The sequence below is a fragment of the Phyllobates terribilis genome, unplaced genomic scaffold (assembly GCF_046119375.1).
Source record: "Phyllobates terribilis strain yellow unplaced genomic scaffold, ASM4611937v1 Scaffold_30__1_contigs__length_15301838, whole genome shotgun sequence".
Lineage (NCBI taxonomy): Eukaryota > Metazoa > Chordata > Amphibia > Anura > Dendrobatidae > Phyllobates > Phyllobates terribilis.
This window is the reverse complement of record NW_027362790.1, coordinates 7,367,553-7,511,731: the sequence shown is the minus strand read 5'-3', so window position 1 is coordinate 7,511,731 and position 144,179 is coordinate 7,367,553.

The window sequence follows — 144,179 nt, the reverse complement described above, 5'->3', positions numbered from 1 at the left end:
AGTCCATCTATACTGACCTCCATCAGGTTGCAAACTGAATATATTTTTTTCTGCATCTACCTCTGAAAAAATATTGGGCTTCTAGCTGTGTGTGGGACTTGTTGTATTAGTCCATCTATACTGACCTCCATCAGGTTGCAAACTGAATATATTTTTTTCTGCATCTACCTCTGAAAAAATATTGGGCTTCTAGCTGTGTGTGGGTCTTGTTCTATTAATCCATCTATACAGACCTCCATCAGGTTGCAAACTGAATATAATTTTTTTCTGCATCTAGCTCTGAAAAAATATTTGGCCTTCTAGCAGTGTGTCGGACTTTCTCTATTAGTCCATCTATACTGACCTCCATCAGGTTGCAAACTGAATATATTTTTTTCTGCATCTACCTCTGAAAAAATATTGGGCTTCTAGCTGTGTGTGGGACTTGTTGTATTAGTCCATCTATACTGACCTCCATCAGGTTGCAAACTGAATATATTTTTTTCTGCATCTACCTCTGAAAAAATATTGGGCTTCTAGCTGTGTGTGGGACTTGTTGTATTAGTCCATCTATACTGACCTCCATCAGGTTGCAAATTGAATATAATTTTTTTCTGCATCTAACCCAGCCAATAGTTTTGGCCTAATACCACAGTTTGGCCACTCAGCTCTGCTCGGTTACCATCCATTGTTTTTTTGTGCAAACAACTCCAGAGTTGTGAATTAGTTAACCACCAAAATGAGTGGAAAAAGGCCTGCTGCTGGTGGAAAGGGGAATAGGCGTGTTGGGAAGGGGAAAAAAGGTTGTGTCCGTGGGGTAGGTGTTAAAGCAACAGTAACATCTGCAGAAGAAAGACCATCTTCCAGCCAAACTAAAATGTCTACTTCTTTTAGCGGACAATGTGATAAGATCCCTTTCTTACAGCCACGCCAATCGCTACAAATTCCAGATGAGGCACAAAAACAGCAGGTGCTTCAACGGATATCAAGTGCTCCTTTAAGTGGGCTCTCTTCCACATCAACTTCAACATCACAAATACTCTAGTCCTCAAAGATGTCACCCCAATCGCACTTGCTTCCTCACAGCTCCCAAATCTCCAGCTGCCCGTCTGAGTATGAGGTAGAACAGATGGTTGAGTCTGCAGAGCTGTTTACTCATACTATAGCCTGGGAATCAGAGGTCGACTCCAGCGCTTCTGTGAATCCAGACGAGGAAATGATCTGCACTGATGCCCAGAATCTTTATGAGTCGGATCCAGGACCAGACGCAGAAGGTTCTGACCATAATGTAGACCCTCATTCCCAAACTGTAACTCCTGTTGGTGGAGACAATGAGGAAGACGATGATAAGACTCAAATACCTGATTGGAGCGACAACTTTAGTTTTTTGTCAGGGCAGGAACAGGTTGGCTCTGAGGACGACGGGTGTGATAACGCACAGGGTGATGATGATGAGGTTGGAGATCCCACTTACTGTCAACCCACAGTCAGCCAAGAGATGAGGTCAGCAGAGGAGGTGGAGGAAGATGCTAGTGACGACGAGGTCAGGTTGCGCCTTCCTGGACAGAGACGTAGTACTGGAAGCACGTCAACAACTGCATCCTCAAACACAACTCTGCCTCTCACCACAAGTCGTGGTGGCTCTTCAGGTCGCATGGGTGCTAAGCCTTGCATAGCCTGGGCATTTTTTCAGATCGATAAAGATGACCCAACTCGTGTTATCTGTAACATTTGTCAGCAAAAGCTAAGTAGAGGCCAAAAAATACATAGTTTGAGTACTTCATGCATGAACCGGCACATGGACATGAAGCATAAGTTGCAGTGGGAAGCTCAGTGTGCTACAATGCGGCCTAGCCGGCCGGGCCAACCACCGTCTACCATATCTTGTGCATCCGCGGCCTCTTCATCCTCTGTGACTGGGGGGACAGCAGTCACACCTGTTTTGGGGCGCAGACCTGCCACCTCTTTACCCGCAACAGCCAGCGTGATTGGCAGGTCATCATTTTCTTTGGAGGTGGGAACACCAGCTGGTGTTGAGCCCTGTCCGACATCGATAGCACCACCTTTGGATCAAGGCAACCTAACATGTCCGCCTGCATCTTCCTCACAGACTGGCAGTTTGCGGGGACACCCTTATCAACCCCGTCTAAGCACAATAGCCAGCCCTCGGTCCCTCAGATGTGGACAAGTAAAAGACCATTTCCTCCTAGCCATGAGAAAGCTAAGAGGTTGAATTTCACCATCTGCAAGCTCTTGGCTACAGAAATGCTGCCTTTCCGCCTGGTGGACACAGAGGATTTTCGAGACCTTATGTCCGTCGCAGTGCCCCAGTACCAGATGCCCAGTCGGCACTACTTCTCAAAGAAAGGTGTGCCTGCGCTCCACCAGCATGTCGCACACAACATCACCGTTTCTTTGAGAAACTCTGTGTGTGACAGGGTGCATTTCACCACAGACACTTGGACGAGTAGGCATGGACAGGGGCGTTACATGTCGATGACTGGGCACTGGGTAACTATGGTGACAGCAGGACAAGGGGCTGCTGTCCAAGTCTTGCCGTCCCCACGAGTTGTGCGTCAATCCTCTTTATGTCAAAGTTCCTCCACTGCTTCTGCCTCCTCAACCTCCTCTCGGTCTTCCACCTGAACCCAAAGCCTGTCTGGTCATGCCACAAGCTTTCTAACTGCGCAGAAGGGATCCTGCACACCTCCTTACTATGCTGGCAGTAGGGCTCAACGTCATCAGGCGGTTTTTACATTGAAATGTCTGGGAAATGTGAGTCACACAGCTGAGGAGTTGTGGTCAGCTCTGGAGAACCAATTTCATGAATGGTTGTCTCCACTGGACCTGAAACCAGGGAAGGCCGTGTGCGACAATGCTGCAAACCTGGGTGCGGCCCTTCGCCGGGGCAATGTCACACACGTGCCTTGTATGGCTCACGTGTTGAACCTGGTTGTCCAGCAATTTTTAGCCCACTATCCCAGACTAGATGGCCTTCTGCAGAGGGCACGGTCGCTGTGTGCTCACTTCCGCCGTTCGCATCCCGCAGCTCAGCGACTTACATCTCTACAGAAGTCGTTGGGCCTGCCACTTCACCGGCTAAAATGCGATGTGCCTACCCGGTGGAATTCAACTCTGCACATGTTGCAACGACTGTGGCAGCACCGACAAGCCCTGGTGCAATACGTTCTGACGTATAGCCTGGGCCAACGAGATTCAGAGGTGGGGCAAATCACGCTGGAGGAGTGGTCTCAGATCAGGGACCTATGCACCCTTCTGCACAGTTTTGAAATGGCGACGAAGATGTTTAGTGCTGACGATGCCATTATCAGCATGACTATTCCGGTGATTTACATGCTGGAGCACATGTTAAACAGAATTCGGAGTCAGGTGGTGGCACAAGAGGAGGTGGAGGAAGTAGAGGAGGAGGAGTTGTATGCGGAAGGGCTAACATCTGCAAGGTCCAGACGGTCGGCAGCACCAAGGCGGCAGGCATGTGAGGGTGGGGGAGATGGTTTTACCAGGGCGCATGGTAGCAGCCAAACTAGTGAGGAAGGTGCAGGAGCCCAGGAAGAAGTGGAGGACGAACTGATGGAAGACTCATCAGATGAGGGAGACCTTGATCACATTTCTGTTGTGCGAGGTTGGGGGGAGAGGACAGAGGAAGGAAGCATGATTGTTACCTCGCCACCAACACAACAGGGACTTGGTGCTCCTGGATGCGCAACACACATGAGTGCCTTCTTGCTGCACTACCTGCAACATGACCCTCGAATTGTGAGAATTAGAAATAATCCTGACTACTGGGTTGCCACACTGTTAGATCCCCGGTACAAAAGTAAATTTGCAGAAATTATTCCTGCCATAGAAAGGGATGCACGCATGCAGGAGTATCAGCAGAGACTGTTGCAGAATCTTACATGTGCTTTTCCACAAAACACCAGTGGTTCACGTAGTGAATCTTACAGTTCTAACTTGCCAACCGTGGTCTGTATGGAGTTGTTCAATAAAGGGCCCAAAATTAAGATAACATAGATGGGAGAGGTCTCTATGAATAGGAATTCCTAAGTATTTGATACCCTGTGAGGGCCAGGCAAAGGGAAAGTTGGACTGGATGGAATCCTATATGGATTTGGGGAGGGAGACATCGAGGGCCTCAGACTTCGCTGCATTGATTTTAAAATTTGACCATGTAACAAAGTGATCTATTTCAGCCATAACAGCATGGATGGATATATGTGATTGAGTGATATATACTAGGACATCATCAGCAAATAGAGAGCACTTGTACTCGGTGCCTCCCACCTCAATCCACCTAATATTGGGGTTATGGCGAATTGATGAGAGCAGGTGCTCCGTCACTAGGATGTATAAGAGAGGGGACAGAGGACATCCCTGCCTTGTCCCATTGGTGATTGTGAAAGGTGATGAAAATGTTCTGACGCACCCCCTGGGCCTTGGGACACCCGGAGCCGGACCCTTTTTGGTGGATGCTGGTGGTTGTAGTCTTCGTGGCGGCGACCCGGTTCCGTGGCTCAGGGCGGTCAAACCAGTGGCGGAACTATTTATGTGGTTTTGATGTTTATATGTACGACTACGCCACCCGTGGATTGCGGTCAGAGTGAACCGCCGCTACAGGGCAGACCGCTGAGGCTGGTGTTGTGGGTGCAGCAGAGCGTAGCATAACTCCCCACGGGAGGAGTATAGCCTCAGGGCAGTGTATGCGGAGGATGGGGGTGATGGTGCAGGGCAGCAGCAGTAACGACACGGAGTCCGTGATGCAGTTCAGGGCCTTTACTCACAGTTCTTATTATCCAGACCACGTCTGCAGGTAACGGCTGCCCACGTCGTACTGTGCTCACCAGGTGAGGGGCTCAGACAACTCCCAGATAACTTTGGAGCACTTCACAGGACCCCCTTTGTGTGTCCTTTGTCTGGCCTTTCTTACCAACACTTCTGTCCGGCTGCCTCGGGCCTCCTCTTGGTAAACTTGGCGCCAGTTTCCCTGACCCTATGTGGTGCCTTCCTAGCGGGTGTAGCGAGGGGCTGCGCCACATAAAATATCACAGCCTCCGGTTTCTAGCTGAGGGTCGTTTCCTGCCTCCACTAGTTCGGGGACCAGTCTCCCCCTTTGGCCTGAACCCTCCACGCAGGTAGATTCGGGCGTGCGGTGGCGACTCGCCCGTCCGCACCCCTGGGATCCCTTCATTCCTCGTTCCTGGAGCCTTCTCCGCTCCTCTTCCTTCCTTCTCCCTCTTTCAGGCCTGGGCCTCTGTTAGTAGGCCTGCCTCCGGAGCAGAGCTCATGCAGAGCCCCTGCTCCCTGCCACTTCTGCTCAGACTTCTCTGCACTGAACTAAGATGGTGCCCACCTTTTATACTCCCTTCTCAATGCACCCAGGAACTGCTTCCTCCCTGCTCCTGCACTACAGGGTTCCCCTTCCTCAGTGTTCCCTCCCCCACTCCAGCCAGGGACAGGGACTGTCGTGCCCATCTCAGAGGCATATTGGTCGCCCTGCCCCACGGCAATGTGGTGTAATGCATGCAGGTGTCGGGTCCTGATCCACACTCCATCCTTACCTGAGAGTGAGATATCACACCTCTGGGTGAGGTGCAATACCTCTGTAGCAACCGAGCCCTCAGGGTGCTACAGTTCCATTTATCTTCAGCCTAGGTGACGTATTGTGATACAGGGCCGTGATTTTGGCTATAAAAGGGTCCCCTAGACCCCTACCCCAAGCTTTTTAAGAGAATCATATATGGCGTGCCAGGAGACTCTATGGAATGCTTTCTCAGCATCCAACGAGAGTATCTAATTACAAATTTTTAACTGCATCTAGCCCAGGAAATACTTTGTGCCTAGTAGCAGTGTCTGCTAGTCAGCGGATTATCCCGGCTGTTAAGCAAGCTACACCACCTGTAGTTTAGACACTTAATTTTTTCAAAGGAAATGCTTCGGGACCATGGGATACTTAGTGAAGAGCATCAGGAGGCACCCCAAGGCATAGGAGCTGGGACTGGCAGTAGGATGCCTTGCGGTGGACAGCCGAGCTCGATCCTTATAAAAGCTTTTTAACTGCAGCAGCTTTAGTGGACGCTACTGGAGCTGGAATTACGCGGCTGCTGGCATGAGACTTGCCCTCCAATAGATCCTTGTAAATGGATTTAAAGTGTATTCATTCAAATTAGAGAGACAATTTAAATTAAAAAGCTTAGAGCTGCCTCCACCACAGGGGGGCTCGCTCGACCCACCAGCGGACAGGCACCAGTATTGGGAGAGGGGGGCTGGCCATCAGGGTTCACCGCGGCTCTGGCACAAACCCGGCGACACGGAGGTGGCACGGGCAGGGGCGGACTGGCCGTGTCGGCTTCTCGCTTTTTGGATTTTAGAAGGGCATGACATGCCTATATCTGTGTCTCCCCCTCCTTTTACTCCTCCACCTCTTTTATTTTCGCATGACTATATGTACTTGTCACTTTTCCATGTGTTAGTTATGTCTTCTGAGCAGTTTGTCAGCTTTTGGACACCTTTGAAGGTGTTTTCTATGTGTTTCTATGTGTTTTTGTTTGCCTGCCATTGGTTTTAACGGTGTTCGAAGGTGTTCGACGAACAGTTCGACGAACAGTTCGGCGAACACACGGGTGTTCGACGAACCGAACCGAACTCGAACACTACGGGGGTGGCTCAACACTAATAATAATCATCCCTTTATTTTTGTTGACCTCCCTGGGCCACGGACCGGGCCAGCCACCGTGATATCCCCCGACCGTTATCCAGAGGCCTGGCTGCCGAGTACCCCACGGCCCTGGGGGCGCGGCACTTGCAACAGCTGAAGATGATTTTAAAAGGGCACTATAAAGAAGAGAGTACTTCAGAATTGTTCCACTGACTCATTAACCTCTCACAGAAAAATAATGAATCACCCCAAAGTTTCTTGTTCAGAGCAATTGAACTGAAGGATAGACTGTTTGCATCCAGAGACGTAGAAGCGGAGAAGAAGTTTGATGCTGGACTAGTCCAGAAGAAGTTCTTCAGATCATTGGGAAAGGGGCTAATCAGCAAAGACATCAAGATCCTGGCATTCTGGACGAAGTCCTAATTGAAAAAATGAATGAGGCAGCTAGTTTGGAGTCAGAGAGCGAAAAGAAATTAAAGAAAGACTCTGCTCTTAAATCACCAAAATGAGTCTGCTGAAGTTGGAGACCCCCAGTGGCCAGTCCGAAGATCATCATAGAGACCCTCCAGTGCCACCTCCGAGTGGGAACCTTAAATCACCAACAAAAGAGAGGACTGCCAGCGCTGACTGTGAGGAAGTAATAGGAAAACGAGAGCCGAGTTGATTGAGGTGAAAAAGTTGATTCGTTTCAGGCCAGAACCAGTATCCCCCAGACCCAGAAGTGGGTTCCAAAACAGAAGATGCCCGGCTTGTGAAGCGTGCCGTTCATAAAATCAGAGTACGGTGTGTGTCCACTGTCTAACATTTGGTGAGGAAGGACATTATGCCAAGGAATGCCAATGGTTGTTTGGGTTAAAAGACATGAGTTGCCAGTGCGGAGTGACTGCTAACCACGACACGAAGGAGGCCCCAGAAGCAAATCCAAATCTCACCAAACCACAAAACGGCGCATGAGGCAAAACGGCTGCATGAGGTAAAACGGCATGATGAGACACTTGGTGAACCAAGACAAGTGCCAAGGACTGTTGACTGGAAACAGGTATCTCTGCCTGCAGACCAGGTAAGCTCACTTGCGTGGTATTCACCACCGAGAGGCACTATGGAAGATGTTGCCTGGTTGAAAGACTTGTTTTCATGTTTTGATTTTCCTTAAAAGACTTTGTAGAAACAAAAAACTGTTAAAGCCTAGTGAGAGAGAGCTGGTTGAAGATGTACAAAAAGCTCCAGCTGAAAAGATGCTGATTGTTTTAATTGTGTTAATTGTTTATTTCTTACAGGCATCCTACAAGAAAAAGGTCGTAAGATTAGGTTGTTATCAATTTATATGAAGTTATCCAACTTTCATCACTGTATCAGAATTGATGAGATTGACCAATTAAGACGAATGTCAAGAACGACATTCAAAAAGGAGGGAAGAGTGTGACATGCAGAAGCAGTGCTGTTGCGGAGTATGACATGCAGAAGCAGTGCTGTTGCTTTAAAAGCATTCAGCAACTATTAGAAGTAACACAAGCACAGGAAGTGTTGTTCTCCAGAAGCATCCAGTAGCTAGAGGGGTTAACACAGTCACAGGAGAAGTGGAGTGTTTTAGCAGAGCCCCAGGTAGATTGTAGGGAAGTTGTTTACTGTCTGGCTGGAGCCAAAGACAAAGGTTTTGTGTGTGTTCTGTATCTCACAGAAGTGCCCCTGCAAGTGAAAATGATTCAAGTCAGGAGTGAAGCTAAGCACAGGTCAGGTGGAGTTCCTGAACTAGCAGTGCAGAGTATTGTCAGGCAGAAAGATTAGGACTGGAAGAAATTGTGTCACAGGGATCATTTGCCTCACCCACTCCTCCATCTCACTGTGCTGTAAAGAATGCTGTGTTCATTAATGTGCCATTGCATTAGAACTGTGCTGACCTGTACTAATGGGAAGACTGTGAACTGCTGTGCTGCTAAGGAAACTGTACTTTTTGTCACTGGAGCCTGTTGCTCATAAGTCTTAACTTGCATTATCTGTGCGGCTTCTTATTAAATGCTAATGCTACCGTTTATGAGGACTCTTGTCAAGTGTGTCTGGTCAGCAAGTGAAACGACATATGTGTCTGTGCCTGAGGGTCAATACCCCTGTTTGACTGAAAGAAGCTGCAGCACATGGTCTATGGTCGCCCTGAGTAATGGTTCCCCCAGGATTCCAAAGAATTCATGTAACCTATCTCGCCCCTATCTGAACCTAGAAGCGTTCATGTAACATGTACTGATCCTAAGTTATATTCTGTATTAAAGGGGTTGTCCACTACTTTCCTGGCCGCCATGTATCCCCCCTGGGCCCTAAGACTTCTTGTAAATACCTTCTGTTGCTGATAATGCCTGTGAGCGTCGCTATCACTGGCTGCTTACAGGCATCACGTGACCCCCGGCTGCAGCCGGCTCTGACATTCGCTGATGTCACGACAAGTGCTGACAGCAGCTGGGGGTCATGATCTTCCTGGTTCCACGATGGATGCCAGGCTGTGGGCGGGGTTACCCCCGCGTCACACCCGGCATCCACCGTGCACTCTGCCTCTCTGCATTCATTGGGAAAGCAAGCGGGGATGCTGGGTGGGAAGCGGGGGTAACCTCGCCCACACCCAGCTGCCACCATGGGGAACCCAGCGCTGAGTCACGCCTCACTTGTCGTGATGTCAGCGCGGGGTCACGAGATGCATGTGAGTGGCCACCGATAGCGCCCCTCACAGGCATTATCAGCAACAGAAGGTATTTACAAGAAGTCTTATGGGCCCCGGGGGAACACATTGGGGGGGGCGATACATTGGGGGGGAATAAAGTAGTGGACAACTTTTTTAATAAAAACTGCAAGGATGCGCTGCAATGATACTCATATTTATATAAAAATGTTAAACAAGTGATCCTACCTGGGATCCCTGATGAAGGAGGCCGTAGCCTCAGAAACGCGTTAGATTAGCGTTGAGTGAACCTCCTTTCAGAGCAATCCCATAGCCTTTGTGACGTCACACTGATACAGAGCGCACACATCCTTGTTTTTTTTGTTTTTTTGCCACACAGGTGTGACGGGCCGGCACACCTCACTGGCTTTAGGTGGATACCTTCATCCCCTGGTGCAGATTCCTGGTCAGACACTGGACAGCACCCCCTGTCTTCATCTGCCTTGAACATCTGTGAGGAGTGCAGGGTGGTAGTAGTGGCGAGGTACTGTTGTTGTGTTTTTACACCCTGGCTCCACGACAAAGACAAATGTCCCAATTCTTCTGTGCTGTGCGTGTGGTGTAGAACACTCATGTTTTGGTCGTAGATCTCTGCTGTCTTCAGTTTTTTCACTTCAGGAACCACCGCACACACAATAGGGGACTTCCACTCCATTTTATAAAATAGAACTTTACTTAACAGTCCAACTTCAACCTGAGGGAACATGCAGTATTGGGTACATCCTTTTCCAGGTTCACACTTCATTGCACAGCATATTTTAATATTCACCGTCTGTTTCTCCTGAGCTGTCCCTTCCATAGTCGACCTCTTTGGCCTCTGAGACGCTCGCAGTTTTAAGAGTCTCGTATTGTCTTCTCTGTACTGTTCCCAGTTAGACAAGCCGCTCTGCTCGCTCCTGTAGACCGTGGGTCCCGAACATTAATGGAAAAGTCTGTTTCAGAGTCCCTGACTAAAATTACTCTGCTGCTGGACTGAACATGCTTCTGTGCCCCCTGGACCACCAACCACTGCTCTGTCACATCTCTCCCTCAGACTCTAACTAACTAACTGACAGGAAAAAACGTTGCTCTGCCCTGGCCCAAACTCCTCCCCCTTTTGACTGGGCCAATCCCCAATCCTCCTTAGGTTACTGGGCAGACTTCCCCATTACTACCCCAGCTCCTCTTACACTGGAGCTATTGCTAAACACATTAACTGTTTCTAGCCTAAACTATTCTGCCCACCACTGCACTGCACCCAGTTCCTGATCTAATGCTCTGAAAAAAGGAGAATGGACAGCACCTCCAAAAACATACGTTGATCTAATGCTTCTCGGCAAAAATACATAAACCTGAACATGAGGTTCTTAGTTTAACATTCTGATCAGACTGTATGAAGCCCACTGCCACGTCACGGCAAACCTCGTAGTGGGTCCTAACATTTCCTGCCTGAACGGGAAACAAGCCGCGCGCCAACCACCGCCGCAGCGACAATGCACCAGCAGGGCGACTGAAAATGTCTCTGGAGACGAAGTCCTGGCCTACCCCGACTATGGCCAACCCTTTATACTCCATACGGATGCCAGTGACGTGGGACTGGGAGCGGTGCTGTCGCAGGTACAGCAGGGCAGAGAGAGAGTGATTGCCTACGCCAGCAGGAAGCTCCGTCCTACAGAAAGGAACCCCGACAACTACAGTTCCTTTAAGTTGGAGTTATTAGCCATACTCTGGGCTGTAAAGGAGCGCTTCAAACACTACCTCACCCCCTCCAGATTTACAGTCTTCACAGACAACAACCCGCTGATGCACATGGAGACTGCGAAGCTTGGTGCCCTAGAGCAACGATGGATGACCCGACTGTCTAACTATGAGTTTACCATCAAGTATCGGGTGGGGCAAAAAAACACCAATGCTGATGAGCTGTCCAGGATGCCCAAATTGCCAGATTAGTAAGAAAACCAGGAAGATCTGGAGGAGATAGAGCTACCCACTTTCCATCGCCACGGGGTGACCCAGTGCTCCCACTGTGTGAGGGACAAGCACTCTGCCAACAGAGAGGCCGCGTTCAACCCATTGCCCCACCATGGATGGGCAGAGAGTCCATAAATTGGTTGACCAGTGGGAGGTTGAGCCATACACCATCCTACCCTCGAATTACAATAACACCAAAATGTGCCTCATCAGTAAAGATGGAGGGGAAACTTCAGCGGCAGTCTCAAGAGACCACCTGAAGATATGCCCTGAACAGTTGAAACACAAAGAAGAAGACCAAGACAGCCCTCAGCCCATAGAAAAAGTGGAGGAAACGGTCCAGACAGTCCTTAGAGCATTTCCCTGGCTTTGGACGCAGGTGAACAGAGCAATTGTGGTACCGGTCCTGACCTTTCTCCAAGCGGACTCACCGGAAGCTGCAGAGGCTCCAGAACAGCAAACAGACCAATCAGCCCCACAGACAGATACTTCATCAGCAGCAGATCAGGAGAATCTACCCTCTGCTAGCAGTGAACCTGTCGTACCCAGGGTGAGCCAAAGAATTCGTAGGAGATTACCCAGCCTGCACGACAGCTCACCCCAGAGAGGAGCGTAGAAGAACTGGACACCGGAGTCTGAGGTTGTAGGGCACTGAAGGCTCAGCAGCAGAAATTGGAGGGCAGGAGACTGCAGGTCTCCTGACCTCATCAGATGCCCGGTGGCTCAGCAGCACAGAGGGCCCAGCACCGCCATGTGGGAGCGACTCTCCAGGAAGGCCCGAGCTGCCTGCTATACGGGTGAGCACAGAGACGTTTTACTAAGGGACGAGGGCCACAGCACAGCTATCTACAGCAGGGCCAAAGAGATTAGCGCAAAGAGAAGGCCTCCAACTTTACCTGGCAAGGTGGATTCCCAACTTGCTTCCAAGCTGCCTGGACCTCTACTACAAGCTAGTACCCGTGCCCCGGTCTGCCTAACCACCACAAGTAAAGATAAGAGGAAACCACTATTAAGTTGTGGACTGGTTATTATCTGAGCCATCCCCTGCATTACACTGCACAGCACCATCTATAACATCACCATTTCCTGCCTTAGAGCTAAGCTTTGCCTGTGGAGAGCTGTCCCAACTCTGCTGCATCACCATCAGCTCCAGAGGAACTGCACCGCAGCGGCGGCTCCACATAGCCGCATACCATAGGTGGCGTCACAAACATTAAACTATAAAAACTATAATCCCCTTTTTATTGACCGCCCTGGGTCACAGACTGGGTCACCGCCACTGTGACATCCCCCAGCACCGATCGGCCCGGCACCGAGTACCCCACAGCCCAGGGGGCGCGTCAGATAGATGGGTAAGATGGATGTGAGATCCAGACTTCAGCCTCCATTGTCTTTATGGGATAATAATACTCTGTACATTTAATAAACTTAGAGATGTTTCTGTAGGTCTTTTCGTGCGCTTCATATTTGCTTTGCAATTACGTAAATTACTTGGCGGCCGTCTATGTCACATGGATGACTGTCTGCAGACATGTGCGGTTTACTTCTGGATTCTCTGCCAGTACATTAATGAGGTTGAGGATATTGATCTCAGCTCAAAAAGTTAAGAGCAAATATTGTCACGTTGTCGCCAAGATTGCAGCTCACGCAATGATTTGTAAAGTACGAGAGACGCCACATTGACCATCTCTGCCCCCTGATGACATTGGAATACCAGACCGAGAAATGTACTGACAGGCGATCCACTTATCTTCAGTAATTGGTATAGACCCCAATACTGAAAAGCCAGAGTGACACCAATAGGGGGCATACTCCAAGAACATGACACTCCTTCCCCATGAATGAGACTTCTCTGATACCGTTCATCGTATATAATCCTGGTAATAGAAATATGGGAATGAATTTGATGCAAATTGATTTTGTGTTAAGTTTTAGGAATCCACCTAACTTGGCAAAATCAAACAATATGTGATTGTCTTTGTGTAAGTCTCCAAAGATGATTTTCTACATTGCAGAAGACAGCGTCCACCAGAGAAGGATCACATGGCCTCGCATGGTGCCGCTGGGTTTCCCTTGCAGCATTTTTTCTTTTTTACATTTATGCAGAAACAAGCCGCAAATATTGCTGAAAGAAAATAAAATAAAAAGAGCATTTACCTCTATGACGCCTCACAAAGTGTTCATGTCACAAACAGGAGGAGTTTTTGAACACCTGTTTTATTAATCTAATTTGCCAAATATTCACAGCACAATGATAATGCGGACTGCTGCTGCTGTTATATAATTGTGTGCCTTGTATTCCTTGGTCGCTCCTTTATGGGAAGTGGATAATGGTGTTAAATAAATGCCATAGATAAGTGAATATCAATTTGTGATGGATTCGTCATGGTTAGCACTGCAGCCTTGCAGCGCTGGGGTCCTGGGTTCAAATCCCACCAGGGACAACATCTGCAAGGTGTATGTATGTTCTCCCCATGTTTGTGTGGGTTTCCTCCGGGTTCTCCGGTTTCCTCCCACACTCCAAAGACTGATAGGGAATGTAGATTGTGAACCCCAATGTGGACAGTGCCGATATTGTCTGTGAAGTGCTGTGGAATTAATGGCGCTATATAAGTGAGTAAAATAATTAGTGCGCCTGTCACATAGCAATATCAGCTTTTCACACCTATTATATTAGTCTCATTCGATGTGTGTACATGACACACTAATAAGACAGACTTTTCCTGCTGTTATTTTTTTGGACATTTATCTACAATTTCTTAGTTCCTTTTTTTGGAAAGTGGAAATTGTCGCTGTAAAAACAAATATTAATTATAATGCAATAAAAAGTACGGTGAAAGAAAAAGAGGCAATGGACATGGATGGGGAAATGTGAAAAAGAAGGAGAGGAAAAACAAGAAACTATGAGCCGTATACCCTTGTTTGGATGGGAAGTGGTGCATGGGAATTGGCTTTATGTTACGCTGCTGTCATCCGGTGGTGTTGAGAAGTCTGGCCCAATCCAGCCCTTTTTCAGTTGGATAAGAGTCAGCCTGTCAGCATTTTCAGTTGACCTGCCTTTGTTGGACCTGGTGTGTGTCTCCTAGTGTTGAGCCACCCCCGTAGTGTTTGGGTTCGGTTCGGTTCGGCGAACACCTTAGAACACCGTCGAACACCGCTAAAACCAATGGCAGGCAAACAAAAACACATAGAAACACATAGAAAACACCTTCAAAGGTGTCCAGAAGCTGACAAACTGCTCAGAAGACGCTCTCTTTAAAAAAGCCGGCCGGCAATTCAGCAGCGGCATACACCGGTACCCGACAATTTAGACAAGAAGGAATAGAGCATCACACATAGATTAGATAGATAGAAACATGTCAGTCACATATATAAGAAGTACAGTGACAGTGTTAGTTACTGTACTTGTCATTTAGTGTAAAGGATTTATTAAAAAAAATATTAGTGTTTTCATGCACCGTCTCTTTAAAAAAGCCAGCGGCAAATCAGCAGCGGTACCTGACAATTTAGAACAGAAAGAATAGAGCTTCACACATAGATTAGATAGAAAGAAACATGTCAGTCACATATATAAGAAGTAAACCAAGCAATGTGAACTGAGGTCTAAGATGATAGACATGCAAGAAATAGGAGCATGTTCACACTAGCAAAAAGAAGCAAAACCTACAGAAGACAAAAAATATATCTCATACCCTACCATCATTATATATAAATGTAAAGCAAAGTTGCATAATAAATATAGGGTACTTAGTGAACTATTTTTGATCAAAAAAAGTATACAAGCCGTCCCACCAGCGGCAAGGTGACCCTAAATTGGGACGGTACCTACACTGTCTATATTAAAAACCTTACTGTATATCAAAGTTGAAGTAATGCATATAAAAGGGTAGACAAATAGGACCGGGTCCCAACTTCAGACCACCTAGGCCCGTGGTAAGCTACATATATACTAATCAGCTCAACAAAGGGGATGCCACACCCTTAAATTGCACAGAATGCAAACAAGACAGAAAACCAAGCAATGTGAACTGAGGTCTAAGATGATAGACATGCAAGAAATAGGAGCATGTTCACACTAGCAAAAAGAAGCAAAACCTACAGAAGACAAAAAATATATCTCATACCCTACCATCATTATATATAAATGTAAAGCAAAGTTGCATAATAAATATAGGGTACTTAGTGAACTATTTTTGATCAAAAAAAGTATACAAGCCGTCCCACCAGCGGCAAGGTGACCCTAAATTGGGACGGTACCTATACTGTCTATATTAAAAACCTTACTGTATATCAAAGTTGAAGTAATGCATATAAAAGGGTAGACAAATAGGACCGGGTCCCAACTCCAGATCACCTAGGCCCGTGGTAAGCTACATATATACTAATCAGCTCAACAAAGGGGATGCCACACCCTTAAATTGCACAGAATGCAAACAAGACAGAAAATCAAGCAATGTGAACTGAGGTCTAAGATGGTAGACATGCAAGAAATAGGAGCATGTTCACACTAGCAAAAAGAAGCAAAACCTACAGAAGACAAAAAATATATCTCATACCCTACCATCATTATATATAAATGTAAAGCAAAGTTGCATAATAAATATAGGGTACTTAGTGAACTATATAAGAAGTACAGTGACAGTGTTGGTTACTGTACTTGTCATTTAGTGTTAAAATAAAGGATTTATTAAAAAAAAAATTGGCGTGGGGTTCCCCGTAATTTTAGTCTCTAGCGGAGGTTAAGCAGACGGCTGGGGCAGATGTTTGAAGCCTGGGAAGGGGGTAATACCCACGGAGCTTCCCTGGCTACTAATATCAGCCCCCAGCTGAATACCTAGCCTTTACTAACTATTAAAATGGGGACCCCCCCCAAAAAAATGACGTGGGGTCCCCCCTATTTTAATAGCTAGCAAAGGCTAGGCAGACAGCTGGGGGCTGATGTTAATAGCCCAGGAAGGGTGCCATGAATATTGGCCCCCTCCCAGGCTAGAAACACCAGCCATCAGCCGCCCCAGAAATGGCGCATCCATAGGATGTGCCAATTATGGCACTTAGCCTCGCTCTTCCCACTGCCCTGTAGCAGTGGCAGTGGGGTAAGTGGGTTGGGGTTGATGTCAGCTTATAATGCCAGCTGACATCAAGCCCAGGTTAGTAATGGAGAGGCGTCTATAAGACACCCCCATTACTAACCCCATAGTCAAAGTTAAAAAAAACACAAACTCCCAGAATAAAGTCCTTTAATTGAAATAAACACACAATTCTTTATTGTTCTAAATTAAACCATACTTACCATCACGCCCATTCCAGTTGAAGCCAACGATCTCCTGCAATAAAAGTAAAATAATCCTTACCTTTCCATGGTTCCCACGACAGCTTCAGCTCTGCTACATTCACATACCAGGCTGGATCGCAGCGTCATTTTTTTGGGGGGGTCCCCCATTTTAATTGCTAGTAAAGGCTAGGTATTCAACTGGGGGCTGATATTAGTAGTCTGGGAAGCTCCGTGGGTATTACCCCCTTCCCAGGCTTCAAACATCTGCCCCAGCCGTCTGCTTAACCTCCGCTAGAGACTAAAATTACGGGGAACCCCGCTCCAATTTTTTTTTAAATAAATCCTTTATTTTAACACTAAATGACAAGTACAGTAATCAACACTGTCACTGTACTTCATATATATGTGACTGACATGTTTCTATCTATCTAATCTATGTGTGATTCTCTATTCTTTCTGTTCTAAATTAAATGCCACTGCTGAATTGCCGGCTTTTCATGTTTCACTGTGAGCACTGTTCCCATCGATTTGGGCAATCACTGTAATGCCACAACCACCATAGCTGTGGCATTACAGTGAGTGGCAGACAATCCCTGCATGATTGGTGCTCTAAATAGCGCCAGACATGCAGGACACGCTTTTGGTGCACGAACAGTTATCGAACATAACCTCGAACAGCCGAATTTTTTGCAAATCGTTCGGGTTCGTCCAACAACTCGAACACCGCCCAAAACAGCTCAAATTTGAGATTGGCGAACAGTTCTAGTCGAACACCGCTCATCTCTAGTGTCTCCCTCATCTCTCCTCTTCGGTTGCCCAAGGAACTATGTCCTCTGCCGCCAGTGTTGTCAGATGGTAATTTTTTTACTAATTGTTTGACTAGAGAATTCTGGTATTGCACCATTTTACTAGTCCTGTTTGCCGCAGGAAGGAGAGATGGAAAGTTCTCCTTGTAGACTGGGTTGAGAAGGGTGAACAACCAGTAATCAGTGTTGGACAAAATGCATATAACGCGAGGTTCACGGAAAAGGCAGCGAGACATAAAGTCAGCCATGTGTGCCAGACTCCCAACAGGCAAGACTTCACTGTCCTCACCGGGAGGACGACTCTCCATCTACTCCTCCTCCTTCTCTTTCTCCCCCTCTGCAGCTCATCCACGCTGAAAAGACTAAATGAAGATGGTTTGGCTGGTATCCTCTGTAGTGCAGACAACCATCTGCTGTTCCTCCTTCTCCTCCTCAGCCTCCTCCTCTTTATTACCCATTCTGTGCTGAGATGAGGCTGGGCTGGGTAGCATCATGACGCCCCCCCTGGGCCGTGGGGTACTCGGTAGCCGGGTTGGTCGATGCTGGGGGAGATGTCAGGGTGGTGGTGACCCGGTCCTTGACCCAGGGCGGTCAATAAAAGGGGTTTTAAAGAAAAGGATTATAGTTTTTATGTTTAATGTTCGTGACATCACCTGTGGTATGCCGCTATATGGAGCCGCCGCTGTGGAGCAGATCCTATGGAGCTGATGGTAATGCATCAGAGTTGGTTCAGCTCTCCACAGGTAGAGCTAAGCTCCAGGGTATTGCTGTGGTGATTATAGATGAGTTAGATGATGCTGGGCGGTGTAGTGCAGGGCTGGTGATGGCGCAGCAATAATTCACAGAGGCAGTGGGGTGAAGTCTTCAGGGTTTACTCACGATTATCACGATTATCCTCAGATCTTGGCGGGCAACTTGGAGTTCCCTGGATCCTGTGCGGCTACCTTCTTGGCGATTATTTGCGGCTGTGACAACTACACCCTGGAAATGTAGAAGCCTCCGGTTTCTAGCTGAATATTGCAATTCTCACTAGTTAGGGGCCGGTCTCCTCTGCAGCTTGATCCCTCCATGTCCTGGTAGATTTTGGCGTATGGGTGACCTCCAGCACTTCCCATACCCCTAGGATCCCCTCTTTCCTTCTGGAGCCTTCCTTCCTGCTCCTCTCCTCTCTTCAGACAGTCTCACCTCCTGGGCCTCTCTCACTCAGGCCCCCTCCTCCTGAGCAGAGCTCCTGTGAAGCTCCTGCTCCTTTCACTGTCCACACTCTCTGTTCTGAACTGAAATGAACTCCCAAAATGACTTCTCTTTTTATACTACTCCTGAAGTGGTCCCCTAAACTACTTCCTCCACCCACACTCACTACATGGTTCCCCCTCTCTTGGTTCCCCCCATTCCAGCCAGGGACAGGGCTCAGCAGAGTGCAAGGTGCGACTTGCCCTGCCTGTTGGTATGGAGTGATGTAGTGTTGGATGCAGGTGCTTGGGTCCCGGGCAGTACTTCATCCTTACCTGAGAGTGGGATACCACACCTCTGGGTGAGATGCAGTACCTCTGTGGCGACTGAACCCACAGGGGCGCCACAATCACCCTGGGTATCATCCTGTGTACTTTCTTCTAAGGACACCAGGGACAAAATTGTATACCTGCACAAGGCTGGAATGGGTTATAGGACAGTAGGCAAGCAGCTTGGTCAGAAGGCAACAACTGTTGGCACAATTATTAGAAAATGGAAGAAACACAAGATGACTGTCAATCTACCTCGGTCTGGGGCTTCATGCAAGATCTCGCCTCTTAGGGTAATGAGAATCAGCCCAGAACTACACGGGAGGACCTAGTCAATGACCTGAAAAGAGCTGGGACCACAGTTTCACACTTTACCGTTAGTAACACACTACGCTGTCATGGATTAGAATCCTGCAAGGCATGCAAGGTTCCCCTGCTCACGCAAGCACATGTCCAGGCCCGATTGAAGTTTACCAATGACCATCTGGATGATCCAGAGGAGGCATAGGAGAAGATGTGACCAAAATATAACTTTTTGGTATCAACTCCACTCGCCGTGTTTGAAGGAAGAAGAAGGATGAGTACAACCCCAAGAACACCGTCCCAACCGTGAAGCATGGATGGGGGAAACATCATAATTTCAGAGCGCTTTTCTGCATAGGGGACAGGATGACTGCACCGTATTGAAGGGAGGATGGAAGGAGTCATGTGTCACAAGATTTTTACCATCCACCTCCTTTCCTCAGTAAAAGCATTGAAGTTTCTGGGTCTTCCAGCATGACAATGACCCAAAACACACAGCCAGGGCATCTAAGGAGTGGCTCCGTAAGAATCATTTCATGGTCCTGGAGTGGCCTAGCCAGTCTCCAGACCTGAACCCAATAGAAAATCTTTGGAGGGAGCTGAAACTCAATGTTGCCCAATGACAGCCCCGAAACCAGAAAGATCTGGAGAAGATCTGTATGGAGGAGGGGGCCAAAATCCCTGCTGCAGTGTGTGCAAACCTGGTATATAAAAACGACAGGAAACGTCTGACCTCTGTAACTGTAATAAGTTTATCAGATACATATTTTCCCCACTGTACATAGATAGAAGTGTCTGGTAAGTAATACTGTCTTCTCATTATCTATGCTGTTGCATCCGCGTACCTGTTTACACTTGCATCATAGACAAGTTGTGCCGGTTGGATGGGTGGGTGGAGGGCTGCTGGTGGGGAAGGGTCTCTTGTAAGCGCCAGTGACATCTGTAGTTCTGTATGAACTATAATCCTAACTTTGTTTGGGAACATTATGATCTCTGTTCTTTATTTGCTGGCAGAGACCAACATTCTCAATTGCATAAAACGTTTTGGCGCAAAACCCGAATGTAAACAGCACCTGGCCGTCCTGTGTCATCAGACCATCATCCATGTGACAGAGGTGGTGCCAAGTCAGTTCATTAATCGCAAATCAAATATGAAGAGCAACAAGTTCACATATTATACTGTCTATAGCAATATTATATTATATAAGACAATGGTGGTTAAAACATATTTATCTATCTATTATCTATTTATCTATAATCTACCTATTATCTATCTATCTATCTAGCTATCTATCTATCTATCTCTCTATCTAAAGTAGCACCAACACAGTTTTCGGCTATGTGCGCACGGCCAGGATTTGAAGCAGAATTTTCCTGACTGTTTCTGTATCTCCTTGGCAGGAAAATTGGTGTGGAAAAACCGTGCGGTTTTGACGTGTTTTTGATGCATTTTTCATGCGGTTTTTGAAGCGTTTTTTGTACATCAATGATGCTTTTTGGAGCTAAAATTAAGTTATTTGATGGGACCTTCTTTTTTGGATTACAGAACTGGGGCGAGTATACTGATTAATTTAAATGATTAAAGAATGTGTCTGTTATATTTCAAATAAAGTGTTTACTCTGTGTCTGTGTGTTTATTTAACCCTTTACTTTACTTTGGTGATGATTCACATCTTGTCATCACCAAACAAAAGAGTTAGGTGTCAAACATGTTCCCAAATAATAACAGCTCACAGCTGTTTCATTAGCTGCTACGTTCCCACGAATAGCTAGAAGCAGCGTGTTTTTGTTGCATCCAAAATGCAGGGTTATAATGCTGCACTTTTGTTGTCAGTAAATGTGAATCCACTGCATATAATGACTAGAGATGAGCGTTGTTCTACTCGAACTGTTCGCCAATCTCAAATTCGAGCTGTTTTGGGCGGTGTTCGAGCCGGTCGGCGAACACGAACAATTTGAGAAAAATTCGGCTGTTCGAGGTTATGTTCGATAACTGTTCGTGCACCAAAATCATAACTGGATTTTTTCTCAGTAATGATGAAAATTAATGTTAATACGCAGTTTGAGTGTACAGCGGGGCGGGGGGAGGGGCAGGGGATGGATCTCTGCAGGAACAATGAAGATCTCCATTTTTTTTTCTCTTTCCCGCATTTGCAGTGGGGAGGTGCAATCTGTCAGCCTATCAGCAGCGCACACACGGAGCGAAGTGCTTTTTTTCACACAAGTAAGGGCATGTGTGATTGGCAGTGTATGTCACATGTCCTTGCCCTATAAGACCAAGCCATTTTCCCCGTCGCCACCATTTTCTCACTGCTGCAGCTGCGTGTTAGACGGCACCGCTGTTGCTGTGTGCGCTATACCTTGTTAATTTCAAGCCAATTTTCGCACAAATATACAGATAGCTTGGGAGTAGGGAATAGTTGTGATTGCAGTCCTTTTAAGGACTAGGTTACAGCATTTCCTACGACTTTTATCAGGGAGGTCTGTGCTCTTAAATAGATAGATTGTGGGAGTAAAGACTAATTGTAATTGGAGTCCTTTTCAGGACTAGGTTACATCAGTTCCTATCAGTTTTTGCCAGGCAGGTCTGTGCCAGTGCTGTGCAAGTTTTTTTCACAGCATTTGGCTGAATCTAGCAAAGCTAATCCTTTTTGGCCTATTGCAGAGTGTGTTAGTCAGTGGAGTAGCCTATCTGTGTTGCAAGATATACCACCTGTGTATAGAATACCAATTTTTTTACTGCACCTAGTGAAGTAAAATCTTTTGGGCATAGCATCATTCTATTAGTCCATCTATACTGACCTCCATCAGGTTGCAAACTGAATATAATTTTTTTCTGCATCTAGCTCTGAAAAAATATTTGGGCTTCTAGCAGTGTATGGGACTTGGTCTATTAGTCCATCTATACTGACCTCCATCAGGTTGCAAATTAAAAATAATTTTTTTCTTCATTTAGCTCTGAAAAAATATTTGGGCTTCTAGCAGTGTGTGGGACTTGTTCTATTAGTCCTTCTATACTGACCTCCAGCAGGTTGCAAATTGAATATAATTTTTTTCTGCATCTAGCTCTGAAAAAATATTTGGGCTTCTAGCGGTGTGTGGGACTTGGTCTATTAGTCCATCTATACTGACCTCCATCAGGTTGCAAATTAAAAATAATTTTTTTCTGCATCTAGCTCTGAAAAAATATTTGGGCTTCTAGCAGTGTGTGGGACTTGGTCTATTAGTCCATCTATACTGACCTCCATCAGGTTGCAAATTAAAAATAATTTTTTTCTTCATTCATCTCTGAAAAAATATTTGGGCTTCTAGCAGCGTGTGGGACTTGTTCTATTAGTCCATCTATACTGACCTCCATCAGGTTGCAAATTAAAAATAATTTTTTTCTGCATCTAGCTCTGAAAAAATATTTGGGCTTCTAGCAGTGTGTGGGACTTGGTCTATTAGTCCATCTATACTGACCTCCATCAGGTTGCAAATTAAAAATAATTTTTTTCTGCATCTAGCTCTGAAAAAATATTTGGGCTTCTAGCAGTGTGTGGGACTTGGTCTATTAGTCCATCTATACTGACCTCCATCAGGTTGCAAATTGAATAAAAAAATTTTCTGCATCTAGCTCTGAAAAAATATTTGGGCTTCTAGCGGTGTGTGGGACTTGGTCTATTAGTCCATCTATACTGACCTCCATCAGGTTGCAAATTGAATAAAAAAATTTTCTGCATCTAGCTCTGAAAAAATATTTGAGCTTCTAGCGGTGTGTGGGACTTGGTCTATTAGTCCATCTATACTGACCTCCATCAGGTTGCAAATTGAATAAAAAAATTTTCTGCATCTAGCTCTGAAAAAATATTTGGGCTTCTAGCGGTGTGTGGAACTTGGTCTATTAGTCCATCTATACTGACCTCCATCAGGTTGCAAATTAAAAATAATTTTTTTCTGCATCTAGCTCTGAAAAAATATTTGGGCTTCTAGCAGTGTGTGGGACTTGGTCTATTAGTCCATCTATACTGACCTCCATCAGGTTGCAAATTAAAAATAATTTTTTTCTGCATCTAGCTCTGAAAAAATATTTGGGCTTCTAGCAGTGTGTGGGACTTGGTCTTAGTCCATCTATACTGACCTCCATCAGGTTGCAAATTAAAAATAATTTTTTTCTTCATTTATCTCTGAAAAAATATTTGGGCTTCTAGCAGCGTGTGGGACTTGTTCTATTAGTCCATCTATACTGACCTCCATCAGGTTGCAAATTAAAAATAATTTTTTTCTGCATCTAGCTCTGAAAAAATATTTGGGCTTCTAGCAGTGTGTGGGACTTGGTCTATTAGTCCATCTATACTGACCTCCATCAGGTTGCAAATTAAAAATAATTTTTTTCTGCATCTAGCTCTGAAAAAATATTTGGGCTTCTAGCAGTGTGTGGGACTTGGTCTATTAGTCCATCTATACTGACCTCCATCAGGTTGCAAATTGAATAAAAAAATTTTCTGCATCTAGCTCTGAAAAAATATTTGGGCTTCTAGCGGTGTGTGGGACTTGGTCTATTAGTCCATCTATACTGACCTCCATCAGGTTGCAAATTGAATAAAAAAATTTTCTGCATCTAGCTCTGAAAAAATATTTGGGCTTCTAGCGGTGTGTGGGACTTGGTCTATTAGTCCATCTATACTGACCTCCATCAGGTTGCAAATTGAATAAAAAAAATTTCTGCATCTAGCTGTGAAAAAATATTTGGGCTTCTAGCGGTGTGTGGAACTTGTTCTATTAGTCCATCTATACTGACCTCCATCAGGTTGCAAATTAAAAATAATTTTTTTCTGCATCTAGCTCTGAAAAAATATTTGGGCTTCTAGCAGTGTGTGGGACTTGGTCTATTAGTCCATCTATACTGACCTCCATCAGGTTGCAAATTAAAAATAATTTTTTTCTGCATCTAGCTCTGAAAAAATATTTGGGCTTCTAGCAGTGTGTGGGACTTGGTCTATTAGTCCATCTATACTGACCTCCATCAGGTTGCAAATTGAATAAAAAAATTTTCTGCATCTAGCTCTGAAAAAATATTTGGGCTTCTAGCGGTGTGTGGGACTTGGTCTATTAGTCCATCTATACTGACCTCCATCAGGTTGCAAATTGAATAAAAAAATTTTCTGCATCTAGCTCTGAAAAAATATTTGGGCTTCTAGCGGTGTGTGGGACTTGGTCTATTAGTCCATCTATACTGACCTCCATCAGGTTGCAAATTGAATAAAAAAAATTTCTGCATCTAGCTGTGAAAAAATATTTGGGCTTCTAGCGGTGTGTGGGACTTGGTCTATTAGTCCATCTATACTGACCTCCATCAGGTTGCAAATTAAAAATAATTTTTTTCTGCATCTAGCTCTGAAAAAATATTTGGGCTTCTAGCAGTGTGTGGGACTTGGTCTATTAGTCCATCTATACTGACCTCCATCAGGTTGCAAATTAAAAATAATTTTTTTCTGCATCTAGCTCTGAAAAAATATTTGGGCTTCTAGCAGTGTGTGGGACTTGGTCTATTAGTCCATCTATACTGACCTTCATCAGGTTGCAAATTAAAAATAATTTTTTTCTGCATCTAACCCAGCCAATAGTTTTGGCCTAATACCACAGTTTGGCCACTCAGCTCTGCTCGGTTACCATCCATTGTTTTTTTGTGCAAACAACTCCAGAGTTGTGAATTTGTTAACCACCAAAATGAGTGGAAAAAGGCCTGCTGCTGGTGGAAAGGGGAATAGGCGTGTTGGGAAGGGGAAAAAAGGTTGTGTCCGTTGGGTAGGTGCAGAAGAAAGACCATCTTCCAGCCAAACTAAAATGTCTACTTCTTTTAGCGGACAATGTGATAAGATCCCTTTCTTACGGCCACGCCAATCGCTGCAAATTCCAGATGAGGCACAAAAACAGCAGGTGCTTCAACGGATATCAAGTGCTCCTTTAAGTGGGCTCTCCTCCACATCAACTTCAACATCACAAATACTCCAGTCCTCAAAGGTGTCACCCAAATCGCACTTGCTTCCTCACAGCTCCCAAATCTCCAGCTGCCCGTCTGAGTATGAGGTAGAACAGATGGTTGAGTCTGCAGAGCTGTTTACTCATACTATAGCCTGGGAATCAGAGGTCGACTCCAGCGCTTCTGTGAATCCAGACGAGGAAATGATCTGCACTGATGCCCAGAATCTTTATGAGTCGGATCCAGGACCAGACGCAGAAGGTTCTGACCATAATGTAGACCCTCATTCCCAAACTGTAACTCCTGTTGGTGGAGACAATGAGGAAGACGATGATAAGACTCAAATACCTGATTGGAGCGACAACTTTAGTTTTTTGTCAGGGCAGGAACAGGTTGGCTCTGAGGACGACGGGTGTGATAACGCACAGGGTGATGATGATGAGGTCGGAGATCCCACTTACTGTCAACCCACAGTCAGCCAAGAGATGAGGTCAGCAGAGGAGGTGGAGGAAGATGCTAGTGACGACGAGGTCAGGTTGCGCCTTCCTGGACAGAGACGTAGTACTGGAAGCACGTCAACAACTGCATCCTCAAACACAACTCTGCCTCTCACCACAAGTCGTGGTGGCTCTTCAGGTCGCATGGGTGCTAAGCCTTGCATAGCCTGGGCATTTTTTCAGATCGATAAAGATGACCCAACTCGTGTTATCTGTAACATTTGTCAGCAAAAGCTAAGTAGAGGCCAAAAAATACATAGTTTGAGTACTTCATGCATGAACCGGCACATGGACATGAAGCATAAGTTGCAGTGGGAAGCTCAGTGTGCTACAATGCGGCCTAGCCGGCCGGGCCAACCACCGTCTGCCATATCTTGTGCATCCGCGGCCTCTTCATCCTCTGTGACTGGGGGAACAGCAGTCACACCTGTTTTGGGGCGCAGACCTGCCACCTCTTTACCCGCAACAGCCAGCGTGATTGGCAGGTCATCATTTTCTTTGGAGGTGGTAACACCAGCTGGTCTTGAGCGCTGTCCGACATCGATAGCACCACCTTTGGATCAAGGCAACCTAACATGTCCGCCTGCATCTTCCTCACAGACCGGCAGTTTGCCGGGGACACCCTTATCAACCCCGTCTAAGCACAATAGCCAGCCCTCGGTCCCTCAGATGTGGACAAGTAAAAGACCATTTCCTCCTAGCCATGAGAAAGCTAAGAGGTTGAATTTCACCATCTGCAAGCTCTTGGCTACAGAAATGCTGCCTTTCCGCCTGGTGGACACAGAGGATTTTCGAGACCTTATGTCCGTCGCAGTGCCCCAGTACCAGATGCCCAGTCGGCACTACTTCTCAAAGAAAGGTGTGCCTGCGCTCCACCAGCATGTCGCACACAACATCACCGCTTCTTTGAGAAACTCTGTGTGTGACAGGGTGCATTTCACCACAGACACTTGGACGAGTAGGCATGGACAGGGGCGTTACATGTCGCTGACTGGGCACTGGGTAACTATGGTGACAGCAGGACAAGGGGCTGCTGTCCAAGTCTTGCCGTCCCCACGAGTTGTGCGTCAATCCTCTTTATGTCAAAGTTCCTCCACTGCTTCTGCCTCCTCAACCTCCTCTCGGTCTTCCACCTGCACCCAAAGCCTGTCTGGTCATGCCACAAGCTTTCTAACTGCGCAGAAGGGATCCTGCACACCTCCTTACTATGCTGGCAGTAGGGCTCAACGTCATCAGGCGGTTTTTACATTGAAATGTCTGGGAAATGTGAGTCACACAGCTGAGGAGTTGTGGTCAGCTCTGGAGAACCAATTTCATGAATGGTTGTCTCCACTGGACCTGAAACCAGGGAAGGCCGTGTGCGACAATGCTGCAAACCTGGGTGCGGCCCTTCGCCGGGGCAATGTCACACACGTGCCTTGTATGGCTCACGTGTTGAACCTGGTTGTCCAGCAATTTTTAGCCCACTATCCCAGACTAGATGGCCTTCTGCAGAGGGCACGGTCGCTGTGTGCTCACTTCCGCCGTTCGCATCCCGCAGCTCAGCGACTTACATCTCTACAGAAGTCGTTGGGCCTGCCACTTCACCGGCTAAAATGCGATGTGCCTACCCGGTGGAATTCAACTCTGCACATGTTGCAGCGACTGTGGCAGCACCGACAAGCCCTGGTGCAATACGTTCTGACGTATAGCCTGGGCCAACGAGATTCAGAGGTGGGGCAAATCACGCTGGAGGAGTGGTCTCAGATCAGGGACCTATGCACCCTTCTGCACAGTTTTGAAATGGCGACGAAGATGTTTAGTGCTGACGATGCCATTATCAGCATGACTATTCCGGTGATTTACATGCTGGAGCACATGTTAAACAGAATTCGGAGTCAGGTGGTGGCACAAGAGGAGGTGGAGGAAGTAGAGGAGGAGGAGTTGTATGCGGAAGGGCTAACATCTGCAAGGTCCATACGGTCGGCAGCACCAAGGCGGCAGGCATGTGAGGGTGGGGGAGATGGTTTTACCAGGGCTCATGGTAGCAGCCAAACTAGTGAGGAAGGTGCAGGAGCCCAGGAAGAAGTGGAGGACGAACTGATGGAAGACTCATCAGATGAGGGAGACCTTGATCACATTTCTGTTGTGCGAGGTTGGGGGGAGAGGACAGAGGAAGGAAGCATGATTGTTACCTCGCCACCAACACAACAGGGACTTGGTGCTCCTGGATGCGCAACACACATGAGTGCCTTCTTGCTGCACTACCTGCAACATGACCCTCGAATTGTGAGAATTAGAAATAATCCTGACTACTGGGTTGCCACACTGTTAGATCCCCGGTACAAAAGTAAATTTGCAGAAATTATTCCTGCCATAGAAAGGGATGCACGCATGCAGGAGTATCAGCAGAGACTGTTGCAGAATCTTACATGTGCTTTTCCACAAAATACCAGTGGTGCACGTAGTGAATCTCACAGTTCCAACTTGCCAACCGTGGGACCGTCAAGTGTTCAGCACTCAAACCGTAACAGAACCACAGTATCTGCTGGTAACATCAATTTTGCGGAATCATTTCACCACTTTTTTAGCCCATCCTTTGCAAGGCCACAGGAGACAAGAAGTCTGACACATAGTCAACGCCTAGAGACGATGGTACAGGAGTATCTCCAAGTAAACATTGAAGCCACGACTGTGTCACTGGACCCTTGCTCTTTTTGGGCTTCCAATCTGGATAAATGGCCGGAGCTAGCCACTTACGCCTTGGAGATCTTGTCATGCCCCGCAGCCAGCGTTCTGTCTGAACGTGTGTTCAGCGCTGCTGGTGGTGTGCTGACAGATAAGCACACGCGGCTCTCCACTGATAATGTAGACAGACTCACGTTCATAAAGATGAACAAATCATGGATCCGAAACGACTTTTCTACCCCTGTGTCATCCTGGGGAGAGTAAAAGCTTGATGATTGGTTAAAATCACCCTACCAACCGTTTTAAGCTTTCAAATTACTAATCATGTTTATCTGTATCTTGACTGGAAAATAATTTGGGCTTTGTAGCAGTGTGCAGCACTGATCCTATTAGGCCATCTATAATAAGCTTCACCAGATTTAAAATTAAAAATAATTTTTAGCTGCATCTAGCCCGGAAAATAATTTTGGGGCTCCGAGATGCGCAAGACACATAAGTGCCTTCTTGCTGCACTACCTGCAGCATGACCCTCATATTGTCAGAATTCGAAGTAATCATGACTACTGGGTTGCCACACTCTTAGATCCCCCAAACTTTTCGATCAACCTTTTCATTTTAATAAAGACCAAAAAAATGGTCATTTTTGAAATTATAAGCATTAGCAGGTTGTTAGAAACTGAAATCAAACAGTTTTCAACTCAAAACTTTATTCTAGGTGATGTTACATTTTCACATAGGACCCCTTGTTCGAAAGGAGCTTCTGAACTCTCTCGTCCATTGAATTTGTCAGGTTTTGGATGGTTTCTGCTTCAATTGTTTTGCATGAGGACAGAATACCCTCCCAGAGCTGTTGCTTAGATGTGAACTGCCTCCCGCCATCATAGACACTCCTTTTAATGATGCTCCAAAGGTTCTGAATGGGGTAGAGGTCAGGGGAGCATGGGGGTCACACCATAAGTTTGTCCCCTTTTATGCCCATATCAGCCAGAGATGCAGATGTTTTATGTGCAGCATGAGATGGTGCATTATCATGCAGAAAAATGATCTTGCTGTGAAATACACGGTTCTTCTTCTTGAACCATGGCAGGAAGTGCTGTTTGAGAAAATCCACATACATTATGGAGTTCATCTTTAGCGCCTTCAGGGATCCTAAAGGGGCCGACAATCTCTCTCCCCATGATTCCAGCCCAAAACATTACTCCACCTCCTCCTTGTTGGCGCTGTAGCCGTGTTTGCGTGGGGTGTCCATCAACCAGCCATCCTCCACTCCATTCATCTGGACCATCGAGCGCTGCACGGCACTCATCCGTGAACAAAACAGTTTTGAAATCAGTCTTCATGTAATGTTTGGCCCACTGGAGCCGTTTCTGCTTGTGTGAAGTGGATAGAGGAGGTCGACAGGATGGCGTATGCACAGCTGCAAACCTCTGAAGGACCCTGCATCTTGTTGTTCGGGGGACGTTGGAGGCACAAGCAGCTTCAAAAACTTGTCTGCTGCTATGACAAGGCTTTTTTGCCGCTGCTCTTTCAACCTGACGTAATTGCCTGTAGGAAAGAGTCCTCAATTTGCCCTTATCAGCACGCACACGTGTGTACTGTGAATCAGCTACATACTTCTTGATTGCCAAGACACTTCATCCTGATCATCGCACAATGTTGATTGTAGTCATGCCTTGACCTATACACTCCACAATTTGTTGCTTCTCAGCAGCCGACACATCCTTTTTCTTTCCCATTTTGGCAGAAAATGTAGGCTGCTTAATAATGTGAGAGAGCCTTCTTAAGTAGTCTTGCCTTTCATTGGACACACCTGCCAAACTAATTAGCACAGGTGTCTGCAATTGCTTACAGTGATATAAAGAGCCCTGACACACATCACCATCAATGAGTTTAACTGACAAACAAACAAATTCTTCCCTTATCACTCCTAAACACTTTTTGCATAATAATTTGGAACGTGGTGTACATGTGCTTTTCCACAAAACACCAGTGGTTCACGTAGTGAATCTTACAGTTCTAACTTGCCAACCGTGGTCTGTATGGAATTGTTCAATAAAGGGCCCAAAATTAAGATAACATAGATGGGAGAGGTCTCTATAAATAGGAATTCCTAAGTATTTGATACCCTGTGAGGGCCAGGCAAAGGGAAAGTTGGACTGGATGGAATCCTATATGGATTTAGGGAGGGAGACATCGAGGGCCTCAGACTTCGCTGCATTGATTTTAAAATTTTACCATGTAACAAAGTGATCTATTTCAGCCATAACAGCAGGGATGGATATATGTGATTGAGTGATATATACTAGGACATCATCAGCAAATAGAGAGCACTTGTACTCGGTGCCTCCCACCTCAATCCACCTAATATTGGGGTTATGGCGAATTGATGAGAGCAGGTGCTCCGTCACTAGGATGTATAAGAGAGGGGACAGAGGACATCCCTGCCTTGTCCCATTGGTGATTGTGAAAGGTGATGAAAATGTTCTGACGCACCCCCTGGGCCTTGGGACACCCGGAGCCGGACCCTTTTTGGTGGATGCTGGTGGTTGTAGTCTTCGTGGCGGCGATCCGGTTCCGTGGCTCAGGGCGGTCAAACCAGTGGCGGAACTATTTATGTGGTTTTGATGTTTAAATGTCCGACTACGCCACCCGTGGATTGCGGTCAGAGTGAACCGCCGCTACAGGGCAGACCGCTAAAGCTGGTGTTGTGGGTGCAGCAGAGCGTAGCATAACTCCCCACGGGAGGAGTATAGCCTCAGGGCAGTGTATGCGGAGGATGGGGGTGATGGTGCAGGGCAGCAGCAGTAACGACACGGAGTCAGTGATGCAGTTCAGGGCCTTTACTCACAGTTCTTATTATCCAGACCACGTCTGCAGGTAACGGCTGCCCACGTCGTACTGTGCTCACCAGGTGAGGGGCTCAGACAACTCCCAGATAACTTTGGAGCGCTTCACAGGACCCCCTTTGTGTGTCCTTTGTCTGGCCTTTCTTACCAACACTTCTGTCCGGCTGCCTCGGGCCTCCTCTTGGTAAACTTGGCGCCAGTTTCCCTGACCCTATGTGGTGCCTTCCTAGCGGGTGGAGCAAGGGGCTGCGCCACATAAAATGTCAGAGCCTCCGGTTTCTAGCTGAGGGTCGTTTCCTGCCTCCACTAGTTCGGGGACCGGTCTCCCCCTTTGGCCTGACCCCTCCACGCAGGTGGATTCGGGCGTGCGGTGGCGACTCGCCCGTCCGCACCCCTGGGATCCCTTCATTCCTCGTTCCTGGAGCCTTCTCCGCTCCTCTTCCTTCCTTCTCCCTCTTGCAGGCCTGGGCCTCTGTTACTAGGCCCGCCTCCGGAGCAGAGCTCATGCAGAGCCCCTGCTCCCTGCCACTTCTGCTCAGACTTCTCTGCACTGAACTAAGATGGTGCCCACCTTTTATACTCCCTTCTCAATGCACCCAGGAACTGCTTCCTCCCTGCTCCTGCACTGCAGGGTTCCCCTTCCTCAGTGTTCCCTCCCCCCACTCCAGCCAGGGACAGGGACTGTCGTGCCCATCTCAGGGGCATATTGGTCGCCCTGCCCCACGGCAATGTGGTGTAATGCATGCAGGTGTCGGGTCCTGATCCACACTCCATCCTTATCTGAGAGTGAGATATCACACCTCTGGGTGAGGTGCAATACGTCTGTAGCAACCGAGCCCTCGGTGCTACAGTTCCATTTATCTTCAGCCTAGGTGACGTATTGTGATACAGGGCCGTGATTTTGGCTATAAAAGGGTCCCCTAGACCCCTACCCCAAGCTTTTTAAGAGAATCATATATGGCGTGCCAGGAGACTCTATGGAATGCTTTCTCAGCATCCAACGAGAGTATCTACTTACAAATTTTTAACTGCATCTAGCCCAGGAAATACTTTGTGCCTAGTAGCAGTGTCTGCTAGTCAGCGGATTATCCCGGCTGTTAAGCAAGCTACACCACCTGTAGTTTGGACACTTAATTTTTTCAAAGGAAATGCTTCGGGACCACGGGATACTTAGTGAAGAGCATCAGGAGGCACCCCAAGGCATAGGGGCTGGGACTGGCACTAGGATGCCTTGCGGTGGACAGCCGAGTTCGATCCTTATAAAAGCTTTTTAACTGCAGCAGCTTTAGTGGATGCTACTGGAGCTGGAATTACGCGGCTGCTGGCATGAGACTTGCCCTCCAATAGATCCTTGTAAATGGATTTAAAGTGTATTCATTCAAATTAGAGGGACAATTTAAATTAAAAAGCTTAGAGCTGCCTCCACCACAGGGGGGCTCTCTCGACCCACCAGCGGACAGGCACCAGTATTGGGAGAGGGGGGCTGGCCGTCAGGGTTCACCGCGGCTCTGGCACAAACCCGGCGACACGGAGGTGGCACGGGCAGGAGCGGACTGGCCGTGTCGGCTTCTCACTTTTTGGATTTTAGAAGGGCATGACATGCCTATATCTGTGTCTCCCCCTCCTTTTACTCCTCCACCTCTTTTCTTTTCGCATGACTATATGTACTTGTCACTTTTCCATGTGTTAGTTGTGTCTTCTGAGCAGTTTGTCAGCTTTTGGACACCTTTGAAGGTGTTTTCTATGTGTTTCTATGTGTTTTTGTTTGCCTGCCATTGGTTTTAACGGTGTTCGAAGGTGTTCGACGAACAGTTCGACGAACCGAACCGAACTCGAACACTACGGGGGTGGCTCAACACTAATAATGACATTTCAAAATTCGGTCAAAATCTGCAGCGGAGACTAGCGTGTCCGCTACAGAAATTGACATGCGGGTGAATTTGGGTCCGTGGTCATGATCAGGAGCAGCTGAAGGTTTTACTCTGCATACTTATGCAGCGTCAAACCCGCAGCATTCAGATGTTATAGCATAGTGAATGTGATCTCTAGAAATCCCATGTTCGCTATACGTGCATCAGAGGCTGCGAATCACCCTTGGACACGGACATGCAGTGTGTCTTTCAGGACTGCAGCATGTAAAATTCTCTTGCAGAGTCGCTAGTCTTCGCAACTGAAATTTGACCATGAGAAAGTATAGAATGTGATAAATCCACATGGTTCAGTGAACATATGTGGACTTTCCTGTGTTCAATAGAATGCAGCATTTGGACGCAGCAAAAAATATGCATCCAAAATGCGTCATTTTTATAACCAGCAGAGGGAAAGCCAAGCGCTGGGGACTAATATTAGTAGCTGGGGAAGAGGCCATTAGCCAAAAATGTTCCCTGGCTATTAGTATCAGCCCACAGCTGTTTGTTTAGCCTTTACTGACTGGATTATAGGGGTACCCCAGAAAAAAATTGACGTAGGGTCCCCCTATAAAATCTAATCAGAAAAGGCTAAACAGACAGCAACGGGATGATACTAATAGCCAGGGAAGGGGCCATGGATACTAGCCCCCTCCACGGCTAATAATATCACCCTTCAGCAGTTCCAGAAATGGCGCATCCATAAGATGCATCTGGCGCTTAGCCTCCGCTCTTCCCACTGCCCTGTAGCAGTGGCGAGTGGGGTAATGGGTTTGTGGTTCACATCAGCCTTGTATTGGCGGGTGACGTGAACCCCAGGTTTGTAATGGAGGATAGACGCCCTCATTACTAACTGCATAGTAAAGTGGTCACCACTTTTTCAATAACTACACGGCCAGAATAAAGTATTTTAATGAAACAAAAAACACACGTTTCTAACATTTTTTGTATTACCCTCTACAATGACACTATATACAGAGCTCCTGTGTATAATGTCACTGGTAAGCCCTGTATTACCTGTACACTTATACTATATACTGTGTACTATATACAGAGCTCCTGTGTTAAACGTGGACGAGGGATGGTCACAGCACAGGATTTATAGTTAGGTCCTAGTTGTATAAACCAACCAGTTTATAAAACAAAGGAAATTATGTTAGGTAAACAGCGTATAAGTAACAAATCAGATGACAGCAGTTATTCTAAATAATACCAACTAGGAGTATACGCAGGTACACTTAACAGAATTAACAGTTATATATAAGCAAAATACACGCGATTAACCCTTTCCATGCATAAAGCCATAAAACGACAGTGTTGTGCCAGTACTTTAGTAATCGCCTACTCAGAGCAGTTTTTGAAGTGTCTCTTACAGAAGAGGCCTTTTCTTCTAACTAAACTTCTGTAAAGTTATTTATATATGCGCATATTTATTTAGATGTATGATAGAACCTGTTCTTCCTCAGACTGAAGTAGAAGGGTCCTTGCAGGGTCGAGTACCAAATAATCAGAAATGCTGACTTGAATCTCTTAGAGAGTGCCGATCTTTCTAACACAGGACTTCTCTAACTCGTTTGAGATAGAGCCTCACGAGGCCGAGCTCAAGATGCTGTGTCCTTGGTTGTCCTCCCCAAATTGGTTCATATCAAGCCAAACAACACGTCCCAGAGTCACCAAAAACAGATCCAGGGTCGCACCGCTGTATCCAGACCTTTTCTCCAATGATGTGCAGCTTCACTCAGTCTTTCAACTCCCTAGCAACTGTCAACAACTGCCGAACCTCCACGCTGCAACTCTGGCGTCTCCACTGCACTCTACTGGCCAGATCATATATTACATCACAAATCTCCAGCAGTACAGTAAACTCTAATTATCCATTACATGTGTATGATGGCACTTATTGTATTATTAGTGTTATTTGTATTGGGGTTTTTATTAATGGTCAGTATTGTAGTATTCATTGACATTGTGGTGGTAATATGTGGTCTGGTCATGATGTGGCAGTATTTCGCACATATTTTGCCTGTGACCGATGGGGACAGAGATTAGGTGTAGCAGAGAGTTGAGGTGACACATGGACAGGATGTCCTCCTGGAGACAGACTTATAGGGTGTTACAGGTCCGGGTGGTGGAACCTCTGTGCTTCGGTGCAAGGAGGGACCAGAGGGGTGTAACTAAGTGCCTACTTGCACCGACCCAGATCACATGGTGGCTTAGTCGACTCCGTGAACCAGGGAGGAACCGGGCAGGTGAACCAGGTGCCACTCTGGGACCGACCTTGTGTGAGAGCAGGTGACTCCCATGGGTCAGATGACAGGAGCAGACTGGTACAGTGGATGAGCATAGCAGGAAGGCTGGTGGGTGATCCGGGTAGGTAAGCAGGCAGTTACGGCTGATAGCCAGACATGTAAGCAGGCGGGTACGGCAGGTAACTTGCAAGTGCTCCGGGTAGGCAGGCTGGTGGGCACGGCAGATAACTGGCAGGTGCTCCAGGTAGGCAGGCTGGCGGGCACGGCAGGTAACTGGCAGGTGCTCTGGGTAGGCAGGCTGGCGGGCACGGCAGGTAACTGGCAGGTGCCCCGGGTAGGTAGGCTGGCGGGCATGGCTGATAGATAGACTGGCGGGCAGGACTGTTAGACTGGCAGGCAGGACTGTTAGACAGACTGGCAGGCCGGACTGTTAGACAGACTGGTGGATGAGACTGACAGGCAGCAGGGCCTGAGGGCTGAGGAAAGTGTTAACACACAAAACAACAACCTTACACAGACACCTCCATTTTGGAGGAGGTGCCTTATATAGGGGAAGTCCTCCGGCCATTGGCCGGGGACTCTTTAGGATGGCACGCGTGGCCCCTTTAAGAGGGAGGGAGTGCGTGCACACCCTAAGCACAGTGCCCGGGAAGCTGCATCCGGTGTGCACCACAGCAGCAGCAGGAGGGGAGCAGGAAGATACCGGACGGGGACCGCGGCGGTGAGGGGAAGAGCGTCTCTGCCCGGCAGGAGGCAGAGACGCCGATGCTACATAGGGGTTTTCCTACAAAAAAAGCTATGCTATGTACTGTGTAATGGATGTGTGTCACTGTAGACATGGTCTGATCATACCAGAGAGCCCAGTGGTCGGCACTCATACCAAGAAAGCAAATCTGCTACATACAGGCAATCTGATCATCGCCTGTGTGTAGCAGAGGACATCTGACAAGTGCTGCTTCTAGTCTCCTATGGAGACTATTGATGCAAGTAAAAAGTGTAAAAAAATGTATTTAAAAACATTAAGAAAATAAAAAAAATATAAAAGTTTAAATCACTCCCCTTTCGCCCCATTCAAAATAAAATAATAAAAAACACACATACACATATTTTCAATTGCCCCGTTCAGAATCACCTGATCCATCAATATAAAAAAAGAATTTATTCGATCGCTAAAAGCTGTGACAAGAAAAAAATTCTAAATGCCAAAATTAATTTTTTTGGTCGCCTCAATATTGCAATAAAAAGCAATAACGGGCGATCAACACATAGGATCTACCCCAATAAAAATGACAGCTCTGCGCACAAAAAATAAGCCCCCACCCGACCCCAGATCAAGAAAAATGGAGACGCTGCGGGTCTCATAAAATGGCACCATTTTTAATTTTTTTTTGCAAACTTTGGATTTTTGTTTCACCATTTAAATAAAAAAGAACCTATACATGTTTGGTGTCTACGAACTCGTAATGACCTGTAAAATAATAATGGCAGGTCAGTTTTAGCATTCAGTGAACGTGGTAAAAAAAATAAAAAAAACAACTGTGAAATTGCACTTTTTTTGCAATTTCACCGCACTTTTTTCCAGTACACGATATGGTAAAACCAGTGATGTCATTAAAAAATACAACTCACCCTGCAAAACATAAGCCCTCACATGCCCATATTGACCAAAAAATAAAAATGTTATGGCTCCGGGAACAAGGGGAGCAAAAAACGAAAAGGCAAAAACGTAAAATGCTCCAGTCGTGAAGGAGTTAATGCTTTAGGACTCCATGTCCGGATGGTACTGGACAGACAGTCCTCTCATTTCCCAGTGGAATGGACAGAATTTTGGTTTACTTGTAAGGAACAATTTGTCCCTTCCCAGTCTCGGAGGACTAGTGTCCATGAAGGGTATGACAGCTGATGGATGACGCTCCACCATGAGACATCTGCATGGATTATGGAGCAGCCTGTGTGCTCATGTCTCAGTCCATGGGAGTCTTCAGTGTCTGATATTCATCATCTGCAAAGTGTAAAGAGGCGCTGGGCAGTATTTTGTGATTCGGGGAAATTGAATTGCACATTTTTAGAATTCTCTGGCATTTGCAAATTTCATGAACTTCAACACGAACGTGATTCCAATTGAATAAATTCTCTCATCTAAGATACAGTGGTGGCCAAAAGTATTGGCACCCCTGCAATTCTGTCAGATAATACTCAGTTTCTTCCTGAAAATGATTGCAATCACAAATTCTTTGGTATTATTATCTTCATTTAATTTGCTTGCAAGGAAAAAACACAAAAGAGAATGAAGCAAAAATCAAATCATGGATCATTTCACACAAAACTCCAAAATTGGGCCAGACAAAAGTATTGGCACCCTCAGCCTAATACTTGGTTGCACAACCTTTAGCCAAAATAACTGCGAACAACCGCTTCTTGTAACCATCAATGAGTTTCTTACAATGCTCTGCTGGAATTGTAGACCATTCTTCTTTGGCAAACTGCTCCAGGTCCCTGATACTGTATTTGAAGGGTGCCTTCTCCAAACTGCCATTTTGAGATCTCTCCACAGGTGTTCTATGGGATTCAGGTCTGGACTCATTGCTGGCCACCTTAGAAGTCTCCAGTGCTTTCTCTCAAACCATTTTATAGTCCTTTTGGAAGTGTGTTTTGGGTCATTGTCCTGCTGGAAGACCCATGACCTCTGAGAGAGACCCAGCTTTCTCACACTGGGCCCTACATTATGCTGCAACATTTGTTGGTAGTCTTCAGACTTCATAATGCCATGCACACGGTCAAGCAGTCCAGTGCCAGAGGCAGAAAAGCAACCCCAAAACATCAGGGAACCTCTGCCATGTTTGACTGTAGGGACCGTGTTCTTTTCTTTGAATGCCTCTTTATTTTTCCTGTACACTCTATGTTAATGCTTTTTCCCAAAAAGCTCTACTTTTGTTTCATCTGACCAGAGAACATTCTTCCAAAACGTTTTAGGCTTTCTCAGGTAAGTTTTGGCAAACTCCAGCCTGGCTTTTTTATGTCTCGGGGTAAGAAGTGGGGTCTTCCCGGGTATCCTACCATACAGTCCCTTTTCATTCAGACACCGACGGATAGTACGGGTTGACACTGTTGTACCCTTGGACTGCAGGGCAGCTTGAACTTGTTTGGATGTTAGTCGAGGTTCTTTATCCACCATCCGCACAATCTTGCGTTGAAATCTCTCGTCAATTTTTCATTTCCGTCCACATCTAGGGAGGTTAGCCACAGTGCCATAGGCTTTAAACTTCTTGATGACACTGCGCACGGAAGACACAGGAACATTCAGGTCTTTGGAGATGGACTTGTAGCCTTGAGTTCCTCATGCTTCCTCACAATTTGGTTTCTCAAGTCCTCAGACAGTTCTTTGGTCTTCTTTCTTTTCTCCATGCTCAATGTGGTACACACAAGGACACAGGACAGAGGTTGAGTCAACTTTAATCCATGTTAACTGGCTGCAAGTGTGATTTAGTTATTGCCAACACCTGTTAGGTGCCACAGGTAAGTTACAGGTGCTGTTAATTACACGAATTAGAGAAGCATCACATGATTTTTCAAACAGTGCCAATACTTTTGCCCACCCCCTTTTTTAGGTTTGGTGTGGAATTATATCCAATTTGGCTTTAGGACAATTCTTTTTGTGTTTTTTCATTGAAGACAAATTAAATGAAGATAATAATGCCAAAGAATTTGTGATTGCAATCATTTTCAGGAAGAAACTGAGTATTATCTGACAGAATTGCAGGGGTGCCAATACTTTTGGCCACCACTGTATATATGTGGCACCCCAGGGGTCCGGTTGCCACAGTGGCATTGCCTCCCTCACAAAAGATGATGCCATGCCTGGAAGCAAGCAGGGGTCCCCTAGTCCGATATACTAGCATGCAACACTTTCCTGGCTCCAGACCAGCAAGGGGAACTCCTCCCCTTAGCAACTGGGATCTGGAGGCAGGGTTAGTTAGAGTTAGTGAGAGGAGTTGAAGATAGGACCGCGAAGAGGAAAGACCTGGGGAGTGGAGCTGCACGGCAGAGGAGCGTAGAAGAACTGGACACCGGAGTCTGAGGTTGTGGGGCACTGAAGGCCCAGCAGCAGAAACCGGAGGGCAGAAGACTGCAGGTCTCCTGGCCCCATCAGATGCCCGGAGGCTTCGCAGCACAGAGTGCCCAGCACCGCCACATAGGATAGACACTCCAGGAAGGCCTGAGCTGCCTGCCATACGAGTGAGCACAGAGACGTTTTAATCAGGGACGAGGGCCACAGCACAGCTATAAGCAGCAGGGCCAAAGAGATTAGCGCAAAGAGAAGGCCTCCAACTTCACCTGGCGAGTTGGATTCCCAACTTGCTTTCAGGCCGCCCGGACCTCTACTACCAGCTAGTACTCGGGCCCCGGTCTGCCTAACCACCGCAAGTAAAGACAAGAGGAAACCACTATTAAGTTGTGGACTGGTTATTATCTGTGCCATCCCCTGCATTACACTGCACAGCAACATCTATAACATCACCATTTCCTGCCCTGGAGCTAAGCTCTGCCTGTGGAGAGCTGTCCCAACTCTGCTGCATCACCATCAGCTCCAGAGGAACTGTACCGCAGCGGCGGCTCCATATAGCCGCATACCACAGGTGGCGTCACAAACATTAAACTATAAAAACTATAATCCCCTTTTTATTGACCGCCCTGGGTCACGGACCGGGTTACCGCCACTGTGACATCCCCCAGCACCGACCGGCCCGGCTACCTCATACCCCACAGCCCAGGGGGAGCGTCAACTAGGCGTCACAAACAGGATTCACGAAGCCAGGTATAACCGGGGACTGTGTGCCATAGACCTTACTGAACTATATCATCACGTCATTTGCCATCAGCCGAGGGGAAGCAGGAGGCCCCGATCCAGAAACTACAGGTAAGCGATCCCTTCTGCCTGCAGAGCAGCATACTGGTACGTCAGCAGACGCCCAGGACCTGGATGAGTTTCACTAGGGGGGAGGAAGATGCCCAACCTGGGAGAGGATTCAGCTGCGGGCTCGGCCGCCGCCACTGTAATGCCGTTATCAATGCCGTACATACCGGGGGCGGCGTGGTTGCCTCAGTACTCAGGGGAGTCGCACACCCTGAGCGACTTTGAGGAGAGACTGTGCAGTTTGTTTAAAGTGTACCCCCTGTCTGAGGAGCAAAAAGTCAGCATCCTCATCGGCCACCTAATCGGTGCAGCCCAGAGAGAGGTGAAGTCCTGGCCGGGCAGGGACAAAGGCACTGTTATGGAAATACTGGCCCGGTTGAAGGATACCTTGACATACTTCCTGTTTGACGATGCACAATAACCCTGTTTGTATATCTGGTTACTAACCAACCGTATCATGTGACCATGACATACTTTCTGTTTGACGATGCACAATAGCGTCTCCTTGGTAACCGCGTCACATGCTTATGACACATTTCCGGTTTGATGAACACCGCTGAGAACACTGAGCAGTAATTATAAACATATATAAACCCTTTTAGAAGCATGTGGTTTATCCCCTTATGAAGCTGCAGCCCTAGGCAGCGGAACGCGTGAGGTGGGCCACGGGGACCTCATATCCCTATTTTGGGGCTGGTAATATTGTGGCAGGCTATTGCATCAAAACCCATGCTTTCTTTTATGGTCACTTAGATTATGCCACATCCATGGATTTTATCCAGACCTATAGAACTGCATGAGGTATTTGCTTGCATATATATTCTTTTTATAAGCTATTACAGAGGGTAGTATATGGTATTTATAGACACCATAGGATGTAACTTCCCATTTAGGATTTTATACTGTCCTTTTGGAGATTATATGGATATATTCCAACCATATGCGTATGAACATCACTATATATAATGCCTATATCTGCGCACTTTTGACGAATTAACTTATTCTTGATCATCCTATTGCCATAATTGTGTTTCCCATGATCTTGGTATCTTGTATCTGACTACTTGAGGTTCCCTTGTGTGTGTTTTTTAAATGATTTTATCTTGTTTTTGTCCACATGCTTGTAAAGAAATAAATCTGTACTTTTTTGCATACATAATTTGGTGTGCTCCCTCTCCATTATATGCCATCCTTTTTTCTTCTGGTTCCTTGGTTGTTTGTTGGCATGGTGAGCACCCATTTACATTTGACTTAATTAGTGGTGCTCCTCTATCTCTTAGTGCAGGTTGAAGGACACCTTTGACACCCGCACAGCAGCAGAGAATAAAATGAAGTTCTACAGGTGCAAACAAAGGGTGCAGGACAGTGTATGGGACTATGCTTTAAACCTGCAGGAGGCGCTGCGGGCCATTAAACAGGTAGACCCCGACAGTGTGCGAGATGAGGACAGATTGCTAACTGAGCAGTTTATCGAGGGGCTCCTGTCTAATGCTCACCGGACACAGCTGCGCATAATGGCTCTGCAAAACTCTGATCTGGACTTTGCGCAATTTAAAGACCGAGCCATCCGGGTGCTGCGAGAACCAACCCCAAGTGGCACTGCACCCCTCCGGCGCCCAGCTATCACCTACCACCAGGAGGTGGCATCCTTTTCCCCAGCACCTGTGGGGGCTGACGCGCAGACCGTAGATAATGACCCGTCTGCAGACCTGCGCCTTCAGTTCCAGTAGCTGACCAAAAGTGTGGCTACACTAACCAAAACCAAGCAGGCCATACAAGTGTCTCCTAAGGAAAAGATACAGCTGGCTTCCAGTCCAGATGATGTCCCATGGCGGTGACAGAGAAGGATTCCACCGACCAGAGGGAGGAACAGCGATCGCTACGACCAGAACGGACAACCCATCTGCCGCCGCTGTCAGAAGGCGGGGCACTTCGCAAGATTCTGTAATTTTAAACGAGCAACCCCTGGGGCAGAGGGCCAACCCCCAGGAGTAAGACGACCGGGCCCACAAAGCTGGCAAGACAAGTACGTAGGAGGACGTCTGGTCCTACCTGTCGTGCTTGATGGAATCCCGATGAAAGCGTTGCTGGACACTGGGTCCCAGGTGACAAGGATGCCATATATCTTTTATAAACAATACTGGACTGATTCAGACATTACCCACAGTCCAGATGAACATCTTAGTATCTATGCCAGCAATGGTCAGCCCTTACCTCAGGTGGGGTATAAAGAGGTGACCATAAAAGTTGGCCGAGTAGAATTGCCATCACAAGGAATGATTATTGTTGATATTGATCGCCGTGAAAGTCATCCTATGATAACTATAGGCACCAATGTGTTAGAGAATTGTCTTGGGGAAATTATTCTTTTGTTACAACAGGTCGCAGAGACTGCCAGTTCCAGTCAGCAGCGAGTTCTGCAAAAGGAGATCAGAGCCCTGATGCAAAGACAACAGGTAGAGCTGTGTGGTGAAGAAGTCGGCAGTGTCATGATGAGTGATCCATTCCCTATTGCAAATGCCTCCTAGGAGTGAAATGTTAATATGGTGTCGGGCAGCAATTGGTCTCAGGGATCAAGATTATCAGGCCCTGGTAGAACCCACCATCTTGACAGCCAGGGGGCTAGTCGATGTCCGCAAGGGGAGAGTACCGATACTCATTCTGAATTGTGGGGAGAAAGAGGTCCATTTACCCCGGTATGCTACCTTTGCTAAGCTATTCACTGTCAGTAACAATGCAATAAAGACAGCTGAACTGTTGCCTCTGTCCAAACCAGCAGAAGATAATGGCTCCAAGGGGCAGATGGAGGATTGGTGTAAGAAGCTACAAGTGGGCACTGACTCCACCCCTTTGTACCAAAAGCATGGAGTATACCGGGTGGTCCAAGAATATGAGCGAGTCTTTAGCAAACACCCACTAGATTTTGGGCAGGTAAAAGGGGACCAACATCACATCCCCACGGGAGATCATCCGCCTATTAAAGAGAGGTAGCGGCCTGTACCCCCAGCTCACTATCAATGTGCCAAAGGGATGTTATGGGAGATGAAGGAGGCTGGGGTGATCAGAGATAGTTGTAGCTTCTGGGCAGCTCCATTAATTCTTGTCAGAAAGAAATATGGTACAATGAGGATATGTGTTGATTACAGGCAGATTAACAGCATTCCACATAAAGACGCCTACCCATTACCCAGAATTGAGGAATCATTAGCAGCATTGAGATTAGCTAACTATTTCTCCACTTTGGATCTCAAAAGTGGGTACTGGCAGGTTCCTGTGGCAGAGGCGGACAGAGAAAAGACCGCGTTTACAACACCAATGGCCCTCAGCGAGATCAACTGCATGCCATTCGGGCTCTGCAATGCCCCAGGAACCTTCCAGCGGTTAATGGAGTGTTGCCTAGGACACAGAAACTTTTAAACCATCCTGTTGTACCTAGACAACGTAATTGTCTACTCAAAAACATATAAAGACCACCTGGAGCACCTGGCCGAGGTGTTCGAAGCCCTATCTGATTATGGCCTGAAAGTAAAGCCGTCCAAGTGCCACCTGTTAAAGCCTAAGGTGCAGTACCTAGGTCATGTGGTAAGTGCCGAAGGTGTAGCACCAGACCCTGAAAAAGTCACTGTGATCAAGGACTGGCCAAGACCCTCCACTATCAAGGAAGTGCGGCAGTTCCTCGGGCTGGTAGGCTACTACAGGAGATCCATCAAGGGTTTCACCAAGATAGCGGCACCCATGCTGGACCTCTTAGTGGGCCAGTCGAAGAAGACCAAGAACCCAAAACCTCCGTTCAAATGGGGTAAAACAGAAGACGAATCTATCACTCGACTGAAAATGGCTCTTCTGGAGACAAAGTCCAGGCCTACCCCGACTATGGCCAACCCTTTATACTCCATACAGATGCCAGTGACGTGGGACTGGAAGCAGTGCTGTCCCTGGTACAGCAGGGCAGAGAGAGAGTGATTGCCTACGCCAGCAGAAAGCTCCGACCTACAGAAAGGAACCCCGACAACTATAGTTCCTTTAAGTTGGATTTTTTAGCCATAGTCTGGGCTGTAAAGGAGTGCTTCAAACACTACCTCGCCTCCTCCATATTTACAGTCTTCACAGACAACAACCCGCTGACGCACCTGGAGACTGTGAAGTTTGGTGCCCTAGAGCAACGATGGATGGCCGGACTGTCTAACTATGAGTTTACCATCATGTATCGGGCGGGGCATAAAAACACCAATGCTGATGCGCTGTCCAGGATGCCCAACTTTCCAGATGGGGAAGAAGACCCGGAAGATCTGGAGGAGATTCCATCGCCACAGGGTGACCCAGTGCTCCCACTGTGTGAGGGACAAGCGCTCTGCCAACAGAGAGGCCACGTTCAACCCATTGCCCCACCATGGATGGGCAGAGACGCAAGATAGCAACCCGGCTGTCTGCCTGGAAAAGGAGTTCCTGACAAAGCTGACTCTACCCATGATACAAATGCTCCACAGGAGGTCCAACAGTTCTGGAAGGAGAAGGGCAAACTGTTCATCTATGAGGGAAAGCTGTGTCAAAGAAGTATGAATTCCCGGACACACAATCTGGTCTGGCAGGTGGTGGTCCCGAGGTGGGGTGCCCCAATGGTCTTAGAAGCGTACCACGATGGAGCAGGACACTTCGGGTGGAAGAAGTTGGAAGTCCTGCTACGTGAGCGATTCTACTGGGTTGGCATGAGGAAAGAAATCGAGAGATGGTGTTGAGAATGTGGGCCATGCAACCTGAGACAGAAAGACTGTGACAGCCAGAGGGCTCCCCTGCAGCCCATAATCACCAAACAACCACTTGAACTGGTAGCCTTGGACCACGTGAAGATAGCCCCAAGCCAGTCAGGCTACATCTACACTCTCACCATAGTAAACCACTATTCCAGGTTCTTGGTAGTAGTGCCAGTGAAAGATCAGATGGCTCAGACAGCAGCCAAAGCGTTTCAACAACACTTTTGTTGCCAGCACGGTTACCCTGAACGATTGCTGACTGACCAAGGTCCTGCCTTTGAAGCATAAGTGTTTCAGGAATTATAATGACCATTACGTATTATCCCCAGACCAAAAGATTTTGCGAGAAAATGAACCAAGTGGTAATAGACCTGTTGAAGATGTTGCTCCTTGAAGAACATAGCCTGTAGCCAGAGAAGTTACCAGATTTGATGGACCTATATAACCACATCCCGGTGAATTCCAGCAACTGTACACCCGCTTACCTGATGAGCGCAAGACCTGCTAAGCTACCCATTGACTTAGACATGGGAGTCTTAACACCAGAGACGACATCACCAGAGTGGCAGCAACAATACCGCAAGGTGCAAGAATGTGTGGAGAGAAGTTTGTCCCAGGCGAGACAGAAGCAGGAGAATACTTACAATCAGCACGCACGTGCAGTTCCCTTATCGCCTGGAGAACAGGTAATCAAGAGGAAGAGACGAGTCCATAAATTAGATGACCAGTGGGAGGTTGAGCCATATACTGTCCTACCCTCGAATTATGATAACACCAAAGTGTGCCTCATCAGTAATGATGGAGGGGGAACTTCAGCGGCAGTCTCAAGAGACCACCTGAAGATATACCCTGAACAGTTGAAACACAAAGAAGAAGACCAAGACAGCCCTCAGCCCATAGAAAAAGTGGAGGAAACGGTCCAGACAGTCCTTGGGGTATTTTCCCGGTCTTGGACGCAGGTGAACAGAGCAATTGCGGTACCGGTCCTGACTTTTCTCCAAGCGGACTCACCGGAAGCTGCAGGGGCTCCAGAACAGCAGAGAGACCAATCAGCCTCAGAGACAGATGTTTCATCAGCAGCAGATCAGGAGAATCTACCCTCTGATAGCAGTGAACCTGTCGTACCCAGGGTGAGCCAAAGAATTCATAGGAGATTACCCAGCCAACCGGTGTTACCTCAGACTACCCGTACTGTAGTTCACACTGAACCCACAACACCAGGGGCAGACATTAGGGACCAGGGTAGGTCAGTGACAACAAATGTACTACGTAGATCGACCAGGAGTACTAAAGGTCAGCTCCCTGCCCACTGGAGGAACTAAAGTGTATGTTATATATAGTTGTATCCATTAAATAATCTTGAAAATATATAGTTGTTAAACTTATGAACAATTGGACCACAGGACTAGGTGTAGTCAGGACAATATTGAAAATAGTTAGTAAGTGGCCATTAAAATAAACAGCAGGCGTGCCTGGGGACAAAGTGCGCTGATGCGGTTCCCACAAGCAAATTTCAATTATCCGGATTGTGGTGTAAAGACGAAGCGCCGCAGTGACTGCTATACATTTTTCGTTGGGTTATTTGTCATTTTTGACTTCGCAAACTAATTGTAATGTGAATTGTTATTCTTGTTGATTGTTAATTAAAAAAAAAAGGTCTCCTCAGTCCATAAGTACTGAATTTAACTAAGGGGGAATGTGGCACCCCAGAGGTCCGGTTGCCAAAGTGTCATTGCCTCCCTCACAAGAGGTGATGCCATGCCTGGAAGCAAGCAGGGGTTCCCTAGTCAGGTATACTAGCATGCAACTCTTTCCTGGCTCCAGACCAGCAAGGGGAGCTCCTCTCGTTAGCAACTGGAATCTGGAGGTGGGGTTAGTTAGAGTTAGTGAGAGGAGTTGAAGACAGGACAGCGAAGAGGAAAGAAGTGGGGAGTGGAGCTGCATGGAGCGTATAAGAATCGGACACTGGAGTCTGAGGTTGTGGGGCACTGAAGGCCCAGCAGCAGAAACCGGAGGGCTGAAGACTGCATGTCTCCTGGCCCCATCAAACGCCCGGAGGCTCCGCAGCACATAGGGCCCAGAAACACCACATAAGAGCGACACTCCAGGAAGGCCCGAGCTGCTTGCCATACGGGTGAGCACAGAGAAGTTTTACCCAGGGACGATGGCCACAGCACAGCTATAAGCAGCAGGGCCAAAGAGATTAGCGCAAAGAGAAGGCCTCCAACTTCACCTGGCGAGTTGGATTCCCAACTTGCTTTCAGGCCGCCCGGGAAGCTAGTAACCCGTGCCCCGGTCTGCCTAACCACCACAAGTAAAGATAAGAGGAAACCACCATTAAGTTGTGGACTGGTTATTATCTGCGCCTTCCCCTGCATTAAACTGCACAGTAACATTTATAACATCACCACTTCCCGCCCTGGAGCTAAGCTCTGCCTGTGGAGAGCTGTCCCAACTCTGCTGCGTCACCATCAGCTCCAGAGGAACTGTACCGCAGCGGCGGCTCCATATAGCCGCATACCACAGGTGGCGTCATGAACATTAAACTATAAAATCTATAATCCCCTTTTTATTGACCGCCCTGGGTCACGGACCAGGTTACCGCCACTGTGACATCCTCCAGCTCAGATCGGCCCGACACCGAGTACCCCACCGCCCAGGGGGCCCGTCAGATAGATGGAAAGATGGAGGTGAGATCCAGGCTTCAGCCTCCATTGTCTTTATGGGATAATAATACTCTGTACATTTAATAAACTTAGAGATGTTTCTGTATGTCTTTTCGTGCGCTTCATATTTGCTTTGCAATTACGTAAATTATTTGGCGGCCGTCTCTGTCACATGGATGACTGTCTGTAGTCACAGGCGCGGTTTACTTCTGGATTCTGTGCCAGTATATTAATGAGGTTGAGGATATTGATCTCAGCTCAAAAGGTTAAGAGCAAATATTGTCACGCTGTCCCCAAGATTGCAGCTCACGCAATGATTTGTAAAGTACAAGAGACGCCACATTGACCATCTCTGCCCCCTGATCACATTGGAGCACCAGACCCAGAAATGTACTGAGAGGCGATCCACTTATCTGCAGTAATTGGTATAGACCCCAATACTGAAAAGCCAGGGTGACACCAATAGGGAGCATTCTCCAAGAACATGACACTCCTTCCCCATGAATGAGACTTCTCTGATACCGTTCATCGTATATAATCCTGGTAATAGAAATATGGGAATGAATTTGATGCAAATTGAATTTGTGTTAAATTTTAGGAATCCACCTAACTTGGCAAATTCAAAAAACAATATGCGATTGTCTTTGTGTAAGTCTCCAAAGATGATTTTCTACATTGCAGAAGACAGCGTCCACCAGAGAAGGATCACATGGCCTTGCATGGTGCCGCTGGGTTTCCCTTGCAGCTTTTTTTCTTTTTTGCATTTATGCAGAAACAAGACGCAAATATTGCTGAAAGAAAATCAAATATAAAGAGCATTTACCTCTATAACGCCTCACAAAGTGTTCATGCCACAAACAGGAGGAGTTTTTGAACACCTGTTTTATTAATCTAATTTACCAAATATTCACAGCACAATGATAATGCGGACTGCTGCTGCTGTTATATAATTGTGTACCTTGTATTCCTTGGTCGCTCCTTTATGGGAAGTGGATAATGGTGTTAAATAAATGCCATAGAGAAGTGAATATCAATTTGTGACGGATTCATCGTGGTTAGCAAATCCCACCAGGGACTACATCTGCAAGGCATTTGTATGTTCTCCCCATGTTTGTGTGGGTTTCCTCCCACACTCCAAAGACTGATAGGGAATGTAGATTGGGAATCCCAATGTGGACAGCGCCGATATTGTCTGTGAAGCGCTGTGGAATAAATGGCTCTATATAAGTGAGTTAATTAAATAGTGCGCCTGTCACATAGCAATATCAGCTTTTCACACCTATGATATTAGTCTCATTCGATGTGTGTACATGACACACTAATAAGGCAGACTTTTGCTGCTGTTATTTTTTTTGACATTTATCTATAATTTCTTAATTCCTTTTTTTTGGAAAGTGGAAATTGTGGCTGTAAAAACAAATATTAATTATAATGCAATAAAAAGTATGGTAAAAGAAAAAGAGGCAATGGACATGGATGGGGAAATGTGAAAAATAAGAAGAAAAACAAGAAACTATGAGCCGTATACCTTTGTTTGGATGGGAAGTGGTGCATGGGAATTGGCTTTATGTTACGCTGCTGTCATCCGGTGGAGTTGTGAAGTCTGGCCCAATCCAGTGCTAGTTCATTTTTATAAGAGTCAGCCTGTCAGCATTTTCAGTTGACCTGCCTTTGTTGGACCTGGTGTGTGTCTCCCTCATCTCTCCTCTTTGGTTGCCCAAGGAACTATGTCCTCTGCCGCCAGTGTTGTCAGATGGTAATTTTTTTACTAATTGTTTGACTAGGGAATTCTGGTATTGCACCATTTTACTAGTCCTGTTCGCCACAGGAAGGAGTGATGAAAAGTTCTCCTTCTAGACTGGGTCGAGAAGGGTGAACAACCAGTAATCAGTGTTGGACAAAATGCATATAACGCGAGGTTCACGGAAAAGGCAGAGAGACATAAAGTCAGCCATGTGTGCCAGACTCCAAACAGGCAAGACTTCACTGTCCTCACTGGGAGGACGACTTTCCATCTACTCCTACTCCCTCTTCTCCTCCCCCTCTTCAGCCCATCCACGCTGAACAGACTAAATGAAGATAGTTTGGCTGGTATCCTCTGTAGTGCAGGCAACCATCTGCTGTTCCTCCTTCTCCTCCTCAGCCTCCTCCTCTTTATTACCCATTCTGTGCTGAGATGAGGCTGGGCTGGGTAGTATCACCCTGGGTATCATCCTGTGTACTTTCTTCTAAGGACACCAGGGACAAAATTGTAGACCTGTACAAGGCTGGAATGGGTTATAGGACAGTAGACAAGCAGCTTGGTGAGAAGGCAACAACTATTGGCACAATTATTAGAAAATGGAAGAAACACATGATGACTGTTAAGTTTCCTCGGTCTGGGGCTTCATGCAAGATCTCACCTCGTGGGGTAATGATAATTCTAAGAGAGGTTGGGAATCAGCCCAGAACTACACGGGAGGAGCTGGTCAATGATCTGAAAAGAGATGGGACCACAGTCTCAAACATTAGTTAGTAACACATTACGCTGTCATGGATTAAAATCCTGCAGGGCACGCAAGGTCCCCCTGCTCACGACAGCACATGTCCAGGCCCGATTGAAGTTCACCATTGACCATCTGGATGATCCAGAGGAGACATAGGAGAAGGCCATGTGGTCAGATGTGACTAAGATAGAACGTTTTGCTATCAACTCCACTCGTCGTGTTTGAAGGAAGAAGAAGGATGAGTACAACCCCAAGAACACCATCCCAACCGTGAAGCATGGATGGGGGAAACATCATACTTTGAGGGCGCTTTTCTGCATAGGGGACTGGATGACTGCACCGTATTGAAGGGAGAATGGATGGGGTCATGTATCACGAGATTTTGGCCATCCACCTCCTTCCCTCAGTAAAAGCATTGAAGTTTCTGGGTCTTTCAGCACGACAATGACCCAAAACACACAGCCAGGGCAACTATGGAGTGGCTCTGTAAGAATCATTTCATGGTCCTGGAGTGGCCTAGCCAGTCTCCAGACCTGAACCCAATGGACAATCTTTGGAGGGAGCTGAAACTCAATGTTGCCCAAGTACAGCCCCGAAACCTGAAAGATCTGGAGAAGATCTGTATGGAGGAGTGGAACAAAGTCCCTGCTGCAGTGTGTGCAAACCTGGTCAAGAACTACAGGAAACGTCTGACATCTGTAACTGTAACAAAGGTTTCTGGACCAAATATTAAGTTCTGTTTTCTTACTGTCTCAAATACTTATTTCATGCAATAACATGCAAATTAATTATGTAAAATGCATACAATGTGATTTTCAGGATTTATTTTTAGAGGGAAAATTTGCAAAGTAGGCAGTGTATCAAATACTTATTTACCCCACTGTACATAGTTAGAAGTGTCTGGTAAGTGCTACTGTCTCCTCATTATCTGTGCTGTTGCATCCGCATACCTGTTTACACTTGCATCATATACAAGTTGTGTCGGTTGGATGGGTGGGTGGAGGGCTGGTTGTGGGGAAGGTTCTCTTGTAAGCCCCAATGGCATCTGTATTTCTATATGAACTATAATCCTAACTTTATTTGGGAACATTATGATCTTTGTTCTTTACTTGCTGGCAGAGACCAACATCCCCAATTGCATAAAAGGTTTTGGCGCAAAATCCAAATGTAAAAAGCACCTGGCCGTCCTGCGTCATCAGACCGTCATCCATGTGACAGAGGTGGTGCCAAGTCAGTTCATTAATCGCAAATTAAATATGAAGCACACCAAGTTCACATATTGTAGTGTATATAGCAATATTATATTATATAAGACAATGGTGGTTAAAACATATTTATCTATCTATTATCTATAATCTACCTTTTATCTATTTATCTATAATCTACCTATTATCTATCTATCTATCTATCTATAGATAGACATGTTCCCTAATAATAACAGCTCACAGCTGTTTCATTAGCCGCTACATCCCCACAAACAGCTAGAAGCAGCACTTTGGATGCAGCGTATTTTTGTTGCGTTCAAAACGTGGGGTTCTAATCCTAAATCTAAACTCTAGTCTCCGCTGCAGGTTTTGACCGATTGAAGTGTCATTATATGCATTGGATTCATATTTACTGACAACAAAATTGCGGCATTACAACCCCGCATTTTGGATGCAATGCAAAATACACTGAGTCTAAAGTGCTCCTTCTATCTGTTCGTGGGGATGTAGCGGCTAAGGAATCAGCTCTGAGTTGTTATTATTAGGGAACATGTTTGAAATCTAACTCTTTTGTTTGGTGATGACGAAGTGTGAATCAGACCCTTTCATCACCAAAGTAAAGTAAAGAGTAAAATAAACACACAGACACAGAGTAAACACTTTATTTGAAATACAACAGACACATTCTTTAATCATTTAAATTATATCATGACACTTCATTCGGTCAATAACTGCAGCGGAGAATAGCGTGTCTGCTACAGAAATTCACATGCTGCCAGTGAATTTGGGTACGAGGCCACGTTCAGGAGCCGTTGCAGGTTTTACGCTGCGTACTTGTGCAGCGTCATACCCTCAGCATTCAGATGTTACAGCATAGTGGATGGAATCTCTAGGAATCCCATGTCCGCTAAGCGTTCATCAGAGGCTACGAATCACTCGTGGACACGGACATGCAATGTGTCTTTCAGGACAGCAGCATGTAAAATTCTCTTTCAGAGTCGCTAGTCTTCGCAACTGAAATTTGATTATGAGAAAGTATAGAATGCGATAAATCCACATGGTACAGTGAACACATTCAATAGAACGCAACGTTTTGGACGCAGCAAAAGATATGCATCCAAAGCGCGTCATTTTTATAACCAGCAGAGGGAAAGCCGACAGCTGAAGGCTGATATTAGTAGACGGGGAAGAAGCCATTAGCCAAAAATGTTCCCTGACAATTAATATCAGCCCATAGCTGTTTGTTTAGCCTTTATTTGCTAGATTACAGGGGGACCCCAGAAAAAATTGACGTAGGGTTCCCCTATTAAATCTAACCAGAAAAGGATAAACAGTAGTGTTGAGCCACCCCCGTAGTGTTCGAGTTCGGTTCGGTTCGTCGAACACCCGTGTGTTCGCCGAACTGTTCGTCGAACTGTTCCTCAAACACCTTCGAACACCGTTAAAACCAATGGCAGGCAAACAAAAACACATAGAAACACATAGAAAACACCTTCAAAGGTGTCCAAAAGCTGACAAACTGCTCAGAAGACATAACTAACACATGGAAAAGTGACAAGTACATATAGTCATGCGAAAAGAAAAGAGGTGGAGGAGTAAAAGGAGGGGGAGACACAGATATAGGCATGTCATGCCCTTCTAAAATCCAAAAAATGAGAAGCCGAGACGGCCAGTCCGTTCCTGCCCGTGCCACCTCCGTGTCGCCGGGTTTGTGCCAGAGCCGCGGTGGACCCTGACGGCCAGCCCCCCTCTCCCAATACTGGTGCCTGTCCGCTGGTGGGTCGAGCCCCCCCACGGTGGGGGGGATTAACATCTGCAGAAGAAAGACCATCTTCCAGCCAAACTAACATGTCGACTTCTTTTCGTGGACAATGTGATACGATCCCTTTGTTACGGACACGCCCATCGCTACAAATTCCAGATGAGGCACAAAAACAGCAGGTGCTTCAGCGGATATCAAGTGCTCCTTCAAGTGGGCTCTCCTCCACCTCAACTTCAACATCACAAATACTCCAGTCCTCAGAGGTGTCACCCCAATCGCACTTGCTTCCTCAAAGCTCCCAAATCTCCAGCTGCCCGTCTGAGTATGAGGTAGAACAGATGGTTGAGTCTGCACAGCTGTTTACTCATACTATAGCCTGGGAGACGGAGGTCTGCTCCAGAGCTTCTGTTAATCCAGACGAGGAAATGATCTGCACTGATGCCCAGAATCTTTATAAGTCGGATCCAGGACCAGATGAAGAAGGTTCTGAGCATAATGTAGACCCTCGTTCCCAAACTGTAACTCCTGTTGGTGGAGACAATGATGAAGACGATGATGAGACTCAAATACCTGATTGGAGTGACAACTTGACTTTTCGGTCAGGGCAGGAAGAGGTTGGCTTTGAGGACGACGGGTGTGATAACACACAGGGTGATGATGACAAGGTTGGAGATCCCACTTACTGTCAACCCACAGTCAGCCAGTCGATGAGGTCACCCGGGCCTTTGCCTGGCCTTGGGGATGTCGCGGTGGTCGGCTCCCTGGCCCGTACCCTGGGGTCACTCTTTAAAAGGGTGGATAATTGTTAATTTTATAAGAGTTTTTGACGCCACCTGTGGTATCTGGTGAGAAGCACCAGCGCTGCAGCAGTCCACTGAGGCCAGTGATAAGGCAGCTCGATGGTATAGCTCCGCACAGGTGGAGCTAGGTCTCAGGGCAGCGTATGTAGGGGGAATGCAGGACAGGCGAGACCCAGCTGGGTCAGAGCAAGAACGGGAACGGACACGGTAGTCACTTCAGTACCTTTTACTGGAGGAAATTCAGGCACATCCTGGAGCACTGTAGGGTGAAGGGTGCATATCAGGATCCTCCCCAATGAGCGGGTGTAGGGCCTCCACTTTCTTGCCTCTGCGTAGTAAGTTTCTGACCTGCCTGGAGCTAGGCCTATCGTTGTCTCTGTCCTGCGCTGGCTGACCTTGTGGTAGGGCCTTCTCTTGGAGTTCACGCTCCCAGTATGCGGGGCCTAAGCGTCTCCTGGCTCTGTTACGTATCAGCACCTTAGCGATCCTGGGACTTGTAGTTCTTCAGGGATTCTGGTTTTGCCTTACTGGGTCATAGAGGTCCCGGTAAGCTCGGATCCGGTGTCCGGTAAATGCTTCGGGGTGAGCTGGTTAAGCTCCTCTGCCCCTTATGTACTAACTTGCCACTCGCCTTCGGCCTACTCAGGCCCTCACTAGGCTATACACACTAATGGCAGCTTGCCGCGCTTCACCGATCTTATGGCGCTGGCACACCTTAAGCTCTATCAGGGCTCCATGAATCTAGCGAGCAGGAGCCTCGTGCTCCGCTGCTGAACTATTAACTGAGTTCTCTAGACTAGACTGAGCTCCACTGCAGACTGACCTCTCTTAGGCTTCTCTACTGCAGGAACTCTTCAGAGGAACTGAACTGCCTAGCTCCACCTTCCCTATTTATAACCCTAACGGGCTCCCTCTGCTGGTCTGAGGTGGAAGGTGGAGATGTGTGAATGTTTATGGGGGCCTCTTGTGGAGGATTCCATCAATACACTCTTCTAGGATCTGTGATACCAAGCTCAGCGGGGCGTCACAGATGCTATTGACGACGAGGTTAGGTTGCGCCTTCCTGGACAGAGACGGAGTACTGGAAGCACGTCAACAACTGCATCCTCAAACACAACTCTGCCTCTGACCACAAGTCGTAGTGGCTCTTCAGGTCGCATGGGCTCTAAGCCTTGCATAGCCTGGGCATTTATTCAGATCGATAAGGATGACCCAACTCGTGTTATCTGCAATATTTGTCACCAAAAGCTAAGTAGAGGCCAAAAAATCCATAGTTTGAGTACTTCATGCATGTACCGTCACATGGATATGAAGCATAAGTTGCAGTGGGAAGCTCACTGTGCTACAATGCGGCCTAGCAGGCTGGGCCAACCACCGTCTGCCCCATCTTGTGCATCCGCGGCCTCTTCATCCTCTGTGACTGGGGGGACAGCAGTCACACATGTTTTTGGACGCAGACCTGCCACCTCTTTACCTGCAACAGCCAGTGTGGTTGGCAGGTCGTCAGTTCATTGGGAAGTGGAAACACCTGCTGGTGTTGAGCGCTCTCTGACATCGAGAGCACCACCTTTGGATCAAGGCAACCTAACATGTCCGCCTGCATCTTCCTCACAGACCGGCAGTTTGCCGGGGACACCCTACTCAACCCTGTCAAAGCACAACAGCCAGCCCTCGGTCCCTCAGATGTGGACAAGTAAAAGACCATTTCCTCCTAGCCATGAGAAAGCTAAGAGGTTGAATTTCACCATCTGCAAGCTGTTGGCTACAGAAATGCTGCCTTTCCGCCTGGAGGACACAGTGGATTTTCGAGACCTTATGTCCGTCGCAGTGCCCCAGTACCAGATGCCCAGTCGGCACTACTTCTCAAAGAAAGGTGTGCCTGATCTCCACCAGCATGTCGCACACAACATCACCGTTTCTTTGAGAAACTCTGTGTGTGACAGGGTGCATTTCACCACAGACACTTGGACGAGTAGGCATGGACAGGGGCGTTACATGTCGCTGACTGGGCACTGGGTAACTATGGTGACAGCAGGACAAGGGGCTGCTGTCCAAGTCTTACCTTCCCCACGAGTTTTGCGTCAATCCTCTTTATCTCGAAGTTCCTCCACTGCTTATGCCTCCTCAACCTCCTCTCGGTCCTCCACCTGCACCCAAAGCCTGTCTGGTAATGCCATCTGCTTTCTAACTGTGCAGAAGGAATCCTGCACACCTCCTTACTATGCTGGCAGCAGGGCTCAAAGGCATCAGTGTTTACTTTGAAATCTCTGGGAAATGTGAGTCACACATCTGAGGACTTGTGGTCAGCTCTGGAGACCCAGTTTCATGAATGGTTGTCTCCACTGGACCTGCAACCAGGGAAGGCCGTGTGCGACAATGCTGCAAACCTGGGTGCGGCCCTTCGCCGGGGCAACGTCACACACGTGCCTTGTATGGCTCACGTGTTGAACCTGGTTGTCCCTAAATTTTTAGCCCACGATCCCGGACAAGATGGCCTTCTTCAGAGGGCACGGTCGCTGTGTGCTCACTTCCACCTTTCGCATCCTGCAGTTCAATGACTTACATCTCTACAGAAGTCGTTGGGCCTGCCAGTTCACCGGCTGAAATGCGATGTGCCGACACGGTGGAATTCAACTCTGCACATGTTGCAGCGACTGTGGCAGCACCGACAAGCCCTGGTGCAATACGTTCTGACGTATAGCCTGGGCCAACGAGATCCAGAGGTGGGGCAAATCACACAGCAGGAGTGGTCTCAGATCAGGGACCTATGCACCCTTCTGCACAGTTTTGAAATGGCGACGAAGATGTTTAGTGCTGACGATGCCATTATCAGCATGACTATTCTGGTGATTTACATGCTGGAGCACATGTTAAACAGAATTCGGAGTCAGGTGGTGGCACAAGAGGAGGTGGAAGAAGTAGAGGAGGAGGAGTTGTATGAAGGGCTAACATCTGCAAGGTCCAGACGGTCGGCAGCACCAAGGCGGCAGGCATGTGACGGTGGGGGAGATGGTTTTACCAGGGCGCATGGTAGCAGCCAAACTAGTCAGGAAGGTACAGTAGCCCAGGAAGAAGTGGAGGACGAACTGATGGAACACTCATCAGATGAGGGAGACCTTGATCACATTTCTGTTGTGCGAGGGAGAGGACAGAGGAAGGAAGCATGATTGTTACCTCGCCACCAACACAACAGGGACTTGGTGCTCCTGGATGCGCAACACACATGAGTGCCTTCTTGCTGCACTACCTGCAACATGACCCTCGAATTGTGAGAATTAGAAATAATCCTGACTACTGGGTTGCCACACTGTTAGATCCCCGGTACAAAAGTAAATTTGCAGAAATTATTACTGCCATAGAAAGGGATGCACTCATGCAGGAGTATCAGCAGAGACTGTTGCAGAATCTTACATGTGCTTTTCCACAAAACACCAGTGGTGCACGTAGTGAATCTCACAGTTCCAACTTGCCAACCGTGGGACCGTCAAGTGTTCAGCACTCAAACCGTAACAGAACCACAGTATCTGCTGGTAACATCAATTTTGCTCAATCATTTCACCACTTTTTTAGCCCATCCTTTGCAAGGCCACAGGAGACAAGAAGTCTGACACATAGTCAACGCCTAGAGACGATGGTACAGGAGTATCTCCAAGTAAACATTGAAGCCATGACTGTGTCACTGGACCCTTGCTCTATTTGGGCTTCCAATCTGGATAAATGGCCGGAGCTAGCCACTTACGCCTTGGAGATCTTGTCATGCCCCGCAGCCAGCGTTCTGTCTGAACGTGTGTTCAGCGCTGCTGGTGGTGTGCTGACAGATAAGCGCACGCGGCTCTCCACTGATAATGTAGACAGACTCACGTTCATAAAGATGAACAAATCATGGATCCGAAATGACTTTTCTACCCCTGTGTCATCCTGGGGAGAGTAAAAGCTTGATGATTGGTTAAAATCACCCTACCAACCGTTTTAAGCTTTCAAATTACTAATCATGTTTATCTGTATCTTGACTGGAAAATAATTTGGGCTTTGTAGCAGTGTGCAGCACTGATTCTATTAGGCCATCTATACTAAGCTCCACCAGATTTAAAATTAATAATAATTTTTAGCTGCATCTAGCCCGGAAAATAATTTTGGGGCTCCGAGATGCGCAAGACACATAAGTGCCTTCTTGCTGCACTACCTGCAACATGACCCTCATATTGTCAGAATTCGAAGTAATCATGACTACTGGGTTGCCACACTCTTAGATCCCCCAAATTTTTCGATCAACCTTTTCATTTTAATAAAGACCAAAAAAATGGTCATTTTTGAAATTCTAAGCATTAGCAGGTTATTAGAAACTGAAATCAAACAGTTTTCAACTCAAAACTTTATTCTAGGTGATGTTACATTTTCACATAGGACCCCTTGTTCGAAAGGAGCTTCTGAACTCTCTCGTCCATTGAATTTGTCAGGTTTTGGATGGTTTCTGCTTCAATTGTTTTGCATGAGGACAGAATACCCTCCCAGAGCTGTTGCTTAGATGTGAACTGCCTCCCGCCATCATAGACACTCCTTTTGATGATGCTCCAGAGGTTCTGAATGGGGTAGAGGTCAGGGGAGCATGGGGGTCACACCATAAGTTTGTCCCCTTTTATGCCCATATCAGCCAGAGATGCAGATGTTTTATGTGCAGCATGAGATGGTGCATTATCATGCAAAAAAATGATCTTGCTGTGAAATACATGGTTCTTCTTCTTGAACCATGGCAGGAAGTGCTGTTTGAGAAAATCCACATACATTATGGAGTTCATCTTTAGCGGCTTCAGGGATCCTAAAGGGGCCGACAATCTCTCTCCCCATGATTCCAGCCCAAAACATTACTCCACCTCCTCCTTGTTGGCGCTGTAGCCGTGTTTGCGTGGGGTGTCCATCAACCAGCCATCCTCCACTCCATCCATCTGGACCATCGAGCGCTGCACGGCACTCATCCGTGAACAAAACAGTTTTGAAATCAGTCTTCTTGTAATGTTTGGCCCACTGGAGCCGTTTCTGCTTGTGTGAAGTGGATAGAGGAGGTCGACAGGATGGCATATGCACAGCTGCAAACCTCTGAAGGACCCTGCATCTTGTTGTTCGGGGGACGTTGGAGGCACCAGCAGCTTCAAAAACTTGTCTGCTGCTATGACAAGGCTTTTTTGCCGCTGCTCTTTTAACCTGACGTAATTGCCTGTAGGAAAGAGTCCTCAATTTGCCCTTATCAGCACGCACACGTGTGTACTGTGAATCAGCTACATACTTCTTGATTGCCAAGACACTTCATCCTGATCATCGCACAATGTTGATTGTAGTCATGCCTTGACCTAAACACTCCACAATTTGTTGCTTCTCAGCAGCCGACACATCCTTTTTCTTTCCCATTTTGGCAGAAAATGTAGGCTGCTTAATAATGTGAGACAGCCTTCTTAAGTAGTCTTGCCTTTCATTGGACACACCTGCCAAACTAATTAGCACAGGTGTCTGCAATTGCTTACAGTGATATAAAGAGCCCTGACACACATCACCATCAATGAGTTTAACTGACAAACAAACAAATTCTTCCCTTATCACTCCTAAACACTTTTTGCATAATAATTTGGAACACAGTGTACATGTGCTTTTCCACAAAACACCAGTGGTTCACGTAGTGAATCTTACAGTTCTAACTTGCCAACCGTGGTCTGTATGGAGTTGTTCAATAAAGGGCCCAAAATTAAGATAACATAGATGGGAGAGGTCTCTATGAATAGGAATTCCTAAGTATTTGATACCCTGTGAGGGCCAGGTAAAGGGAAAGTTGGACTGGATGGAATCCTATATGGATTTGGGGAGGGAAACATCGAGGGCCTCAGACTTCGCTGCATTGATTTTAAAATTTGACCATGTAACAAAGTGATCTATTTCAGCCATAACAGCATGGATGGATACAGTTATATGAAAAAGTTTGGGCACCCCTATTAATCTTAAGCTTAATGTTTTATAAAAATTGGTGTTTTTGCAACAGCTATTTCAGTTTGATATATGTAATAACTGTTGGACACAGTAATGTTTCTGCCTTGAAATGAGGTTTATTGTACTAACAGAAAATGTGCAATCTGCATTCAAACAAAATTTGACAGGTGCATAAGTATGGGCACCCTTATCATTTTCTTGTTTTAAATACTCCTACCTACTTTTTACTGACTTACTAAAGCACTGTTTTTGGTTTTGTAACCTCATTGAGCTTTGAGCTTCATAGCCAGGTGTATGCAATCATGAGAAAAGCTACTTAGAGTGGCCACTTGCAAGTTCTTATCCTGTTTGAATCTCCTCTGAAGAGTGGCATCATGGGCTCCTCAAAACAACTGTCAAATGATCTGAAAACAAAGATTATTCAACATAGTTGTTCAGGGGAAGGATACAAAAAGCTGTCTCAGAGATTTAACCTGTCAGTTTCCACTGTGAGGAACATAGTAAGGAAATGGAAGAACACAGGGACAGTTCTTGTTAAGGACAGAAGTGGCAGGCCAAGAAAAACATCAGAAAGGCAGAGAAGAAGAATGGTGAGATCAATCAAGGACAATCCTCAGACCACCTCCAGAGAGCTGCAGCATCAACTTGGTGCAGATGGTGTCACTGTGCATCGGTCAACTATACAACGCACTTTGCACAAGGAGAAGCTGTATGGGAGAGTGATGCGAAAGAAGCCGTTTCTGCAAGCATGCCACAAACAGAGTCGGCTGAGGTATGCAAAAGCACATTTGGAGAAGCCAATTTCTTTTTGGAAGAAGGTCCTGTGGACTGATGAAACCAAGATTGAGTTGTTTGGTCATACAAAAAGGCATTATGCATGGCGGCTAAAAAACACAGCATTCCAAGAAAAACACTTGCTACCCACAGTAAAATTTGGTGGAGGTTCCATCATTCTTTGGGGCTGTGTGGCCAATGCCGGCACCGGGAATCTTGTTAAAGTTGAGGGACGCATGGATTCCACTCAGTATCAGCAGATTCTTGACAATAATGTTCAAGAATCAGTGATAAAGTTGAAGTTACGCAGGGGATGGATCTTTCAGCAACATAATGATCCAAAACACCGCTCCAAATCTACTTAGGCATTCATGCAGAGGAACAAATACAATGTTCTGGAATGGCCATTCCAGTCCCCAGACCTGAATATCATTGAACATCTGTGGGATCATTTGAAGAGGGCTGTCCATGCTCGGCGACCATCAAAGTTAACTGAACTGGAATTGCTTTGTAAAAAGGAATGGTCAAAAATACCTTCATCCAGGATCCAGGAACTCATTAAAAGCTACAGGAAGCGACTAGAGGCTGTTATTTTTGCAAAAGGAGGATCTACTAAATATTAATGTCACTTTTCTGGTGAGGTGCCCATACTTATGCACCTGTCAAATTTTGTTTGAATGCAGATTGCACATTTTCTGTTAGTACAATAAACCTCATTTCAAGGCAGAAACATTACTGTGTCCAACAGTTATTACATATATCAAACTGAAATAGTTGTTGCAAAAAACACCAATTTTTATAAAACATTAAGCTTAAGATTAATAGGGGTGCCCAAACTTTTTCATATAACTGTATATGTGATTGAGTGATATATACTAGTACATCATCGGCAAATAGAGAGCACTTGTACTCGGTGCCTCCCACCTCAATCCACCTAATATTGGGGTTATGGCGAATTGATGAGAGCAGGTGCTCCGTCACTAGGATGTATAAGAGAGGGGAAAGAGGACATCCCTGCCTTGTCCCATTGGTGATTGTGAAAGGTGATGAAAATGTTCTGATGCACCCCCTGGGCCTTGGGACACCCGGAGCAGGACCCTTTTTGGTGGATGCTGGTGGTTGTAGTCTTCGTGGCGGCGACCCGGTTCCGTGGCTCAGGGTGGTCAAACCAGTGGCGGAACTATTTATGTGGTTTTGATGTTTAAATGTCCGACTACGCCACCCGTGGATTGCGGTCAGAGTGAACCGCCGCTGCAGGGCAGACTGCTGAGGCTGGTGTTGTGGGTGCAGCAGAGCGTAACATAACTCCCCACGGGAGGAGTATAGCCTCAGGGCAGTGTATGCGGAGGATGGGGGTGATGGTGCAGGGCAGCAGCAGTAACGACACGGAGTCAGTGATGCAGTCCAGGGCCTTTACTCACAGTTCTTATTACCCAGACCACGTCTGCAGATAACGGCTACCCACGTCGTACTGTGCTCACCAGGTGAGGGGCTCAGACAACTCCCAGATAACTTTGGAGCGCTTCACAGGACCCCCTTTGTGTGTCCTTTGTCTGGCCTTTCTTACCAACCCTTCTGTCCTGCTGCCTCGGGCCTCCTCTTGGTAAACTTGGCGCCAGTTTCCCTGACCCTATGTGCTGCCCTCCTAGCGGGTGTAGCGAGGGGCTGCGCCACATAAAATGTCACAGCCTCCGGTTTCTAGCTGAGGGTCGTTTCCTGCCTCCACTAGTTTCGGGGACCGGTCTCCCCCTTTGGCCTGACCCCTCCATGCAGGTGGATTCGGGCGTGCGGTGGCGACTTGCCCGTCCGCACCCCTGGGATCCCTTCGTTCCTCATTCCTGGAGCCTTCTCCGCTCCTCTTCCTTCCTTCTCCCTCTTCCAGGCCTGGGCCTCTGTTACTAGGCCCGCCTCCGGAGCAGAGCTCATGCAGAGCCCCTGCTCCCTGCCACTTCTGCTCAGACTTCTCTGCACTGAACTAAGATGTTGCCCACCTTTTATACTCCCTTCTCAATGCACCCAGGAACTGCTTCCTCCCTGCTCCTGCACTACGGGGTTCCCCTTCCTCAGTGTTCCCTCCCCCCACTCCAGCCAGCGACAGGGACTGTCGTGCCCATCTCAGGGGCATATTGGTGGCCCTGCCCCACGGCAATGTGGTGTAATGCATGCAGGTGTCGGGTCCTGATCCACACTCCATCCTTACCTGAGAGTGAGATATCACACCTCTGAGTGAGGTGCAATACCTCTGTAGCAACCGAGCCCTCAGGGTGCTACAGTTCCATTTATCTTCAGCCTAGGTGACGTATTGCGATACAGGGCCGTGATTTTGGCTATAAAAGGGTCCCGTAGACCCCTACCCCAAGCTTTTTAAGAGAATAATATATGGCGTGCCAGGAGACTCTATGGAATGCTTTCTCAGCATCCAACGAGAGTATCTAATTACAAATTTTTAACTGCATCTAGACCAGGAAATACTTTGTGCCTAGTAGCAGTGTCTGCTAGTCAGCGGATTATCCCGGCTGTTAAGCAAGCTAAACCACCTGTAGTTTGGACACTTAATTTTTTCAAAGGAAATGCTTCGGGACCACGGGATACTCAGTGAAGAGCATCAGGAGGCACCCCAAGGCATACGGGCTGGGACTGGCAGTAGGATGCCTTGCGGTGGACAGCCGAGCTCGATCCTTATAAAAGCTTTTTAACTGCAGCAGCTTTAGTGGACGCTACTGGAGCTGGAATTACGCGGCTGCTGGCATGAGACTTGCCCTCCAATAGATCCTTGTAAATGGATTTAAAGTGTATTCATTCAAATTAGAGAGACAATTTAAATTAAAAAGCTTAGAGCTGCCTCCACCACAGGGGGGCTCGCTCGACCCACCAGCGGACAGGCACCAGTATTGGGAGAGGGGGGCTGGCCGTCAGGGTTCACCGCGGCTCTGGCACAAACCCGGCGACACGGAGGTGGCACGGTCAGGAGCGGACTGAACGTGTCGGCTTCTCACTTTTTGGATTTTAGAAGGGCATGACATGCCTATATCTGTGTCTCCCCCTCCTTTTACTCCTCCACCTCTTTTCTTTTCGCATGACTATATGTACTTGTCACTTTTCCATGTGTTAGTTATGTCTTCTGATCAGTTTGTCAGCTTTTGGACACCTTTGAAGGTGTTTTCTATGTGTTTCTATGTGTTTTTGTTTGCCTGCCATTGGTTTTAACGGTGTTCGAAGGTGTTCGACGAACAGTTCGACGAACAGTTCAGCGAACACACGGGTGTTCGACGAACTGAACCGAACTCGAACACTACGGGGGTGGCTCAACACTACTCCGGAGTACTTAGCAGGACCCCCTTCTGTGTGTCCTTTCTCTGGCCTTCTCCCTGCACCTCACACCCAGTGACACTTCTATCCGGCATCCTCGGGCCTTGGCGGGCGACTTGTGTTCCGTCCCCTGGGTCCTATGTGGCTACCTTCTTAGTGAGAATGGTGTGGACTTTTGCCTGCAGTACATGAAATGCTGCAGCCTCCGGTTTCTAGTTGAGCCTTGCTGTTTCTCTTCTAGTTGAGGGACCGGTTCCCCTTATCTGGCCTGACCCCTCTACCTCCTGGTAGCAGCGGGAGTACAGGTGGCCTTCTGCATGGCCCGTAGCCCTAGGGTCCCTTCGGTTCCTGGAGCCTTCCTGCTCCCACTCCTCTCTTCTCTCCTTCAGTCCTGGGCCTCCCAGGCTAGGCCCGCCTCCAGAGCAGAGCTCATGCCGAGCCTCTGCTCCTGTCACTTTTCCTCCTCTGACTGGCTTGCTCTTTCTAAGATGGCTTCCTATTTATACTCTCCCTGTCATGTGCTCCCCTAAGCTGCTCCCCTAAGCACCCACTACATAGGACCCTCCCACCAGCTAGGGACCGGGGACCGTGCTCTCCCTTAGGAGCAATCTCGCCCTACCCCCACTGCGGGTATGTGTTGGATGCAGGTGTTAGGGTCCCGAGCCATACGCCTTCCTTATCTGAGGGTGAGATACCACACCTCTGGGTGAGATGCAGTAACTCTGTGGCGACTGAACCCTCAGGGGCGCCACACACCCTTCTGCACAGTTTTGAAATGGCGACGAAGATGTTTAGTGCTGACGACGATGCCATTATCAGCATGACTATTCCGGTGATTTACATGCTGGAGCACACATTAAAGAGAATTCAGAGTCAGGTGGTGGGACAAGAGGAGGTGGAGGAAGTAGAGGAGGAGTCGTATGCGGAAGGGATAACATCTCCAAGGTCCAGACGGTTGGCAGCACCAAGGCGGCAGGCATGGGAGGGTGGGGGAGAGGGATTAACCAGGGCGCATGGTAGCAGCCAAACTGTTGAGGAAGGTGCAGGAGCCGAGGAAGAAGTGGAGGATGAACTGGCGATGGGCATGGAAGACTCATCAGATGAGGGAGACCTTGATCACATTTCTGTTGTGTGAGGTTGGGGGGAGAGGGCAGAGGAAGGAAGCATGATTCTTACCTTGCTACCAACACAACAAGGACTTGGTCCTCCTGGATGCGCAAGACACATGAGTGCCTTCTTGCTGCACTACCTGCAACATGACCCTCAGATTGCGGAATTCGAAGTAATCCCGACTACTGGGTTGCCACACTCTTAGATCCCCGGTACAAAAGTAAATTTGCCGAAATAATTCCTGCCATAAAAAGGGATTGACGCATGCAGGAGTATCTGCAGACGCTGTTGCAGAATCTTACATGTGCTTTTCCACAAAACACCAGTGGTGCACGAAGTGAATCTCACAGTTCTAACTAGCCAACCGTGGGACTGTCGAGTCTTCATCACTCAAACCGTAACAGTAACACAGTATCTGCTGGTAACAGCAATTTTGTGGAATCGTTTCACCACTTTTTTAGACCATCCTTTGCAAGGCCACAGGAGACAAGAAGTCTGACACATAGTCAATGCCTAGAGAGGATGGTGCAGGAGTATCTCCAAGTGAACATCGAAGCCATGACTGTGTCACTGCTGCTGATGGTGTGCTGACAGATAAGAGCACGCGGCTGTCGACTGAGAATGTAGACAGACTCACGTTCATAAAGATGAACAAATCATGGATTCGCAAGGACTTTTCTAACCCTGTGTTATCCTTGGGAGACTAAAAGCTTGAGGATTTGGTAATATCACCTCACCAACCGTTTTAAGCAACTGTGGGGCAATTGATGCCACTTAACCCTAGAACGCATGACCATAAAAATCTACACTTTCATATACCTGGGGCCTTTTAGGCCCGTGTGCAAATAACATGGAATAACTCAAACTCAAATGACAAACAACTATATACATGAAGAATACCTAGAGTTTCAAAATTCTAACTAAAGTAATATTGCAGAAAATAGAAAACAATTAACAGGGCGGGACTGCAAGGCCCCAGGTATGCGTTCTAGGGTTAAGTGGTGTCTGTGCCACAATTTTGGGAAAAAATGGAGACTCTTTTTGGAGTCCCCTTGCTGTGTCTTACGTGACGTTGGCATCGTCAATTCCAGGTGGGTTGGGTCGCTCCCCCCCCCCTTTTAACTGTAAGAAACTACATACACTATGGCTTGGGGTAACACAGATGGTTGAGTCTGAAGAGCTGTTTACTCAGAGGTCTGCTCCAAATCTTCAGTGTCTGCTAGTCAGCGTAGAATTTTTAACTGCATCTAGCTTAGGCAATACTTTGGGCGTAGTAGCCCAGCTGCGAAGTAAGCTGCACCGCCTGTGTATCTAATAAGAATTTTTAAATGCATCTAGCCTAGGCAGACTGTGGGGACCCCCAACCAAACCCAGACGCTCAACACCCCCTACCGCCCCCCTTTCCTTGACAATACAATAATGTAACTCTTACAACTGGATGGGTAAGGATCGGTCACAGTTTTATTAACTCTTTATACTCATTCCATTAGAAAGGCATTTTATTTCTAAAATAATTCAGCTTGTTGCAGCATGCCCTGGGTCTCCACTCCGGCAACTTGGCCAACAAGTGTAACTCTCCAACATGTCCTTTCTATTTCCAGGCCTCGGAGGATCCTGCGTACTCGTATGCAGGACTCTGACCCCCACCCATCACTCTTAACGCTTGTTCCACTCTGTCCTGGAGTCCTGACAGGAATATGTCCAGTCCAATATCCATTAAGTGAACACCGTCGGGCCGTATGAGGCCTGCTTTATCTCCTTCCAGTTGTCGGTGTCGTACCACTACACTGCCTCTGTCTCTTCTAAATTTTGCCATCCGAATATTTATTACCCACCTTGTCCGTTCGATGGCCGTGATGTCTCGCGCACCTTGCCATACCGCTATCGGCACAATCTCTGACCATACTATAGCTAGTTTTGTGAAAAATTCTCTGAAGCGCTCAGTGTCTAGTTTCATTATTGCCATTAGTTATGCGCTCTTGTGATGACCTAGGTTGTTTCCCCCGGCCTCTATAACTAAGATGACTGGACATCTTGCCTCTCTCCCTACCTTTATTACCTCCATTAGTAACTGTGGCCATAGCAAGCCTCTAATACCTCTCCAGTTGAAATATGTGTTATGGAACTCTAATTTCCTCCCACCTGGGCGGACTTTCGCCCTTTAATCTGCCCAATATATATACGAGTGGCCTATCACCCACACTGTTCGCTTAGCGTCACCTGTAAAAGAAACAAACCACGTTAGGATAACAAGTCCGGTCTTATGTATCTTGCCAAACATGTGGATCGCCATCTCCCTATCCTCTGAACTTCTGTTTCTTACAGTCCTGCTCTTGCTGCTTCCGTGGCCGCGCCTATGCGGAATGAGTGTGTCCCGTAATCTTTGGGGTGGTTCCCTGCCGATGTTATGCATTTATTAAATATAGCTTGGAACTGGTATCTTGATAATGGCGTCCCATCAATGTGTGATAGGAAGAAATTACTTTGTGATCTGATGGTTAGATATGTTTTTACTATTGTTACCCGACTCAGTGTACCGTTTGTGGGTTGTAGAAGTACCCAAGTGCCCCTGCCCGCTGGAACCGTTTTCGATTTGTGTATGCGTAGACGTATTACATTATTGGCTATGACTACGTCCTGGTGTAATAAGCCTCCACTGGTGCTAATTTTGGATTGAGGGACTAATTCGCTTATGCATAGCGCCCCGAAGAAGGCGATCACAAATGCAGTAGACAGTAGTGTTGCTTCAAATTGTGAGTGTCATGTTAATGGTGTTAGGGATATGATGTGAGAAATCAGTTTTAATGACACGGGACAGGACGTCTACACTCCTGGCTTGGCTGACCTCTTTTCCACCCTTTTATGGATTGTCTGATGATGAATCTTTGTAACATCTCCCCAATTCAGTAGTTGGAAGTGAAATGCTACTCCGGTCAGACACCGCTGCGCTGACGCCCCTGATATGCCCCTCATCATTAGCTGGTGGAGAAATTCTATGGTGACTTGTGATCTGGCTTGTTCACATTGGTCAACCCGTCTGCCTGCTACTAGTCGTGTCCACTCTTCCCATGCCTTACCGTATGCTTGCCACGTCGACGGGGCAACTGACGCTCTGATTAATGGCATCAACTATTCGCCACTAGATCCCATAGGGAAGGTGGGCAACTGTTGTCCCGATCGGTGGGCGTTGTGGAAGAGCTCTGTGAAAATCTGCCAATTGAATTGTTATAAAGCGTTAGCAGCAGCTTTAGACCCCTCAGCATAGTGGCTAGCGTGGACCCATACATTGTGTTTTAGGCACAGGAATGCTAGTCTGGCTAGTAGGCCTAGCACTGGGAGAAACGATGATGCCATCTTATTAATGCAGTGCGCTAGGCTGGTGTTTTTTGTTATGAAGCGTATATTTTTGTAAGCCAGGAGCGTGCCCCATATTTCTATTGCTACCACTATTGGGAAGAAAAATTATTTTCAGGGCTAGATGCAGCTAAAAATTATTATTAATTGAAAAGCTGGTGGAGCTTGGTATAGATGGCCTAATACCATGAGTCCCACACACTGCTAGAAGGCCAAATATTTTTTCAGAGTTAGATGCAGAAAAAAATTATATTCAGTTTGCAACCTGATGGAAGTCAGTATAGATGGACTAAAGGCCCCGTCACACTAAGCGATGCAACAGCGATCCCGACAACGATACGACCTGTCAGGGATCGTTGCTGCATCGCTAATACATCGCTGGTGAGCTGTCAAACAGGCAGGCTCACCAGCGATGAGGGGAGCAGCGACATCGTGGAAAGAATCGTTCCACGATGTCCTGCTCCCGTTACCAGCCTGCTGCTTAAGCAGGAGCAGGCTGGTAACTATGGTAAATATCGGGTTACTAAGTGCGCGTGTGCCCCTAGTAACCCACTGTTTACCATGGATACCACTCTGCTACGGTGCGCTGGAGCCTCCGCGCACCGTAGCAGAGTGGTATCTATGGTAAACAGAGGGTTACTAAGTGCGCGCGTGCCCCTAGTAACCCGATATTTACCATGGTTACCAGCCAGATCGTTGGTCCCGCTGGTCACACACAGTGATGTGTGCTGGCCAGCGGGAGGCCAACGACCAAAAAATGGTCCAGGACACTTTGCAACGATCAGCGACCTCACAGCAGGGGCCTGATCGTTGCAAAGTGTCACACATAGCGACATCGCTGGTGAGGTCGCTGGTGAGTCACCAAAACCGTGACACAGCAGCGATCTCGCTAGCGATATCGCTTAGTGTGACGGGGCCTTTATAGAACAAGTCCCACACACTGCTAGAAGGCCAAATATTTTTTCAGAGCTAGATGCAGACAAAAAATTATTTTGAATTTGCAACCTGATGGAGGTCAGTATAGATGGACTAATAGAACAAGTCCCACACACAGCTAGAAGCCCAAATATTTTTTCAGTGGTAGATGCAGAAAAATATTATATTCAATTTGCAACCTGATGGAGGTCAGTATAAATGGACTAATAGAACAAGTCCCACACACAGCTAGAAGCCCAAATATTTTTTCAGAGGTAGATGCAGAAAAAAATTATATTCAGTTTGCAACCTGATAGAGGTCAGTGTAGATGGACTAATAGAACAAGTCCCACACACAGCTAGAAGCCCAAATATTTTTTCAGAGGTAGATGCAGAAAAAAATTATATTCAGTTTGCAACCTTATGGAGGTCAGTATAGATGGACTAATAGAACAAGTCCCACACACTGCTAGAAAGCCAAATATTTTTTCAGAGCTAGATGCAGACAAAAAATTATTTTGAATTTGCAACCTGATGGAGGTCAGTATAGATGGACTAATAGAACAAGTCCCACACACAGCTAGAAGCCCAAATATTTTTTCAGAGGTAGATGCAGAAAAAATTATATTCAGTTTACAACCTGATGGAGGTCAGTATAGATGGACTAAAAGAACAAGTCCCACACACTGCTAGAAGGCCAAATATTTTTTCAGAGCTAGATGCAGACAAAAAATTATTTTGAGTTTGCAACCTGATGGAGGTCAGTATAGATGGACTAATAGAACAAGTCCCACACACAGCTAGAAGGCCAAATGTTTTTTGAGAGCTAGCTGCAGACAAAAAATTATTTTGAATTTGCAACCTGATGGAGGTCAGTATAGATGAACTAATAGAACAAGTCCCACACACTGCTAGAAGGCCAAATATTTTTTCAGAGCTAGATGCAGATAAAAATTATTTTTAATTTGCAACCTGATGGAGGACAGTAGAGATGGACTAATAGAACAAGTCCCACACACTGCTAGAAGGCCAAATATTTTTTCAGAGCTAGATGCAGAAAAAAATTATTTTGAATTTGCAACCTGATGGAGGTCAGTATAGATGGACTAATAGAACAAGTCTCACACACTGCTAGAAGGCCAAATATTTTTTCAGAGCTAGATGCAGACAAAAAATTATTTTGAATTTGCAACCTGATGGAGGTCAGTATAAATGGACTAATAGAACAAGTCCCACACACTGCTAGAAGGCCAAATATTTTTTCAGACCTAGATGCAGAAAAATATTATATTCAGTTTGCAACCTGATGGAGGTCAGTATAGATGGACTAATAGAACAAGTCCCACACACTGCTAGAAGCCCAAATATTTTTTCAGAGGTAGATGCAGAAAAAAATTATATTCAGTTTGCAACCTTATGGAGGTCAGTATAGATGGACTAATAGAACAAGTCCCACACACAACTAGAAGGCCAAATATTTTTTCAGAGCTAGATGCAGAAAAAACTTATATTCAATTTGCAACCTTATGGAGGTCAGTATAGATGGACTAATAGAACAAGTCCCACACACTGCTAGAAGGCCAAATATTTTTTTAGATCTAGATGCAGACAAAAAATTATTTTGAATTTGCAACCTGATGGAGGTCAGTATAGATAGACTAATAGAACAAGTCCCACACACTGCTAGAAGCGCAAATATTTTTTCAGAGGTAGATGCAGAAAAAAATTATATTCAGTTTGCAACCTTATGGAGGTCAGTATAGATGGACTAATAGAACAAGTCCCACACACTGCTAGAAGGCCAAATATTTTTTCAGAGCTAGATGCAGACAAAAAATTATTTTGAATTTGCAACCTGATGGAGGTCAGTATAGATGGACTAATAGAACAAGTCCCACACACTGCTAGAAGCGCAAATATTTTTTCAGAGGTAGATGCAGAAAAAAATTATATTCAGTTTGCAACCTTATGGAGGTCAGTATAGATGGACTAATAGAACAAGTCCCACACACTGCTAGAAGGCCAAATATTTTTTCAGAGCTAGATGCAGACAAAATATTATTTTGAATTTGCAACCTGATGGAGGTCAGTATAGATGGACTAATAGAACAAGTCCCACACACTGCTAGAAGGCCAAATATTTTTTCAGAGCTAGATGCAGACAAAAAATTATTTTGAATTTGCAACCTGATGGAGGTCAGTATAGATGGACTAATAGAACAAGTCCCACACACTGCTAGAAGGCCAAATATTTTTTCAGAGCTAGATGCAGATAAAAATTATTTTTAATTTGCAACCTGATGGAGGTCAGTAGAGATGGACTAATAGAACAAGTCCCACACACTGCTAGAAAGCCAAATATTTTTTCCGAGCTAGATGCAGACAAAAAAAAATTTTGAAATTGCAACCTGATGGAGGTCAGTATAGATGGTCTAGTAGAAGAAGTCCCACACACAGCTAGAAGGCCAAATATTTTTTCAGAGCTAGATGCAGAAAAATATAATATTCAATTTGCAACCTGATGGAGGTCAGTATAGATGGACTAATAGAACAAGTCCCACACACTGCTAGAAGGCCAAATATTTTTTCAGAGCTAGATGCAGACAAAATAATATTTTGAATTTGCAACCTGATGGAGGTCAGTATAGATGGACTAATAGAACAAGTCCCACACAGAGCTAGAAGGCCAAATGTTTTTTCAGAGTTAGCTGAAGACAAAAAATTATTTTGAATTTGCAAACTGATGGAGGTCAGTATAGATGGACTAATAGAACAAGTCCCACACACTGCTAGAAGGCCAAATATTTTTTCAGAGCTAGATGCAGATAAAAATTATTTTTAATTTGCAACCTGATGGAGGACAGTAGAGATGGACTAATAGAACAAGTCCCACACACTGCTAGAAGGCCAAATATTTTTTCAGAGCTTGATGCAGAAAAAAATTATTTTGAATTTGCAACCTGATGGAGGTGAGTATAGGTGGACTAATAGAACAAGTCTCACACACTGCTAGAAGGCCAAATATTTTTTCAGAGCTAGATGCAGACAAAAAATTATTTTGAATTTGCAACCTGATGGAGGTCAGTATAAATGGACTAATAGAACATGTCCCACACACTGCTAGAAGGCAAAATATTTTTTCAGACCAAGATGCAGAAAAATATTATATTCAGTTTGCAACCTGATGGAGGTCAGTATAGATGGACTAATAGAACAAGTCCCACACACTGCTAGAAGCCCAAATATTTTTTCAGAGGTAGATGCAGAAAAAAATTATATTCAGTTTGCAACCTTATGGAGGTCAGTATAGATGGACTAATAGAACAAGTCCCACACACAGCTAGAAGGCCAAATATTTTTTCAGAGCTAGATGCAGAAAAAAATTATATTCAACTTGCAACCTTATGGAGGTCAGTATTGATGGACTAATAGAACAAGTCCCACACACTGCTAGAAGGCCAAATATTTTTTCAGATCTAGATGCAGACAAAAAATTATTTTGAATTTGCAACCTGATGGAGGTCAGTATAGATGGACTAATAGAACAAGTCCTACACACTGCTAGAAGCCCAAATATTTTTTCAGAGGTAGATGCAGAAAAAAATTATATTCAGTTTGCAACCTTATGGAGGTCAGTATAGATGGACTAATAGAACAAGTCCCACACACTGCTAGAAGGCCAAATATTTTTTCAGAGCTAGATGCAGACAAAAAATTATTTTGAATTTGCAACCTGATGGAGGTCAGTATAGATGGACTAATAGAACAAGTCCCACACACTGCTAGAAGGCCAAATATTTTTTCAGAGTTAGATGCAGAAAAAAATTATATTCAGTTTGCAACCTGATGGAAGTCAGTATAGATGGACTAAAGGCCCCGTCACACTAAGCGATGCAACAGCGATCCCGACAACGATACGACCTGTCAGGGATCGTTGCTGCATCGCTAATACATCGCTGGTGAGCTGTCAAATAGGCAGGCTCACCAGCGATGAGGGGAGCAGCGACATCGTGGAAAGAATCGTTCCACGATGTCCTGCTCCCGTTACCAGCCTGCTGCTTAAGCAGGAGCAGGCTGGTAACTATGGTAAATATCGGGTTACTAAGTGCGCGTGTGCCCCTAGTAACCCACTGTTTACCATGGATACCACTCTGCTACGGTGCGCTGGAGCCTCCGCGCACCGTAGCAGAGTGGTATCTATGGTAAACAGAGGGTTACTAAGTGCGCGCGTGCCCCTAGTAACCCGATATTTACCATGGTTACCAGCCAGATCGTTGGTCCCGCTGGTCACACACAGTGATGTGTGCTGGCCAGCGGGAGGCCAACGACCAAAAAATGGTCCAGGACACTTTGCAACGATCAGCGACCTCACAGCAGGGGCCTGATCGTTGCAAAGTGTCACACATAGCGACATCGCTGGTGAGGTCGCTGGTGAGTCACCAAAACCGTGACACAGCAGCGATCTCGCTAGCGATATCGCTTAGTGTGACGGGGCCTTTATAGAACAAGTCCCACACACTGCTAGAAGGCCAAATATTTTTTCAGAGCTAGATGCAGACAAAAAATTATTTTGAATTTGCAACCTGATGGAGGTCAGTATAGATGGACTAATAGAACAAGTCCCACACACAGCTAGAAGCCCAAATATTTTTTCAGAGGTAGATGCAGAAAAAAATTATATTCAGTTTGCAACCTGATAGAGGTCAGTGTAGATGGACTAATAGATCAAGTCCCACACACAGCTAGAAGCCCAAATATTTTTTCAGAGGTAGATGCAGAAAAAAATTATATTCAGTTTGCAACCTTATGGAGGTCAGTATAGATGGACTAATAGAACAAGTCCCACACACTGCTAGAAGGCCAAATATTTTTTCAGATCTAGATGCAGACAAAAAATTATTTTGAATTTGCAACCTGATGGAGGTCAGTATAGATAGACTAATAGAACAAGTCCCACACACTGCTAGAAGCGCAAATATTTTTTCAGAGGTAGATGCAGAAAAAAATTATATTCAGTTTGCAACCTTATGGAGGTCTGTATAGATGGACTAATAGAACAAGTCCCACACACTGCTAGAAGGCCAAATATTTTTTCAGAGCTAGATGCAGACAAAAAATTATTTTGAATTTGCAACCTGATGGAGGTCAGTATAGATGGACTAATAGAACAAGTCCCACACACTGCTAGAAGCGCAAATATTTTTTCAGAGGTAGATGCAGAAAAAAATTATATTCAGTTTGCAACCTTATGGAGGTCAGTATAGATGGACTAATAGAACAAGTCCCACACACTGCTAGAAGGCTAAATATTTTTTCAGAGCTAGATGCAGACAAAAAATTATTTTGAATTTGCAACCTGATGGAGGTCAGTATAGATGGACTAATAGAACAAGTCCCACACACTGCTAGAAGGCCAAATATTTTTTCAGAGCTAGATGCAGACAAAAAATTATTTTGAATTTGCAACCTGATGGAGGTCAGTATAGATGGACTAATAGAACAAGTCCCACACACTGCTAGAAGGCCAAATATTTTTTCAGAGCTAGATGCAGATAAAAATTATTTTTAATTTGCAACCTGATGGAGGTCAGTAGAGATGGACTAATAGAACAAGTCCCACACACTGCTAGAAAGCCAAATATTTTTTCCGAGCTAGATGCAGACAAAAAAAAATTTTGAAATTGCAACCTGATGGAGGTCAGTATAGATGGTCTAGTAGAAGAAGTCCCACACACAGCTAGAAGGCCAAATATTTTTTCAGAGCTAGATGCAGAAAAATATAATATTCAATTTGCAACCTGATGGAGGTCAGTATAGATGGACTAATAGAACAAGTCCCACACACTGCTAGAAGGCCAAATATTTTTTCAGAGCTAGATGCAGACAAAATAATATTTTGAATTTGCAACCTGATGGAGGTCAGTATAGATGGACTAATAGAACAAGTCCCACAGAGAGCTAGAAGGCCAAATGTTTTTTCAGAGTTAGCTGAAGACAAAAAATTATTTTGAATTTGCAAACTGATGGAGGTCAGTATAGATGGACTAATAGAACAAGTCCCACACACTGCTAGAAGGCCAAATATTTTTTCAGAGCTAGATGCAGATAAAAATTATTTTTAATTTGCAACCTGATGGAGGACAGTAGAGATGGACTAATAGAACAAGTCCCACACACTGCTAGAAGGCCAAATATTTTTTCAGAGCTTGATGCAGAAAAAAATTATTTTGAATTTGCAACCTGATGGAGGTGAGTATAGGTGGACTAATAGAACAAGTCTCACACACTGCTAGAAGGCCAAATATTTTTTCAGAGCTAGATGCAGACAAAAAATTATTTTGAATTTGCAACCTGATGGAGGTCAGTATAAATGGACTAATAGAACATGTCCCACACACTGCTAGAAGGCCAAATATTTTTTCAGACCAAGATGCAGAAAAATATTATATTCAGTTTGCAACCTGATGGAGGTCAGTATAGATGGACTAATAGAACAAGTCCCACACACTGCTAGAAGCCCAAATATTTTTTCAGAGGTAGATGCAGAAAAAAATTATATTCAGTTTGCAACCTTATGGAGGTCAGTATAGATGGACTAATAGAACAAGTCCCACACACAGCTAGAAGGCCAAATATTTTTTCAGAGCTAGATGCAGAAAAAAATTATATTCAACTTGCAACCTTATGGAGGTCAGTATTGATGGACTAATAGAACAAGTCCCACACACTGCTAGAAGGCCAAATATTTTTTCAGATCTAGATGCAGACAAAAAATTATTTTGAATTTGCAACCTGATGGAGGTCAGTATAGATGGACTAATAGAACAAGTCCTACACACTGCTAGAAGCCCAAATATTTTTTCAGAGGTAGATGCAGAAAAAAATTATATTCAGTTTGCAACCTTATGGAGGTCAGTATAGATGGACTAATAGAACAAGTCCCACACACTGCTAGAAGGCCAAATATTTTTTCAGAGCTAGATGCAGACAAAAAATTATTTTGAATTTGCAACCTGATGGAGGTCAGTATAGATGGACTAATAGAACAAGTCCCACACACTGCTAGAAGGCCAAATATTTTTTCAGAGTTAGATGCAGAAAAAAATTATATTCAGTTTGCAACCTGATGGAAGTCAGTATAGATGGACTAAAGGCCCCGTCACACTAAGCGATGCAACAGCGATCCCGACAACGATACGACCTGTCAGGGATCGTTGCTGCATCGCTAATACATCGCTGGTGAGCTGTCAAATAGGCAGGCTCACCAGCGATGAGGGGAGCAGCGACATCGTGGAAAGAATCGTTCCACGATGTCCTGCTCCCGTTACCAGCCTGCTGCTTAAGCAGGAGCAGGCTGGTAACTATGGTAAATATCGGGTTACTAAGTGCGCGTGTGCCCCTAGTAACCCACTGTTTACCATAGATACCACTCTGCTACGGTGCGCTGGAGCCTCCGCGCACCGTAGCAGAGTGGTATCTATGGTAAACAGAGGGTTACTAAGTGCGCGCGTGCCCCTAGTAACCCGATATTTACCATGGTTACCAGCCAGATCGTTGGTCCCGCTGGTCACACACAGTGATGTGTGCTGGCCAGCGGGAGGCCAACGACCAAAAAATGGTCCAGGACACTTTGCAACGATCAGCGACCTCACAGCAGGGGCCTGATCGTTGCAAAGTGTCACACATAGCGACATCGCTGGTGAGGTCGCTGGTGAGTCACCAAAACCGTGACACAGAAGCGATCTCGCTAGCGATATCGCTTAGTGTGACGGGGCCTTTATAGAACAAGTCCCACACACTGCTAGAAGGCCAAATATTTTTTCAGAGCTAGATGCAGACAAAAAATTATTTTGAATTTGCAACCTGATGGAGGTCAGTATAGATGGACTAATAGAACAAGTCCCACACACAGCTAGAAGCCCAAATATTTTTTCAGTGGTAGATGCAGAAAAATATTATATTCAATTTGCAACCTGATGGAGGTCAGTATAAATGGACTAATAGAACAAGTCCCACACACAGCTAGAAGCCCAAATATTTTTTCAGAGGTAGATGCAGAAAAAAATTATATTCAGTTTGCAACCTGATAGAGGTCAGTGTAGATGGACTAATAGAACAAGTCCCACACACAGCTAGAAGCCCAAATATTTTTTCAGAGGTAGATGCAGAAAAAAATTATATTCAGTTTGCAACCTTATGGAGGTCAGTATAGATGGACTAATAGAACAAGTCCCACACACTGCTAGAAAGCCAAATATTTTTTCAGAGCTAGATGCAGACAAAAAATTATTTTGAATTTGCAACCTGATGGAGGTCAGTATAGATGGACTAATAGAACAAGTCCCACACACAGCTAGAAGCCCAAATATTTTTTCAGAGGTAGATGCAGAAAAAATTATATTCAGTTTACAACCTGATGGAGGTCAGTATAGATGGACTAAAAGAACAAGTCCCACACACTGCTAGAAGGCCAAATATTTTTTCAGAGCTAGATGCAGAGAAAAAATTATTTTGAATTTGCAACCTGATGGAGGTCAGTATAGATGGACTAATAGAACAAGTCCCACACACAGCTAGAAGGCCAAATGTTTTTTGAGAGCTAGCTGCAGACAAAAAATTATTTTGAATTTGCAACCTGATGGAGGTCAGTATAGATGGACTAATAGAACAAGTCCCACACACTGCTAGAAGGCCAAATATTTTTTCAGAGCTAGATGCAGATAAAAAATATTTTTAATTTGCAACCTGATGGAGGACAGTAGAGATGGACTAATAGAACAAGTCCCACACACTGCTAGAAGGCCAAATATTTTTTCAGAGCTAGATGCAGAAAAAAATTATTTTGAATTTGCAACCTGATGGAGGTCAGTATAGATCGACTAATAGAACAAGTTTCACACACTGCTAGAAGGCCAAATATTTTTTCAGAGCTAGATGCAGACAAAAAATTATTTTGAATTTGCAACCTGATGGAGGTCAGTATAAATGGACTAATAGAACAAGTCCCACACACTGCTAGAAGGCCAAATATTTTTTCAGACCTAGATGCAGAAAAATATTATATTCAGTTTGCAACCTGATGGAGGTCAGTATAGATGGACTAATAGAACAAGTCCCACACACTGCTAGAAGCCCAAATATTTTTTAGAGGTAGATGCAGAAAAAAATTATATTCAGTTTGCAACCTTATGGAGGTCAGTATAGATGGACTAATAGAACAAGTCCCACACACAGCTAGAAGGCCAAATATTTTTTCAGAGCTAGATGCAGAAAAAACTTATATTCAATTTGCAACCTTATGGAGGTCAGTATAGATGGACTAATAGAACAAGTCCCACACACTGCTAGAAGGCCAAATATTTTTTCATATCTAGATGCAGACAAAAAATTATTTTGAATTTGCAACCTGATGGAGGTCAGTATAGATAGACTAATAGAACAAGTCCCACACACTGCTAGAAGCCCAAATATTTTTTCAGAGGTAGATGCAGAAAAAAATTATATTCAGTTTGCAACCTTATGGAGGTCAGTATAGATAGACTAATAGAACAATCCCACACATTGCTAGAAGGCCAAATATTTTTTCAGAGCTAGATGCAGACAAAAAATTATTTTGAATTTGCAACCTGATGGAGGTCAGTATAGATGGACTAATAGAACAAGTCCCACACACTGCTAGAAGGCCAAATATTTTTTCAGAGCTAGATGCAGACAAAAAATTATTTTGAATTTGCAACCTGATGGAGGTCAGTATAGATGGACTAATAGAACAAGTCCCACACACTGCTAGAAGGCCAAATATTTTTTCAGAGCTAGATGCAGATAAAAATTATTTTTAATTTGCAACCTGATGGAGGTCAGTAGAGATGGACTAATAGAACAAGTCCCACACACTGCTAGAAGGCCAAATATTTTTTCAGAGCTAGATGCAGACAAAAAATAATTTTGAATTTGCAACCTGATGGAGGTCAGTATAGATGGTCTAGTAGAACAAGTCCCACACACAGCTAGAAGGCCAAATATTTTTTCAGAGCTAGATGCAGAAAAATATAATATTCAATTTGCAACCTGATGGAGGTCAGTATAGATGGACTAATAGAACAAGTCCCACACACTGCTAGAAGGCCAAATATTTTTTCAGAGCTAGATGCAGACAAAATAATATTTTGAATTTGCAACCTGATGGAGGTCAGTATAGATGGACTAATAGAACAAGTCCCACACACAGCTAGAAGGCCAAATGTTTTTTGAGAGCTAGCTGCAGACAAAAAATTATTTTGAATTTGCAACCTGATGGAGGTCAGTATAGATGGACTAATAGAACAAGTCCCACACACTGCTAGAAGGCCAAATATTTTTTCAGAGCTAGATGCAGATAAAAAATATTTTTAATTTGCAACCTGATGGAGGACAGTAGAGATGGACTAATAGAACAAGTCCCACACACTGCTAGAAGGCCAAATATTTTTTCAGAGCTAGATGCAGAAAAAAATTATTTTGAATTTGCAACCTGATGGAGGTCAGTATAGATGGACTAATAGAACAAGTTTCACACACTGCTAGAAGGCCAAATATTTTTTCAGAGCTAGATGCAGACAAAAAATTATTTTGAATTTGCAACCTGATGGAGGTCAGTATAAATGGACTAATAGAACAAGTCCCACACACTGCTAGAAGGCCAAATATTTTTTCAGACCTAGATGCAGAAAAATATTATATTCAGTTTGCAACCTGATGGAGGTCAGTATAGATGGACTAATAGAACAAGTCCCACACACTGCTAGAAGCCCAAATATTTTTCAGAGGTAGATGTAGAAAAAAATTATATTCAGTTTGCAACCTTATGGAGGTCAGTATAGATGGACTAATAGAACAAGTCCTACACACAGCTAGAAGGCCAAATATTTTTTCAGAGCTAGATGCAGAAAAAACTTATATTCAATTTGCAACCTTATGGAGGTCAGTATAGATGGACTAATAGAACAAGTCCCACACACTGCTAGAAGGCCAAATATTTTTTCATATCTAGATGCAGACAAAAAATTATTTTGAATTTGCAACCTGATGGAGGTCAGTATAGATAGACTAATAGAACAAGTCCCACACACTGCTAGAAGCCCAAATATTTTTTCAGAGGTAGATGCAGAAAAAAATTATATTCAGTTTGCAACCTTATGGAGGTCAGTATAGATAGACTAATAGAACAATCCCACACATTGCTAGAAGGCCAAATATTTTTTCAGAGCTAGATGCAGACAAAAAATTATTTTGAATTTGCAACCTGATGGAGGTCAGTATAGATGGACTAATAGAACAAGTCCCACACACTGCTAGAAGGCCAAATATTTTTTCAGAGCTAGATGCAGACAAAAAATTATTTTGAATTTGCAACCTGATGGAGGTCAGTATAGATGGACTAATAGAACAAGTCCCACACACTGCTAGAAGGCCAAATATTTTTTCAGAGCTAGATGCAGATGAAAATTATTTTTAATTTGCAACCTGATGGAGGTCAGTAGAGATGGACTAATAGAACAAGTCCCACACACTGCTAGAAGGCCAAATATTTTTTCAGAGCTAGATGCAGACAAAAAATAATTTTGAATTTGCAACCTGATGGAGGTCAGTATAGATGGTCTAGTAGAACAAGTCCCACACACAGCTAGAAGGCCAAATATTTTTTCAGAGCTAGATGCAGAAAAATATAATATTCAATTTGCAACCTGATGGAGGTCAGTATAGATGGACTAATAGAACAAGTCCCACACACTGCTAGAAGGCCAAATATTTTTTCAGAGCTAGATGCAGACAAAATAATATTTTGAATTTGCAACCTGATGGAGGTCAGTATAGATGGACTAATAGAACAAGTCCCACACACAGCTAGAAGGCCAAATGTTTTTTGAGAGCTAGCTGCAGACAAAAAATTATTTTGAATTTGCAACCTGATGGAGGTCAGTATAGATGGACTAATAGAACAAGTCCCACACACTGCTAGAAGGCCAAATATTTTTTCAGAGCTAGATGCAGATAAAAAATATTTTTAATTTGCAACCTGATGGAGGACAGTAGAGATGGACTAATAGAACAAGTCCCACACACTGCTAGAAGGCCAAATATTTTTTCAGAGCTAGATGCAGAAAAAAATTATTTTGAATTTGCAACCTGATGGAGGTCAGTATAGATGGACTAATAGAACAAGTTTCACACACTGCTAGAAGGCCAAATATTTTTTCAGAGCTAGATGCAGACAAAAAATTATTTTGAATTTGCAACCTGATGGAGGTCAGTATAAATGGACTAATAGAACAAGTCCCACACACTGCTAGAAGGCCAAATATTTTTTCAGACCTAGATGCAGAAAAATATTATATTCAGTTTGCAACCTGATGGAGGTCAGTATAGATGGACTAATAGAACAAGTCCCACACACTGCTAGAAGCCCAAATATTTTTCAGAGGTAGATGTAGAAAAAAATTATATTCAGTTTGCAACCTTATGGAGGTCAGTATAGATGGACTAATAGAACAAGTCCCACACACAGCTAGAAGGCCAAATATTTTTTCAGAGCTAGATGCAGAAAAAACTTATATTCAATTTGCAACCTTATGGAGGTCAGTATAGATGGACTAATAGAACAAGTCCCACACACTGCTAGAAGGCCAAATATTTTTTCATATCTAGATGCAGACAAAAAATTATTTTGAATTTGCAACCTGATGGAGGTCAGTATAGATAGACTAATAGAACAAGTCCCACACACTGCTAGAAGCCCAAATATTTTTTCAGAGGTAGATGCAGAAAAAAATTATATTCAGTTTGCAACCTTATGGAGGTCAGTATAGATAGACTAATAGAACAATCCCACACATTGCTAGAAGGCCAAATATTTTTTCAGAGCTAGATGCAGACAAAAAATTATTTTGAATTTGCAACCTGATGGAGGTCAGTATAGATGGACTAATAGAACAAGTCCCACACACTGCTAGAAGGCCAAATATTTTTTCAGAGCTAGATGCAGACAAAAAATTATTTTGAATTTGCAACCTGATGGAGGTCAGTATAGATGGACTAATAGAACAAGTCCCACACACTGCTAGAAGGCCAAATATTTTTTCAGAGCTAGATGCAGATAAAAATTATTTTTAATTTGCAACCTGATGGAGGTCAGTAGACATGGACTAATAGAACAAGTCCCACACACTGCTAGAAGGCCAAATATTTTTTCAGAGCTAGATGCAGACAAAAAATAATTTTGAATTTGCAACCTGATGGAGGTCAGTATAGATGGTCTAGTAGAACAAGTCCCACACACAGCTAGAAGGCCAAATATTTTTTCAGAGCTAGATGCAGAAAAATATAATATTCAATTTGCAACCTGATGGAGGTCAGTATAGATGGACTAATAGAACAAGTCCCACACACTGCTAGAAGGCCAAATATTTTTTCAGAGCTAGATGCAGACAAAATAATATTTTGAATTTGCAACCTGATGGAGGTCAGTATAGATGGACTAATAGAACAAGTCCCACACACAGCTAGAAGGCCAAATGTTTTTTCAGAGTTAGCTGCAGACAAAAAATTATTTTGAATTTGCAACCTGATGGAGGTCAGTATAGATGGACTAATAGAACAAGTCCCACACACTGCTAGAAGGCCAAATATTTTTTCAGAGCTAGATGCAGATAAAAATTATTTTTAATTTGCAACCTGATGGAGGACAGTAGAGATGGACTAATAGAACAAGTCCCACACTCTGCTAGAAGGCCAAATATTTTTTCAGAGCTAGATGCAGAAAAAAATTATTTTGAATTTGCAACCTGATGGAGGTCAGTATAGGTGGACTAATAGAACAAGTCTCACACACTGCTAGAAGGCCAAATATTTTTTCAGAGCTAGATGCAGACAAAAAATTATTTTGAATTTGCAACCTGATGGAGGTCAGTATAAATGGACTAATAGAACATGTCCCACACACTGCTAGAAGGCCAAATATTTTTTCAGACCAAGATGCAGAAAAATATTATATTCAGTTTGCAACCTGATGGAGGTCAGTATAGATGGACTAATAGAACAAGTCCCACACACTGCTAGAAGCCCAAATATTTTTTCAGAGGTAGATGCAGAAAAAAATTATATTCAGTTTGCAACCTTATGGAGGTCAGTATAGATGGACTAATAGAACAAGTCCCACACACAGCTAGAAGGCCAAATATTTTTTCAGAGCTAGATGCAGAAAAAAATTATATTCAACTTGCAACCTTATGGAGGTCAGTATTGATGGACTAATAAAACAAGTCCCACACACTGCTAGAAGGCCAAATATTTTTTCAGATCTAGATGCAGACAAAAAATTATTTTGAATTTGCAACCTGATGGAGGTCAGTATAGATGGACTAATAGAACAAGTCCCACACACTGCTAGAAGCCCAAATATTTTTTCAGAGGTAGATGCAGAAAAAAATTATATTCAGTTTGCAACCTTATGGAGGTCAGTATAGATGGACTAATAGAACAAGTCCCACACACTGCTAGAAGGCCAAATATTTTTTCAGAGCTAGATGCAGACAAAAAATTATTTTGAATTTGCAACCTGATGGAGGTCAGTATAGATGGACTAATAGAACAAGTCCCACACACTGCTAGAAGGCCAAATATTTTTTCAGAGGTAGATGCAGAAAAAAATTATATTCAGTTTGCAACCTTATGGAGGTCAGTATAGATGGACTAATAGAACAAGTCCCACACACTGCTAGAAGGCCAAATATTTTTTCAGAGCTAGATGCAGACAAAAAATTATTTTGAATTTGCAACCTGATGGAGGTCAGTATAGATGGACTAATAGAACAAGTCCCACACACTGCTAGAAGGCCAAATATTTTTTTCAGAGCTAGATGCAGATACAAATTATTTTTAATTTGCAACCTGATGGAGGTCAGTATAGATGGACTAATAGAGAAAGTCCCACACACTGCTAGAAGGCCAAATATTTTTTCAGAGCTAGATGGAGACAAAAAATTATTTTGAATTTGCAACCTGATGGAGGTCAGTATAGATGGTCTAGTAGAACAAGTCCCACACACAGCTAGAAGGCCAAATATTTTTTCAGAGCTAGATGCAGACAAATATTATATTCAATTTGCAACCTGATGGAGGTCAGTATAGATGGACTAATAGAACAAGTCCCACACACAGCTAAAAGCCCAAATATTTTTTCAGAGGTAGATGCAGAAAAAAATTATATTCAGTTTGCAACCCGATGGAGGTCAGTATAGATGGACTAATAGAACAAGTCCCAGACACAGCTAGAAGCCCAAATATTTTTTCAGAGGTAGATGCAGAAAAAAATTATATTCAGTTTGCAACCTTATGGAGGTCAGTATAGATGGACTAATAGAACAAGTCCCACACACAGCTAGAAGGCCAAATATTTTTTCAGAGCTAGATCCAGAAAAAAATTATATTCAATTTGCAACCTGATGGAGGTCAGTATAGATGGACTAATAGAACAAGTCCCACACACTGCTAGAAGGCCAAATATTTTTTCAGACCTAGATGCAGACAAAAAATTATTTTGAATTTGCAACCTGATGGAGGTCAGTATAGATGGACTAATAGAACAAGTCCCACACACTGCTAGAAGGCCAAATATTTTTTCAGAGCTAGATGCAGACAAATAATTATTTTTAATTTGCAACCTGATGGAGGTCAGTATAGATGGACTAATAGAACTAGTCCCACACACTGCTAGAAGCCCAAATATTTTTTCAGAGCTAGATGCAGAAAAATATTATATTCAGTTTGCAACCTTATGGAGGTCAGTATAGATGGACTAATAGAATTATGCTATGCCCAAAAGGTTTTACTTCACTAGGTGCAGTAAAAAAAATTGGTATTCTATACACAGCTGGTGTAGCTTGCAACACAGATAGGCTACTCCACTGACTAACACACTCTGCAATAGTCCAAAAAGGATTAGATTTGCTAGATTTAGCCAAGTGCTGTGAAAAAAACTTGCACAGCACTGGCACAGACCTGCCTGGCAAAAACAGATAGGAACTGATGTAACCTAGTCCTGAAAAGGACTGCAATTACAATTAGTCTATACTCCCACAACCTATCTATTTAAGAGCACAGACCTGCCTGATAAAAGTCGTTGGAAATGCTGTAACCTAGTCCTTAAAAGGACTGCAATCACAACTCTTCCCTACTCCCAAGCTATCTGTAGATTTGTGCGAAAATTGGCTTGAAATTAACAAGGTATAGCGCACACAGCAACAGCGGTGCCGTCTAACACGCAGCTGCAGCAGTGAGAAAATGGTGGCGACGGGGAAAATGGCTTGGTCTTATAGGGCAAGGACATGTGACATACACTGCCAATGACATATGCCCTTGCTTGTGTGAAAAAAAGCACTTCGCTCCGTGTGTGCGCTGCTGATAGGCTGACAGATTGCACCTCCCCACTGTAAATGCGGGAAAGAGAAAAAAAAATGGAGATCTTCATTGTTCCTGCAGAGATCCATCCCCTGCCCCTCCCCCCACCCCGCTGTACACTCAAACTGCGTATTAACATTAATTTTCAGCATTACTGAGAAAAAATCTAGTTATGATTTTGGTGCACGAACAGTTATCGAACATAACCTCGAACAGCCGAATTTTTTTCAAATCGTTCGTGTTCGCCGAATGGCTCGAACACCGCCCAAAACAGTTCGAATTTGAGATTGGCGAACAGTTCGAGTCGAACAACGCTCATCTCTACTAAACAGGCAGCTGCGGGCTGATTTTAATAGCCAGGGAAGGGGTGATGGATACTAGCCCCTTCTGCAGCTAATAATATCACCCTCAACAGTCCCAGAAATGGTGCATCCATAAGATGCGCCAAATCTGGTGCTTAGCCTCCGCTCTTCCCACTGCCCTGTAGCTATATCAAGTGGGGTAAAGGGGTTGGGGTTCACGTCAGCCTTGGACTGGCGGCTGACTGCGGCCCAGGATAGTAATGGAGGGTGTCTTATAAGACGCCCCCATTACTAACCGCGTAGTTAAGTGGTCGCCGCTTTTTCAATAAATACACAGCCAGAATAAAGTATTTTAATTAAATAAAAAACACATGGTTCTAAAAGAAATTTTATTACCCTCTCAGTCCCTGAAGCCTTTGATCGTCTGAAAAAAAGGTCAAATAACAAACAACCATATCCCTCACCTATCCGCCGTCAACGACGTAGTTCACGCGCCGCCAACAATTGTCCTATGATGATCCGTGTCACTTCTACAGGAGTAATATGAAAGAAAACCTCGGCACACCATTAGAAAAATAGAATAGAGACAATGCAGATTGTGCAAAAAGAATATAGTTTATTCAGCCATCCATTTCATAGTCCAAAAAATAGCTATACGTAAACATATACCATCCTTTACTTATTCATAGTCTAAGAATATTGTGATCAAGCATTCACCGACGTTTCGACCTACGTAGGTCTATATAAGGTAATTCTATAATATAAAAAGACATTGGTGAACTGGTCATATACAATGGAGAAAGGTAAGCGACTACACACGTATAAGAGTGAAATGTAGTTAGGAAAGGGAAAGAGGAAGAAAAAAAGGGGGGGGGGAAAGAGCAAGTGAATTAATAGACAAATATCCGTATATGAAAAGGATACTGACATATACTGTTAGTTCTAAACTCAGGCCTGTTTACATAGAGGGCATATATAAATGAATAAATATTATCAGAAAAAAATCTGATATCATCGTATATCATGAAAACAAATGCCCATAAAGTCAGAGAACTTACTGGTATATGTTGTTAGGACAATAGGGACTAATGGAAAAAAGGCCCCTGTGGTGCTAAGGGAAAACCTGATGAAAGGAAAAAATTATTTTTAAAGAGAAGACCAAACTATTAGAGAGATAATGGATACATATCCAAACCTAATTTGCCGAATTGCAGTGTTGTACCGACATACCTATGAGGGATAGAGAGTGCTGGCCAAAGGATTCGTCCCGTGTCAGGAGCGGTGAGTGAAGTGAGCACAGGGGTGTATTATATATATGCTCGCTGGTGATTATGCCCTGTGTCCGCATCCAATCGCGTGTCCGTAGCCCACATGCATGGTCGGTATATCCGGTGAAGTTCGTCGCTAAGAGCCCGAGTGACGTCATTGAATTTCCGGGAGAGCGCTTCCTGTCTGTGGAACGCATGGTGAACCGCATAGGGATTCTTGCGCATGCTCCCTATATAGTGACATGTATTTCCGGGTATTGGAGCGCACAGTGGGACGCTAACAGGATGCTGGCACCTATGATTTTAATAACGGGGACGGAGACTAGGATCAAACAAGATTATAAGTGACCACTATGTGTAATGTGTAACAGAAGGAGAAGATCCTATCCTACATAACGGGGAAAGGGGGAAAAAGGGAATCTCATTCTTAATTATGAGTCTTTAAGAGAAAAGAAAGAAAAGAAAAAAAGGGATACAAGTTAGAATACAGCTGAAACCCATTAAATATTCAGGTACAAAATCATGTTGTTTATGAATAAAATCGATGATAAAGTACAGTTGAAATCAATCATATATACAGATACAAAATCATGTAGTTTATGAATATAATCAGTGATAATGGGTCTCGTACTCCCTATTCAAACACCAAGGGATAAAGTTTGTAAAGTGTGGATCCAATAAGATTCTCGCAACACGATTACCTCCTCTTCTGTTTATTGGAATGTGGTCAATCACTTGAAACCTCAACTGCGAAATCGTATGTGACATTGCTATAAAATGAGCTGGAATTGGTAACATCGTACGGGAGCATCTAATAGTAGACTTGTGTTGAGAGATACGGTCTCGGATATGTTGGGTAGTCTCACCAACATATCCGAGACCGCAGGGGCACTTAATTAAATAGACCACATAGCTGGAATCGAATGAGCAGTATCCCTGAATAGGATATCTTTTCCCCGAGCGGGGATGTGTGAAAGAATCCCCTTTGGTGATATTTGAACACTGAGGACATGATAAGCAGGGAAAAGTGCCTCGACGTGGAGTAACCAGAGACCGTTGAGTCGGTCCTGTCTGCTTAGATCCAATGTCTGCCCGGACAAGGAAATCTCGTATGTTACGAGTTCTTTTGTAACAGCACAGGGGGGTAGTGCTGAATTCAGGAATTGTAGGATAAGATTCTTTCAATAGGGGCCAATGTTGTTCAATGCATTTGTAGATGGCTCTACTAAATGGATGGTATGTATTAACAAATGCTATCCGAGAATTTTTAACTTTTTTAGAATTGTGTATTGTCTGTCGTAAAGATTCGACGGGGTAGCCTCTTTGTCAAAATTTAGAGTCCATCTCTGAATGTCTCATGTGCTTAGCCGTGTCATTGGATACGATTCGATCAACTCTGCAATGTTGTGATTTGGGAAGTGACTTCTTCACATGTCGTGGGTGGCAACTAGAATACAGCAAAAGGCTGTTTCTATCAGTGGGTTTTGTATACAAGTCACTCTCAAGTGCTACCGTACTGAGTAGTGTAATAGTTGTGTCCAAAAAATGAATAGAACGTGGATCGCAGTGTCGGGTAAAGGTCAAACCTGGAACTCTCGTGTTAAGATAATTGAAAAAGAGGGTAAACTCAATGTCAGTACCAGTCCAGATAAAAAAAATATTGTCTATAAAACGTTTCCAATAGCGTACATTGGTTTGATAGAGATGATGAGTGTATATATAATTGTTTTCGAAATCAGCCATATAAATGTTGGCATAAGGGAGTGCCACATTGGACCCCATTGCAGTTCCCCTTTTTTGTAAGAAAAATTCATCCCCGAAAAGAAAAAAGTTTTTCTTCAAAATGATATTCAGTAGATCTACACGGAAATCAATTTGTTGTATTGTAAGTTCTGTCTTTGTATTGAGGAAATGAGTTATAGCTTGGATTCCTCTGTCATGGTCAATGCTGGTGTAAAGGTTGTTGACATCGATAGTAACGAGCGTACTATTGGTAGGGATTGGGCCCAGTGCCCTGATAGTGGACAAAAAATGAGTTGTGTCCTTTAGATATGAGGTAATACGTGGCAAGTATGGAGTGAGGATCTTTTCCAAAGTTATGGCGATTGGAGATAAAATAGAATCAGTCGAGGCAACGATTGGTCTCCCTGGTGATGTCTGTAGGTTCTCATGTATCTTTAGTCCGAGTCATTTTTTACAGCAACAAAGACCACCACTCTTTCGAAGAAGACGAGGAGGGGGAGGCGAGCATTACCAACGGGACAATACCCGAATGATGACGAGATCCCAGGTAGGACATCAAACATAGTCTTTAATATTTCATCAAGCATACTAACTCCAACTGAACTATCCGTTCTACAAAAAGGACTCTCTTTTTGCCCAACTCCGCCTTGAAATATTTTACCCTGGAACAAGAACTTCTTTGTTTCTATAGGACTTTGAAACTAAAAGTATATTTTTCATCAGATAAATATTGTATAGATCATCTTGTCAATGATCATAGTGACAAAACCAATATGTTTCATTTACAAGATCTAAAATTGAATATTCCCAGTCGTTTTCAGCCTCCCAGGTCCTACTATCATGTGGAAACATACATAGACCTATTACAGAAGGATATTAATGGGTTCCTAGATGCAGTTAAACGTGGTCAGTTTCACAATAAAAATAATCTCACTATAGAGGAAACAAGTGCCCTTTCCTCATTAAAAAACAGGAAGGACTTGATCATAGAACCCGCCAACAAAGGGGGCGCAGTGGTAGTTATGGACCGCACATACTATATTACAGAGATTCAAACACAACTATTGGATAGAGAAACATACTTACCTTCATCCTCTAATTCTACCTCTGAAATATCTGGTCTCATTGCCAATTTGATTACGAAACATGTACAGGTCAAGTCCATTGATACTAAACTGGCGGAATTTTTGGTTAACAATCACCCCATCGTCCCTGTTTTCTATACATTACCAAAGATACATAAGAACCTACAGACACCACCAGGGAGACCAATCGTTGCCTTGACCGATTCTATTTTATCTCCACTCGCCATAACTTTGGAAAAGATCCTCACTCCATATGTGAAGCCCAGCTGTGCTTGGTATCACAAATCCTAGAAGGGTGTATTGAAGGATTCCTCCACAAGAGGCCCCCATAACCATTCACACATCTCCACCTTCCACCTCAGACCACCAGAGGGAGCCCGTTAGGGAGATATATAAGGGAAGGTGGAGCCAGGCAGCAGTTAGTTCCTGCAGAGTGAGACGCAGAAACAAGTCTATTCTGGTTTAGCAGTGAGTCCAGTGCAGTCTGAGACGAGTTATCTCAGGGGACAAAAGCCTGTTCCAGCTCCTGCAATTGCTATCCTGCAGTGGAGCTTATCCAGATCAAGACTCAGGTGTTGCTCAGAGAGGTGAGCTCTAGGTGTGCCGGCGCTATAAGATCGGTGAAACACGGCACGCTGCCGTTAGTGTGAGTAGCCTATTGTGGACCCGAGGAGGCCGAAGGCAAAAAGAGTAGAGAGTTAGCTCATGGGGGGCAGAGGAGCTTAATTAGCTCACCCCGAAGAAGAAACATGTACCGGACACCGGATCCAAAGCTTGCAGGGATCTCCACGACCCAGTAAGATAAACCGGAATCCCTGGAGAGCTACAGGTACCAGGATCGCTAAAGTGCTGATACGTACCAGAGCCAGAAGACACATAGGCCCCGTAAGTCGGGAGCGTGCACTCCAAGAGAAGACCCTACCACAAGGTCAGCCAGAGCAGGACAGAGACAAAGTTAGGCCTAGCTCCAGGCAGGTCAGAAACTTACTACTAGTGTTGAGCCACCCCCGTAGTGTTCGAGTTCGGTTCCGTTCGTCGAACACCCGTGTGTTCGCCGAACTGTTCGTCGAACTGTTCGTTGAACACCTTCGAACACCGTTAAAACCAATGGCAGGCAAACAAAAACACATAGAAACACATAGAAAACACCTTCAAAGGTGTCCAAAAGCTGACAAACTGCTCAGAAGACATAACTAACACATGGAAAAGTGACAAGTACATATAGTCATATGAAAAGAAAAGAGGTGGAGGAGTAAAAGGAGGGGGAGACACAGATATAGGCATGTCATGCCCTTCTAAAATCCAAAAAGTGAGAAGCCGACACGGCCAGTCCTCTCCTGCCCGTGCCACCTCCGTGTCGCGGGGTTTGTGCCAGAGCCGCGGTGAACCCTGACGGCCAGCATCCCCTCTCCCATTACTGGTGCCTGTCCGCTGGTGGGTTGAGCGAGCCCCCCTGTGGTGGAGGCAGCTCTAAGCTTTTTAATTTAAATTGTCTCTCTAATTTGAATGAATACACTTTAAATCCATTTACAAGGATCTATTGGAGGGCAAGTCTCATGCCAGCAGCCGCGTAATTCCAGCTCCAGTAGCGTCCACTAAAGCTGCTGCAGTTAAAAAGCTTTTATAAGGATCAAGCTCGGCTGTCCACCGCAAGGCATCCTACTGCCAGTCCCAACCCCTATGTCTTGGGGTGCCTCCTGATGCTCTTCACTGAGTATCCCGTGGTCCAGAAGATTTCCTTTGAAAAAATTAAGTGTCCAAACTACAGGTGGTGTAGCTTGCTTAACAGCCGGGATAATCCGCTGACTAGCAGACACTGCTACTAGGCACAAAGTATTTCCTGGGCTAGATGCAGTTAAAAATTTGTAATTAGATACTCTCGTTGGATGCTGAGAAAGCATTCCATAGAGTCTCCTGGCACGCCATATATTATTCTCTTAAAAAGCTTGGGGTAGGGGTCTAGGGGACCCTTTTATAGCCAAAATCACGGCCCTGTATCGCAATACGTCACCTAGGCTGAAGATGAATGGAACTGTAGCACCCTGAGGGCTCGGTTGCTACAGAGGTATTGCACCTCACCCAGAGGTGTGATATCTCACTCTCAGGTAAGGATGGAGTGTGGATCAGGACCCGACACCTGCATGCATTACACCACATTGCCGTGGGGCAGGGCGACCAATATGCCCCTGAGATGGGCACGACAGTCCCTGTCCCTGGCTGGAGTTGGGGGAGGGAACACTGAGGAAGGGGGACCCTGTAGAGCAGGAGCAGGGAGGAAGCAGTTCCTGGGTGCATTGAGAAGGGAGTATAAAAGGTGGGCACCATCTTAGTTCAGTGCAGAGAAGTCTGAGCAGAAGTGACAGGGAGCAGGGGCTCTGCATGAGCTCTGCTTCGGAGGCGGGCCTAGTAACAGAGGCCCAGGCCTGGAAGAGGGAGAAGGAAGGAAGAGGAGAGGAGAAGACTCCAGGAACGAGGAACGAAGGGATCTCAGGGGTGCGGACGGGCAAGTCGCCACCGCACGCCCGAATCCACCTGCGTGGAGGGGTCAGGCCAAAGGGGGAGACCGAACCCCGAAACTAGTGGAGGCAGGAAACGACCCTCAGCTAGAAACCGGAGGCTGTGACATTTTATGTGGCGCAGCCCCTCGCTACACCCGCTAGGAAGGCACCACATAGGGTCAGGGAAACTGGCGCCAAGTTTACCAAGAGGAGGCCCGAGGCAGCCGGACAGAAGGGTTGGTAAGAAAGGCCAGACAAAGGACACACAAAGGGGGTCCTGTGAAGCGCTCCAAAGTTATCTGGGAGTTGTCTGAGCCCCTCACCTGGTGAGCACAGTACGACGTGGGCAGCCATTACCTGCAGACGTGGTCTGGATAATAAAAACTGTGAGTAAAGGCCCTGGACTGCATCACTGACTCCGTGTCATTACTGCTGCTGCCCTGCACCATCACCCCCATCCTCCGCATACACTGCCCTGAGGCTATACTCCTCCCGTGGGGAGTTATGCTACGCTCTGCTGCACCCACAACACCAGCCTCAGCGGTCTGCCCTGCAGCGGCGGTTCACTCTGACCGCAATCCACGGGTGGCGTAGTCGGACATTTAAACATCAAAACCACATAAATAGTTCCGCCACTGGTTTGACCGCCCTGAGACACGGAACCGCCACGGAGACTACAACCACCAGCATCCACCAAAAATGGTCCGGCTCCGGGTGTCCCAAGGCTCAGGGGGCGCATCAGAACATTTTCATCACCTTTCATAATCACCAATGGGACAAGGCAGGGATGTCCTCTGTCCCCTCTCTTATACATCCTAGTGATGGAGCACCTGCTCTCATCAATTCGCCATAACCCCAATATTAGGTGGATTGAGGTGGGAGGCACCGAGTACAAGTGCTCTCTATTTGCTGATGATGTCCTAGTATATATCACTCAATCACATATATCCATCCCTGCTGTTATGGCTGAAATAGATCACTTTGTTACATGGTCAAATTTTAAAATCAATGCAGCGAAGTCTGAGGCCCTTGATGTCTCCCTCCCCAAATCCATACAGGATTCCATCCAGTCCAACTTTCCCTTTGCCTGGCCCTCACAGGGTGTCAAATACTTAGGAATTCCTATTCATAGAGACCTCTCCCATCTATGTTATCTTAATTTTGGGCCCTTTATTGAACAACTCCATACAGACCACGGTTGGCAAATTAGAACTGTAAGATTCACTACGTGAACCACTGGTGTTTTGTGGAAAAGCACATGTACACTGTGTTCCAAATTATTATGCAAAAAGTGTTTAGGAGTGATAAGGGAAGAATTTGTTTGTTTGTCAGTTAAACTCATTGATGGTGATGTGTGTCAGGGCTCTTTATATCACTGTAAGCAATTGCAGACACCTGTGCTAATTAGTTTGGCAGGTGTGTCCAATGAAAGGCAAGACTACTTAAGAAGGCTGTCCCACATTATTAAGCAGCCTACATTTTCTGCCAAAATGGGAAAGAAAAAGGATGTGTCCGCTGCTGAGAAGCAGCAAATTGTGGAGTGTTTAGGTCAAGGCATGACTACAATCAACATTGTGCGATGATCAGGATGAAGTGTCTTGGCAATCAAGAAGTATGTAGCTGATTCACAGTACACACGTGTGCGTGCTGATAAGGGCACATTGAGGACTCTTTCCTACAGGCAATTACGTCAGGTTAAAAGAGCAGCGGCAAAAAAGCCTTGTCATAGCAGCAGACAAGTTTTTGAAGCTGCTGGTGCCTCCAACGTCCCCCGAACAACAAGATGCAGGGTCCTTCAGAGGTTTGCAGCTGTGCATACGCCATCCTGTCGACCTCCTCTATCCACTTCACACAAGCAGAAATGGCTCCAGTGGGCCAAACATTACATGAAGACTGATTTCAAAACTGTTTTGTTCACGGATGAGTGCCGTGCAACGCTCGATGGTCCAGATGGATGGAGTGGAGGATGGCTGGTTGATGGACACCCCACACAAACACGGCTACAGCGCCAACAAGGAGGAGGTGGAGTAATGTTTTGGGCTGGAATCATGGGGAGAGAGATTGTCGGCCCCTTTAGGATCCCTGAAGGGGTAAAGATGAACTCCATAATGTATGTGGAGTTTCTCAAACAGCACTTCCTGCCATGGTTCAAGAAGAAAAACCATGTATTCCACAGCAAGATCATTTTTATGCATGATAATGCACCATCTCATGCTGCACATAACACATCTGCATCTCTGGCTGATATGGGCATAAAAGGGGACAAACTTATGGTGTGACCCTCATGCTCCCCTGACCTCTACCGCATTCAGAAACTCTGGAGCATCATCAAAAGGAGTGTCTATGATGGCGGGAGGCAGTTCACATCTAAGCAACAGCTCTGGGAGGGTATTCTGTCCTCATGCAAAACAATTGAAGCAGAAACCATCCAAAACCTGACAAATTCAATGGACGAGAGAGTTCAGAAGCTCCTTTCGAACAAGGGGTCCTATGCGCAAATGTAACATCACCTAGAATAAAATTTTGAGTTGAAAACTGTTTGATTTCAGTTTCTAATAACCTGCTAATGCTTATAATTTCAAAAATGACCATTTTTTTGGTCTTTATTAAAATGAAAAGGTTGATCGAAGAGTGTGGGGGATCTAAGAGTGTGGCAACCCAGTAGTCAGGATTACTTCGAATTCTGACAATCTGAGGGTCATGTTGCAGGTAGTGCAGCAAGAAGGCACTTATGTGTCTTGTGCATCTCGGAGCACCAAAATTATTTTCCGGGCTAGATGCAGCTAAAAATTTTTATTAATTTTAAATCTGGTGGAGCTTAGTATAGATGGCCTAATAGAATCAGTACTGCACACTGCTACAAAGCCCAAATTATTTTCCAGCCAAGATACAGATAAACATGATTAGTAATTTGAAAGCTTAAAATGGTTGGTGAGGTGATTTTAACCAATCATCAAGCTTTTACTCTCCCCAGGATGACACAGGGGTAGAAAAGTCGTTTCGGATCCATGATTTGTTCATCTTTATAAACGTGAGTCTGTCTACATTATCAGTGGAGAGCCACGTGCGCTTATCTGTCAGCACACCACCAGCAGCGCTGAACACACGTTCAGACAGAACGCTGGCTGCGGGGCATGACAAGATCTCCAAGGCGTAAGTGGCTTGCTCCGGCCATTTATCCAGATTTGAAGCCCAAAAAGAGCAAGGGTCCAGTGACACAGTCATGGCTTCAATGTTTACTTGGAGATACTCCTGTACCATCGTCTCTAGGCGTTGACTATCTGTCAGACTTCTTGTCTCCTGTGGCCTTGCAAAGGATGGGCTAAAAAAGTGGTGAAATGATTCCGCAAAATTGATGTTACCAGCAGATACTGTGTTTCTGTTACGGTTTGAGTGCTGAACACTCGACGGTCCCACGGTTGACAAGTTGGAACTGTGAGATTCACTACGTGCACCACTGGTGTTTTGTGGAAAAGCACATGTAAGATTCTGCAACAGTCTCTGCTGATACTCCTGCATGCGTGCATCCCTTTCTATGGCAGGAATAATTTCTGCAAATTTACTTTTGTACCGGGGATCTAACAGTGTGGCAACCCAGTAGTCAGGATTATTTCTAATTCTCACAATTCGAGGGTCATGTTGCAGGTAGTGCAGCAAGAAGGCACTCATGTGTGTTGCGCATCCAGGAGCACCAAGTCCCTGTTGTGTTGGTGGCGAGATAACAATCATGCTTCCTTCCTCTGTCCTCTCCCCCCAACCTCGCACAACAGAAATGTGATCAAGGTCTCCCTCATCTGATAGGTCTTCCATCAGTTCGTCCACCACTTCTTCCTGGGCTCCTGCACCTTCCTCACTAGTTTGGCTGCTACCATGCACCCTGGTAAAACCATCTCCCCCACCCTCACATGCCTGCCGCCTTGGTGCTGCCGACCGTCTGGACCTTGCAGATGTTAGCCCTTCCGCATACAACTCCTCCTCCTCTACTTCCTCCACCTCCTCTTGTGCCACCACCTGACTCCGAATTCTGTTTAACATGTGCTCCAGCATGTAAATCACAGGAATAGTCATGCTGATAATGGCATCGTCAGCACTAAACATCTTCGTCGCCATTTCAAAACTGTGCAGAAGGGTGCATAGGTCCCTGATCTGAGACCACTCCTCCAGCGTGATTTGCCCCACCTCTGGATCTCGTTGGCCCAGGCTATATGTCAGAACATATTGCACCAGGGCTTGTCGGTGCTGCCACAGTCGCTGCAACATGTGCAGAGTTGAATTCCACCGGGTAGGCACATTGCATTTTAGCCGGTGAAGTGGCAGGCCCAACGACTTCTGTAGAGATGTAAGTCGCTGAGCTGCGGGATGCGAACGGCGGAAGTGAGCACACAGCGACCGTGCCCTCTGCAAAAGGCCATCTAGTCCGGGATAGTGGGCTAAAAATTGCTGGACAACCAGGTTAAACACGTGAGCCATGCAAGGCACGTGTGTGACATTGCCCCGGCGAAGGGCTGCACCCAGGTTTGCAGCATTGTCGCACACGGCCTTCCCTGGTTTCAGGTCCAGTGGAGACAACCATTCATGAAATTGGTTCTCCAGAGCTGACCACAACTCCTCAGCTGTGTGACTCACATTTCCCAGACATTGCAAAGTAAAAACCGCCTGATGACGTTGAGCCCTACTGCCAGCATAGTAAGGAGGTGTGCAGGATCCCTTCTGCGCAGTTAGAAAGCAGGTGGAATGATCAGACAGGCTTTGGGTGCAGGTGGAGGACCGAGAGGAGGTTGAGGAGGCAGAAGCAGTGGAGGAACTTTGAGATAAAGAGGATTGACGCACAACTCGTGGGGACGGCAAGACTTGGACAGCAGCCCCTTGTCTTGCTCTCACCATAGTTACCCAGTGCCCAGTCAGCGACATGTAACGCCCCTGTCCATGCCTACTCGTCCAAGTGTCTGTGGTGAAATGCACCCTGTCACACACAGAGTTTCTCAAAGAAGCGGTGATGTTGTGTGCGACATGCTGGTGGAGCGCAGGCACACCTTTCTTTGAGAAGTAATGCTGACTGGGCATCTGGTACTGGGGCACTGCGACGGACATAAGGTCTCGAAAATCCTCTGTGTCCACCAGGCGGAAAGGCAGCATTTCTGTAGCCAAGAGCTTGCAGATGGTGAAATTCAGCCTCTTAGCTTTCTCATGGCTAGGAGGAAATGGTCTTTTACTTGTCCACATCTGAGGGACCGAGGGCTGGCTATTGTGCTTAGACGGGGTTGATAAGGGTGTCCCCGGCAAACTGCCGGTCTGTGAGGAAGATGCAGGCGGACATGTTAGGTTGCCTTGATCCAAAGGTGGTGCTATCGATGTCGGACAGCGCTCAACACCAGCTGGTGTTACCACCTCCAAAGAAAATGATGACCTGCCAATCATGCTGGCTGTTGCGGGTAAAGAGGTGGCAGGTCTGCGCCCCAAAACAGGTGTGACTGCTGTCCCCCCAGTCACAGAGGATGAAGAGGCCGCGGATGCACAAGATATGGCAGACGGTGGTTGGCCCGGCCGGCTAGGCCGCATTGTAGCACAGTGAGCTTCCCACTGCAACTTATGCTTCATGTCCATGTGCCGGTTCATGCATGAAGTACTCAAACTATGTATTTTTTGGCCTCTACTTAGCTTTTGCTGACAAATGTTACAGATGACACGAGTTGGGTCATCTTTATCGATCTGAAAAAATGCCCAGGCTATGCAAGGCTTAGCACCCATGCGACCTGAAGAGCCACCATGACTTGTGGTGAGAGGCAGAGTTGTGTTTGAGGATGCAGTTGTTGACGTGCTTCCAGTACTACGTCTCTGTCCAGTAAGGTGCAACCTGCCCTCGTCGTCACTAGCATTCTCCTCCACCTCCTCTGCTGACCCCATCTCTTGGCTGACTGTGGGTTGACAGTAAGTGGGATCTCCAACCTCATCATCATCACCCTTTGCGTTATCACACCCGTCGTCCTCAGAGCCAACCTGTTCCTGCCCTGACAAAAAACTAAAGTTGTCGCTCCAATCAGGTATTTGAGTCTCATCATCGTCTTCCTCATTGTCTCCACCAACAGGACTTACAGTTTGGGAATGAGGGTCTACATTATGGTCAGAACCTTCAGCGTCTGGTCCTGGATCCGACTCATAAAGATTCTGGGCATCAGTGCAGATCATTTCCTCGTCTGGATTCACAGAAGCGCTGGAGCCGACCTCTGATTCCCAGGCTATAGTATGAGTAAACAGCTCTGCAGACTCAACCATCTGTTCTACCTCATACTCAGACGGGCAGCTGGAGACTTGGGAGCTGTGAGGAAGCAAGTGCGACTGGGGTGACACCTTTGAGGACTGGAGTATTTGTGATGTTGAAGTTGATGTGGAGGAGAGCCCACTTAAAGGAACACTTGATATCCGTTGAAGCACCTGCTGTTTTTGTGCCTCATCTGGAATTTGTAGCGATTGGCGTGGCCGTAAGAAAGGGATCTTATCACATTGTCCGCTAAAAGAAGTAGAGATTTTAGTTTGGCTGGAAGATGGTCTTTCTTCTGCAGATGTTACTGTTGTTTTAACACCTACCCCACGGACACAACCTTTTTTCCCCTTCCCAACACGCCTATTCCCCTTTCCACCAGCAGCAGGCCTTTTTCCACTCATTTTGGTGGTTAACTAATTCACAACTCTGGAGTTGTTTGCACAAAAAAACAATGGATGGGAACTGAGCAGAGCTGAGTGGCCAAACTGTGGTATTAGGCCAAAACTATTGGCTGGGTTAGATGCAGAAAAAAATTATATTCAATTTGCAACCTGATGGAGGTCAGTATAGATGGACGAATAGAACAAGTCCCACACACTGCTAGAAGCCCAAATATTTTTTCAGAGCTAGATGCAGATAAAAATTATTTTTAATTTGCAACCTGATGGAGGCCAGTATAGATGGAGTAATAGAGAAAGTCCCACACACTGCTAGAAGGCCAAATATTTTTTCAGAGCTAGATGCAGATAAAAATTATTTTTAATTTGCAACCTGATGGAGGTCAGTATAGTTGGACTAATAGAACAAGTCCCACATACTGCTAGAAGGCCAAATATTTTTTCAGAGCTAGATGCAGATAAAAATTATTTTTAATTTGCAACCTGATGGAGGTCAGTATAGATGGACTAATAGAGAAAGTCCCACACACTGCTAGAAGGCCAAATATTTTTTCAGAGCTAGATGCAGAAAAAAATTATATTCAATTTCCAACCTGATGGAGGTCAGTATAGATGGACTAATAGAATGATGCTATGCCCAAAAGGTTTTACTTCACTAGGTGCAGTAAAAAAATTGGTATTCTATACACAGGTGGTGTGTCTTGCAACACAGATAGGCTACTCCACTGACTAACACACTCTGCAATAGGCCAAAAAGGATTAGCTTTGCTAGATTCAGCCAAATGCTGTGAAAAAAACTTGCACAGCACTGGCACAGACCTGCCTGGCAAAAACTGATAGGAACTGATGTAACCTAGTCCTGAAAAGGACTGCAATTACAACTATTCCCTACTCCCAAGCTATCTGTAGATATTGGCTTGAAATTGAAAATTGGCTTGAAATTAACAAGGTATAGTGACGCACCCCCTGGGCCAGTGCTGTTTGGGGAATACCCGAAGCCGGATCAGATGGGGGTTGTAGTCTCCGAGTGGCGGTGACCCGGTCCGTGCCCAGGGTGTCAAGCTCAGTGTGTGGCAGTCCTTACAGATGTTGCTGGATGTTCTTTGTGTCGACTACGCCACCCGTTGATTTGCGGTCAATACGGTCGCCGCTGCAGCAGGGTCCGCTGAGGCTGGTGGTGTGTGTGCAGCTCTGGTAGTATAACCCCCAACGGGAGGGGTATAGCCTCAGGGGGTCAGTTGTAGAGGATGGTGGTTGTGGAGGTGCAGTGAGGATGGTAAGAAGACTCAGAGTCGGGCTGTGCAGTTCAGGGTTTTTACTTACTGCTGTTCTTTTGGTCACTCTGGCCTTGAGTGACCGCCCGAGCCGTGCTGCGTCCACCAGGTCCTGGACTCGGCCAACCCCCAAGTAATTCTGGAGCGTGATCCTGAGCTCCCTTTCTGACGTTCCTTTCTACGGCCGTTCCCACCAGGGATCCACTTATGTCCGGCTCCCTCGGGTCTCTTGTTGGTTAAACCCTTTTCTCTGGGTTCCCTGACCCTATACTCGGTGTGCCTTCGCAGTGGATTTAGTGGGGGGGTCGTGGCAGATCCTGCCCACGACCTCCGGTCTCTGGCTGAGGATTAGTGCCCTCCACCAGTTCGGGATCCGGTACCCTTGTGCCAACCCTTCACCCTTCTGCTTGTATTGGGGCTCTTGGGGTTCCTTCTTCTCCCCCTCTGGGTCCTTCTTTCTCCTCTCTCTCTCTCTTGGCCTTGGAGCTGCCTGAGCTTCTCTGCTTTCTTCCTCTGCACAAGACTGGCTGTTGACTGTCTGACCAAACCTCTACAAAGACCCTGTTCTAAGATGGTTCCCACCTTATATACTCCCTCTATGTGTGAGCTCAGGTGACCAGCACCCAATGAGCTCCTAGCATTACCCAGACTGCTCCCCCTATCTGCCCCTACACTACTGGGATGTTCCACCCCCCTCCCACTCCAGCCAGGGACAGACTCTGTCGTACCTGCACATTTCTCTAGTGGGAGTACAGTAGTTCTGTCCCCCGGAAATGGGATGTATGTAGTGTATGCAGCTATCTGAGCTCAGTTCCACACTCCATCCTTACCCGGGAGTGGAATATCACACCTCTGGCCTGAGGTGCAATACCCCTGTAGCAGCCGAGTCCTCAGGGTGCTACATTCCCCCCTGGTAAATCACAGCACGTCCTCGGGCTGTAAGAAAAATAAAACATCCACAAACATACAATTTCTTCATAACAACATAACATATAAAACATCATATATATATCAATAAAACGTTTTTCATAAATATTCTTGTCTTGTTCCTCCGGCCACGGTGCAACTTGTGACCGGGTAAAGTGCGACAGTCTCTTTTGGAAAATCTTGGGAAAAACAGTTTCCTTATAAAACCAGTAGGGGGCGCTTTAGGAAGCGCAACTATGTACAAGGGGAAATGGCCGCTCTCAGTCCTCGGCCAGGTAATGGATAGGGGACACACGGGTAACAGTTCACACTTTTGTCCCAACGGGGAACATATTTTATACAGCAGCAGTTCTGGTACCCCGACGGGTAACTATGTACAGTCTCTCTCTACCGTACTTCAATGACGGCTTCCTCCTGCTCTTTCTTGGTGGAAGGTTTCAGACCCGTCCGGGTCCTCTTGCTCCTCCTCACACCGCAGCTCCTCCTCCGTCAGGCGATGTACATGGAGGGCGTAGGGTCCTTTGGCACACTTGTGCCGGGTGAACGTGACCTCGTCCCCTACATATAGGTCACGACCTCTGTGCCCCTCCGGCAGATGGCTTTCTACGTCTCTGCGGGTGACAAAGACGTCGCCGGGGGTATGATGGTCTCTAATGAAGCCCCACCCATGCTGCAGGTTGAACTTTATCACAGTCCCGATGGTACGGGGACCATGCGCTGCACGGGGATCTCTCCTGGTCCGGCTCTTCTGCTCCGCGCTCCTTATCTGCGCCTGCTGTTCCCGGACCCGCCTCTCTCTCCGCTCCCTCTCGAAGACCTCGAGCTGCTGCCGGCAGCACTCTGCACGCTCCGCTGCGGCCGCCCGAGTTTCCTGAGTGAACCCCATGAGGTCTTCTCCGGTGGGGTCCCACTCGAACTGTGTCTCCTCCAGCGGGGGCGGGGTCTTCTTTACGGGCTTCGGAGCCGGAATCAGGGGCTCGCACATGGGCCTTGACTTTTGGAGTTCCAGCTGAATATACTCCTGGGGCCATATGAAGGGCTGCCCATCCGGGCACGTATGCTGGGCGAACAGGTCTTCACCCAGGTGCGGCACTCTAGATCTTATGGGCGCAGTGGTGGTAGCGGCGCCCGGGTTGACCAGGCCTTGCGACCAGGCTTGGGGTACCCTAAAGGAAAAGGGCACCGTAAGAACGGCGGCGCCCTGGGTTACTCGGCCCTGCGACCAGGCCGGTGGCTCCGCGGAGGTAGGGGGCGCTGTTGGCACTGTAGCGCCCGGGGGCACTAGACCTTGCGACCAGGCCAATGGTGTTTCCTGCTTGGCCGCGCTCAGGGTCGCAGCGCGTGACGTCACAGGAGTCGCGGCCGCGGTTTCCGGTTGAGGCCCAGTCTGCGGCGGTGACGATGCAGCGACGGGCACGGCAGGGGGAACTTCGGGCTCTGCGACGGGGAGCTGGGGCAGGCACGCGGTTTCCCGGCTCGGGGTAAAGACGTCCCCTTTACCTGCCTCCGTCCGTTCAGCTCCCTTCTCGGCGCCGTCTCCGGCCTTGATTCCTCCTGCACCATCCTCAGAGGCGGTCTGTCTCCTCTTCTCGGGTGGCGTGCTCCGCTGACGGGTTTCGGTCTGCTGGGCCATCTCTCGGCTCCACTCCGCCAACGTCTCTCGCTGCACCTGGGCCATCCTCCGTGCGAGGCCCTCCAGCGCGGTCTGTGCACACTCCCGGTCTCGGGGAAGCTGCGCCAGGACCTCCACTAGGCCTAGTGGGGTTGTTGCTTCCAGCAGGCTCCTGACCACTGGGTCGGTGCTGCCTGACTCTCCCTCCATCTCCGGGTGTGTCTTCTCCGTACTCCTCGCTAGACTTCTTGTCTCCGGGTGCGCTCTCTCCAGACTGCTCCAGGCGGCACCCATCTTCGCTCTTTTGTTCTGAGTCCTCCCACTTCGAGGGCGGTCCCGGGGCAACTTGGTGATTGTCAGCTCCAGGGGCAGTTCCTTCACGCTGATAGACACTTCCAGCATCACAGTCTCTGTTGGTGGGGGCGGTTTCCGCTTTTGGCGCCATTCTTCGTCCTGGCCCACGATGGGAGGTGGCCTCTTGCCATCCTCTGGCACGCCCATAATGGCGTCCGCTCTTCCAAGGTGGGAAATCTTTGGAAATGGCGGGAATCGTCTCCCAGTGGCGGGAAACTCCGTGGATGGCGGGAAAAAGCTGCAAATGGCGGACAACCGGCGGGAAACGACTTGTGATGGGGTCCGATGGCGGGGACCCTCCGGAACCGGCGGGAGACTTCTTTTTGAGGTAAAGGTGAACTTTTCTTCAGGCACGCAGTACCCGGTTGTTGCGGGCACGTGATCCTGCCGACTACGCCAAAGTTGACGCACCCCCTGGGCCAGTGCTGTTTGGGGAATACCCGGAGCCGGATCAGATGGGGGTTGTAGTCTCCGAGTGGCGGTGACCCGGTCCGTGCCCAGGGTGTCAAGCTCAGTGTGTGGCAGTCCTTACAGATGTTGCTGGATGTTCTTTGTGTCGACTACGCCACCCGTTGATTTGCGGTCAATACGGCCGCCGCTGCAGCAGGGTCCGCTGAGGCTGGTGGTGTGTGTGCAGCTCTGGTAGTATAACCCCCAACGGGAGGGGTATAGCCTCAGGGGGTCAGTTGTAGAGGATGGTGGTTGTGGAGGTGCAGTGAGGATGGTAAGAAGACTCAGAGTCGGGCTGTGCAGTTCAGGGTTTTTACTTACTGCTGTTCTTTTGGTCACTCTGGCCTTGAGTGACCGCCCGAGCCGTGCTGCGTCCACCAGGTCCTGGACTCGGCCAACCCCCAAGTAATTCTGGAGCGTGATCCTGAGCTCCCTTTCTGACGTTCCTTTCTACGGCCGTTCCCACCAGGGATCCACTTATGTCCGGCTCCCTCGGGTCTCTTGTTGGTTAAACCCTTTTCTCTGGGTTCCCTGACCCTATACTCGGTGTGCCTTCGCAGTGGATTTAGTGGGGGGGTCGTGGCAGATCCTGCCCACGACCTCCGGTCTCTGGCTGAGGATTAGTGCCCTCCACCAGTTCGGGATCCGGTACCCTTGTGCCAACCCTTCACCCTTCTGCTTGTATTTGGGCTCTTGGGGTTCCTTCTTCTCCCCCTCTGGGTCCTTCTTTCTCCTCTCTCTCTCTCTTGGCCTTGGAGCTGCCTGAGCTTCTCTGCTTTCTTCCTCTGCACAAGACTGGCTGTTGACTGTCTGACCAAACCTCTACAAAGACCCTGTTCTAAGATGGTTCCCACCTTATATACTCCCTCTATGTGTGAGCTCAGGTGACCAGCACCCAATGAGCTCCTAGCATTACCCAGACTGCTCCCCCTATCTGCCCCTACACTACTGGGATGTTCCACCCCCCTCCCACTCCAGCCAGGGACAGACTCTGTTGTACCTGCACATTTCTCTAGTGGGAGTACAGTAGTTCTGTCCCCCGGAAATGGGATGTATGTAGTGTATGCAGCTATCTGAGCTCAGTTCCACACTCCATCCTTACCCGGGAGTGGAATATCACACCTCTGGCCTGAGGTGCAATACCCCTGTAGCAGCCGAGTCCTCAGGGTGCTACAATAGCACACACAGCAACAGAGGTGCCGTCTAACACGCAGCTGCAGCAGTGAGAAAATGGTGGCGACGGGGAAAATGACTGGGTCTTATAGGGCAAGGACATGTGACATACACTGCCAATGACACATGTCCTTGCTTGTGTGAAAAAAAGCACTTCGCTCCGTGTGTGCGCTGCTGATAGGTTGACAGATTGCACCTCCCCACTGTAAATGCGGGAAAGAGAAAAAAAAATGGAGATCTTCATTATTCCTGCAGAGATCCATCCCCTGCCCCTCCCACCGCCCCGCTGTACACTCAAACTGCGTATTAACTTTAATTTTCATCATTACTGAGAAAAAATCCAGTTATGATTTTGGTGCACGAACAGTTATCGAACATAACCTCGAACAGCCGAATTTTTTTCAAATCGTTCGTGTTCGCCGAACGGCTCGAACACTGCCCAAAACAGCTCGAATTTGAGATTGGCAAACAGTTCGAGTCGAACAACGCTCATCTCTACTTACTACGCAGAAGCCAGAACCAGGAGGCCCAAAACCTGCTCATTGGGGAGGATCCGAACATACACCCTTCACCCTACAGTGCTCCGGGGAGTGCCTGAAATTCCACCAGTAAAAGGTATTGAAGTAACTATCGTGTCCGTCCCTGTTCTTGCTCTGGCCCGGCGGAGTCTCTTTGTCCTGCATCCCCGTTCCTATACTGCCCTGAGGCCCAGCTCCACCTGTGGGGAGCTATACCATCCAGCTGCCTTATCACCAGCCTCAGTGGACTGCGCAGCGCTGGTGATTCTCACCAGAAGCCACAGGTGGTGTCACAAACTCTTTCTTTTATAAACTTTACAAATATCAATCCCCTTTTTAAAGAGCAACCCCAGGGTACGGGCCCGGGAGCCGACCACCGCGACATCCCTAAAGGCCAGGCTAAAGGCCCGGGTACCGAGTTATCCCCATTCCCCTTGGCTGGTCATCTCTTTCCTGGCATCACAAACAGGATTGCGTGCCCGCTGCAACGACGAAGTGTTTTACCCATTGCCACCGGGTACTGTGCGCCTTTATTTTGAACTGTGTACGTAAAATTGTGGTGAAGATAGCCGCCATTGTTGGGCCGTTGAGCGAGAAGAAGGGCATAACCGCGGGAAAATAAGGGGTGTACCTGCAAAAGAGCGCGAAGTCCCGTACACGCCCCACTCCTCGACGTCAAATCAGGAAGTGTCAGGTCCTTTGAGGAGCATCGCTGAACGCACTGACGTAGGATGCAAGCGACGCAAGGTCCTGAAGACAATCGTCACCTGCGGAGCTGCGGCCTACCGGAAGAAAAACCAGAAGGTAGGCCACGGTTAACTAGGGGGGCGCTGAGATGTCCATCGAACAGCAGAACGCCGACCTACCGGTCCACGTCCCTGAAGTTCAGCCCGCGTCCGATAATGGGCAGGCCGAAGCCGCCGCTCCACCAGCATCGCCTGTAACACCTGTTATTCCTATGACTTTACCGTACATTCCTGGAGCAAAATGGCTCCCCCAGTACAACGGAAAACCAGATACCCTGTCTGGATTCAAGCGGAAGATATGTGGTATTTTGGACATGTACTCTATGACCGGCAAACAAAGCTGCCGTTGTATTAGGACAACTGACCGGTGCTGCGGAGCGGGAAGTGGAAACATGGTCGGCCGCAGACCGGGAGACAGTGTCCGCAATATTCCAAAAACTACAGACTATCTTTGAGGACCTTACTGAGGCGGACCTCCGGATGAGGTTCTACAGCTGCTCCCAACAACCAGAGGACAATTTTCGGGACTACGCCTGGCGTCTGCAGGGGGCCCTGCGGACTCTGAACCAGGTTAGTCCAACCAGCTTTGAGAATGAGAACAAAATGCTGAAGGAACAGTTTGTCCGGGGACTGAAGTCTCCCGAGGAGAGCAGGACTGTGCTTTGGTGATCCCTGGATCATCCAGATGCCACCTTTGACAATCTCAAGGACATGGCTATAAAAGCACTGCAGCCCCTGGAAACAAATGCCATCCAACGTTACCAGGGTGGGACTACTCCAGTGCCTGCAACACCCACCTTTTCCCCAGTGACTGCTGAAGCTAAGGTTCCAGCAACGTCCCCTAAAGAACTGGACAGTTTGCGCTCTGAGGTGCGTCAGTTGAGCAAAACCCTGACCATTGTGCTGAGTGCTCTGCAGCTGTGGATGGAGCTTGAGGAAGGAGGGAAAATCCTGCTAGCCAACAGCCCTGAGGATGTCCCCTGGATGCGGAGGAGGCCAACACCACCCTCGCTGAGGACTAGAGATGAGCGTTGTTCTACTCGAACTGTTCGCCAATCTCAAATTCGAGCTGTTTTGGGCGGTGTTCGAGCCGTTCGGCGAACACTAACAATTTGAGAAAAATTCGGCTGTTCGAGGTTATGTTCGATAACTGTTCGTGCACCAAAATCATAACTGGATTTTTTCTCAGTAATGATGAAAATTAATGTTAATACGCAGTTTGAGTGTACAGCGGGGTGGGGGGAGGGGCAGTGGATGGATCTCTGCAGGAACAATGAAGATCTCCATTTTTTTTTCTCTTTCCCGCATTTGCAGTGGGGAGGTGCAATCTGTCAGCCTATCAGCAGCACACACACGGAGCGAAGTACTTTTTTTCACACAAGCAAGGGCATGTGTCATTGGCAGTGTATGTCACATGTCCTTGCCCTATAAGACCAAGCCATTTTCCCCGTCGCCACCATTTTCTCACTGCTGCAGCTGCGTGTTAGACGGCACCGCTGTTGCTGTGTGCGCTATACCTTGTTAATTTCAAGCCAATTTTCGCACAAATCTACAGATAGCTTGGGAGTAGGGAATAGTTGTGATTGCAGTCCTTTTAAGGACTAGGTTACAGCATTTCCTACGACTTTTATCAGGCAGATCTGTGCTCTTAAATAGATAGATTGTGGGAGTAAAGACTAATTGTAATTGGAGTCCTTTTCAGGACTAGGTTACATCAGTTCCTATCAGTTTTTGCCAGGCAGGTCTGTGCCAGTGCTGTGCAAGTTTTTTTCACAGCATTTGGCTGAATCTAGCAAAGCTAATCCTTTTTGGCCTATTGCAGAGTGTGTTAGTCAGTGGAGTAGCCTATTTGTGTTGCAAGATATACCACCTGTGTATAGAATACCAATTTTTTTACTGCACCTAGTGAAGTAAAATCTTTTGGGCATAGCATCATTCTATTAGTCCATCTATACTGACCTCCATCAGGTTGCAAATTGAATATAATTTTTTTCTGCATCGAGCTCTGAAAAAATATTGGGCTTCTAGCTGTGTGTGGGATTTGTTGTATTAGTCCATCTATACTGACCTCCATCAGGTTGCAAACTGAATATATTTTTTTCTGCATCTACCTCTGAAAAAATATTGGGCTTCTAGCTGTGTGTGGGACTTGTTCTATTAGTCCATCTATACTGACCTCCATAAGGTTGCAAACTGAATATAATTTTTTTCTGCATCTACCTCTGAAAAAATATTTGGGCTTCTAGCTGTGTGTGGGACTTGTTCTATTAGTCCATCTATACTGACCTCCATAAGGTTGCAAATTCAAAATAATTTTTTGTCTGCATCTACCTCTGAAAAAATATTTGGCCTTCTAGCTGTGTGTGGGACTTGTTCTATTAGTCCATCTATACTGACCTCCATCAGGTTGCAAACTGAATATAATTTTTTTCTGCATCTACCTCTGAAAAAATATTTGGGCTTCTAGCTGTGTGTGGGACTTGTTCTATTAGTCCATCTATACTGACCTCCATAAGGTTGCAAACTGAATATAATTTTTTTCTGCATCTACCTCTGAAAAAATATTTGGCCTTCTAGCTGTGTGTGGGACTTGTTCTATTAGTCATCTATACTGACCTCCATCAGGTTGCAAATTCAAAATAATTTTTGGTCTGCATCTACCTCTGAAAAAATATTTGGCCTTCTAGCTGTGTGTGGGACTTGTTCTATTAGTCCATCTATACTGACCTCCATAAGGTTGCAAACTGAATATAATTTTTTTCTGCATCTACCTCTGAAAAAATATTTGGCCTTCTAGCTGTGTGTGGGACTTGTTCTATTAGTCCATCTATACTGACCTCCATAAGGTTGCAAATTCAAAATAATTTTTTGTCTGCATCTACCTCTGAAAAAATATTTGGCCTTCTAGCTGTGTGTGGGACTTGTTCTATTAGTCCATCTATACTGACCTCCATAAGGTTGCAAACTGAATATAATTTTTTTCTGCATCTACCTCTGAAAAAATATTTGGCCTTCTAGCAGTGTGTGGGTCTCATTGTATTAGGCCATCTATACCAAGCTCCACCAGCTTTTCAATTAATAATAATTTTTAGCTGCATCTAGCCCTGAAAATAATTTTTCTTCCCAATAGTGGTAGCAATAGAAATATGGGGCGCGCTCCTGGCTTACAAAAATATACGCTTCATAACAAAAAACACCAGCTTAGCGCACTGCATTAATAAGATGGCATCTCTCCCAGTGCTAGGCCTACTACCCAGGCTAGCATTCCTGTGCCTAAAACACAATGTATGGGTCCGCGCTAGCCACTATGCTGAGGGGTCTAAAGCTGCTGCTAACGCTTTATAACAATTCAATTGGCAGATTTTCACAGAGCTCTTCCACAATGCCCACCCATCGGGACAACAGTTGCCCACCTTCCCTATGGGATCTAGTGGCGAATAGTTGATGCCATTAATCAGAGCGTCAGTTGCCCCGTCGACGTGGCAAGCATACGGTAAGGCATGGGAAGAGTGGACACGACTAGTAGCAGGCAGACGGGTTGACCAATGTGAACAAGCCAGATCACAAGTCACCATAGAATTTCTCCACCAGCTAATGATGAGGGGCATATCAGGGGCGTCAGCGCAGCGGTGTCTGACCGGAGTAGCATTTCACTTCCAACTACTGAATTGGAGAGATGTGACAAAGATTCATCATCAGACAATCCATAAAAGGGTGGAAAAGGGGTCAGCCAAGTCAGGAGTGTAGACGTCCCGTCCCGTGTCACTAAAACTGATTTCTCACATCATATCCCTAACACCATTAACATGACACTCACAATTTGAAGCAACACTACTGTCTACTGCATTTGTGATCGCCTTCTTCGGGGCGCTATGCATAAGCGAATTAGTCCCTCAATCCAAAATTAGCACCAGTGGAGGCTCATTACACCAGGACGTAGTCATAGCCAATAATGCAATACGTCTACGCATACACAAATCGAAAATGGTTCCAGCGGGCAGGGGCACTTGGGTACTTCTACAACCCACAAACGGTACACTGAGTCGGGTAACAATAGTAAAACCATATCTAACCATCAGATCACAAAGTAATTTGTTCCTATCACACATTGATGGGACGCCATTAGCAAGATACCAGTTCCAAGCTATATTTAATAAATGCATAACATCGGCAGGGAACCACCCCAAAGATTACGGGACACACTCATTCCGCATAGGCGCGGCCACAGAAGCAGCAAGAGCAGGACTGTCAGAAACGGAAGTTCAGAGGATAGAGAGATGGTGATCCACGTTTTTGGCAAGATACATAAGACCGGACTTGTTATCCTAACGTGGTTTGTTTCTTTTACAGGTGACGCTAAGCCAACAGTGTGGGTGATAGGCCACTCGTATATATATTGGGCAGATTAAAGGGTGAAAGTCCGCCCAGGCGGGAGGAAATTAGAGTTTCATAACACATATTTCAACTGGAGAGGTATTAGAGGCCTGCTATGGCCACAGGTACTAATGGAGGTAATCAAGGTAGGGAGAGAGGCAAGATGTCTGGTCATCTTAGTTATACAGGCCGGGGGAAACAACCTAGGTCATCACAAGAGCGCATAACTAATGGCAATAATGAAACTAGACACTGAGCGCTTCAGAGAATTTTTCACAAAACTAGCTATAGTATGGTCAGAGATTGTGCCGATAGCGGTATGGCAAGGTGCGCGAGACATCACGGCCATCGAACGGACAAGGCGGGTAATAAATATTCGGATGGCAAAATTTAGAAGAGACAGAGGCGGTGTAGTGGTACGACACCGACAACTGGAAGGAGATAAAGCAGGCCTCATACGGCCCGACGGTGTTCACTTAATGGATATTGGACTGGACATATTCCTGTCAGGACTCCAGGACGGAGTGGAACAAGCGTTAAGAGTGATGGGTGGGGGTCAGAGTCCTGCATACGAGTACGCAGGATCCTCCGTGGCCTGGAAATAGAAAGGACATGTTGGAGAGTTACACTTGTTGGCCAAGTTGCCGGAGTGGAGACCCAGGGCATGCTGCAACAAGCTGAATTATTTTAGAAATAAAATGTCTTTCTAATGGAATGAGTATAAAGAGTTAATAAAGCTGTGACCGATCCTCACCCATCCAGTTGTAAGAGTTACATTATTGTATTGTCAAGGAAAGGGGGGCGGTAGGGGGGCTGAGCGTCTGGGTTTGGTTGGGGGTCCCCACAGTCTGCCTAGGCTAGATGCATTTAAAAATTCTTATTAGATACACAGGCGGCGCAGCTTGCTTCACAGCTGGGCTACTACGCCCAAAGTATTGCCTAGGCTAGATGCAGTTAAAAATTCTACGCTGACTAGCAGACACTGAAGATTTGGAGCAGACCTCTGAGTAAACAGCTCTTCAGACTCAATCATCTGTGTTACCCCAAGCCATAGTGTATGTAGTTTCTTACAGTTAAAAGGGGGGGGGGGAGCGACTCAACCCACCTGGAATTGACGATGCCAACGTCACGTAAGACACAGCAAGGGGACTCCAAAAAGAGTTTCCATTTTTTCCCAAAATTGTGGCACAGACACCAATTAACCCTAGAACGCATACCTGGGGCCTCGCAGTCCCGCCCTGTTAATTGTTTTCTATTTTCTGCAAGATTACTTTAGTTAGAATTTTGAAACTCTAGGTATTCTTCATGTATATAGTTGTTTGTCATTTGAGTTTGAGTTATTCAATGTTATTTGCACACGGGCCTAAAAGGCCCCAGGTATATGAAAGTGTAGATTTTTATGGTCATGCATTCTAGGGTTAAGTGGCATCAATTGCCCCACAGTTGCTTAAAACGGTTGGTGAGGTGATATTACCAAATCCTCAAGCTTTTAGCCTCCCAAGGATAACGCAGGATTAGAAAAGTCCTTGCGAATCCATGATTTGTTCATCTTTATGAACGTGAGTCTGTCTACATTATCAGTGGAGAGCCGCGTGCGCTTATCTGTCAGCACACCATCAGCAGCGCTGAACACACGTTCAGAGAGAACACTGGCTGCAGGGCATGACAAGATCTCCAAGGCGTGAGTGGCGAGCTCCGGTTATTTTTCCAGATTGGAATACCAAAATGAGCAAGGATCCAGTGACACAGTCATGGCTTCGATGTTCACTTGGAGATACTCCTGCACCATCCTCTCTAGGCATTGACTATGTGTCAGACTTCTTGTCTCCTGTGGCCTTGCAAAGGATGGTCTAAAAAAGTGGTGAAACGATTTCACAAAATTGCTGTTACCAGCAGATACTGTGTTACTGTTACGGTTTGAGTGATGAAGACTCGACAGTCCCGTGGTTGGCAAGTTAGAACTGTGAGATTCACTTCGTGCACCACTGGTGTTTTGTTGAAAAGCACATGTAAGATTCTGCAACAGCGTCTGCAGATACTCCTGCATGCGTCAATCCCTTTTTATGGCAGGAATTATTTCGGCAAATTTACTTTTGTACCGGGGATCTAAGAGTGTGGCAACCCAGTAGTCGAGATTACTTCGAATTCTGCAATCTGAGGGTCATGTTGCAGGTAGTGCAGCAAGAAGGCACTCATGTGTCTTGCGCATCCAGGGGGACCAAGTCCTTGTTGTGTTGGTAGCGAGGTAAGAATCATGCTTCTTTCCTCTGCCCTCTCCCCCCAACCTCGCACAACAGAAATGTGATCAAGGTCTCCCTCATCTGATGAGTCTTCCATGCCCATCGCCAGTTCATCCTCCACTTCTTCCTCGGCTCCTGCACCTTCCTCAACAGTTTGGCTGCTACCATGCGCCCTGTTTAATCCCTCTCCCCCACCCTCCCATGCCTGCCTCCTTGGTGCTGCCAACCGTCTGGACCTTGGAGATGTTATCCCTTCCGCATACGACTCCTCCTCTACTTCCTCCACCTCCTCTTGTCCGACCACCTGACTCTGAATTCTGTTTAATGTGTGCTCCAGCATGTAAATCATCGGAATAGTTATGCTGATAATGGCATCGTCAGCACTAAACATCTTCGTCGCCATTTCAAAACTGTGCAGAAAGGTGTGTGGCGCCCCTGAGGGTGTAGTCACCACAGAGTTACTGCATCTCACCCAGAGGTGTGGTATCTCACCCTCAGGTAAGGAAGGCGTATGGCTCGGGACCCTAACACCTGCATCCAACACATACCCGCAGTGGGGTTAGGGCGAGATTGCTCCTAAGGGAGAGCACAGTCCCAGGTCCCTAGCTGGTGGGAGGATCCTATGTAGTGGGTGCTTAGGGGAGCAGCTTAGGGGAGCACATGACAGGGAGAGTATAAATAGGAAGCCATCTTAGAAAGAGCAAGCCAGTCAGAGGAGGAAAAGTGACAGGAGCAGAGGCTCGGCATGAGCTCTGCTCCGGAGGCGGGCCTAGCCTGGGAGGCCCAGGACTGAAGGAGAGAAGAGAGAAGTGGGAGCAGGAAGGCTCCAGGAACCGAAGGGACCCTAGGGCTACGGGCCGTGCAGAAGGCCACCTGTACTCCCGCTGCTACCAGGAGGTAGAGGGGTCAGGCCAGATAAGGGGAACCGGTCCCTCAACTAGAGGAGAAACAGCAAGGCTCAACTAGAAACCGGAGGCTGCAGCATTTCATGTACTGCAGGCAAAAGTCCACACCAGTCTCACTAAGAAGGTAGCCACATAGGACCCAGGGGACGGAACACAAGTCGCCCGCCAAGGCCCGAGGATACCGGATAGAAGTGTCACTGGGTGTGAGGTGCAGGGAGAAGGGCAGAGAAAGGACACACAGAAGGGGGTCCTGCTAAGTACTCCGGAGCTATCTGGGGGTGGACTGAGCCCCTCACTGAGTACGCACAGCACGACGGGTGAGATAGCTCTGGTACCTGTAATCTGGACTGCAACAACTGTGAGTAAAGATCTTGGGACTGCATCACACGGACTCTGTGTTCATTACTGACTCCCTGCACTACAACCACCATCATCCACCCACACTGCCCTGAAGCTACACTCTTCCTGTGGTGAGTAATAATACCATTGCAGCAAAACCACCAGCTTCAGAGGACTGTTCCGCAGCGGCGGCCCCTTTGGCCTCACTCCACAGGTGGCGTAGTCGGACATTATAAAATCCATATATACAAATTACCGTTGGATTGACCGCCCTGGGTCACGGACCGGGTCACCGCCACAGTGACTACAACCCCCAGCGTCTACCGGCCCGGCTCCGGGTACCCCACGGCCCAGGGGGCGCGTCAACTTCATAGGTCCCTGATCTGAGACCACTCCTGCTGTGTGATTTGCCCCACCTCTGGATCTCGTTGGCCCAGGCTATACGTCAGAAACTATTGCACCAGGGCTTGTCGGTGCTGCCACAGTCGCTGCAACATGTGCAGAGTTGAATTCCACCGTGTCGGCACATCGCATTTCAGCCGGTGAACAGGCAGGCCCAACGACTTCTGTAGAGATGTAAGTCGTTGAGCTGCGGGATGCGAACGGCGGAAGTGAGCACACAGCGACCGTGCCCTCTGCAGAAGGCCATCTAGTCCGGGATAGTGGGCTAAAAATTTATGGACAACCAGGTTCAACACGTGAGCCATACAAGGCACGTGTGTAACATTGCCCCGGCGAAGGGCCGCACCCAGGTTTGCAGCATTGTCGCACACGGCCTTCCCTGGTTGCAGGTCCAGTGGAGACAACCATTCATGAAACTGGGTCTCCAGAGCTGACCACAAGTCCTCAGCTGTGTGACTCACATTTCCCAGACATTTCAAAGTAAACACTGATGCCGTTGAGCCCTGCTGCCAGCATAGTAAGGAGGTGCGCAGTTAGAAAGCAGGTGGCATTACCAGACAGGATTTGGGTGCAGGTGGAGGACCGAGAGGAGGTTGAGGAGGCAGAAGCAGTGGAGGAACTTCTAGATAAAGAGGATTGACGTACAACTCGTGGGGACGGCAAGACTTGGACAGCAGCCCCTTGTCCTGCTGTCACCATAGTTACCCAGTGCCCTGTCAGCGACATGTAACGCCCCTGTCCATGCCTACTCGTCCAAGTGTCTGTGGTGAAATGCACCCTGTCACACACAGAGTTTCTCAAAGAAGCGGTGATGTTGTGTGCGACATGCTGGTGGAGCGCAGGCACACCTTTCTTTGAGAAGTAGTGCCGACTAGGCATCTGGTACTGGGGCACTGCGACGGACATAAGGTCTCAAAAATCCACTGTGTCCTCCAGGCGGAAAGGCAGCATTTCTGTAGCCAACAGCTTGCAGATGGTGAAATTCAACCTCTTAGCTTTCTCATGGCTAGGAGGAAATGGTCTTTTACTTGTCCACATCTGAGGGACCGAGGGCTGGCTCTTGTGCTTTGACGGGGTTGAGTAGGGTGTCCCTGGCAAACTGCCGGTCTGTGAGGAAGATGCAGGCGGACATGTTAGGTTGCTTTGATCCAAAGGTGGTGCTCTCGATGTCAGAGAGCTCTCAACACCAGCAGGTGTTTCCACTTCCCAATGAACTGACGACCTGCCAATCACACTGGCTGTTGCAGGTAAAGAGGTGGCAGGTCTGCGTCCAAAAACATGTGTGACTGCTGTCCCCCCAGTCACAGAGGATGAAGAGGCCGCGGATGTACAAGATGGGGCAGACGGTGGTTGGCCCAGCCTGCTAGGCCGCATTGTAGCACAGTGAGCTTCCCACTGCAACTTATGCTTCATATCCATGTGACGGTACATGCATGAAGTACTCAAACTATGGATTTTTTGGCCTCTACTTAGCTTTTGGTGACAAATATTACAGATAATACGAGTTGGGTCATCCTTATCGATCTGAATAAATGCCCAGGCTATGCAAGGCTTAGAGCCCATGCGACCTGAAGAGCCACTACGACTTGTGGTCAGAGGCGGAGTTGTGGTTGAGGATGCAGTTGTTGACGTGCTTCCAGTACTCCGTCTCTGTCCAGGAAGGCGCAACCTAACCTCGTCGTCAATAGCATCTGTGACGCCGCGCTGCGCTTGGTATCACAGATCCTAGAAGAGTGTATTGATGGAATCCTCCACAAGAGGCCCCCATAAACATTCACACATCTCCACCTTCCACCTCAGACCAGCAGAGGGAGCCCGTTAGGGATATAAATAGGGAAGGTGGAGCTAGGCAGTTCAGTTCCTCTGAAGAGTTCCTGCAGTAGAGAAGCCTAAGAGAGGTCAGTCTGCAGTGGAGCTCAGTCTAGTCTAGAGAACTCAGTTAATAGTTCAGCAGTGGAGCACGAGGCTCCTGCTAGCTAGATTCAGGGAGCCCAGATAGAGCTTAAGGTGTGCCAGCGTCATAAGATCGGTGAAGCGCGGCAAGCTGCCGTTAGTGTGTATAGCCTATTGAGGGCCCGAGTAGGCCGAAGGCGAGTGGCGAGTTAGTACATAAGGGGCAGAGGAGCTTATCCAGCTCACCCCGAAGCATTTACCGGACACCGGATCCGAGCTTACCGGGATCTCTATGACCCAGTAAGGCATAACCGGAATCCCTGGAGAACTACAAGTCCCAGGATCGCTAAGGTGCTGATACGTAACAGAGCCAGGAGACGCTTAGGCCCCGCATACTGGGAGCGTGAACTTCAAGAGAAGGCCCTACCACAAGGTCAGCCAGCGCAGGACAGAGACAAAGTTAGGCCTAGCTCCAGGCAGGTCAGAAACTTACTGCGCAGAGGCAAGAAACAGGAGGCCCTACACCCGCTCATTGGGGAGGATCCTGATATGCACCCTTCACCCTACAGTGCTCCAGGATGTGCCTGAATTTCCTCCAGTAAAAGGTACTGAAGTGACTACCGTGTCAGTTTCCGTTCTTGCTCTGACCCAGCTGGGTCTCGCCTGTCCTGCATTCCCCCTGCATACGCTGCCCTGAGACCTAGCTCCACCTGTGGGGAGCTATACCATCGAGCTGCCTTATCACGGGCCTCAGTGGACTGCTGCAGCGCTGGTGCTTCTCACCAGATACCACTGTTGGTGTCACAAACTCTTATAAAATTAACAATTATCCACCCTTTTAAAGAGTGACCCCAGGGTACGGGCCAGGGAGCCGACCACCGCGACATCCCAAAGGCCAGGCAAAGGCCCGGGTGACCTCATCGACTGGCTGACTGTGGGTTGACAGTAAGTGGGATCTCCAACCTTGTCATCATCACCCTGTGTGTTATCACACCCGTCGTCCTCAAAGCCAACCTCTTCCTGCCCTGACCGAAAAGTCAAGTTGTCGCTCCAATCAGGTATTTGAGTCTCATCATCGTCTTCATCATTGTCTCCACCAACAGGAGTTACAGTTTGGGAACGAGGGTCTACATTATGCTCAGAACCTTCTTCATCTGGTCCTGGATCCGACTTATAAAGATTCTGGGCATCAGTGCAGATCATTTCCTCGTCTGGATTAACAGAAGCTCTGGAGCAGACCTCCGTTTCCCAGGCTATAGTATGAGTAAACAGCTGTGCAGACTCAACCATCTGTGTTACCCCATACTCAGACGGGCAGCTGGAGACTTGGGAGCTGTGAGGAAGCAAGTGCGATTGGGGTGACACCTCTGAGGACTGGAGTATTTGTGATGTTGAAGTTGAGGTGGAGGAGAGCCCACTTGAAGGAGCACTTGATATCCGCTGAAGCACCTGCTGTTTTTGTGCCTCATCTGGAATTTGTAGCGATGGGCGTGTCCGTAATAAAGGGATCGTATCACATTGTCCACGAAAAGAAGTCGACATGTTAGTTTGGCTGGAAGATGGTCTTTCTTCTGCAGATGTTACTCCCCCCCCACCGCGGGGGGGCTCGACCCACCAGCGGACAGGCACCAGTATTAGGAGAGGGGGGCTGGCCGTCAGAGTCCACCGCGGCTCTGGCACAAACCCGGCGACACGGAGGTGGCACGGGCAGGAACGGACTGGCCGTTTCGGCTTCTCACTTTTTGGATTTTAGAAGGGCATGACATGCCTATATCTGTGTCTCCCCCTCCTTTTACTCCTCCACCTCTTTTATTTTCGCATGACTATATGTACTTGTCACTTTTCCATGTGTTAGTTATGTCTTCTGAGCAGTTTGTCAGCTTTTGGACACCTTTGAAGGTGTTTTCTATGTGTTTCTATGTGTTTTTGTTTGCCTGCCATTGGTTTTAACGGTGTTCGAAGGTGTTCGACGAACAGTTCGACGAACAGTTCGGCGAACACACGGGTGTTCGACGAACCGAACCGAACTCGAACACTACGGGGGTGGCTCAACACTACCAAGGACCAGTGACCAGCGCCGCCCACTGAGGGAACCTACCTGCTACCGCTGCCGCAAGACCGGACACCTCGCCCAGAAGTGTCCTTTAAACGAGAAAACCCTGGGTCCGAGGGCCGACACCCAGGAGTAGACTCACCAGGCCCATCAGACTGGTACAACAGGTTCGTCGGAGGAAGACCTTTCCTGTCCATTGTACTGGACGGGATCCCGACGCGTGCCTTGCTGGACACAGGATCTCAGGTAACCATCATGCCTGAAGTCCTCTACAAGAGGTTCTGGTCCATGGACGATCTACGTCCGCCAGCTCCAAATTTGTCTGTATATGCTTCAAATGGACTCCCCCTTAACCTACTCGGGGTTAAGAATGTGACTGTAAAGGTGGGGAGAGTGGAGCTGAAGGACCAGGGACTAATTCTAGTTGAGACTAACCCTGATGACAGCAACCCATATATGGTACTAGACACTAATGTTGTTGGTAACTGTTTGGGAGAGGTTGTGTTCTTGCTCCAACAGATCGCCGACACTGCCAGACCGAGACAGAGGAGGGCGCTGCAGAGAGAGATCCGCGTCCTGATGTATCAACAGCAAGTAAAGTTAACAGATGGTGAAATCGGTAACGTGAGGGTAACAGACCCAATACCCATTGTCGTTCCCCCAATGAGTGAAATGCTCATCTGGTGTAGAGCTGCCATAGGTCTTAGAGGACAGAGCTACCAGGCGGTAGTAGAACCCCTAAGTTCCGAGCACAGACCCACGCTCTTAACCGCCAGGGGAGTGGTAGACGTACGTAATGGGAGGGTGCCCGTCCGTCTTCTCAATTTAGGGGAAGATGAGGTTAAACTGCCATGTTATGCCACTGTTGCCAAGTTACATGCTGTCAACAACAACTGTATTCATGAGGCGGAGTCCTTAACTTCACCAGAAGAAGTGGAGGATAATGACCCTGCAACCCAAGTGGAGGATTGGTGTCAGCAGCTCCATGTTGGGACAGACACCACTCCTGCCCATCAAAACCAGGGTGTGCACCGGGTGGTTCAAGAATACTCGCAGGTGTTCAGTAAACATCCACTTGACTTCGGGAGGGTTAAGGGGGTTCAACATCACATCCCCACAGGCAACCATTCTCCAATTAAAGAACGTTATAGGCCTATACCCCCAGCTCACTACCAGAAGGCAAAAGAAATGCTGCATGACATGAGGAAGGAGGGAGTAATTAGGGATAGTTGTAGTCCCTGGGCGGCTCCCCTAGTGCTGGTTAGGAAAAAGGATGGGAGCATGAGAATGTGTGTAGATTACCGTCAAGTAAATCGCATTACACATAAAGATGCATACCCTTTACCATGCATAGAGGAGCCCCTAGCTCCCTTAAAGTCTGCAAATTACTTTTCTACCCTTGACCTCACTAGTGGGTTCTGGCAAGTCGCTGTGGCTGAGGAGGATCGGGAGAAAACGGCCTTCACCACCCCGATGGGACTCTGCGAGTTCAACAGTATGCCATTTGGACTCTGCAATGCCCCCGGAATGTTCCAGAGATTCATGGAGTGCTGCCTGGGACACCGCAACTTCGAGACTGTGTTACTTTACCTGGACGATGTAATTGTGTACTCCAGAAAGTTCGAGGACCACTTGAAACACCTGGCAGAGGTATTTGAGTCACTGTCCCGGTACGGGATGAAGTTGAAGCCCTCAAAGTGCCACCTGCTCAGGAGAAAGGTACAGTACCTGGGGCACATTGTCAGTCTGGAAGGGGTAGCACCAGACCCGGAGAAGGTCACTGCCATCCAGAAATGGCCGGAGCCAAAGAATCTCAAGGAGGTGCGTCAGTTTTTGGGACTAATAGGATACTACCGGAGGTTCATAAAGGACTACACTAAGAAGGCAGCTCCTCTGCAAGACCTCCTGGTAGGGCAGTCCCCCAAAGGCAAAAACCCCCCATTCCATTGGGGTAAAGAACAGGCTGAGTCATTTCAAGAGATGAAGGAGATCCTGACAGGTGATGAAATCCTAGCCTACCCTGACTACAGCCAACCGTTCCTGCTGTATACAGATGGGTGCTGTCTTAAGTCAGAAGCAGAATGGGCGAGAAAAAGTGATTGCATACGCAAGCAGGAAGCTCCGCTGAGAGGAACCCAGAGAACTATAGCAGCTTTAAGTTAGAGTTCCTGGCCTTGGTCTGGGCCATCACAGAAAGGTTCAAGCACTACTTATCCTCCAGCAAGTTCGTTGCCTACACTGACAATAATCCTTTAACTCATCTTGAAACAGCCAAGCTGGGAGCCATGGAACAGCGATGGATGGCTCGGCTGTCAAACTACCAATTCACCATAAAATACCGGGTGGGCCGCAAGAACGCCAACGCCGATGCCCTGTCTAGGATGCCTCACCAGTCAGACACAGAAGAAGAAGTGGATGACCTGGAAGAGATAGAGCTACCTGCCTTTCATCGGAGTGGGATGATCCAGGAACAGAGAGTTTCCAGGAAGCAGCGTGGAAAGACGTTAAACCCCCTGCCTCACCACAGCTGGAAAGAGATCCAGGACAGCGACCCGGTTGTCAGCCGCATTAAACAGCTGATAACCCAAGAAGGTGCCTCCCTGGAGAAGGATGCGTCTCTCCAAGCAAAGCAGCTGTGGAACGAGAGGAGCCGGCTGTTTATTTACCGTGAGAAGCTGTGCCAGAGGTACGTCAATCCAAAAACTCATGAGATGGTATGGCAGATAGTAATCCCTAAGACAGACATCCAGAAGGTATTAGAGGCTTAACATGATCAGGCGGGGCACTTTGGCTGGAAGAAGCTAGAGACCCTGCCAGATTCTACTGGGTAGGAATGCGCAGCTCCATTGAGAGGTGGTGCCGGGACTGTGGACCCTGGGGCCTAAGAAGGAAAGACTTCAGCAGCCAGAAGGCGCCCCTGCAGCCTATCAAGATGACTCGACCCCTGGAGATCATGGCCCTGGACCATGTCAAGCTCTCCCCCAGCAGGTCAGGGTACTCCTATGCCCTGACCATGGTGGATCACTACTCACATTTCCTGGTGGTCGCCCCCGTCAAAGACCTGACGGCAGAGACAGCAGCAAAAACATTCCAAGCGTATTTCTGCAGACCCCATGGTTACCCTGAGCAGGTGCTGACGGATCAAGGCCCGGCCTTTGAGGCTGCGTTGTTCAAGGAGTTCTGTCATCTCTACGGGTGTAAAAAGATCAGGACTACACCGTATCACCCCTAAACAAACGGTCTCTGCGAAAAGATGAACAACATCATCATTGACCTGCTAAAGACCATACCACTTGAGGAGAGAAACCAGTGGCCAGACCTACTACCTGATCTAGTGGATCTGTACAATCATATACGAGTAAGTTCCACCAATTGCACTCCGGCATATCTCATGCGGGCAAGGCCAGGAAAGCTGCCCATGGACTTGGAGCTTGGTGTTGTAGAACCTGAAGCTGATATGACCACTGAGGACTGGGTTACCACCAGACAAGAGCAGTACAGAAGGGTACAAGCTTGTGTCAAGGACAGTCTTACTCGGGTGAGAGAAAAACAGGAAATTCAATACAACAAAAACGCACCCGCAGAACCTTTCACACCTGGTGAAACAGTACTAAAAAGGAAAAGATGCAACCACAAACTCGACGACCAGTGGGAAAAAGACCCCTACACTGTGTTACCATCAAGGTTTGACAACAAAAAGACCTGTATAATTAGTCGAGATGGAGGAAAGACATCTGCTACAGTGTCCAGGGACCATCTAAAATTGTGTCCACATCCACTAAAGACTCAGGAAGAAGTGTCTTTCACAACCCAGGAAGAACCTAAAGAAGCCGTGATACACACTGACCTAGGAGACTTCCCAGAGGACTGGCCTCAAATAGGAGGTGCAGTAATCATTCCAGTACTCCAATTCTATGAACAGCCAGAAAACCCTCTACAGCAAGTTGAACCTGCTGCAGAAGAGCCATCTCAAGAAGTATCCCCGGATGAAGGATCCCCGGCAGGAGCGGAGCAAGAGGGCCCAGCCAATGGTAGACTTGCCAGTCCAAGAGAGAGGTTAAGGCAGTTTTACAACATGGTTACACGTAGAACTGGTAGAGTAACTGAGGATATAAACACTGACACCCCACCACCTATTGCACTACGCAGATCAGTACGCAGCACAAGAGGTAAACCTCCAGTTAGGTACACTCAGTAAATAGTCAAAGTTTCAAGAAAATATATATAGTTACCCCTGGGGTATTGTATATTAAACTGTAATGTACTGCATAATTGTTTATTTTGATGCATGCTTATTAATTTGTGCTTTTTCCTATTAATTCTTTACATAATGAACTGCGTGGCTGAGGACTGTGTGCAGCCCAAAAACTCTTATTGTATATAATTGCGCTCCCTGGAGTGCCCTTTAAGTGACCTCAGAAGCAAAACCTGTCTGGAGTGGCTTTTGTGGAGGTTCAACTCCGGATCTTCATGCCCTGCAGCCACCCCAGGGCCTATGTAGAGGGTTTAGGACAGGTCCCTCAAAACCACCAGGTACTCTGCCCTGTAAGATGAACATCCTGTATGGGAACCTCACCACAGGAGACTTGGATTCTGAGGACGCTTTGTATTTGTTTTGGCTATGTAACGTTTAAGATTCGTGCCTCCCATAAAGGGAAGAATGTTCTAGTATTGTTTATGTTTAATATTGTTACTGTTTTTATAAAATGTACTTCAGTTCGGGAGTGCTGACTTTAAGTAGGGGGGAATGTGAAGCCCAGCTGTGCTTGGTATCACAAATCCTAGAAGGGTGTATTGAAGGATTCCTCCACAAGAGGCCCCCATAACCATTCACACATCTCCACCTTCCACCTCAGACCACCAGAGGGAGCCCGTTAGGGAGATATATAAGGGAAGGTGAAGCCAGGCAGCAGTTAGTTCCTGCAGAGTGAGACGCAGAAACAAGTCTATTCTGGTTTAGCAGTGAGTCCAGTGCAGTCTGAGACGAGTTATCTCAGGGGACAAAAGCCTGTTCCAGCTCCTGCAATTGCTATCCTGCAGTGGAGCTTATCCAGATCAAGACTCGGGTGTTGCTCAGAGAGGTGAGCTCTAGGTGTGCCGGCACCATAAGATCGGTGAAACGTGGCATGCTGCCGTTAGTGTGAGTAGCCTATTGTGGGCCCGAGGAGGCCGAAGGCAAAAAGAGTAGAGAGTTAGCTCATAGGGGGCAGAGGAGCTTAATTAGCTCACCCCGAAGAAGAAACAGTTACTGGACACCGGGTCCGAAGCTTGCCTGGATATCCACGACCCAGTAAGATAAACCGGAATCCCTGGAGAACTACAGGTCCCAGGATCGCTAAAGTGCTGATACGTACCAGAGCCAGGAGACACATAGGCCCCGTAATTTGGGAGCGTGCACTCCAAGAGAAGGCCCTACCACAAGGTCAGCCAGCGCAGGACAGAGACAAAGTTAGGCCTAGCTCCAGGCAGGTCAGAAACTTACTACGCAGAAGCCAGAACCAGGAGGCCCAAAACCAGCTCATTGGGGAGGATATACACCCTTCACCCTACAGTGCTCCGGGGAGTGCCTGAAATTCCACCAGTAAAAGGTATTGAAGTAACTATCGTGTCCGTCCCTGTTCTTGCTCTGGCCCGGCGGAGTCTCTTTGTCCTGCATCCCCGTTCTTATACTGCCCTGAGGCCCAGCTCTACCTGTGGGGAGCTATACCATCCAGCTGCCTTATCACCAGCCTCAGTGGACTGCGCAGCGCTGGTGATTCTTACCAGAAGCCACAGGTGGCGTCACAAACTCTTTCTTTTATAAACTTTACAAATATCAATCCCCTTTTTAAAGCACGACCCCAGGGTACGGGCCTGGGAGCCGACCATCGCGACATCCCTAAAGGCCAGGCTAAAGGCCCGGGTACGGAGTTATCCCCATTCCCCTGGGCTGGTCACATACATGCCACATATTACCTCATATCTAAAGGACACAACTCATTTTTTGTCCACTATCAGGGCACTGGGCCCAATCCCTACCAATAGCACGCTCGTTACTATCGATGTCAACAGCCTTTACACCAGCATTAGTGTTGAGCCACCCCCGTAGTGTTCGAGTTCAGTTCGGTTCGTCGAACACCCGTGTGTTCGCCGAACTGTTCGTCGAACTGTTCGTCGAACACCTTCGAACACCGTTAAAACCAATGGCAGGCAAACAAAAACACATAGAAAACACCTTCAAAAGGTGTCCAAACCTGACAAACTGCTCAGAAGACACAACTAACACATGGAAAAGTGACAAGTACATATAGTCATGCGAAAATAAAAGAGGTGGAGGAGTAAAAGGAGGGGGAGACACAGATATAGGCATGTCATGCCCTTCTAAAATCCAAAAAGTGAGAAGCCGACACGGCCAGTCCGCTCCTGCCCGTGCCACCTCCGTGTCGCCGGGTTTGTGCCAGAGCCGCGGTGAACCCTGATGGCCAGCCCCCCTCTCCCAATACTGGTGCCTGTCCGCTGGTGGGTCGAGCGAGCCCCCCTGTGGTGGAGGCAGCTCTAAGCTTTTTAATTTAAATTGTCTCTCTAATTTGAATGAATACACTTTAAATCCATTTACAAGGATCTATTGGAGGGCAAGTCTCATGCCAGCAGCCGCGTAATTCCAGCTCCAGTAGCGTCCACTAAAGCTGCTGCAGTTAAAAAGCTTTTATAAGGATCGAGCTCGGCTGTCCACCGCAAGGCATCCTACTGCCAGTCCCAGCCCCTATGCCTTGGGGTGACTCCTGATGCTCTTCACTGAGTATCCCATGGTCCCGAAGCATTTCCTTTGAAAAAATTAAGTGTCTAAACTACAGGTGGTGTAGCTTGCTTAACAGCCGGGATAATCCGCTGACTAGCAGACACTGCTACTAGGCACAAAGTATTTCCTGGGCTAGATGCAGTTAAAAATTTGTAATTAGATACTCTCGTTGGATGCTGAGAAAGCATTCCATAGAGTCTCCTGGCACGCCATATATGATTCTCTTAAAAAGCTTGGGGTAGGGGTCTAGGGGACCCTTTTATAGCCAAAATCACGGCCCTGTATCGCAATACGTCACCTAGGCTGAAGATAAATGGAACTGTAGCACCCTGAGGGCTCGGTTGCTACAGACGTATTGCACCTCACCCAGAGGTGTGATATCTCACTCTCAGGTAAGGATGGAGTGTGGATCAGGACCCGACACCTGCATGCATTACACCACATTGCCGTGGGGCAGGGCGACCAATATGCCCCTGAGATGGGCACGACAGTCCCTGTCCCTGGCTGGAGTGGGGGGAGGGAACACTGAGGAAGGGGAACCCTGTAGTGCAGGAGCAGGGAGGAAGCAGTTCCTGGGTGCATTGAGAAGGGAGTATAAAAGGTGGGCACCATCTTAGTTCAGTGCAGAGAAGTCTGAGCAGAAGTGGCAGGGAGCAGGGGCTCTGCATGAGCTCTGCTCCGGAGGCGGGCCTAGTAACAGAGGCCCAGGCCTGGAAGAGGGAGAAGGAAGGAAGAGGAGCGGAGAAGGCTCCAGGAACGAGGAATGAAGGGATCCCAGGGGTGCGGACGGGCGAGTCGCCACCGCACGCCCGAATCCACCTGCGTGGAGGGGTCAGGCCAAAGGGGGAGACCGGTCCCCGAACTAGTGGAGGCAGGAAACGACCCTCAGCTAGAAACCGGAGGCTCTGACATTTTATGTGGCGCAGCCCCTCGCTACACCCGCTAGGAAGGCACCACATAGGGTCAGGGAAACTGGCGCCAAGTTTACCAAGAGGAGGCCCGAGGCAGCCGGACAGAAGTGTTGGTAAGAAAGGCCAGACAAAGGACACACAAAGGGGGTCCTGTGAAGTGCTCCAAAGTTATCTGGGAGTTGTCTGAGCCCCTCACCTGGTGAGCACAGTACGACGTGGGCAGCCGTTACCTGCAGACGTGGTCTGGATAATAAGAACTGTGAGTAAAGGCCCTGGACTGCATCACTGACTCCGTGTCGTTACTGCTGCTGCCCTGCACCATCACCCCCATCCTCCGCATACACTGCCCTGAGGCTATACTCCTCCCGTGGGGAGTTATGCTACGCTCTGCTGCACCCACAACACCAGCCTCAGCGGTCTGCCCTGTAGCGGCGGTTCACTCTGACCGCAATCCACGGGTGGCGTAGTCGGACATTTAAACATCAAAACCACATAAATAGTTCCGCCACTGGTTTGACCGCCCTGAGCCACGGAACCGGGTCGCCGCCACGAAGACTACAACCACCAGCATCCACCAAAAAGGGTCCGGCTCCGGGTGTCCCAAGGCCCAGGGGGTGCGTAAGAACATTTTCATCACCTTTCACAATCACCAATGGGACAAGGCAGGGATGTCCTCTGTCCCCTCTCTTATACATCCTAGTGACGGAGCACCTGCTCTCATCAATTCGCCATAACCCCAATATTAGGTGGATTGAGGTGGGAGGCACCGAGTACAAGTGCTCTCTATTTGCTGATGATGTCCTAGTATATATCACTCAATCACATATATCCATCCATGCTGTTATGGCTGAAATAGATCACTTTGTTACATGGTAAAATTTTAAAATCAATGCAGCGAAGTCTGAGGCCCTCGATGTCTCCCTCCCCAAATCCATATAGGATTCCATCCAGTCCAACTTTCCCTTTGCCTGGCCCTCACAGGGTATCAAATACTTAGGAATTCCTATTCATAGAGACCTCTCCCATCTATGTTATCTTAATTTTGGGCCCTTTATTGAACAATTCCATACAGACCACGGTTGGCAATTTAGAACTGTAAGATTCACTACGTGAACCGCTGGTGTTTTGTGGAAAAGCACATGTACACCGCGTTCCAAATTATTATGCAAAAAGTGTTTAGGAGTGATAAGGGAAGAATTTGTTTGTTTGTCAGTTAAACTCATTGATGGTGATGTGTGTCAGGGCTCTTTATATCACTGTAAGCAATTGCAGACACCTGTGCTAATTAGTTTGGCAGGTGTGTCCAATGAAAGGCAAGACTACTTAAGAAGGCTCTCTCACATTATTAAGCAGCCTACATTTTCTGCCAAAATGGGAAAGAAAAAGGATGTGTCGGCTGCTGAGAAGCAACAAATTGTGGAGTGTTTAGGTCAAGGCATGACTACAATCAACATTGTGCGATGATCAGGATGAAGTGTCTTGGCAATCAAGAAGTATGTAGCTGATTCACAGTACACACGTGTGCGTGCTGATAAGGGCAAATTGAGGACTCTTTCCTACAGGCAATTACGTCAGGTTGAAAGAGCAGCGGCAAAAAAGCCTTGTCATAGCAGCAGACAAGTTTTTGAAGCTGCTTGTGCCTCCAACGTCCCCCGAACAACAAGATGCAGGGTCCTTCAGAGGTTTGCAGCTGTGCATACGCCATCCTGTCGACCTCCTCTATCCACTTCACACAAGCAGAAACGGCTCCAGTGGGCCAAACATTACATGAAGACTGATTTCAAAACTGTTTTGTTCACGGATGAGTGCCGTGCAGCGCTCGATGGTCCAGATGGATGGAGTGGAGGATGGCTGGTTGATGGACACCCCACGCAAACACGGCTACAGCGCCAACAAGGAGGAGGTGGAGTAATGTTTTGGGCTGGAATCATGGGGAGAGAGATTGTCGGCCCCTTTAGGATCCCTGAAGGCGCTAAAGATGAACTCCATAATGTATGTGGATTTTCTCAAACAGCACTTCCTGCCATGGTTCAAGAAGAAGAACCGTGTATTTCACAGCAAGATCATTTTTCTGCATGATAATGCACCATCTCATGCTGCACATAAAACATCTGCATCTCTGGCTGATATGGGCATAAAAGGGTACAAACTTATGGTGTGACCCCCATGCTCCCCTGACCTCTACCCCATTCCCAACCTTTGGAGCATCATTAAAAGGAGTGTCTATGATGGCGGGAGGCAGTTCACATCTAAGCAACAGCTCTGGGAGGGTATTCTGTCCTCATGCAAAACAATTGAAGCAGAAACCATCCAAAACCTGACAAATTCAATGGACGAGAGAGTTCAGAAGCTCCTTTCGAACAAGGGGTCCTATGTGAAAATGTAACATCACCTAGAATAAAGTTTTGAGTTGAAAACTGTTTGATTTCAGTTTCTAATAACCTGCTAATGCTTATAATTTCATAAATGACCATTTTTTTGGTCTTTATTAAAATGAAAAGGTTGATCGAAAAGTTTGGGGGATCTAAGAGTGTGGCAACCCAGTAGTCATGATTACTTCGAATTCTGACAATATGAGGGTCATGCTGCAGGTAGTGCAGCAAGAAGGCACTTATGTGTCTTGCGCATCTCGGAGCCCCAAAATTATTTTCCGGGCTAGATGCAGCTAAAAATTATTTTTAATTTTAAATCTGGTGGAGCTTATTATAGATGGCCTAATAGGATCAGTGCTGCACACTGCTACAAAGCCCAAATTATTTTCCAGTCAAGATACAGATAAACATGATTAGTAATTTGAAAGCTTAAAACGTTTGGTAGGGTGATTTTAACCAATCATCAAGCTTTTACTCTCCCCAGGATGACACAGGGGTAGAAAAGTCGTTTCGGATCCATGATTTGTTCATCTTTATGAACGTGAGTCTGTCTACATTATCAGTGGAGAGCCGCGTGCGCTTATCTGTCAGCACACCACCAGCAGCGCTGAACACACGTTCAGACAGAACGCTGGCTGCGGGGCATGACAAGATCTCCAAGGCGTAAGTGGCTAGCTCCGACCATTTATCCAGATTGGAAGCCCAAAAAGAGCAAGGGTCCAGTGACACAGTCGTGGCTTCAATGTTTACTTGGAGATACTCCTGTACCATCGTCTCTAGGCGTTGACTATGTGTCAGACTTCTTGTCTCCTGTGGCCTTGCAAAGGATGGGCTAAAAAAGTGGTGAAATGATTCCCCAAAATTGATGTTACCAGCAGATACTGTGGTTCTGTTACGGTTTGAGTGCTGAACACTTGACGGTCCCACGGTTGGCAAGTTGGAACTGTGAGATTCACTACGTGCACCACTGGTATTTTGTGGAAAAGCACATGTAAGATTCTGCAACAGTCTCTGCTGATACTCCTGCATGCGTGCATCCCTTTCTATGGCAGGAATAATTTCTGCAAATTTACTTTTGTACCGGGGATCTAACAGTGTGGCAACCCAGTAGTCAGGATTATTTCTAATTCTCACAATTCGAGGGTCATGTTGCAGGTAGTGCAGCAAGAAGGCACTCATGTGTGTTGCGCATCCAGGAGCACCAAGTCCCTGTTGTGTTGGTGGCGAGGTAACAATCATGCTTCCTTCCTCTGTCCTCTTCCCCCAACCTCGCACAACAGAAATGTGATCAAGGTCTCCCTCATCTGATGAGTCTTCCATCAGTTCGTCCTCCACTTCTTCCTGGGCTCCTGCACCTTCCTCACTAGTTTGGCTGCTACCATGCGCCCTGGTAAAACCATCTGCCCCACCCTCACATGCCTGCCGCCTTGGTGCTGCCGACCTTCTGGACCTTGCAGATGTTAGCCCTTCCGCATACAACTCCTCCTCCTCTACTTCCTCCACCTCCTCTTGTGCCACCACCTGACTCCGAATTCTGTTTAACATGTGCTCCAGCATGTAAATCACCGGAATAGTCATGCTGATAATGGCATCGTCAGCACTAAACATCTTCGTCGCCATTTCAAAACTGTGCAGAAGGGTGCATAGGTCCCTGATCTGAGACCACTCCTCCAGCGTGATTTGCCCCACCTCTGAATCTCGTTGGCCCAGGCTATACGTCAGAACGTATTGCACCAGGGCTTGTCGGTGCTGCCACAGTCGCTGCAACATGTGCAGAGTTGAATTCCACCGGGTAGGCACATCGCATTTTAGCCGGTGAAGTGGCAGGCCCAACGACTTCTGTAGAGATGTAAGTCGCTGAGCTGCGGGATGCGAACGGCGGAAGTGAGCACACAGCGACCGTGCCCTCTGCAGAAGGCCATCTAGTCTGGGATAGTGGGCTAAAAATTGCTGGACAACCAGGTTCAACACGTGAGCCATACAAGGCACGTGTGTGACATTGCCCCGGCGGAGGGACGCACCCAGGTTTGCAGCATTGTCGCACACGGCCTTCCCTGGTTTCAGGTATAGTGGAGACAACCATTCATGAAATTGGTTCTCCAGAGCTGACCACAACTCCTCAGCTGTGTGACTCACATTTCCCAGACATTTCAATGTAAAAACCGCCTGATGACGTTGAGCCCTACTGCCAGCATAGTAAGGAGGTGTGCAGGATCCCTTCTGCGCAGTTAGAAAGCTTGTGGCATGACCAGACAGGCTTTGGGTGCAGGTGGAAGACCGAGAGGAGGTTGAGGAGGCAGAAGCAGTGGAGGAACTTTGAGATAAAGAGGATTGACGCACAACTCGTGGGGACGGCAAGACTTGGACAGCAGCCCCTTGTCCTGCTGTCACCATAGTTACCCAGTGCCCAGTCAGCGACATGTAACGCCCCTGTCCATGCCTACTCGTCCAAGTGTCTGTGGTGAAATGCACCCTGTCACACACAGAGTTTCTCAAAGAAGCGGTGATGTTGTGTGCGACATGCTGGTGGAGCGCAGGCACACCTTTCTTTGACAAGTAGTACCGACTGGGCATCTGGTACTGGGGCACTGCTACGGACATAAGGTCTCGAAAATCCTCTGTGTCCACCAGGCGGAAAGGCAGCATTTCTGTAGCCAAGAGCTTGCAGATGGTGAAATTCAACCTCTTAGCTTTCTCATGGCTAGGAGGAAATGGTCTTTTACTTGTCCACATCTGAGGGACCGAGGGCTGGCTATTGTGCTTAGACGGGGTTGATAAGGGTGTCCCCGGCAAACTGCCGGTCTGTGAGGAAGATGCAGGCGGACATGTTAGGTTGCCTTCATCCAAAGGTGGTGCTATCGATGTCGGACAGCGCTCAACACCAGCTGGTGTTACCACCTCCAAAGAAAATGATGACCTGCCAATCACGCTGGCTGTTGCGGGTAAAGAGGTGGCAGGTCTGCGCCCCAAAACAGGTGTGACTGCTGTCCCCCCAGTCACAGAGGATGAAGAGGCCGCAGATGCACAAGATATGGCAGACGGTGGTTGGCCCGGCTGGCTAGGCCGCATTGTAGCACACTGAGCTTCCCACTGCAACTTATGCTTCATGTCCATGTGCCGGTTCATGCATGAAGTACTCAAACTATGTATTTTTTGGCCTCTACTTAGCTTTTGCTGACAAATGTTACAGATAACACGAGTTGGGTCATCTTTATCGATCTGAAAAAATGTCCAGGCTATGCAAGGCTTAGCACCCATGCGACCTGAAGAGCCACCACGACTTGTGGTGAGAGGCAGAGTTGTGTTTGAGGATGCAGTTGTTGACGTGCTTCCAGTACTACGTCTCTGTCCAGGAAGGCGCAACCTGACCTCGTCGTCACTAGCATCTTCCTCCACCTCCTCTGCTGACCTCATCTCTTGGCTGACTGTGGGTTGACAGTAAGTGGGATCTCCGACCTCATCATCATCACCCTGTGCGTTATCACACCCGTCGTCCTCAGAGCCAACCTGTTCCTGCCCTGACAAAAAACTAAAGTTGTCGCTCCAATCAGGTATTTGAGTCTTATCATCGTCTTCCTCATTGTCTCCACCAACAGGAGTTACAGTTTGGGAATGAGGGTCTACATTATGGTCAGAACCTTCTGCGTCTGGTCCTGGATCCAACTCATAAAGATTCTGGGCATCAGTGCAGATCATTTCCTCGTCTGGATTCACAGAAGCGCTGGAGTCGACCTCTGATTCCCAGGCTATAGTATGAGTAAACAGCTCTGCAGACTCAACCATCTGTTCTACCTCATACTCAGACGGGCAGCTGGAGATTTGGGAGCTGTGAGGAAGCAAGTGCGATTTGGGTGACACCTTTGAGGACTGGAGTATTTGTGATGTTGAAGTTGATGTGGAGGAGAGCCCACTTAAAGGAGCACTTGATATCCGTTGAAGCACCTGCTGTTTTTGTGCCTCATCTGGAATTTGTAGCGATTGGCGTGGCCGTAAGAAAAGGATCTTATCACATTGTCCGCTAAAAGAAGTAGACATTTTAGTTTGGCTGGAAGATGGTCTTTCTTCTGCAGATGTTACTGTTGCTTTAACACCTACCCCACGGACACAACCTTTTTTCCCCTTCCCAACACGCCTATTCCCCTTTCCACCAGCAGCAGGCCTTTTTCCACTCATTTTGGTGGTTAACTAATTCACAACTCTGGAGTTGTTTGCACAAAAAAACAATGGATGGTAACCGAGCAGAGCTGAGTGGCCAAACTGTGGTATTAGGCCAAAACTATTGGCTGGGTTAGATGCAGAAAAAAATTATTTTGAATTTGCAACCTGATGGAGGTCAGTATAGATGGACTAATACAACAAGTCCCACACACAGCTAGAAGCCCAAATATTTTTTCAGAGGTACTGTAGATGCAGATAAAAATTAGTTTTAATTTGCAACCTGATGGAGGTCAGTATAGATGGACTAATAGAGAAAGTCCGACACACTACTAGAAGGCCAAATATTTTTTCAGAGGTAGATGCAGAAAAAAATATATTCAGTTTGCAACCTGATGGAGGTCAGTATAGATGGACTAATACAACAAGTCCCGCACACAGCTAGAAGCCCAAATATTTTTTCAGAGGTACTGTAGATGCAGATAAAAATTATTTTTAATTTGCAACCTGATGGAGGTCAGTATAGATGGACTAATAGAGAAAGTCCGACACACTACTAGAAGGCCAAATATTTTTTCAGAGGTAGATGCAGAAAAAAATATATTCAGTTTGCAACCTGATGGAGGTCAGTATAGATGGACTAATAGAGAAAGTCCGACACACTACTAGAAGGCCAAATATTTTTTCAGAGGTAGATGCAGAAAAAAATATATTCAGTTTGCAACCTGATGGAGGTCAGTATAGATGGACTAATAGAACAAGTCCCACACACTGCTAGAAGCCCAAATATTTTTTCAGAGGTACTGTAGATGCAGATAAAAATTAGTTTTAATTTGCAACCTGATGGAGGTCAGTATAGATGGACTAATAGAGAAAGTCCGACACACTACTAGAAGGCCAAATATTTTTTCAGAGGTAGATGCAGAAAAAAATATATTCAGTTTGCAACCTGATGGAGGTCAGTATAGATGGATTAATAGAACAAGACCCGCACACAGCTAGAAGCCCAATATTTTTTCAGAGGTAGATGCAGAAAAAAATATATTCAGTTTGCAACCTGATGGAGGTCAGTATAGATGGACTAATAGAGAAAGTCCGACACACTACTAGAAGGCCAAATATTTTTTCAGAGGTAGATGCAGAAAAAAATATATTCAGTTTGCAACCTGATGGAGGTCAGTATAGATGGACTAATAGAACAAGTCCCACACACTGCTAGAAGCCCAAATATTTTTTCAGAGGTACTGTAGATGCAGATAAAAATTAGTTTTAATTTGCAACCTGATGGAGGTCAGTATAGATGGACTAATAGAGAAAGTCCGACACACTACTAGAAGGCCAAATATTTTTTCAGAGGTAGATGCAGAAAAAAATATATTCAGTTTGCAACCTGATGGAGGTCAGTATAGATGGACTAATAGAACAAGTCCCACACACTGCTAGAAGCCCAAATATTTTTTCAGAGGTACTGTAGATGCAGATAAAAATTAGTTTTAATTTGCAACCTGATGGAGGTCAGTATAGATGGACTAATAGAGAAAGTCCGACACACTACTAGAAGGCCAAATATTTTTTCAGAGGTAGATGCAGAAAAAAATATATTCAGTTTGCAACCTGATGGAGGTCAGTATAGATGGACTAATACAACAAGTCCCACACACAGCTAGAAGCCCAAATATTTTTTCAAAGGTACTGTAGATGCAGATAAAAATTAGTTTTAATTTGCAACCTGATGGAGGTCAGTATAGATGGACTAATAGAATGATGCTATGCCCAAAAGATTTTACTTCACTAGGTGCAGTAAAAAAATTGGTATTCTATACACAGGTGGTATATCTTGCAACACAGATAGGCTACTCCACTGACTAACACACTCTGCAATAGGCCAAAAAGGATTAGCTTTGCTAGATTCAGCCAAATGCTGTGAAAAAAACTTGCACAGCACTGGCACAGACCTGCCTGGCAAAAACTGATAGGAACTCATGTAACCTAGTCCTGAAAAGGACTGCAATTACAATTAGTCTTTACTCCCACAACCTATCTATTTAAGAGCACAGACCTCCCTGATAAAAGTCGTAGGAAATGCTGTAACCTAGTCCTTAAAAGGACTGCAATCACAACTATTCCCTACTCCCAAGCTATCTGTAGATTTGTGCGAAAATTGGCTTGAAATTAACAAGGTATAGCGCACACAGCAACAGCGGTGCCGTCTAACACGCAGCTGCAGCAGTGAGAAAATGGTGGGGACGGGGAAAATGGCTTGGTCTTATAGGGCAAGGACATGTGACATACACTGCCAATGACACATGCCCTTGCTTGTGTGAAAAAAAGCACTTCGCTCCGTGTGTGCGCTGCTGATAGGCTGACAGATTGCACCTCCCCACTGTAAATGCGGGAAAGAGAAAAAAAAATGGAGATCTTCATTGTTCCTGCAGAGATCCATCCCCTGCCCCTCCCCCCACCCCGCTGTACACTCAAACTGCGATTTAACATTAATTTTCATCATTACTGAGAAAAAATCCAGTTATGATTTTGGTGCACGAACAGTTATCGAACATAACCTCGAACAGCCGAATTTTTCTCAAATTGTTCGTGTTCGCCGAACGGCTCGAACACCGCCCAAAACAGCTCGAATTTGAGATTGGCGAACAGTTCGAGTAGAACAACGCTCATCTCTAACCAGCATTGACCATGACAGAGGAATCCAAGCTATAACTCATTTCCTCAATACACAGACAGAACTTACAATACAACAAATTGATTTCCGTGTAGATCTACTGAATATCATTTTGAAGAAAAACTTTTTTCTTTTCGGGGATCAATTTTTCTTACAAAAAAGGGGATCTGCAATGGGGTCCAATGTGGCACCCCCTTATGCCAACATTTATATGGCTGATTTCGAAAACAATTATATATACACTCATCATCTCTATCAAACCAATGTACGCTATTGGAAACGTTTTATAGACAATATTTTTTTGATCTGGACTGGTACTGACATTGAGTTTACCCTCTTTTTTGATTATCTTAACACGAGAGTTCCAGGTTTGACCTTTACCCGACACTGCGATCCACGTTCTATTCATTTTTTGGACACAACTATTACACTACTCAGTACGGGAGCACTTGAGAGTGACTTGTATACAAAACCCACTGATAGAAACAGCCTTTTGCTGTATTCTAGTTGCCACCCACGACATGTGAAGAAGTCACTTCTCAAATCACAACATTGCAGAGTTGATCGAATCGTATCCAATGACATGGCTAAGCACATGAGACATTCAGAGATGGACTCTAAATTTTGACAAAAAGGCTACCCCGTCGAATCTTTATGACAGACAACACACAATTCTAAAAAAGTTAAAAACTCTCGGATAGCATTTGTTAATACATACCATCCATTTAGTAGAGCCATCTACAAATGCATTGAACAACATTGGCCCCTATTGAAAGAATCTTATCCTACAATTCCTGAATTCAGCACTACCCCCCTGTGCTGTTACAAAAGAACTCGTAACATACGAGATTTCCTCGTCCGGGCAGACATTGGATCTAAGCAGACAGGACCGACTCAACGGTCTCTGGTTACTCCACGTCGAGGCACTTTTCCCTGCTTATCATGCCCTCAGTGTTCAAATATCACCAAAGGTGATTCTTTCACACATCCCCGCTCGGGGAAAATATATTCTATACAGGGATACTGCTCATTCGGTTCCAGCTATGTGGTCTATTTAGTTAAGTGACCCTGCGGTCTCGGATATGTTGGTGAGACTACCCAACATATCCGAGACCGTATCTCTCAACACAAGTCTACTATTAGATGCTCCCGTACGATGTTACCAATTCCAGCTCATTTTATAGCAATGTCACATACGATTTCACAGTTGAGGTTTCAAGTGATTGACCACATTCCAATAAACAGAAGAGGAGGTAATCGTGTTGCGAGATTGAAAGAACGAGAATCCTATTGGATCCACACTTTACAAACTTTATCCCCTGGGGGTTTGAATAGGGAGTACGAGACCCATTATCACTGATTATATTCATAAACAACATGATTTTGTATCTGTATATATGATTGATTTCAACTGTACTTTATCGTCAATTATATTCATAAACAACATGATTTTGTACCTGAATATTTAATGGGTTTCAGCTGTATTCTAACTTGTATTCCTTTTTTTCTTTTCTTTCTTTTCTCTTACAGACTCATAATTAAGAATGAGAATCCCTTTTTCCCCCTTTCCCCGTTATGTAGGATAGGATCTTCTCCTTCTGTTACACATTACACATAGTGGTCACTTATAATCTTGTTTGATCCTAGTCTCCGTCCCCGTTATTAAAATTATAGGTGCCAGTGACTCCACCTCCCCCTCCCCACTCCAGACAGGGACATAGTCGGTCGTGCCTGCATTTCTGTCTAGTGGGAGCACCGTTGAGCTGTCCCTCGGAAATGGGGTGTGTGTGCTGTATGCAGCTAACTGAGCCCTGGTCCATACTCCATCCTTACCTGGGAGTGGAATATCACACCTCTGGTCTGAGGTGCAATACCCCTGTAGCGGCCGAACCCTCGGGGTGCTACACCAGCATCCTGTTAGCGTCCCACTATGCGCTCCAATACCCGGAAATACATGTCACTATATAGGGAGCATGCGCAAGAATCCCTATGCGGTTCACCATGCGCTCCATAGACAGGAAGCGCTCTCCCGGAAATTCAATGACGTCACTCGGGCTCTTAGCGACGAACTTCACCGGATATACCGACCATGCACGTGGGCTACGGACACGCGATTGGATGCGGACACAGGGCATAATCACCAGCGTGCATATATATAATACACCCCTGTGCTCACTTCACTCACCGCTCCTGACACGGGACGAATCCTTTGGCCAGCACTGCAATTCGGCAAATTAGGTTTGGATATGTATCCATTATCTCTCTAATAGTTTGGTCTTCTCTTTAAAAAGAATTTTTTTCTTTTCATCAGGTTTTCCCTTAGCACCACAGGGGCCTTTATTCCATTAGTCCCTATTGTCCTAACAACATATACCAGTAAGTTCTCTGACTTTATGGGCATTTGTTTTCATGATATACGATGATATCAGATTTTTTTCTGATAATATTTATTCATTTATATATGCCCTCTATGTAAACGGGCCTGAGTTTAGAACTAACAGTATATGTCAGTATCCTTTTCATATACGGATATTTGTCTATTAATTCACTTGCTCTCCCCCCCCCCCCTTTTTTTCTTCCTCTTTCCCTTTCCTAACTACATTTCACTCTTATACGTGTGTAGTCGCTTACCTTTCTCCATTGTATATGACCAGTTCACCAATGTCTTTTTCTATTATAGAATTACCTTATATAGACCTACATAGGTCGAAACGTCAGTCCTTGTTGATCTAACAGCAAATTACCTTGATAAAGACCTACGTAGGTCGAAACGTCGGTGAATGCTTGATCACAATATTCTTGGACTATGAATAAGTAAAGGATGGTATATGTTTACGTATAGCTATTTTTTAGACTATGAAAAGGATGGCTGAATAAACTATATTCTTTTTCCACAATCTGCATTGTCCATATTCTATTTTTCTAATGGTGTGCCGAGGTTTTCTTTCATATTACTCCTGTAGAAGTGACACAGATCATCATAGGACAATTGTTGGCTGGGCGCGTGGACTATGTCATTGACGGCGGATAGGTGAGGGATATGGTTGTTTGTTATTTGACTTTTTTTTCAGAAGATTGAAGGCTTCAGGGACTGAGAGGGTAATAAAATTTCTTTTAGAACCATGTGTTTTTTATTTAATTAAAATACTTTATTCTGGCTGTGTATTTATTGAAAAAGCGGCGACCACTTAACTACGCGGTTAGTAATGGGGGCGTCTTATAAGACACCCTCCATTACTATCCTGGGCTTCAGTCAGCCGCCAGTACAAGGCTGACGTGAACCCCAACCCCTTTACCCCACTTTACATAGCTACAGGGCAGTGGGAAAAGTGGAGGCTAAGCACCAGATTTGGCGCATCTTATGGATGCACCATATCTGGGACTGTTGAGGGATGATATTATTAGCTGCAGAAGGGGCTAGTATCCATCACCCCTTCCCTGGCTATTAAAATCAGCCGGCAGCTGTCTAATGGCTTCTTCCCCGTCTACTAATATCAGCCTTCAGCTGTCGGCTTTCCCTCTGCTGGTTATAAAAATGACGCTCTTTGGACGCACATCTTTTGCTGCATCCAAAACGTTGCGTTCTATTCAATGTGTTCACTGAACCGTGTGGATTTATCGCATTCTATACTTTCTCATGAACAAATTTCAGTTGCGAAGACTAGCGACTCTGCAAGAGAATTTTACATGCTGCTGTCCTGAAAGACACATTGCATGTCCGTGTCCACGAGTGATTCGTAGCCTCTGATGCACGCATAGCGGACATGGGATTCCTAGAGATCCCATCCACTATGCTGTAACATCTGAATCCTGCGGGTATGACGCTGCACAAGTACGCAGCGTAAAACTTGCAACGGCTCCTGAACGTGGCTACGTACCCAAATTCACTGACAGCATGTCAATTTCTGTAGCAGACACGCTAGTCTCCGCTGCAGATTTTGACCGAATGAAGTGTCATTATATAATTTAAATGATTAAATAATGTGTCTGTTGTATTTCAAATAAAGTGTTTACTCTGTGTCTGTGTGTTTATTTTGCTCTTTACTTTACTTTGATGATGAAAGGGTCTGATTCACACTTTGTCATCACCAAACAAAAGAGTTAGATTTCAAACATGTTCCCTAATAATAACAACTCACAGCTGATTCATTAGCCGCTACATCCCCACGAACAGAAGGAGCACTTTAGACTCAGTGTATTTTGCATTGCATCCAAAATGCGGGGTTCTAATGCCGCAATTTTGTTGTCAGTAAATATGAATCCAATGCATATAATGACACTTCAATCGGTCAAAACCTGCAGCGTAGACTAGAGTTTAGATTTAGGATTAGAACCCCACGTTTTGAACGCAACAAAAATACGCTGCATCCAAAGTGCTGCTTCTAGCTGTTCGTGGGGATGCAGCGGCTAATGAAACAGCTGTGAGCTGTTATTATTAGGGAACATGTCTATCTATAGATAGATAGATAGATAGATAATAGGTAGATTATAGATAAATAGATAAAAGGAAGATTATAGATAATAGATAGATAAATATGTTTTAACCACCATTGCCTTATATAATATAATATTGCTATATACAGTACAATATGTGAACTTGTTGTGCTTCATATTTAATTTGCGATTAATGAACTGACTTGGCACCACCTCTGTCACATGGATGACGGTCTGATGACGCAGGACGGCCAGGTGCTGTTTACATTTGGGTTTTGCGCCAAAACGTTTTATGCAATTCAGGATGTTGGTCTCTGCCAGCAAGTAAAGAACAAAGATCATAATGTTCCCAAATAAAGTTAGGATTATAGTTCATATAGAACTACAGATGCCATTGGCGCTTACAAGAGACCCTTCCCCACCAGCAGCCCTCCACCCACCCATCGAACCGGCACAACTTGTATATGATGCAAGTGTAAACAGGTACGCGGATGCAACAGCACAGATAATGAGGAGACAGTAGCACTTACCAGACACTTCTAACGATGTACAGTGGGGTAAATAAGTATTTGATACACTGCCTACTTTGCAAATTTTCCCTCTAAAAATAAATCCTGAAAATCACATTGTATGAATTTTACATAATTAATTTGCATGTTAATGCATGAAATAAGTATTTGAAACAGTAAGAAAACAGAACTTAATATTTGGTCCAGAAACCTTTGTTTGCTGTTACAGAGGTCACACGTTTCCTGTAGTTCTTGACCAGGTTTGCACACACTGCAGCAGGGATTTTGGTCCACTTCTCCATACAGATCTTCTCCAGATCTTTCAGGTTTCGGGGCTGTCATTGGGCAACATGGAGTTTCAGCTCCCTCCAAAGATTGTCCATTGGGTTCAGGTCTGGAGACTGGCTAGGCCACTCCAGGACCATGAAATGATTCTTACGGAGTAACTCCATAGTTGCCCTGGCTGTGTGTTTTGGGTCATTGTCATGCTGAAAGACCCAGAAACTTCAATGCTTTTACTGAGGGAAGGAGGTGGATTGTCAAAATCTCGTGACATATGACCCCATCCATTCTCCCTTCAATACGGTGCAGTCATCCAGTCCCCTATGCAGAAAAGCGCCCTCAAAGTATGATGTTTCCCCCATCCATGCTACACGGTTGGGACGGTGTTCTTACAGTTGTACTCATCCTTCTTCTTCCTTCAAACACGACGAGTGGAGTTGATACCAAAAAGTTCTATTTTGGTCACATCTGACCACATGGCCTTCTCCTATGTCTCCTCTGGATCATCCAGATGGTCACTGGTGAACTTCAATCGGGCCTGGAGATGTGCTGTCGTGAGCAGGGGGACCTTGCGTGCCCTGCAGGATTTTAATGCATGACAGCGTAATGTGTTACTAACGGTAATGTTTGAGACTGTGGTCCCATCTCTTTTCAGATCATTGACCAGCTCCACCCATATAGTTCTGGGCTGATTCCCAACCTCTCTTAGAATTATCATTACCCCACGAGGCGGCGAGATCTTGCATGAAGCCTCAGACCGAGGAAGATTGACAGTCATCATGTGTTTCTTCCATTTTCTAATAATTGTGCCAATAGTTGTTGCCTTCTCACCAAGCTGCTTGCCTACTGTCCTATAACCCATTCCAGCCTTGTACAGGTCTACAATTTTGTCCCTGGTGTCCTTAGAAGAAAGTATACATAATGATACCCAGGGTGATACTACCCAGCCCAGCCTCATTTCAGCACAGAATGGGTAATAAAGAGGAGGAGGCTGAGGAGGTGAAGAAGGAACAGCAGACGGTTGCCTGCACTACAGAGGATACCAGCCAAACCATCTTCATTTAGTCTGTTCAGCGTGGATGGGCTGAAGAGGGGGAGAAAGAGAGGGAGTAGGAGTAGATGGAGAGTCGTCCTCCTGGTGAGGACAGTGAAGTCTTGCCTGTTTGGAGTCTGGCACACATGGCTGACTTTATGTCTCTCTGCCTTTTCCGTGAACCTCGCGTTATATGCATTTTGTCCAACACTGATTATTGGTTGTTCACCCTTCTCGACCCAGTCTACAAGGAGAACTTTCCATCTCTCCTTCCTGTGGCGAACAGGACTAGTAAAATGGTGCAATACCAGAATTCCCTAGTCAAACAATTAGTAAAAAAATGACCATCTGACAACACTGGCGGCAGAGGAGATAGTTCCTTGGGCAACCAAAGAGGAGAGATGAGGGAGACACACACCAGGTCCAATAAAGGCAGGTCAACTGAAAATGCTGACAGGCTGACTCTTATAAAAATGAACAAGCACTGGATTGGGCCAGACTTCTCAACACCACCGGATGACAGCAGCGTAACATAAAGCCAATTCAAATGTTACTTTTTTTGTTGTGTTCTCATGCACCACTTCCCATCCAAACAAGGGTATACGGCTCATAGTTTCTTGTTTTTCTTCTCCTTATTTTTCACATTTCCCCATCCATGTCCATTGCCTCTTTTTCTTATACCATACTTTTTATTGCATTATAATTAATGTTTGTTTTTCCAGCCACAATTTCCACTTTCCAAAAAAAGGAGCTAAGAAATTATAGATAAATGTCAAAAAAAATAACAGCAGCAAAAGTCTGCCTTATTAGTGTGTCATGTACCAACATCAAATGAGACTAATATAATAGGTGTGAAAAGCTGATATTGCTATGTGACAGGCGCACTATTTATTTTACTCACTTATATAGCGCCATTAATTCCACAGCGCTTCACAGACAATATCGGCACTGTCCCCATTAGGGTTCACAATCTACATTCCCTATCAGTCTTTGGAGTGTGGGAGGAAACCGGAGAACCTGGAGGAAACCCACACAAACATGGGGAGAACATACAAACTCTTTGCAGATGTAGTCCCTGGTGGGATTTGAACCCAGGACCCCAGCGCTGCAAGGCTGCAGTGCTAACCACGATGAATCTGTCACAAATTGATATTCACTTCTCTATGGTATTTATTTAACACCATTATCCACTTCCCATAAAGGAGCGACCAAGGAATACAAGATACACAATTAAATAACAGCAGCAGCAGTCCGCATTATCACTGTGCTGTGAATATTTGGCAAATTAGATTAATAAAGCAGGTGTTCAAAAACTCCTCCTGTTTGTGACATGAACACTTTGTGAGGCGTCATGAAGGTAAATGCTCTTTTTATTTTATTTTATTTCAGCAATATTTGCGGCTTGTTTCTGCATAAATGTAAAAAAGAAAAAAGGCTGCAAGGGAAGCCCAGCGGCACCATGCGAGGCCATGTGATCCTTCTCTGGAGGACGCTGTCTTCTGCAATGTAGAAAATCATCTTTGGAGACTTACACAAAGACTATCACATATTGCTTGAATTTGCCAAGTTAGGTGGATTCCTAAAATTTAACACATTCAATTTGCTTCAAACGGTATCAGAGACGTCTCATTCATGGGGAAGGAGTGTCATGTTCTTGGAGAATGCCCCCTATTGGTGTCACCCTGGCTTTTCAGTATTGGGGTCTATGCCAATTACTGAAGATAAGTGGATCGCCTGTCAGTACATTTCTGGATCTGGTGTTCCAATGTCATCAGGGGGCAGAGATGGTCAATGTGGCGTCTCTCATACTTTACAAATCATTGTGTGGCACCCCAGGGGGTCTGGTTGCCACAGTGGTAGCAAAACCATGTCTGAGAGCAGGCAGGGGTTTCCTGGTCAGGAGTGCTTTACATGCATCACCTCCTGCCCCAGGCCAGGAAGGGGAGGATCCTGCCCTTTATAAACTGGATCTGGGGCGGGGTTAGGTAGTAGTTACAGAGACAGAGCAGCAAAGCAAGGAGCCCTGTAAGCAAGACAGGAACAGAGAGCCAGGGACTGGAGCGATTAGAGCTCGTCCTGGCTGGAGACACCACGAACCGGACTCCGGAGTCCGAGGCTGTGGGGATTATACACCCAACAGCAGAAACCACACGGCAGGGGATTTCAGGTCCTCTGGCGATAGAAAGCCCGAAGGCTCAGCCACAAGAAGGGGACAGATACCGCCACAGAGGAGCAAAGAATACCAAGGGCCCAAGTTGCCAGCCATATGGGTGAGCACCACACGGTACACTCAGGGACGTGGGTTACCACACAACTACATCAGGGTAGCCAGAAAGAGTGCAGTCAGAACGGCAGGCCTACAACTTCACCTGGCCAGTGGAACTCTTAGTTTGCTCTCAGACCGGCCAGGCCTCCACTGCTAGCCAGTACTCCCGGTG